Genomic DNA, 138,464 nt, shown 5'->3' with positions numbered 1-138,464 from the left:
AAATAAAATGTTTAAAAGTGGAGGAGAGGACACAGATACAGAGAAGAACTTTATGTGAAGATGGAGACAGAGATTGAAGTGATACAGCCACAAGCCAAGGAATGCTTGAGCCTCCAGAATCAGCGAGAGGCAAGGAAAGATCCTTCTCTAGGACTTTCAAAGGGAACCACCACCCTGATGACATGCTGATTTCAGACTTCTGGTCTCCAGAACTGTGAGAGAATAAATTTCTCTTGTTGTAAGCCACCATTTGTGGTCATTTATATGGCAGCCTCCAGAAACTCACAGACTTCATGTTAGATCTTCACAATACTTCACAAGGGGAAGGGAGGCAGGAGAAAGATAGATAGACACACCATATAAAGTCATATCTGGGAGAAGAGAGAATCAGTTCAGTGACACGTGCAAAAAAGAGTGATTTGATCATCTTGGGAAAGCCAGCAAAGACTTCCCTGAAACCTGACATCTGAGCCCAGATCTGAAGGGGTTAGTAAGTCAGAAATGTGGGGAACACCATTCCAAGCAGAGGGAACAGCCTATGAAAAGGCCCTGAGACCAGATGTGCTTTTGAAGAACAGAAATAAGGTCTTCTGGGGAAAGGAGAAGAGAGCTGGTAATGAAACTGTAGTTTCCAAAAGACATTTGACAAGTATGAAATTTCTAGAAGCTAAAGGCGTTCTTAATCCAACAAATCTGCATTGATTTCCCACCTTAGACACTCCCCAGCTGTGTGGCCTCAGTGACTTTGCCTCTCTGAGCTTCAGTGTCTGGCTATACAATGCTGATTATGCAAGTCCTTGCTTGGTCAAGGAGAGTGAATGAAATAACCCATGTGATGTGCTTCCTTATCCTTCACTGTCTCCCGGAGTTTTCTCAAACTCATGTCCATTGAATCGGTGATGCTATCCAACCATCTCATCCTCTGCCGCCCTCTTCTCCTTTTGCCTTCAATCTTTCCCAGCATCAGGTTTTTTTTCCAATGAACCAGTTATCCTCATCAGGTGGCCAAAGTATTGGAGCTTCAGCTTCAGTATCTGTCCCTCCAATGAGTATTCAGGGTTGATTTCCTTTAGCGTTGACTGGTTTGAACTCCTTGCTGTCCAGGGGACTCTAAAGAGTCTTCTCCAGCACCACAGTTCAAAAGCGTCAATTCTTTGGTTTTTAGCCTTCTTTATGGCCCGACTCTCACATCCATACTTGACTACTGGGAAAACCATAGTTTTGACTAGATGGACCTTTGTTGGCAAAGTGACGTCTTTGTTTTGTAAAATGCTAAGTTTGTTATCTTTTAAGATTCGAAATAGCTCAACTGGAATTCCATCACCTCCACTAGCTTTGTTTGTAGTGATGCTTCCTAAACCCCACTTGACTTTGCATTCCAGGATGTGTGGCTCTAGGTGAGTGATCACACCATCACGGTTATCTGGGTCATGAAGATCTTTTTTGTATAGTTCTTCTGTGTATTCTTGCCACCTCCTCTTAATATCTTCTGCTTCTGTTAGGTCCATACCATTTCTGTCCTTTATTGAGCCCATCTTTGCATGAAATGTTCCCTTGGTATCTCTAATTTTCTTGAAGAGATTGCTAGTCTTTCCCGTTCTGTTGTTCTCCTCTATTTCTTTGCACTGATCACTGAGGAAGTCTTTCTTATTTCTCCTTATTATTCTTTGGAACTCTGCATTCAAATGGGTATATCTTTCCTCTTCTCTGTTGCCTTTAGCTTCTCTTTTTCTCAGCTATTTGTAAGCCCTCCTCAGACAACCATTTTGCCTTTTTGCATTTCTTTTTCTTGGGGATGGTCTTGATCTCTGCCTCCTGTGCAATGTCACAAAACTCTATCCATAGTTCTTCAGGCACTCTGTCTATCAGATCTAAGCCATTGAATCTATTTGTCACTTCCACTGTATAATCGTAAGGAATTTTATTTAGGTCATACCTGAATGGTCTAGTGTTTTTCCCTACTTTCTTCAATTTAAGTCTGAATTTGGCAATAAGAGTTCATGATCTGAGCCACAGTCAGCTCCCAGTCTTGTTTTTGCTGACTGTATAGAGCTTCTCCATCCTTGGCTGCAAAGAATATAGTTAATCTGATTTCAGTGCTGACGATCTGGTGATGTCCATGTGTAGAGTCTTCTCTTGTGTTATTGGAAGAGGGTGTTTGGTATGACCAGTGTGTTCTCTTGGCAGAACTCTGTTACTTTGTCCTTCTTCAGTTTGTACTTCAAGGCCAAATTTGCCTGTTACTCCAGGTATCTCTTGACCTCCTACTTTTGCATTCCAGTCCCCTATGATGAAAAGAACATCTTTTTTGGGGTGTTAGTTTTAGAAGGTCTTGTAGGTATTCATAAAACCATTCAGTTTTAGCTTCTTTGGCATTACTGGTTGGGGCATAGACTTGGATTACTGTGATATTGAATGGTTTCTTTGGAAACAGAGATCATTCTATCGGTTTTGAGATTGCATCCAAGTACTGCATTTCAGACTCTTTGGTTGACTGTGAGGGCTACTCCATTTCTTCTAAGGGATTCTTGCCCACAGTAATAGGTATAATGGTCATCTGAGTTAAATTCACCCATTCCAGTCCATTTTAGTTCACTGATTACTAAAACATCTGTGTTCACTCTTGCCATCTCCTGTTTGACTACTTCCGATTTACCTTGATTCATGGACCTAACATTCGAGGCTCCTATGCAATATTGTTCTTTACAGCATCGGGCTTTACTTCCATCACCAGACACATTCACAACTGGGTACTGTTTTCCCTTTGGCTCCATCTCTTCATTCTCTCTGGAGTTATTTCTCCACTGATCTCCAGTAGCATATTGGGCACCTACTGACCTGGGGAGTTCATCTTTCAGTGTCCTATCTTTTTACCTTTTCATACTGTTCATGGGGTTCTCAAGGCAAGAATACTGAAGTGGTTTGCCATTCCCTTCTCCAGTGGACCACCTTTTGTCAGACGTCTCCACCATGACCCATCCGTCTTGGGTGGCCCTACACGGCATGGCTCATAGTTTCATTGAGTTAGACAAGGCTGTGGTCCATGTGATCAGTTTGATTAATTTTCTGTGATTGTGGTTTTCATTCTAACTGCCCTCTGAGGGATAAGGATAAGAGGCTTATGGAAGCTTCCTGATGGGAGAGACTGACTTTGGGGGAAACTGGTTCTTGTTCTGATGGGTGGGACCATGTTCAGTAAATCTTTAATCCAATTTTCTGTTGAAAATGGGGCTGTGTTCCCTCTCTGTTGTTTGACCTGAGACCAAACTATGGTGGAGGTAATGAAGATAATGGCGACCTCCTTCAAAAGTTCCCAGAAACTCACTCAGTGCCCCCAACCCTGCAGCAGGCCACCACTGACCCACACCTCCAGAGACTCCTGGACACTCACAGGCAAGTCTGGCTCAGTCTCTTGTGGGGTCACTACTCCTTTCTCCCGGGCCCTGGTGCGCACAAGGTTTTGTTTATGCCCTCCAACAGTCTGTTTCCCCAGTCCTGTGTAAATTCTGTAATCAAACCCCACTGGCCTCCAAAGTCAAATTCCAGTTGAGCTATTTCAAATCCTAAAAGATGATGCTGTGAAAGTGCTGCATTCAATATGCCAGCAAATTTGGAAAACTCAGCAATGGCCACAGGACTGGAAAAGGTCAGTTTTCATTCCAATACCAAAGAAAGGCAATGCCAAAGAATGCTCAAACTACCACACAATTGAGCTCATGTCACACGCTAGCAAAGTAATGCTCAAAATTCTCTAAGCAAGGCTTCAACATGAACTGTGAACTTCTGGATTTTCAAGTTGGATTTAGAAAAGGCAGAGGACTCAAATTGCCAACATCCATTCAATCATCGAAAAAGCAAGAGAGTTCCAATAAAACATCTACTTCTGCTTTATTAACTACACCAAAGCCTTTGACTTTGTGGATCACAACAAACTGTGGAAATTATTCAAGAGATAGGAATACCAGACCACCTGATCTGCCTCCTGATAAATCTGTATGCAGGTCAAGAAGCAACAGTTAGAACTGGACATGGAACAACAGACTGGTTCCAAATAGGGAAAGGAGTACGTCAAGGCTTATATTGTCACCTTGCTTATTTAATTTATATGCAGAGTACGTCCAGAGAAGGCAATGGCACCCCATTCCAGTACTCTTGCCTGGAAAATCCCATGGACGGAGGAGCCTGGTGGGCTGCAGTCCATGGGATCGCTAAGAGTCGGACACGACTGAGCGACTTCACTTTCACGCATTGGAAAAGGAAATGGCAACCCACTCCAGTGTTCTTGCCTGGAGAATCCCAGGGACGCGGGAGCCTGGTGGGCTGCCGTCTATGGGGTCGCACAGAGTCAGACATGACTGAAGCGACTTAGCAGCAGCAGCAGCAGAGTACATCATGCAAAATTCCCAGCTGGATGAAGCACAAGCTGGAATCAAGGTTGCCAGGAGAAACATCAATAACCTTAGATATGCAGATGACACCACCCTTATGGCAGAAAACGAAGAAGAACTAAAGAGCCTCTTGATGAAAGTGAAAGAGGAGAGTGAAAAAGTTGGCTTAAAGCTCAACATTCAGAAAACAGATCATGGCATCCAGTCCCATCACTTCATGGCAAATAGATGGGGAAACAACAGAAACAGTAAGAGACTTTATTTTCTTGGGCTCCAAAATCACTGTAGATGGTTTGAGCAGGCTCCGAGAGTTGGTGATGGACAGGGAAGCCTGGCGTGTTGCAGTCCATGGGGTCACAAAGAGTCAGACATGATTGAATGACTGAACTGAACTGAAGTTTGTTATAACTTAGGGTAGAGAAATGTGCTTAAAAAAAAAAAGAAATGTGCTTCGGGTAGAGAAATAACAACCTGTCAATTAGCAGTCACCACAATTAACAAGAGAACTTGTGAGTGTGATATCAGGCATTCACAGTATCTCCTTTAGCTCTTGATGGTTAATTTTTAAGTGTCAGTCTGACTAGAGAAAGGATCCCCAGAGAGATGGGAAACCATTATTTCTAGCTGCATCTGGGAGAGCATTTCCAGAGAGCCTAGCACTTGCATCAGAGGACTGAGTAAGGAGGTTCATCCTCACCACTGCAGGTGGACATCACTGCTCCACTGAGCACCTGAATAAAGACAAAACATGGCGCGAGGGCTAATTTGCTTTCTCCCTGTCAAGCTGGACTCTGCATCTTCTCCTGCCCCCAGATATCAGCACCTTGGTTTTTGATCTCTGGGACTCAGCTGGGACTTCCACTGTCAGCATCCCTGGTCTCTGGGTTTGCACTGAACTGCATGACTGGCTTTCCTGGGCCTTAGCTTGCCCAGGGCAGATTGTAGGACTTCTTAGCTTCCATAATCACATAAGCCAATTGCTCATGATAAATCTCTTTCTGTATATCTATATACTGATATAACTGATTGGTTCTGTTTATCTGCGGGAACCTTAACTCATACATGAAGGATTTGATTTTCCCCCATTTGATGGATGAGGAAAGAGTATAGACAGGGTCCTAAATCAGGAAGAGGCTGGGTCAGGAATCAAACCCAGAACCTCATCCTTTTTTTTTGTTAATTGGCTGAGCCAGGGCTTAATTACAGCATGTGGGATCTTCCCTGTGGTGTGTGGAATCTAGTTCCCTGACCAGGAATTGAACGCTGGCCCCTTGTATTGGGAGCATGGAGTATTAGCCACTGGACCACCAAGGAAGCCCCCAGAACCCCTATCCTTAACAAGACCCACTGTGCTGCTGCCCCAGGGCCCATGTGAGCATTCAGTACACAGACTGCCCAGCCTGGGGTGAGGCTGCCCAGCATGCAGAGATACTCAGCAAACATTCATTGTGTTTCCCTCAAACTCCTCTGATTTCTTGGGCCTCAGGCTTCAGTGGACAGCCCTAGTGGAGTCACGTTGAATTTGTGAACGTCACTGGGCCTTGAATTCACCTCCTAGGGACTTCAATGTTGCCCAGGTCTGAGTGAGACACTTCAGAGTGACCCCAAGGAAGTGGCTTCTATCCTCTGAGTCTTGGATATCCCTCTGTAAATGCAAGCAATAATCAGTTTAGAGAGTAGAATGGTGGTCCCGTTGCCAAAGACATGTCTATTCAAAACCTGTGAATGTGAACTTATTTGGAGTAAAGGTATTTGGAAGTGCCATTAAGTTGAAGATATCAAGATCAGATCATCTTGAATTATCTGGGTGGCCATTAAATCCAGTGACAGTGTTCTTACAAGAGGCAGAAGAAGAAGAGGATGTGATGTAAAGACAGATACAGAGATGAAAGTGATGAAGCCACAAGCCAAGGAGGCCTGGAGCCCCCAGCAGCTGGAATTGACAAGGAAGGACCTACCCCTAGAGCCCTCAAAGCAAGTGTGACTGTGCTGCTGCTTAGAATAGGACCTCTGGCTTCCCTCATTGCAAGAGAATAAATTTCTGTTGTTTTAAACGCCCCTTCTCAGTTTGTGATACTTTGTTACAAGAGCTGCAGGAAACTCATGCAGTCTTCTCTAACTCTGTCTGGTGTGTTTTCTTCTGTGCCCACCTTCTGGGCACATCTGGGCAGTGATTTGCAGTTACAAATTTGATCTGAAAATGGCTCTGCAGCCAGCTTACTTCCAGGTGTCCATCTTACCCATCAGGGACCTATTTTCTTCTCTCTTTTCTGAAGAAAAATTTTTTTTGGTCACAAAAGTGCTGCATGTGAAATCTTAGTTCCCTGATCAGGGTTTGAACCCACAGCCCCTGCACTGGAAGCTTGGAGTCTTAACCACTGGACCATTAGGGAAGTCCTTTCTTTCTTCCTTCCTCCCTACCTCCTTTCCTTCTTTTCTGGTGGTAAAATACATGACACAAAATTGACCATTTTAGCCACTTAAAGTGACAATTCAGTGCCACTTAATACATCAACTATGTGTACAACCATTATCTCTTTCTAGTTCCAGAGCATTCTCATCACTCCAAAAGGAAACCCTGTACCCACTAAGCAGTCACTCCCCATATCCCCTCCCCCAGCTTCTGGCAACCACTGATCTGCTTTGTCTATGACTTTGCCTGTTTGGACATTTCATAGAAATACAGTCATATACTGTGTGGCCTTTCATGTCTGGTTGCTTTCACTTAGCATAACGTTTTCAAGGTTCAATACATTGTAGCTGGAGAAGGAAATGGCAACCTACTCCCGTATTCTTGCCTGGAGAATCCTACGGACAGAGGAGCCTGGCAGGCTACAGTCTATAGGGTCGCAAGAGTCGGACACGACTTAGCGACTAAACCAACCAACCAACCAGAGATGAAAGAAATAAAAGTTATTTTTATGTGGTATATATATATAATGTGGTAGCATTATAATAAAATTATTTTTTCCACTTTCAAAAAAAAAAAATACATTGTAGCATGTATCAGAGCTTTGCCCTTTTTATGGCTGAGTAATATTCCACACTATGGAGGCACCACCTTCTGTTCATCCATGCATCAGACACTTGGATTGTTTCCACCTCTTGGTGGTTGTGCCTAGTGTGCTGTGAATACATGTGTACAATCACCTCTTTGAGACCCTGCTTTCAGTGTTTTTGCATATACATCCAGAAGTGAAATTTCTGGGTCATATGGCATTTCAGTGTTTATCTTTTTGAGGAACAGCCAAACTTTTCTGCAGCAGCTGCACTATATCTGTGAAGTGGGGAGAGTGACCAGGGTCGGGGCCCACTGGGAGATGTTATTTAGTTTCCCACCCTAACACCTTCTAAAAGAGCCACAGTGAAATTCCACCCCAAATATATCCCAGCCTGCAGCCTGGTGTGAGAAGGGATGGGGGTCCCTGGAGGCTGACTTCTTCCCCGGAGCCTTGCCACCCACAATAGCAGCCTTGAGTCTCTTCGGGAACTGGACCTTTGAGGCCGGGCCAAAACCCACCTCTCCAGGCATCCCAGTGTATCCCCCAAAAAAGCAGCCTGTGGTTGAGTTAGAATCAAGGTGGCCGCCTGCTGTCCCCTCCACCCAAGGCCTGCTGTGACCCATCGTCACCTTCAAAGAGGCAGTTCAGGGAGCAGAGGAGGCCATAAAATATACACACATGCCTATTTTTCTTTCCCTACCAGCATCGCTGGGGCTTTGGCCACAGGTCCGTGTCCCACAAGAGGCTCCTTTGAAGCAAGAATGGGGCTGCGGGGGTGGGGAGTACCTAGGGAAACCCACAAGCACCCACTGTTCCTGAGGAGAGCCCCCAATGGGGTCCACAGTCAGCTTGGGCTGGCCACATCTCAGCAAGGCATGGCTGGTGAGGGCCACTTCTGTGGGAGCCAAGACCCCAACAGATGGGGTTTCAGAGAGGCCGCACTGGGGGAAAGCTAAGATCCTAAATGTCTTTTTTTTCCCCAAAGTCATGGAATTTCCCTGGAGCAGCCATGGCTGCTGCTTACCCTCGAGGGACCTCTCTTGGTATGAAAGAAGAATTCCATTTTCCTGGACTTGGAGGCTGGCATGGAACTCAAGGAGGAGCTTGACTGGGATGTGGGGCAGAGTTGTGAATTCAGGACTGGCGAGTGAATTCCGCAGCGTGATCTGTGCTAGATTAAGTCACTGTGTGGGACAGCCCTGGGGTTGGCTGAGATCTACCTGGAATCCAGCCTGGGCTGTGGTGGAGGCCTGTGAGGACTTTGGTGTGGTCCGAAATGAATTTTTTTTTTAATTTCTTTTTTTTTGGCCATACCACATGGCACATGGGTTCTTAGTTCCCACACCAGGGATCGAACCTGCAGCCTCTGCACAGTCTTAACCACTGGACCATCAGGGAAGTCCCTTTTAAAAAAATTTTCAATGGTGAATTGTTAAAATGCAGACAAAGTAAAGAACACTGAGAACTGGTGCTTGATGGCTGCTGGCCAGATATTGCCTTATGTCCTTTGAGTAACACACTGTGGGGGTGTTGGAGCCACTAGAATCCCATTTCATAGGTGAGGCACAGAGAGGCCAAGACATTTGGGAGAGGTCACACAGCAAACTAAGAGCAGAGTGGGAATGTAAATCCAGACTTGCTTTCCTTAACCCCAATCCATCAACACAACCATGTATTGTATTTTTAAAAATATTTATTTATTTGACTGTGCTGGGTCTTAGTTGTGGCATGGGGGATCTAGTTCCCTGACCAGGGTTGAACTTGGACCCCCTGCATTGGGAGCGTGGAGTCTCAACCACAGGGCCACCGGGGAAGTCCCTGTATTATTCTTTTTAATTGAAATTTACCTTGAAATGAAATTTAGCTTGTTCAATTACCCTAGGTAATTGAAATTACCTAAATTTAAATTTAGACTTAAAAAATAATTTTATTTATTTATTTTTGGGTGCACTAGCTCTTCGTTGCTGTGTGGGCTTTTCTCTAGTTGAGGTGAGTGGGGGCTACTCTAGCTGCGGTGTGCAGGCTTCTCATTGTAGGGGCTTCTCTTGTTGCGGAGCACAGGCTCTAGGGCATGTAGACTCAGCAGTAATGTTCCCAGGCTCTGGAACACAGGTTCAATCGTTGCGGCATACGGGCTCAGTTGCTCTGCTGCATGAGGGATCTTCCTGGGCGAGGGACCAAACCCTCATCTCCTGCATTGGCAGGTGGATTCATTATCACTGAGCCACTAGGGAAGCCGTCTTTTTAGACTTCATTTTTTGTGGAAAAATATACCTAACATAAAATTCACCATTTTATCTGTACAATCCAATGGTATTAATATTAAGTACATTCATGAACTGTAGTGCAAGCATCACCATTTGATACTTCCAAAACTTTTTATCTCCCCAAATAGAATCCCAGTGCTGATTAAGCAATAACTTCCATCACCCCCTCCCCTACCCCCTAGTTAATCTCTAATATCTGCTTTCTGTCCCTGTGGATTTGCTTCTTCCGAACATTTCATAGAAATAGAATCACGCAACATGCAAGCACACAACATTTAGGGTCTGACTTCTTTTACTCAACATAATGTTTTTAAGGTGAATTTGCACTTCGTTCCTTTTTATGGCTGAGTAATATCCCATTGTGTGGACAGAGCACATTTCCTTTACCCATTCCTCCACTAACAGACAATTGGGTTATTTCTACCCTTGGGGCACTGTGAACAGGGCTGTTATGAACATGCGCGTGCGAGTAAATGTGAGTCCCAACTTTGAATTCCTTTGTTACATTTCTCTCTTTCTTTTTTTTAGTTATTTATTTTTGGCTATGTTAGATCTTCGTTGCTTGGCAAGGGCTTTCTGCAGTTGCAGCCACCACTCTTCATTGTGGTGCAGGGGCTTCTCATTGTGGGGGCTTCTCTTGTTGTAGAGTGCAGGCTCTAGGCAAGCGGGCTTCAGTAGGTGCAGCACATGGGCTCAGTAGTTTCGGCTTGTGGGCTCTAGAGTGCAGGCTCAGTAGTTGTGGCACATGAACTTAGTTGCTCTGCAGCATGTGGAGTCTTTCTGGACCAGGGATCAAACCCATGCTCCCTGCATTGGAAGGCAGATTCTTATCTACTGCAGCATCAGGGAAGTCTCCTTTGTTATAATTTTTTTCTTACCATACACATTTCTTACCACATACATTTTTCATGTAATACTCTCAAGGACATTGCTATTTAAAACAGCACTATTCAGTTAAAGCAGACATACAAAAACCTGCACATTTTTAAAATGTACAATTTGATGCTTTGATATATGCTTACACCTGTGAAGCTGTCTCTGCCTCTAGATAGTGAATGCAGCCAGCACCCCTAAATGTTCTCTTCTGCCCTTGACGTCCCTCTCTCCCTCCCATCCCTTCCCCTGAAACCTCTGTCCTGTTTTCTGTCAGTTTACATTAGTTTGCACTTTCTAGGAGAGCATATAAAAGGAATCATGCAGTATGCAGCCTTTGGCATCTGGATTCTTTCACTCACCATAATGGGCTGGAGGTGCATCCCAGTTGCTTGAGTGTCAACAGTTCACACCTTTTCATTGTTGAGAAGTATTCTATGGTGCGTTCATCTCTTCCCCTGAAGGTGAAATTTTGGGTTATTTCCGGTTTGGTATGATTAATAATAAATAAAGCCACTGTGAGCATTCACGTACCAGGTCTTCTATGAACACCTGCTTTCATTTCTCTAGGGTAAATACTGAGGAAAGGGAGTGGCTGACTCAAGTTAACTTTTGAAGAAATCGCCAAATTGCCTTTCCAAATGACTGCAGCAGTTTGCATTTCCAGCAGCCTGCATGGGAGTTCCAGTTCCTCCCTATTCTTGCCAACACTTGCTTGTGTCAATCTTTTTCATGTTAGCCAGCTAGGGGAGGGGATCATGGTGGGCACTGTGTTCTGGGTTGTGAGACTCCAGGTGGTTTTATATTCTTTCTACTTTTCTATTTTGTCTGATTATCTTCTTTTCCAGCATCAAGAATATGATACTTTTATAGTCAAGGATCCTCCTACCCCATGTATACATTTTGTTTTTTCCCAAATAGGAAAAACATATAAGAATTAAATACTGGGCTTCCCTGGTGGCTCAATGGTAACAAATCTGCTTGCCAATACAGGAGACACAGTTTTGATCCTTGATCCCACATTCCTTAGAGCAAGTAAACCTGTGTGCACAACTATTGACCCTGTGCTCTAGAGTCCAGGAGTTGCAACCACTGAGCCACCTGCCAAAGCTACTGAAACCCATGTGCCCTACGGCCTGTGTTCTGCAACAAGAGAAGCCACTGCAATGAGAAGCAAGTGGACTGCAATGAACAGTAACCCCTGCTTGCTGCAATTAGAGAAAAGCCTGTGCAGCAATGAAGACCCCACACAGCCAAAAATAAACAAATAAGAAAGAAATTCAAGTATAAAAAAAGAACTAAATACCAATCATCAAACAGTTACTTAGTTTTGCTCTAAAGTTGCATTGAAGATATGCTTTGAGGTGATGAAAATGTTCTGGAACCAGAGCTGATATTCACACAGCAGTGTAAGTGTACTAAATGCCACTTAAGAAAAATAGCCAAAGTGGTGAGTTTTACGTTAAGTGAACTGCATTTAAAAATTTAGAATAACCTGAGATATAATGCTGCATCCAGCTAGTTGGCAAAAATTGCCCAGTGTGGTGGGAATGGGGCTTCTAGGAAACTCATAGAAAGCTGTGGGGGGGGGTCATGTTGTAGTGGCCACCCTGGTTCTTCCTCCTCAAGTGGAATATTCATATGCCTTGTGACACATCCTAGAGAAATCGCTAGATGTATGGGAGGTGTCCACACCTGGAATCTGCCTGAATGTTGGATAGTGGTGAAGGAATATTATACAGCCATCAAAAATCATACACAGAGGGGTACTTCCCTGGTGGTCCAGAGGTTAAGAATCTCCCTGTCTGTGCAGGGGATGTGGGTTCAGTCACTGTTCTGGCAGCTAGCATCCCATATGCTCCTGGGCATATGGGCAACTGGGACCATGTGCCATCATTACTGAGCCCACGCTCTAGAGCTACAAGTAGAGCCCATGCTTCACAAGAAGAAAAGCTGCCAATGAGAAGCCCGCACACAACTAGAGAGTAATCCCAACTTGCCTCAACTAGAGAAAGCCCATGCAGCAATGAAGAGCCCATGTGCCTCAGAAAAGACCCAGTGCAGCCAAAGATAAATAAATAAATAAATAAAAATGATTTTTTAAAAAAGTATGCCCAGAGGGATGAGCACCAATATGGCCACAGGTCAGAAATAGGATCACCATGAGAAAAACAGTGACCTCAAGATCACGGGCAGCCTGATCCCCTTTTAGACAATTAAAATAAAAGTGCACATGTATTTTTAATAATTATTAGAACTATGAAAAATACAGTACAAGGGTTGAACAGAGGGTTTGAGATGAGGGTCATCTGGTGGAATTGTAATGTCCTGGGAGTCCTGTAACAAGCTACCACAGACTGGATGGATTAAAACAAGACTTTTATTCTCTCACAGTTCTGGAGGCCAGAAGTCCAGGACCAGGGTGTTGGCAGGGCTGTGCTCTCTCCAGAGGCTCCAGGGGAGGAGGCTTCCTTGCTTCTTCCAGCTTCTGGGGACTCCAGGCATTTCTTAGCCTGTGGCTGCATCACTCTGACTCCTGCCTCCATTATTGCATGGTCTTCTCTGTGTTTCTCCTTGTCTAACTCTCCTAAGGATACTTGTCGCTGGATTTAGGGCTCACGCTAAATCCATGATGATGTCATTTGTAATCTTTCACTTAATTATATCTGCAAAGACTCTTTTATCCAAATGAGAGCATATTCATAGATTCTGGAGGTGAATGCTTGGACATATCTCTTGGGGGACCACCAGACAACCTGCTGGAGGGGCAAATACTAATGGCTGCTTGGTGGGTTTTTAAAAATGACAATGGCACCCCACTCCAGTACTCTTGCCTGGAAAATCCCATGGATGGAGGAGACTGGTAGGCTGCAGTCCATGGGGTCGCTGAGAGTCGGACATGACTGAGCGACTTCACTTTCACTTTTCACTTTCATGCATTGGAGAAGGAAGTGGCAACCCACTCCAGTGTTCTTGCCTGGAGAATCCCAGGGACAGGGGAGCCTGGTGGGCTTCCGTCTATGCGGTCACACAGAGTCGGCCACGACTGAAGCGACTTAGCAGCAATACCCTAATAAACAAAAGTGGCTGTGGATGCTCCAGTGGTGAGATTGTGGCTAAATCAACTATTATTTTATTTTTCATCCTCTTCATGTGATATTGTAAATAAGAGCTCTGGGTAGAGTGTGTTTTTTTTTTTATTTTGTATTATCATATAGTTAACTTATAATGTTGTATTAGTTTGGTTGTACAGTGAAGTGATTAATTTTTAAAATTTTTACTTATTTATTTAGTTTTGGCCATGCTGGGTCTTCAGCACTGTGCAGGCTTTTCTCGAGTTGGGGCAAGCGGGGGCTACTCTCTAGTTGTGGTGCATGGGCATCATTGCAGTGGCTTCTCTTGAGCACAGGCTCTAGGGCATGCAGGCTTCAGTAGCGGTACCACACAGGCTCTAGAGCACTGACTCAATAGTTACTGCAGACTGGTTTACTTGCTCTGAGGCATGTGGGATCTTCCCGGATCAAGGACTGAGCTCATGTCTCCTGCATTGGCAGACGGATTCTTTACCACTGAGCCACCAGGGAAGCCCTGCTGCTGCTGCTGCTAAGTCACTTCAGTCGTGTCCGACTCTGTGCGACCCCATGGACTGCAGCCCACCAGGCTCCCCTGTCCTTGGGATTCTCCAGGCAAGAACATCGGAGTGGGTTGCCATTTCCTTCTCCAATGCATGCAAGTGAAAAGTGAAAGTGAAGTTGCTCAGTTGTGTCCGACTCGTAGCGATCCTGTGGACTGCAGCCCACCAGGCTCCTCTGTCCATGGGATTTTCCAGGCAAGAGTACTGGAGTGGGGTGCCATCGCCTTCTCCACCAGGGAAGCCCAAGTGCCTCAATTATACATATACATATATCCATTCTTTCCCAGATTCTTTTCCCATATAGTTTATTACAGAATATTGAGTAGAGTTCCTGGAGTTGTGTTAAGATGCAAATACCTGGGCCTGCCCACGTTCTTCTCAGGCTACATGTCTGTCAGAGGTGGTGGTTGGGATCCTTGGAGACTGATCTGAGATGCCTGCACCCATAGCGGGTAGCCCAGGCCCCTTTGAAAAGCCCCTTTGTCCCTTCTGGGACAGATTATCCTGGATGATTAAAAAAAAACAAACAAACCCAAGTGAATCCCACCCTCAATGTCCCCTGGGTTTGCTTCACCTGCTCTGAACCTGTTTCCACTCCTGGAAGATGGGCGACCCACCTACTCTTAGAATTTATGAGGTGCTGGTTGTTAAGCAATGCTATCCCTGTGTTTGTTTCACGCCAGGGTTTCTCAACCTCAGAGTTATTTACATTTTGGATAAGATTTCATTTTTTTTGTGGAGGGCTGTCCCGAGTGTTGTAGGATGTTTAGCAGCATCCCTGCCCTCTACCCACTAGATGCCAGTATAGAGTTGCAGGATTCAGAAGATACAAATGGAGAAGACTCAGGTAAATTTGAATTTCAGATAAGCATAGAAAAAAATTTTAGCCTAATTTGTCCCAATTATTGCATGGCATACAATTATACTAAAAAGGCATTTGACAAGGGTGCTCAGTGAGAAATGAACAGTCTTTTCAACAAAAGGTACTGGGATAATTGGAAACCTACATGTGAAAGTATAAAGTTGGATACCTACTATATATGGGGAAAAATATCTATGACTTTAGAATGGAGTGGAGTGGGCTCATGCTCAGTTGGGTCCAGCTCTTTGTGACCCCATGCACTGCAGCCTGCTAGGCTCCTCTGTCCATGGAATTTTCCAGGCAAGAATACTGGAGTGGGTTGCCATTTCCTTCTCCAGGGGATCTTCCCCACCCAGGGATCAAACTAGCATCTCTTGCATCTCCTGCATTGGCAGGCAGGTCCTTTACCAACTGAGCCACCAGGGACTTTAGAATAGGCAACAGTTACTTAGCTATGATGGCAAAAGCAAGGCAACAAAAGGAAAACCAGGTAATTTAGACTTCATTATAATGAAAAAGTTTTGTGTTGCAAATGATATCACCAAGAAAATGAAGAAGACAGCCACCAGAATGGAAGAAAACAAGCGCAAATCATACAGTTGACAAAAGACTTACACTTAGTATACAAAAATAATTTTTTTACCGCTCGATAATAAAAATATAAATAACTCAATTTTAAAAGGGCTAAGGATGTGAGTAGACATTTCTTCCTCAAAACAACCACCCTGAGATAGAAGAACAAAGTTGGAAAACCTCACTTTCTGATTTCAAAAACTATTCCAAAGCCACAGTAATCATGACAGCATGGTACTTGCATAAGGATAAACAAATATATCAGTGGAATAGAATTGGGAATCCAGAAATAAAGCCTTCCATTCATGATCAATTGATTTTAAAAAATATTTATTTATTGTTGGCCGTGCTGGGTCTTCATTGTTGTGCGGGCTTTTCTTTAGTTGTGGTGAGCAAGGGGTACTCTCAAGTTGTAAGTAGCACTAGAACTACAAGTAGTTGAACTAGAACTACTCTCTGGTTCTCACCACAGTGGCCTCTCTTGTTGCAGAGCACAGGTTCTAGGGCACAGGCTCAGTAGCTGTGGTGCTTGGGTTTAGTTGCTCCGCAGCATATGGAATCTTCCTGGATCATGGATCGAACCCATGTCTCCTGCACTGGAAGATGATTCTTTACCACTAAGCCACCAGGGAAGCCCAATCAATTGATTGTTAACAAGGGTGCTGTTTTAGTCTACTTGAGCTGCTATAGCAAAATAACAAAAGACTGGGTGACTTAAGCAACAGGCTTTCTCATAGTTCTGGAAGTTGTTAGGTCCAAAATCAAGATGCTAGCCAAGACAGTTCCGGGTGAGAGCTCTCTTCCTGGCTTATAGATGGCTGACTTCTTGCTGTGTCCTCACCTGGCGGAGAAAGAGAGAGACAGAGAGATCTGGAATCTCTTCTTATAAGGGTACTAATCCCCACTATTAAGCGCCACTCTCATGAATTCATTAAACTCTAGTTACCTCCCAAAGGCCTCACTTCCTAACCATCATATTGGGGGTTAGGGCTTCAAATACACATTTAGGGGGGATACAAACATGCAGCTGCCAAGACTATTCAACAGGGAAGGAATAGTCTCTTCAGCAAATGGCACTAGAACAACTAGATATCCTAGATATCCACGTGTAAAAAAAAAGCAGTTGGACTCCTACTTCACACCATACACAAAAATTAAGTCAAAATAGATCAAAGACCTGAACATAAGATTTAAAATCATACTACTCTTAGAAGAAAGTCAGTTCAGTCACTCAGTCGTGTGCGACTCTTTGCAACCCCATTTGGACTGCAGCACGCCAGGCTTCCCTGTCCATCACCAACTCCCAGAGCTTGCTCAAACTCATGTCCATTGAGTTGGTGATGCCATCCAACCATCTCATCCTCTGTCATCTCCTCCTCCTGCCTTCCAGCTTTCCCAGCATCAGGGTCTTTTCCAGTGAGTCAGTTCTGTGCATCAAGTGGCCAAAGTATTGCAGTTTCATCTTCAGCATCAGTCCTTCCAACGAACATTCAGGACTGATTTCCTTTAAGATCGACTGGTTTGATCTCTTTGCAGTGAATTTCAGCTCCTTAGAAGAAAACACAGAAGCTAATCTCCATGACCTTGGATTAGCAATGGTTTCTTGGAAATGACACCCAAAGCACAAGCAACAGAAGAAACAAGTAGATCAACGTGCCTTCTTTTCTGAGGGGCCCTCAAAGCATGTGAAGGTGTTGGTGGATCTTGAGTTTGCAGGAGAAATGTTCCAGAGATAACAGAGAATGGAAGATCTTGACAAAGCATGTTGATCCTTTAGTCATCCGTTCACCCTATAACCATGGTAATAGGATTCCTCCCTGTTCTCCCCGAGCGCTAATGTGGGCTTGTAACTTGACCACCAGAACATTTACGGAGTACCTACTGTGTATCCAGCTTTGTGTTAGGCCCTGAGCATACAGCAGTGAATGAGATGGACACAGTTCCTGCCTTCAGACAGCTGATTTTTGCTCCCACCTAGGTTGGGTTCTCAAGAAGCTGAGCCTGAGAGGGATTCAAGGTTGAGGGGTTTGGGAGAAACCAATGAGGGAGAAGAGAATGCAGGACAAGTTAGAGAAGGAGCAGGCAAGGAACTGGGCTCAGCTGGAGTCAAGCCTCCACTTCTTTAGGGTGGACCCTAGAGTTTGAAGAGCAGCAAAGTTGGTCTCATTTTGCTGGTTTCCCATGCCAGCTGGTCATTGGTGTGGGCTTGCCTAGGGTGTGTGTGTTTTGGGAGGCGTAACCTCCCCACTCGGAGAATGGCACCCCACTCCAGTACTCGTGCCTGGAAAATCCCATGGAGGGAGGAGCCTGGTAGGCTGCAGTCCATGGGGTCGCTATGAGTCGGACACGACTGAGGCGGCTTAGCAGCAGCAGCAGCAGCAGCAACCTCTCCACTGAGGCAGTTAGGATGAGGGCAATTCACAGTGGGTGACTGTGAGCTGTTAGAGACAATATTTGCAACAGCTGAGCTAGATGCACCAGCCGGTAAAGGAGATCTGAGTGAGGCACCTACAGCATCCTCTCCAAAGAGATACTGTACATCAAAAATCACACTGACAATGATTTAATCACAATTATAACCAGTGTGTTACGGGATCAAACTTGGGTCCACTTGCCCACTCACAATAAAACCAATCTACTGGCACTGGGTTGTGATGAAGGAAAGCAGCATTTATGGCAGGGCGCCAAGCAAGGAGTCCACACGGCTAGAGCTCAAAAGGCCTGAACTCCCTGATGGCTTTAAGGGAAAGGTTTTTAAAGACAGAGGGAGGGAGGGGAGTTTGGGGTGTGTGATCAGCTTGTGGACATTCTTTTCATTGGCTGGTGGTGAGGTAACTAGAAGTAAACATCATCAACCTTCTGGTTCCAACAGGTCTGGGGTCTATGTGCTCGTGGGCAGCATGCACTTAACTTCTTCTGCTTGGTGGGGGTTTCAGTATCTGCAAAATAATTCAAAGGACAAAATTCAGAATATTATCTATAGCCCTTGAGGAAGAACTAAAGTTTTTTGAATCTGTTTACTAAACTGTTACTATTTTGTCTTGCTTGACAGTTTTCCTTTCTCGCTACATTTTCTCACTTCTCTGATTAAATTTGTTTGGAACTTGGGGAAGGCCTAGGAGGTTAAAGTTATTTCTATAGACAAGAGGCAGGTGAAGGACACGGGAAGTGGGGTCTGTCCTGTGAAGGCCCTCTAGGGTACTGCTCAGTTACAAACTCTGGTTGTGAAAAAGGCTCCATCAGAGGAAGGGAAAGGAAGGTCTTGGGGTGACAGGGAAAAAAGGGATAAGGCATGGGTCTGGAATTCTGGTGACCACGTCTCCAGAAAAAAAAGCTAGAAAACTAAAGTGCACTGGAAGGGCTTGGGGTTCAGCTGCTCCAGACCACATTCTAGGGTTGGCTTCCCTCCTGAGGCACCTCAGTCAGGATATCTTCCAGCCCATGACAGCAGGGACTGACCCACCCTTAGGGAAGTAACATACCAATCGGAGGTTGGGGCAAGTCATTTGTTATTAGCGGCAAACACTTAAGTTGTTTTGAATCTTTTGCTTTTACCAACTAACCAGCAATTAAATATCTTGCAGGGCCTTCCCAGGTGTCACAGTGGTAAAGAATTTGCCTGCCAATTCAGGAGACACAGAAGACGTGAGTTTGATCCCTGGGTCAGGAAAATCCCCTGGAATAGGAAATGGCAACCCACTCTAGTATTCTTGCCTGGAAAATTCCATGGACAGGGGAGCCTGGCAGGCTACAGTCCATGGGATTGCCAAGAGTCAGACACAACTGTGCGACTGAGCACATGCACATGTAAATATCTTATATGTCTGTATCAGTTATCCATTGCTATGTAACAAATTATACCCAAAGTTAGTAATTAAAATAATAAACACTTGTTATCTCATAGTTTCTATAGGTCAGGAATTAGGACATGGCTTTCCCAGGCTTTTCTGGCTCTGAGTCTCTTAGGAGCTTGAGGTGAAGAAGTTGGCTAGAGCTGGAGCTAAAGGAAACTCTCCCGAGGCTGCAGAGTTCACTGCCACACATGGGTGGCAGCAGGTGCTGCCTGATGGTTATTGTTTCTCAGTTGCTCAGTCATGTCCAACTTTTTGCCATCTCATGGACTGTAGCATACCAGGCTCCTCTGTCCTCCCCTATCTCCTGAAGCTTGCTCAAACTCATGTCCATCAAGTTGGTGATGCCATCTAACCATCTTATTCTCTGTCGCCCCCTTTTCCTGCCTTCAGTCTTTCCCAGTACCAGGGTCTTTTCTAACAAGTCAGTTCTTTGCTTCAAGTGGCCAAAGTGTTGGAGCTTCAGCTTCAGCATCAGTCCCTTCAATGAATATTCAGGATTGATTTCCTTTAGGATTGACTGGTTTGATCTCCTTGCAGCCCAAGGGATTCTCAAGAGTCTTCTTTAGCACCACAGTTCAAAAGCATCGATTCTTTGGTGCTCAGCCTTCTTTGTGGTCCAACTCTCACATCTGTACATGACTACTGGAAAAACCATAGCCTTGGCTATACAGACCTTTGTCGGCAAAATGATGTCTCTGCTTTTTAGTACGCTATCTAGGTTTGTCATAGCTTTTCTTCCAAGAAGCAAGTGTCTTTTAATTTCATGGCTTCAGTTACCATCCACAGTGATTTTGGAGCCCAAGAAAATAAAGTCTGTCTCCACTTGACAGGTCTTAGTTTCCTCTCCCCGGTCCTCAGGATGTGGTGTCTTGTTTAACCTAGAGTAAGTGACCAGGAGAGGGCAAGGCAGAATCCCCAGTTCCTCCAGCTTCACGCAGTTACTTCTGTCACCTTCTATATGCCTTCTATTCATTAGCTGCAGGTCACTAAGTCCAGTTACACTCAAGGGGAGGGCAATCAAAAAGAAGTGTCAAAGAATTTGAGGACATATTTTAAACTTCCAAAATGTTGATGAGGGGGCAACTTTTAAACTGAGGTAAAATCCTGTAGCATAAAATTTAAAGTAGACAATTCATTGGAAATTCCCTGGTGGTCCTGTGGTTAGGATTCTGGGCACAGGTTTGATCTCTGGTTGGTGAACTAAGACCCTACAAGTGATGCAGTGTGACCAAAACAGACAAACAAAACAAAAACAAAACACACAAAAAATACGGCAATTCATTGATTTTTCGTATACGCGCAATGTCACACAACCACCACCACCTCATTCCAGAACATTTTTGTCATCTCCCAAAGAAGCTCTAAATCTTTTGCAATTCCCCCTCCCCCATATCCTGGCAATCATCATTCTAATTCCTGTCTTTATGAATTTGCCTATTCTCAGTATCTCACAGGAGTGGAATCATATGGTATTTGTCCTTCGTGGCCTGACTCATTTCAGTGTTAATATTTGTATGTTAATCTCATCAAAAAAAAATACCTTCATAGAGATCTAGAATAATATTTGATTGAACATCTGGGTACCATGGCCTAGTGAAATTGACACCCAAAATTAACCATCACAAGTCCACCTCTTGTCAACTTGGCAATCATACACATCTCCTTAAACCATACTTAATTTTCAAAAAAAGATGCTAACCAGGTCATAGTTTTACCTAACACAATTACAACTTTCCTGGGTACAATAAAAATGTACTAACCCTTTCTCTAGCAGAGAATACAAAGTCCTTAGGTGATATTTACTTTTGTCCTTGATATCCTGTAAGTTAAATACTATGATGTGAAGTTCAGTTCAGTCACTCAGTCATGTCCAACTCTTTGCGACCCCATGGACTACAGCACTCCAGGCCTCCCTGTCCATCACCAACTTCTGGAGTTTACTCAAACTCATGTCCATTGAGTCGGTGATGCCATCCAGCCATCTCATCTTCTGTCGTCCCCTTCTCCTCCTGCCCTCAATCTTTCCCAGCATCAGGGTCTTTTCAAATGAGTCAGCTCTTCGCATCAGGTGACCAAAGTATTGGAGCTTCAGCTTCAGCATCAGTCCTTCCAATGAATATTCAGGCCTACTTAAACGTTGTGCTATAAAGTCAATATACTGGATGTTGGGACTTCCCGGGTGGCCCAGCAGTTAAGACTCTATGCTCCCAATGCTGGGGGCTTGTGTTCCATCCAGTCAGGAAACTAGGTCCCACATGCTGCAAATAAGAGTTCACATGCTACAGCTAAGTGTTTACATGCTACAGTAAAAGATCCTAAATAAAAGAGCTAGCATTCAGCAATGAAGTTTGAAGATTCTATGTGCCAGAAATAAGACCTGGCACAGTCAAATAAAGAAATATATCATTACATGGTCAGAGGATAAGATGAGGAAAGCAAAGGTATTTGCTGTATAGATATTACACACACATTCACGGCAAAAAAAATAAAGGAAGGGTATGGCAGAAACAACACAATGTTGTAAAGCAATTATCCCTCAATTAAAAACAAATAATTTTTTTTAGAAAGGAAGAAGTACTCATGATGATTTCAGTCCTCATTTCTGTAACTGGTCATGTGGTCATAGCTGGTATTAACTACCTTCTTCTACTACCTGTTCTGTATTTCCTTTGCCCTCAGCAAGCACCTGAGTGATCATGGTTCTTTATCTCACTGAGTGACACAAAACTTCATTCCTGAAGGGTCTGAACCACTAGTAGTCTTGACTGAACTGGGTTGTTGTGGTTCTTTATTGGCCTTAATCACACAACCATGATAATACTCCTGTGAGAGTTGGACCATATAGAAGGCTGACCGTTGAAGAATTGATACTTTTGAATTGTGGTGCTGGAGAAGACTCTTGAGAGTCCCTTGAACTGCAAGGAGATCAAACCAGTCTAAAGGAAACTAAAGGAAATCAATCCTGAATATTCATTGGAAGGACTGGTACTGAAGCTTAAGCTCCAATACTTTGGTCACCTGAGGCAAAGAGCTAACTCATTGGAAAAGACCCTGATGCTGGGAAAGATTGAGGGCAGGAGAAGAAGGGGAAAACAGGGGACTAGATGGTTGGATGGTATCACTGACTCAATGGACATGAATTTGAGCAAATTCTGGGAGATGGTGAAGGATGGGGAAGCCTGGTGTGCTACAGTCCATGGGGTCTCAAAGAGTTGGACACAATTTAGTAACTCAACAACAACAACAAATGACAATACTAATAGATGCTTCATGGATCTCCTGTGGTCCAGACACATTCTTCCTTACCTCCATTGTGGATTATTAGCAGGCTACTTTCCCTCTTGGATATCGTGGTCCATCATCTCAGCCAGCACAGTAACCCCCTTCCTTGCCTGTTGATTCAGAGGCCTGAGGAACCCAAAACGGCCAGGTGGCCAGGTAGCTGTAACTTCCAGTTTGATAGAATCATTGTTTTTCTCCCAGTCTAATCACTCCTCCCTTTGAAATAAAGACCTTGGGACTTCCCTGGTGGTCTAGTGGTTAAGACACTGAGCTCCTAGCACAGGGTTGAGGCTTCGATCCCTGGTTGGGGAACTGAGAGCTCACATGCCGCACGAGTGCAACCAAAAAATAAATACAAAAATGAAATAAAGACCTCTAGGCCAGCAGAGCATAGGTCACAATTACAGGGAGCAAAAATTTTGCTAAGAGTCCCTAGTGGTAATAGTGGAGGAGGCCACTCCCATATCCATACTTCGGTTCCTGGGTCTGTGAATCCTGGCTATCAGATTCAGACCACATGCAGCCTCCTGGACAACCGTGCCTCAGCCCTGCACCTTGCTGGTACTGTAACTGAGTCTTCAAATGGCCATTCTATGACTCTATCAAACCAGCTGCTCCAGGATGATGGGGAATATGGTAAGATCAGTGAATTCCTTGCCACACTTCATTTTCATTTGCTATGCAGTGAGCTTCTCAATCAGAAGAATGCTGGATGGAACTCCATGATGGTAGACAAGACTTTCTATAAACCCACAGGTGATAGCTTTAATGTATTCTATATATTTATTTTTGGTTGTGCTGTATCTTTGTTGCTGCACGTGGACTTTCTCTAGTTGTGGTGAGCGGATGCTGCTCTTATTTGCATTGCATGGGCTTGTGGTGGCTTCTCTCATTGCGGAGCACAGGCTGTAGGCGCAAGGGCTTCTGTAGTTGCAGTATGCAGGCTCAGTAGTTGTGGTTCACAGGCTTAGTTGCCTTGAGGCATGTGGAATCTTCCTAAGCCAAGGACTGAACTTGTGTCCCCTACATTGGCAGGCAGATCTTTGAACTAAAGAGCCTCTTGATGAAAGTGAAAGAGGAGAGTGAAAAAGTTGGCTTAAAACTCAACATTCAGAAAACAAAGATCATGGCATCCTGTCGCATCACTTCATGGCAAATAGATGGGGAAACAATGGAAACAGTGACAGACTTTATTTTGGGGGGCTCCAAAATCACTGCAGATGGTGACTGCAGCCATGAAATTAAAAAATGCTTGCTCCTTGGAAGAAAAGCTATGACCAACCTAGACAGCATATTAAAAAGCAGAGACATTACTTTGCCAACAAAGGTCCATCTAGTCAAAGCTATGGCTTTTCCAGTAGTTATGTATAGATGTGAGAGTTGGACCATAAACAAAGCTGAGCACTGAGGAATTGATGCTTTTGAACTGTAGTGTTGGAGAAGACTCTTGAGATCAAACCAGTCAATCCTAAAGGAAATCAATCCTGAATATTCATTGGAAGGACTGATGCTGAAGCTGAAGCTCCAATACTTTGGCCACCTCATGAGAAGAGCTGACTCATTGGAAGAGACCCTGATGCTGGGAAATATTGAAGGCAGGAGGAGGAGGAGATGACAGAGGATGAGATGGTTAGATGGCATTGCCGACTCAATGGACATGAATTTGAGCGAGCTCTGGGAGTTGGTGGTGGACAGAGAAGCCTGGTGTTGTGCAGTCCCTGGGGTCGCAGTCAGTCATGACTGAGCGACCGAACTGAACTGATAGTTGTACTGGCCTTAGTGAATGGAAGTCCATATGGCCGAGCTCGTGCATAACCTCCATCCCTGACACCATGGTCACTTGTTGATGTGGTCCATTGCATTGTGGCAGGAGTGGCTGGGGAGAGAAGCTCACTTGTATTCACAGAATGGGTCACTTTGTCCACTTGATTACTAAACTTCAACTCTGTTGAGTTCAGCCTTCATGAACATTCACATGGGATACAAATATCTTCACATTCCCCACCCTCTCATTCAGGGAGGTCTATCCACACAGTCTTCCCCAGACTTTCTAGTCCCTAAAATTCCAATTATGTTCCTTCCAAATCCCTGACCATCCAACAAAATCACTGGCTGCAGCCTATGAATCAGTGTGCAATCATACATTTGGCCATTTCTCCCTCTAAGCAAAATAAACAGCTAAGTGCACTGGTTGAAGTTCTGCCCACTCGGAGGACTCCCCTTCATGGCTATCCTTCAGGGCTGTCACAGAGAGGCTGTAGCTTTGCAGCTGTCCACTTTTGGTGGCATCGCACATTTTGCAGGATCATCTGGAATCTAGGCCCAAAGAGAAATCTTGGGTCAACTGAATATAAGAAATACTTCTAAAAATATCACTGAGCTAGAAGAGCCCTGAATTTTTGCTGAATTTATTTCCTACCCTCTGACATACAAATGTCTTACCAGTAAGTTTGGAATCATTTCTACTTCTTGTTCACTAGGTCCAATCAGCATAATGTCATCAACATAATGGACCAATGTGACATCTTGTGAAAGGGTAAGTTGATCAAGATACCTACAAACTAAATTATGACTTATGGCTAGATACCCCTGAGGTAGGACAGTGAAGGAATATTGCTGGCCTTGCCAGCTGAAAGCAAACTACTTCTGGTCTTGGACAAGGATGGAGAAAAAGGCATTTGCCACCTCTATAGCTGCATACTAGATACTAAGAATGTGTTTATTCGCTCAAGGAATGAAACCACAGCTGGTAGGGCAGCTGCAACTGGAGTCAACTACCCAATTACTTGTGATAACCCACTGTCATTCTCCAAGCTCCATCTGTCCTCAGCACAGGCCCAATAGCAGAACTGAATGGGAATGTGCATTCAATTGCATCTTTCAAGTCCTTAATGGTGACACTAATCTCTTCCACCCTTCCAGGAATGCAGTATTATTTTTGGTTTACCATTTTATTAGGAAGAGACAGTACTAGTGGCTTTCACTTGACCTTTCCCACCATAATAGCTCTCACTCCATAGGTCAGGAAACAAATGTGAGGATTCTTCCAGCTGCTAAGTGTATCTATTCCAATCATGCATTCCAGAACCGGAGATATAACACAAGATGAGTTCAGGGATCCACTGGAAAATGAACCAGATAAAATTCCATTGATAACTTGACTTCCATAAGTCCCTACACTGACTGATAGACCACAGTGATGTTTTGGGTGTCCTGAAATTTGTGTTGGTTCAGAGCCACTGTCTAGTAAACTGTGAAAGGCCTAAGTATTTCCTTTAGCCTGGTGCATGTTCACCTTGGCAAAGGGCCAAAGGTTCCATTGGAGAAGATTGGGAGAAAGGTTAACATAAGAATTTTGGGTAGTGTACTGGGTCCTTCCTCAAGGGGACTCAGCCTCTTCTTCATTAAATATGTTCTGGGTTTGTGAACTGGATCAAGTCTGAGAATTGACTGAGGGGCCGTGATACTCCGTTTTTAAGATTCAAATTAGACTTTTAGTCACATGACCTAGAACTTTTCTGCTTAAACAAATCAAGTAAGAATTTAGTAGGCTTCCCAACTATTTTACTTCTAAGAACGCCATGATCAGCTAGTCAATGCCATAGGGCTCTGTGAGTCAAACGCTTCTGATTGCTGCTTTTTTTCCCCTCCTGATTGTTACTTTGACTCTGATGTCCATTATGGTAACCACATCCACCTCCAAAAGCTTAGGGAGGTGAGTAGGTCTTAAATGATAAATCTACTCTAACATTTTCATCTCCCTAAGCTTTTGACTCCTTTCTTTGATAGTAAACTATAGTTACTGTTGAATTATTTCTCCTTTCAATTTATCACATTTTTCTTAATGTATTTTTGGGTTTTGTTGTTAGGTGCTTTCATGTTTATAATTATTATTTCTTCCTGATAGATTGAAATTTTATCATTATCATTACATAATTTTTTTTTTTTGTCTCAAGTAACAAACAATTTTTGTCTTAACATCTGTTTTATCTGATACTGCTGCTGCTGCTGCTAAGTCGCTTCAGTCGTGTCCGACTCTGTGCGACCCCATAGATGGCAGCCCACCAGGCTCCACCGTCCCTGGGATTCTCCAGGCAAGAACACTGGAGTGGGTTGCCATTTCCTTCTCCAATGCATGAAAGTGAAAAGTGAAAGTGAAGCCGTTCAGTCGTGTCTGACTCTTAGCGACCCTATGGACTGAAGCCTACCAGGCTCCTCCATCCATGGGATTTTCCAGGCAAGAGTACTGGAGTGGGTTGCCATTGCCTTCTCCATTATCTGATACTAGTATAGCCAATATAGCTCTCTTTTTGTTACTATTTGCCTGGAGTATCCTTTTCCATCCAGTTACTTTTGGCTTTTTTGTCTTTGAATCTAAAGCGAGTCTTTGGGGACTTCCCTGGCAGTCCAGTGGTTAAGATTCTGCACTACCAATGTAGGGAGCATGGGTTTGATCCCTGGTCGGGGAACTAAAATCCCACATGCCAAGTGGCAAAGAGAAAAAAAAAGTGATTTTTTTTTGTGGACAGCATAGCTGAACCATGATTTAAAAAAAAAAAAAAAACACCTCTGAAAACCTCTGCCTTTTAACTGGTGCGTTTAACTCATTTACATTTAGTGTAATTACTGATAAGGACTTATTTCTGCCATTTTGCTATTTGCTTTCTGTATATCATGTCTTTTTTCAATTCTTCCATTACTAACTTCTTCTGTGTTAAATTGATATGTTTTAGTGTATCATCCACGGAGAAGGCAATGGCAACTCACTCCAGTACTCTCGCCAGGAGAATCCCATGGACGGAGGAGCCTGGTAGGCTGCAGTCCATGGGGTCGTTGAGAGTCGGACAAGACTGAGCAATTTCACTTTCACGCATTGGAGAAGGAAATGGCAACCCACTCCAATGTGCTTGCCTGGAGAATCCCAAGGACGGGGGAGCCTGGTGGGCTGCCATCTATGGGGTCGCACAGAGTTGGACACGACTGAAGCGACTTAGCAGCAGCAGCAGCAGCAGTGTATCATCCACAATGTCGTTTTGCAAATGTGAGGCTATGTAGGAAATAAGAGGAGATCCTTAGAAGTGGAATTACTAGGTCAAGGGCAGGGCAGGGCAGGGCATGCTCTGAAACTGCTAAGTTTTACCAGATTGGTCTTAAATGATTCTACCAATTCAACTGGATACTTTCCATACAGGGCTTTGCATTTTATTGAAAGCATCTGTTAGCTTGCTAGGATTCTCTCTTAAACTGTGTCTTCCTGTAGAAGGGGACCTAATTATTCATTTTTATATTCCCATGTTTTCGTGCACAGGAAACCAAAAAAGATGTGAAGAAGGAAAAAGGAATCTTTTATCATGTCACGACAGAAATATTGGAAAATGAGGAACCATGCAGCATCCGGAACTTTAGGAACAGCCATGCAAACCAGGAGCCCTGTGAACTGACTTCAAGTATTTAGTCCCAGAATCTTGGAAGTGGGGGATTCTCCAAGACACTCCAAGAAAAGGAAGCTGGGGCTGGGAGTTAGGAGATTAAGGTTCATAAACTAGTAACTAAACTTTTACTGAGCACCTTTCCTGCGTGGGCGGTTATTCTCCCCACGGAGAAGACCATGTGATGAACAATCAGCCCCTGTCCACATGGAACTTTTCTTTGTAAATACCTGGGAGTAAAGAGTAGCTCATTTACTCCTCATCCCACCTTTTAATTTATTTATTTTTGGCTGTGTTGGGTCTTAGATGCCCCTCACACGATTCAGCAGGGCTACTCTCTAGCAGTGGTACACGTGCTTCTCAGCGCAGTGGCTTCGTTTCAGAGCACTGGCTCTAGTGGGTTTGGGCTTCAGTAGTTGTGGTCCAAGGGGCTTAGTTGCCCCACAGCATGTGGGCTCACCCCAGATCAGGGATCAAACAGTGTCTGCTGCATTGGCAGGAAGATTCTTAACCACTGGACCACCAGGCAAGTTCCCCTCATCCCATCTTAATGGCTATTATTTCCCTTTCCCAGCTGAGGAAACGCTAGGCTCAGAGAGGTAAAATCGCTTGTATAATTAAAGTCACACAGCCAGTAGGTGGCCAGGTTTGGGTTTCAACCCAGAGCAGTGCTCCCGATCGCTGTTATTTCATGCCTCTGAATAATACCACTGTCCAGAGCAGCAGCAACCCCTTTTCTGTGTGCTAGGCTCTGTGGTAAGGACTGTCCCCATTCACTTATTCAACCAGCGCACGCCGAGCAGCTACCATGTGCCATGCGCCGTCATCTTAAAGATTTGGCGAAATCAGCCCAGGGAGTTTCTCCGAGTGAAGGGGACGCAGCACACCTTCCTCGTCAAGCCTCCCCAGCTGGGTGTTCCACCTCCGAAAGGCATCCAGCTGGCGCTCAATTAACCCATGGCACTGTCGCCGCTTCTAGGGGCACCGACGACCACGTCCGCACCCCCGCTGCTCGAGTGCCACAGAGAACGGTGGAGGCGGGCCCATGAGCTCGGGTGGTCGCCGGGACGGCGGTTGGAAGCCCCGCCCCCACGCGTGCGCGCTGCGCGTCCCGTCTGCCCGCTCGGCTCTGGCAGTACGGGCGCGGTTGAAGGCGTCCTCGAGGAGCGCGCGCGCCTGCGCCGTCGTCGGGCTCGCGCACGCGCACCTGCGCCGGCGCCGGCCTCACGCACGCGCACGGCGGCGACGACGGCGGTGGCGGCGGTTCCTGCCGGGGGCTGCGAGGGCGGGCGGCCCCGAAGGAAGCAGCGGAGCTGAGGGGCTCAGCGGCTCGGCGCGCGTGACTCTCAACCCGGCTCGCTCTGCGGCGGGCGTTTTGAGCCGGTGCAGGGGCGCGGACGCGGCGGCGGCGGCGGCGACCGGAGGCCTGCGGCCTAGGCCTCAGCGCGGCGGCGGGCTCGAGTGCGGCGCGGAGCCGGCCTGAGGGCCCTACGCGGCGGCACAATGAGCGTGGAGGCGTACGGGCCCAGCTCGCAGACGCTCACCTTCTTGGACACCGAGGAGGCCGAGCTGCTCGGCGCCGACACCCAGGGCTCCGAGTTCGAGTTTACCGACTTCACCCTCCCCAGCCAGACGCAGACGCCCCCCGGCGGCCCCGGAGGTGGCGGCGCGGGGGCCCCAGTCGGAGCCGGCCCGGGCGCGGCGGCCGGACAGCTCGACGCGCAGGTGAGCGGCACATGGCGGCGCCGGAAGCCGGGGCCGCGCCTCGGCGGCGGGGGACCTGCTCGGGTTTCCCCTCCGGCCGGGCCGGGGCTGATCTGCTCGGCTCCTGCAGTCCCACCTGGTCCAGAGTGACCCGGCCGAGTATCTCCCGCTCAGTACAGGTCCGGAGTAACCTGCCTCCAGTTTCTGCTCTCCAGCCCGACCCGGGTAAACCTACTTCAAGTCCTTCTCCGGTCTCTCTCGAGTGATCTCAGGACCTAGTTTCAGACTGAGTCTTAGCTGATCGGTCCCAAGTCCCCTTCCGGGCCGGTCCGAAGTGACCGGCCCTAGGTCCGTCTCTGGCCTGGGCGAGGGTGACTTGTCCCCGAGATCTCCTTCAGCTGGGTCAGTGCCCCGATTCCCCCTCAGTCTCATCCGACCGCTGCCCCACCCCCTTACCTGTGGTCGGAATCTGGGCACCCCTGCCCTCATTCATGCCCACTGTGCAGTAGGTTTATATTTCATCGGGCCCACGGACGCTGGCGAGAGGAGGGCTGAGGCTCCTCGAGCAGAAACGGAATTTTTGCATTCAATAGAGAACCCCAAGCTCGCAGACTTTTAAGATTATTCAGGAGGCAGTTTGCGTTTTGTTTTTTCTTCTTGCATCGCCTGTTGCTGAAACCGACCTGTTACGTAACTCCGTAGCCCTGCCTTGGAAAAGTTGGTTTTGAGTTTGTTCCTCCAGTGGGTCAGTGGTAGTGGGTTTTATATACGTGGCTCTGCCACGTCAGGAGCTTTTGTTCTTAATGATGTTCTCAAAGGCTGCTTGGTTATTTTTAATTTGGGTTTGTGTTATGAGAGTGCATCCGGCATACACTTCCTGGATCTGGGTCCCTGACTCGGGATGGGAGAGGGCACTGGCTGTGGTCTTGGGCTAGGCTCCCCAGGAATGTAGCCATCATCCTGTGGGTCTCAAAATTCCATTCTTGTGCCTGGCACCTCCCTCAGATTTATTTTCCTGAATTCTCAGCCACAGAGGAGCTATAGGCTTCACTTTGTCACAGGTGTCCCTTGGCATGAGGACCCACTGCCAGAGTGGGGGAGCCAACCCAGCCTCAGCCAGAGTGAGCTGAAACTGTCTCCTGGGGGAGGGGGCTTGCATTCTAGTTGATTGAGTCACTCCCGTGGGTAGACCACCCACTTGGACTTTCTTTTAGCCCCTAATAGAAGCAGAAAACATTTGACTCATTCTAACCCCAGATTCCTTAAAAATAGAAGCTTAATGGGTGGGGCATCAGGGAGAACAGGTGTGCACATATTGTGTTTTTTCCGTTTTGTTGACTTATCATGGGGGAAGGGAGTGTTCGCTAGGGAGAGGAGTTTCATACGCTGTGGATGCTGTTCCCACAGCTGTCACATGGGGGTAACAATGATATTTCTGTTACTTTTAAACATACCTGAAATCTGGACTCATGTATGAATGGATAGACCAGATAGTGCTGTCTTTAATTTGTGTCTAGTGTGTCCAGAAGAGTGAGGCTAAAGATCTCTTGGCCGAGCAGTGTGCCATGATCCGTGGCAGTTCAGGGTTGTTTTGTGGAACGTAATCGTTTTATTGCAAATACTTTTTAAACTGTAGACTGAAACAGCAAACTTGGGTCAGCTCTGAGTTCTAGTTCTGTCCCTTGGGTTCTGTTTTTGATTAATTGTGGGGGCGTGTCTTTCTCTTTCAGTTGAAGTAATTGATTTCTTTCTTTTTTTAATAAATTTACTTGTTTTTTAATTGAAGGGTAATTGCTTTACAGTAATTGATTTCTTTTACTGCACCTGAACACTGAACTGTACTGAATAAGAGCATTAAAACACTCCCAGAGGAAAAGGGAAACATTACAGTTGAGCTCACTTGTTATGAAATCAAAAGGGTTTGTCCTTTTTTACTTTTAAGTAACTCTGATGACCCACCCACCTGTAGCCTAACTTTGGGTTTGTATTTGGGGAAGGGGAGTGAAAAGTTGACTATCTCCTGTGTTAGTTGGTGGCATTGGCTGCCTATGACATCTGGGAGGTTTTCCCTTATTTGTCCTCAAGACTTGCCTGTATAACCAAATGTATGGTGGGGCTTGTATTCTGAGTGCCTTTTGATTTTATCTTTTTGGATGAGTGGCTGTAAATTGTCAGGTGCGGTGCAACTACTTTTATTTCACAGCCTTATTGAGATAGAATTCACATACCATACACTTCAGCCATTCAGAGTGTGCTCTTCAGTGGCTTTAGTACAGCGTTGTGCAGCCACACCCACAGCCTAAAATCCACAGATTTTAGGACGTTTTCATCACCATGAAAAGAAACCTGGCACCCCTCAGTCCGTCAGTCCTCCCTTCTCTACCCCAGACAGCCACTGGTCTCTGTCTGTATTTACCTGCTTTGGACCTTTCATGTAAATGGACTGTATGTGGTCATACTATGCCTGGGGTCATTTGCTCTTTCACTGAGCATGTTTTCAAGGTTCATCCACATTGTAGCATGTATCTGCTCCATTCCTTTTTATCACTGAATGATGTTCCACAGCGTGGACAGATGACACTTTGTTTATCTACTTGTTTGTTGGTGGACCTTTGGCTTAGCTACTATGGGAAATGCTGCTATGAACATCTGTGTACAAATTTCTGTGTGGGTGTAAGCCCTCAGTGAAATTCTGGGTGGTCTGGTAACAGCTGCCTGTTACCTTTTCAGGGGCTACTAGACTGTTTTCTAACGTGTAGCTTTCTATATCACTGATACCACTTTTAATATCAGTCTTGACTGCCAGTTTTGGTGTACGTGAAGGTTTAGGGAACATGTGTGTCTTGGGGTGGCGGGGAGAATGGCACGCTGCAGTGAACTGAGTTGGTTCAGATAACACGTTTTCTTATTTATGAAATGAACTGATATTTGTCATAGCCCTGTCAGATGTCCTTAAGATAAGGCAGCAGTTTTCTTTTGAGTATTTGACCCTTTTGTGAGCCTGTCTCCCAACATCTCAAAGGACAGGGATAGGTGATTTCAGAAGTCCTTTGCATAACAGCTGGTGTTACAAACCTTCTGGTCTGCTTAGTTGTAATATTTCCCTTTGGTGCTGCTATCGTGTTTCCTCCAAACATTGGAATGATGATGAAAATCTTGAGTTGGGAACACTACCAAACAAAGAAAGGAATGAACCACTGATGCACACAGCAGCTTGGATGCATCTCAAAATAATTACATTGAGTGAAAGACACGCTTAAAAAAAAAAGTATATACTCTATGATTCTTCTCATATGAAACTCTAGAAAGTGCTAGGTAACCAATGGTGATAGAAGGTAGAACAGTGCTTGTAGGGAGGGAGGGGAAGAGAGGAGGGAGGGGATGACAAAGGCAGGGAGAGACTGGGGGTGATGGGTGTGCTTGTCATCTTGATTGATGGATTCATGAGTATTTACATATACATCAATGTGTGTCCATTTTAAAAGCTGTAAAGAGCTGCTACCTTGTCTTCAAACTCTGGCTGCCTTCAGAAGTTCAGGAAGGTTGTTCTGACACATCCTTGACTATCTAGGTAAACAGATCGTCTTCTGATTCCTGGCCCTTAGCTTATGATGAGGAGTGAGTTCCTTACAGTCCCAGGGTTCCTGAAAGTAGTGAGTTTAAAATTTGCGTGGACCTTTTTTGGTTGTGTGAACACTCGGTTAGTACAACTGTGACATAGTACGCCTTGAGAAAGTTGGAGATAAGATGCTGCAAACTTCACAGGAGCTCCGGCAAGTATTCTATAGCACTTGTCTTTTATTGGATTTCCAGGGTTTGAAATCCAAAAGGGAGGACTTACGTGGCTTAGTGCTGAATAGCCGAAATAGCTTCTAACTCTGTTTACCCAGTTAATTTCTTTACCCAGATTTAGCATGATTGGGGGAGAAGTTAACACTAACACAATAGCAAAATTCTCTTATCAACCTAGGTCCCACAACCAAAAAGGAGCCATCTTTCAAACAGCTTTACTGAGGTATGATCATACACCATGGAGTCCTCTTGTTTGTAAGTGTTTGATTCAGTGGGGTTTTTTTTTTTTAGTAGATTTACTGAGCTGTGCAGCCATCAGACAGTCACTCACTGTCTTCTCTTCTCTTTCATGCCACCGTTCTTTCCTGTTCTGTTTTTGCTCCTGCTGATCTTGGTAGTCTCTTCTTTAAAGCTCTGAGGTAGGAAATCAGGTGAGCCCACACTTAGTCACTTCAGCCCACGCATCAGGGCCACGTGCTGCCCTGTGGGGGGGGTTCTGCGCTGGGGTGCGGTGATGAGCCTGCGCACCCTCGTGTGTCTGCTCGCCTTTCCTTCGGTCCCCTCCACACAGGCTCCCAGGCTGACTTCCTTGGCCTGATTCTCGACTGCTGCCCCTCGGTACTTCACTCACCCTGTCTTGCTGTGCTCCAGGAGAGCTGTGGGCGGTGACTCCTGCTGGGAGTCAGAGTGAGTCCTTTGTCAACTGCAGCTGCTGTGTTAGAAATGGCAGGTGCTACCCAGTCTGCAGTTGACCGTGGAGACAGTTAGGGTCCAGAGGAGGGAGTGGTCTGCCCGGCAGAGTGAAAGCCTGTATGAGTGGTGGTCCTTGAGTCGTTCAGGAAGGTGCCCCCACTTGGCGGTGAACACAGGGCTTGGCATGGAGGGGTAGTGGGTGCAGGCAAGGGCCAGTGTCTACACCGAGGGGCCCGGCTCAATCTGGGAGCCTTGTGTTGCTGCTGAGGGGTGCCGTGACCTCACATGAGAGTGGGACCCTTAGATGGCGGGGAGGTCTGGCAGAGTGTGGCTGAAGCTAGAAGGGGGATTCAGGCAGAGAGTGCTTGGGTCAGGTGTGTGGCCTTCCATGTGTGTGACAGAGAACTCTCATGGTACCAGGTGGCCATTCCTCCTCCTAGGGTCCCACGGCTGGCATCAGATCCTTTTGTGCCTTTTTAAACATGTGCTGGTCCAGTAGCAGCTTGCTAGCTGGACAAGCAAACCCGGCTTCTCAGGAGCCCTGTGGACTGGGCTGGGCTGGCCTCTAGACCTACAGTTGGCTTAGGCCGCGTGTGGAGCTTTGGGGAGCCTTTGTCATGACTGAGGATAGCACCTTCCTGTCTACTGCAGCTCCTCTGGTAGCTCACCTGCTGGGGGTGACATGAGCCTGGGGGCGACACTCTCCTCGTCCCCAGGTGGAAGGCATTTGGCTGTGCTCGTCCTCCATCACTCCTTTGAAGTGCATGGCTCTGCAGAGCTGGCACAGTTTCCAGGCAGCACTTTGTCCACCTGTATTGTATAAAAATGTATGTTACAAATTCTCTTGTGTATAAGTAAATAAAGCAAACCCTGCCCTTCTTTCTTCTTGATTTGATGATTGTGAAGATTTTCCTTTCTCTTTATCTTTTCCTTCTCTGACATGTTTTAAAGCAAATCCGACTTATTTCGCTCTTCTGAGGTTGAGCCTTATGAGTTAGTGATACTCGACCATTTAGACCTACAATATTTAGAATGCACTTCTAAATACAGAAAAAGAGCATCTTTGTAGCCTCACTGCTGTTATCAAATGAACAGCACCAACGGTAGTTTTTCGGGATCGTCTAATACCTGGAGCTTCACTTTCTCCACAGTTACATTATTTACCTGGTCCAGATCCCTGTGAGGTCTAGTGTTAATGTGATTGATTGTCATGTCTCCAGCCCTGCTCTCCCGGGCAGCTCCTCTCTCTCCTTTTCATGCCATGGAGCCAGGACCCTGTCCAGGTCATTGTCCTGTGAGGTGTCCTGCCTCCTGGACTGAACTTCTCCACAGTCTGGCTTCTCCCTGCAGGTGTGGGTGGATTCTGTTTCAATCTGTGAGCTCCTCTGAAAAGTGGCTCACCCCAGAGCTGGGTAGTCAGGGGCAGGGTGAGCCTCAGCCACCCCAGACAGGTCGAGGATACTCGTGAGCTTTGGAATGAACTGCAGGGGTGGACTCAGCCCTTGATGAGGACAAGAAAAGGGGGAGGCAGGTGGGGCTCCTTTAACTCAAAGCTTAGGGACTGCTGTGTTGGGTGGGACCATGTGAAGTCCGCTTCATTGTAGGTCAAAAATGGTCAAATCTCAACAATTTCTTGTGGGTAAAACAGATTAAAGAAGGCTAAGAGATTATATCACAATGCGTAATCATTAACTGGATCTTGAATTTAAAAAACTATGACGGATGTTATTAGGGCATTGGGGACATGTGTGTATGTGTGTTAGATAGCAGTATTATATTAGCATTATTCTTTTCTGAGTGTGATGCTTATAGTGTGGTTATGTGGAGAAAGCTCTTGTCCTGGGGCCTGTGACTCTGAAATGGATCAGGAAAGTAAAAGTATGTGTGTGTGTGCGTGCTTGTGCAGAGCAAGAGAGGGAGAGAGCAAGCCTGGTAAAATGTGAGTGGCTGGTAGATCCAGATGGGGGATGAGTGGGTCATTCATTCTCTGTAGTTTTGAAACTTTCTTGAAAGTTGAGGGAGAAGGGATCTTCTGTTAGGCTGTTCCTGAGGGCTCAGAGACCCAGTAGCTCCTCTCTGCTTCAGGCCACCTCAAGAAAGGCAGTTTCCCATTCACTCTTTTTTACTTAGACTGTGGAAGAAAAGAATAAATGATGAGTCATTTTACATCACAACCTTTATATTTTGGATGAGAAGATGTATTCATTGAGCCAGTACTGTGAGAGCATACTGGGGTGTGGGCTCAGTTCTCGGTGCTGGGGTCATAGCAGGAAGCAGAACAGGCAGGGTTGGCCCCACTGGCACCCCTCAGATGGGGTCAGGGGTGACCTCCCTTGGAGGTGCCCTGTGCATGGAGACTGAAGGACCAGGAGCTGTCTGTGCAGAAGCCAAGGGGATAGTGAGTGCAAAGGCCTGGGGCATGGACCCATTCAGGGACTGGGAGGAAGGTCCATTTTATGGTGAGTGGTATGATGCTTACAGGGTTTGGGATAAAAATGCGTGGTCTAGAAGTTATTACCAACACATTTAGTGGTAATTTTTTTTTTTTTTTATAAATTTATTTATTTTAGTTGGGGGCTAATTACTTTACAATATTGTAATAGTTTTTGCCATATATTGACATGAATCAGCCATGGGTTTACATGTGTTCCCCTTCCTGGACCCCCCACCCACCTCCCTCCCCATCCCATCCTTCTGGATCATCCCATTGCCCCGGCCCTGAGCCCTTGTCACATGCATCGAACATGGAATGGTGTTCTGTTTCACATATGATAATATACATGTTTCAATGCTATTCTCCCAGAACGTCCCACCCTCACCTTCTCCCTCAGAGTCCATAAAATTGTTCCATGCATCTGTGTCTCTTATTCTGTCTCGCATATAGGGTTATCGTTACCATCTTTCAAATTCCATATATATGCATTAGTATACTGTATTGTTGTTTTTCTTTCTGGCTTACTTCACTCTGTATAATGGGCTCCAGTTTCATCCATCTCAGTAGAACCGATTCAAATGTATTTTTTTTTGCTTTTCCTCCATGAGAATGAAGTGACTTTTCTTCCTGCTGCTCTGATGTGCACAGAATTCTGCAGTGGGTCGTAAGAAACTCTCTTGGCAGAAAATCCCTGCAAGGCCTTGATCATAGTGTCCAGAGCAGGGGTGGAGAGGAAACTGTTTCTTTGGCTTTCTAGACCCAGTGACCTGGTGCCTGAGGACGTGCTCAGAGAGCCCAGGGGAAGGCTTGGGGAGGCCTTTCCCCACGTGAGCCCAGCAGGACCTAGGTGTCCTGGCTGTAGTTGAGGGGTTGATAACTTCAGTCAGTCCTTGCTAGACAAGGACCTTCCCCTCCCTTCTTCTGTTATGTTGCCTGGCTTGGGTTGTGTGCCTTCTCTGTGCCAGGCACTCTTTAGTGCTTTAATTCAGTTAATTATAGTTTCCAAGGTCAAATGTATTTTTGAAGTTAATGTTTATCTTAAAACTTTCCAGAAAGTAGAAAGAGAAATTAACAACCCAGCTATGGAAGTCTGTGTTGTGGTCAGGTCACAGCAGGGCAGGAGTCGGGCCGGGCAGGGGTTGGACATGCACATGTACGTGTGCAAAAGTACTTGTAAGAAGGGGCACACCCACACTCCCAGCCATGCAGCTGAGAGCCTGTTGGGGAATCTGGACTCTTCTCTCTGGTCTCCTTGCCTTAGGGGGTGAAGGAGAGTCCACTTGACCTTGTGTTTGTTGTCTGTATTGCATTGTCTCCCAAGAAAAATCTTAGAGCAGACTTAGCTTTCCTGCTCCTTATGAAGCCTGAAGGGTTCTTAACAGTGAGGCAGAGAAAGGATCGCCGCTTGGTTGGTCAGGCTCTTTCAGGAGCCTCACACATTCCCGATGCTGGCTCTCTCCTCCCTCTGTGAGGGGAGAAGTGTGGGATCTGAGGCCTGGATGAAGCAGGATGGGTAGAATGAGGGCCCCTGGTGGCACGCAGGTTTCTGTATTACTCTACATACTCATTTTGGTATTTCAGGAAAGTAAAGATTGACATCACTGATGTTTCTTTGAACAAAAAAGTTTATGCAGCCTGATGACACATTTTAAGAGCTCCTCCTCTAGGAGTTGGTGATATTTTCATTTTTCTTTTCTTTAACCATTTTTTAAATTGAAGTATAGTTAATTTAAAATACTGTGTTAGTTTCAGGTGTACAGCAAAATGATTGAGTTATACACATATATATGCATATTCTTCTTCAGATTCTTTTCTATTATAGGTTATTACAAGATACTGAGTATAGTTGCTTATATTGTAGGTCTCTATTGTTTATCTGTTTTATATACAGCCATGTGTATGTGTCAGTCTCAGAATCCTGGTTAACACCTTCCCACTCAACCCCTTTGGAAACCATGTTTGTTTTACGTGTCTGTGAGTCTTTCTGTTTTGTAAGTAAGTTCATTTGTTTCATTATTTCTTTTTAATATTCCAACATAAAAGTGATATTATATGATATTTGTTTTTCTCTGTCTGACTTCACTTAATAAGATGATCTCTCATCCATTCATGTTGCTGCAAGAGGTGTTGTTTCATTCTTTGTAGTGGCCGAGTAGTGGTCCATTGTGTGCATGCACTACATCTTTATCTGTCCGTCTGTCACTGGACATAGAGGTTGCTCCTGTGTCTTGGCTGCTGTGAACACTGGGGTGCGTATACCTTTTCAAATTGGAGTTTTCTCCGGATATGTGCCCAGGAGTGGGGTTGCTAGATCCTATGATAACTCTATTTTTAGTTTTTTGAGGACCCTCCATGGTGGCTGTACCAGTTTACATTCCTACCAACAGTGTAGGAAGGTTCCTTTTTTGCCACACCTTCTCCAGCATTTATTATTTGTAGCCTTTTTAGTCATGGCCATTCTGACTACTGTGAGGTGATACCTCATTTGGTTTGCATTTCTCTAATAATTAGCGATATTGAGCATCTTGTCTTGTACCTATTAGTCATCTGTATGTCTTTGGTGAAATATCGGCAAACATTTTCTTAAAGTGCTAGGTACTAAATGTCCTAGACCTTGTGGGACAAGAAGCAAATACCTACTGTTAGGTACTTAATTCAACCATTTAAACATGTAAATACCGTTCTGAGCTTGAGATTGTGGCCCACATCCTTCTATCTCCTATAGCATGATATATGTGGCTGTTCCACTGCCATTAAGTGAAATCCAGGTACGGTAATCTGGCCACACACTTTTAGAAAACCAGTGTGTGTGCTGAAGCAGTCATCCCAAGAGACGTATTGGTCTCTGTCAGCAGCCTCATCCCAATGTTGCCACTGTGCGTGTCAGGGGAAGTGTTGCCGGGAGGAGAGGTGACTTTTGGAAGTGGTAACCTGCTATCAAAATTTCAAACAAAGCACCACAAGAAATTCAGCAACCTGATGAAAAATGAGCAAAGCACTTGAATAGGTTTTTCCTCAAAGAAGATATACAAATGGCCAACAAGCATAGGAAAAAATACTTAGCATCATTATGATCCACGAAAGGCAAATCGAAACCACAATGAGTTACTGCCTCACACCCATTAGGATGGCCACTGTCAAGAACTAACAGAAATCACAAGTGTTGTCAGTGATGTGGAAAAATCAGGACCCTTGTGCATGTCTGGTGGGTGGAAATGTAAAATAGTGCAGCTGCTGTGGAAAACAGTAATAACTTCCTCAAAAAGTTAAACATAGAATAACTATATGATCCAGCAACTCCATTTCTGGGTATATACCCCAAAGAATTGAAAACAGGGACTTGAAGAAATACTTGTACTTCATAGTAACATCATTCACAACAGTCAAAAGGTGAAAGCAACCCAAGTGTCCATTTTCAGATGAATGGATAAGCAAAATGTTGTGTCCGTACAATGGAATATTATTCAGCCTTTAAAAGTAAGGAAATTCAGACACAGTTACGACATAGATGAACCTTTAACCCCTTATGCTAAGTGAAATAAGTCAGTCACAAGAGGACAAATCCAGTATGATTCCACTTACGTGAAGCCCTATAGTAGTAGTTAAATTCATAGAAACAAAGTGGAATGGAGGTTGCCAGGGACTGAGGGAGGGAAAACGGACAGAGTTTCAGTTTGAGAAGATGAGAAAGCTCTGACGGTGGATGGTGGTAGTGGTTGAACAACCATGTGGATGTACTTAATGCCACAGAACCACTTAAAATTTTTTAAAAAGGAGATCAGGGATTCACAAAGAGGTGCTTGTGATGATGTTAATAATATTATCTTCATGACATTAAAACCCAAAAGTTGATACTGATTTTTCATTTTTGAAAAAAAAAAAAATTTCCCCAAAACAAAGCATACAGTCTTCTTACATTTAACCTGGACCTTCCGAAGATGAAAGTACATTAAAGTGGTGGCAGAAACTGTGAAATGGGGTTCTGATCTGGGTGAAACCATTACAGAGACAGGGATTCCTGTAATGGGTTCTTGGCTTTCTTGACAACCTGAATGCATCTTTGAAATTTCTGGGGTGCCCCTCTCAGGAGACGTGTTGTTCTTTGGCTCAGATAAGTGACTGGAGCAGTGGACGGGCTGACCTGGGCCGACCCTGCATGGCGTGGACATGGGTTATGGTTTCAGTTTGCCAGCTGTGCGTGGCAGGGGCTCTGCAAGGGAGCCAGGCCAGTGTCTGACCCGTCTCACAACTCAGAGAAACCTGGGGCTCCTGTCACTCCCTGTCCTTCATCCCAGGCTGCTCCTACTGCTTGACCCAGCTTCATGTGGGCTGTGGCCCATGGGGGTGATGATGGGGACCTTTGGCTGCCATCTGAGAGGGCAGTTGCTGGAGGGCAGCTAATAGGAGTGTCTCTTCCCCTCGGATGAGCTGTCTGTGTACCCATGAATGTATGTGTGAGCTCAGCAGAAGTGCCTGTGAAATTCACTGCTTAGTTACTTAAAGTTGCCTGTTCGTATGTTTTTGCTGTTACAACATGTAAAAGGTAGTATATTTAGTACAATTGTATCCTAAAACTAGAAGATTGTCTTAACATTCAGTTTCTAATTCCTACTTAAGGGCTGCCTTCCAGAGAGGGGAACTGACAGTGAAGAAAGTTTGTGGACTAGCAAGAGAACCACATTCCTACATCTGCAGGAGTCACAGCCTTTTCTGGTGCTTAGGCAGAGGAATGGAGAGGGGCAGACCCTTCACCTTGGTGGAGTTCCAGGCCCTCTGGGTCTGACGTTGTGCATCTGTTCTCAGGGGGACCATACCTGGTTTGTGGGATGTCATCTTGCTCCTCGTGGTCCTCCGCATCCTGGTTGTTGTTGTGGCTTTGTGACTAGGTGGGGTTTGGCTAGGGTGTGCACATGGCAGGGTGGATGACCTCTGCCACCTGTGCCCTGTTTCTGGCCAGGTAGGTTTGATAGGAGAGTATGAAAAGTCCCATCAGAAGAAGCTGGACTGTCTCACAGTGGAGAGCAGGCCAGCGCTTCACGAGAAGGTTGCCATGGCTGCTCACGTGGGGGGAAGCCAAGTGCTTGGGCTGAGGCCCAGAAGCTGCCGCCTTTCATGGTGATGCTGCCCTTCCGCCGTAGGTCGGTGGACCTGAGGGTATCCTGCAGAACGGGGCCGTGGATGACAGCGTGGCCAAGACCAGCCAGTTGTTGGCCGAGTTGAACTTTGAAGAAGATGAAGAAGATACCTATTACACAAAGGATCTCCCTGTACATGCCTGCAGGTGAGTGCTTCAGCAGAGGGGAGGACTCGCCTCCCAGAGCATCCACCTTCCACATGCATGTTCTGACTTTACAGAGGCCCATCTAAGACCAGGGACTGTGACACTTGGAAACACTGTCCTTGGGAATAAGGTTGCTCAAGCCCTCGTACGCACATAAATCCTTCATCCTGGGCAGGAGAGTGAGATCAGCACCCTCTGTCATCCCTGATTCTCCCAGCTGGAGGGAGAAAGAGTCCCCTTCTCTGCCTTCCTCAGGCCTTAAGGTTGTTCCCTGGAACCTGCCGCCTCACTCATCCGAAAGAACTCAGCACATCGGGTGAGCATCTGAGTCCAGAGGGTAAAGAGGGCAGCTGAGATTTCTCTTACAACGAGGTTCCTGTAAGCTTCTTTAAAATAGCTGCCTTGGGGACTTCCATGGTGGTCCATACTGCCAGTGCAGGGGGCGTGGGTTCCATTCCTGGTCGGGGAACTAAGATCCCACGTGCTGTGTTGGACAGCAAAAAAAAAAAAAATAATGGAAAGACCTGCGTGTTGACCAAATTTGGAATTCTGATCTAGAGGAGGACCCATCCCTTGTGTTTGGACTTACTCTTGCTTTTTTGTTACATGCACACTAGGAAATTGAGACCAAAAGAGGTGAAATGATCTTGCTCGGGGCACTCTGCCAGTCAGGGCACTGGGCCTCTCGGCTCTGCCCAGCCCTCGGGCACGCTGCCCCTCCACGATCTGCCCCCGTGATGGCACAGAGGGCTGCTCTTTCCCTGCTTATTTGTTGGTTCTGTGTCCCCTCTCATTCACAGTACATTTTTACATATGTGCTAGTGTTCCTGTTCTCAACAGGCCGGTGAAGTGGTCCTGGTGAAGCTGCAGTGGTTAACGTGTGCACACCCCTCGCACTCCTGCCGTCCGCGTGGAGCGGAGGAGGGAGAGCTGTCCTGGCATGAGGTGCCACGGGGAAGGTTCTTGGCCAGAGCACATTCTGGTTTGAGACAAAGTCTTGGCTTCATGCACATACAGAACTCGGTGCAGAGCCAGAGCCAGGGCTTTTGTTTTTGTTGTATTGATTTTCAGAAAAGGGAGTCCGGGGGCTCTCCCAAGGTGTTCCTTGTGGGCCCCTCCACTGCTGGGTTGAACTGAGTGTTCCCAGGAGCATGGCGCCCTCTGCTGGAGCGTGTGAGGCATTGAATGCGGCGTGGTCTCAGCTCACCTTCTGTGTGCCCGGAGCCAGGGATGCTGATTTCCCTGCTCACAAGTCACAGTTCCTGAAACTTGAGACCAAGGGAAATGACTCTGTCACCTTGGGGGTGTTAGGTCTGCGTTGCTGGACTCACCAGGAGAAGGCGATGGCATCCTACTCCAGTACTCTTGCCTGGAAAATCCCATGGACAGAGGAGCCTGGTGGGCTGCAGACCATGGGGTCTCAAAGAGTCAGACACGACTTCACTTTCACTTTCACTTTTTACTTTCATGCATTGGAGAAGGAAATGGCAACCCACTCCAGTGTTCTTGCCTGGAGAATCCCAGGGATGGGGGAGCCTGGTGGGCTGCCGTCTATGGGGTCGCACAGAGTCGGACACGACTGAAGCGACTTAGCAGCAGCAGCAGCAGCTGGGCTCACCTGGCACCTTGCACTGCTCTCGTGCCCCACACCCCCAACCCTGCCTGCAAGGGTCTTTGCTGCCATCTGAGGAGTCTCCATAGCACCCCTAACCCCTTCCCTGTGTTCACAGGGTCAGGAAGCCTCTGCAGTTAACTGATTGGATTTTGTTAGTGGGATCGTTGGGTTTGAGTATGTGTTTAACGAAAAACTTAAAAATGTTGTAAGAGGAAAGAATTTTACATCCTGCCAAATTAAAACCAGAGAGCAATCTTCCAACTTTTAACTGTTGATGTTTTGACTTTTTTAGTTACTGTGGAATACACGATCCTGCTTGCGTGGTTTACTGTAACACCAGCAAGAAGTGGTTCTGTAATGGACGTGGAAATACTTCTGGCAGGTAGATAATCAAACCGCGCATGTGTCTTTAATCAGTGCTGTGCTCAGATTTGTGTGTAAATTATGGAAATGTTGAAGCGAAGCACAATATAAAATCACGCTAACAAACCTGGTTTTTTCCCCTCCTCTGTGACTGGTTTAACTTGAAACAGATGGTGGTGTGTGAATGCCTTAATGTATTTACCCTTGATTTATTCTCTGCGGTTCTTTTTATTATGCAAGTAGGGTTGGTTTAATTCTCATTCCCAGTTTTTATTTATATTTTTCTGCAAGATGAGCTCCTGGCATGCCCCTTCATCTTCATTACTGGGTGCCTGGGGAGGATGTTCCCAAGACAGTCATGGGCATCCATGGGAGCCGCTTCCTGAGAAGGCTCCCTCTGGCCTTAGCTCATTGGAGCAGTCCTGAGGCTAATATGGGCCAGATCCTGAATCATCAGATTAAATTAAGTTCACTTGACCGTCGACTCTGGGCTTCCCTTCCTGCTGTTGATCAGCAGCAGCTGTGACTAGGTCCCTTTTTTTGGGTTTGGGTGAGACCAGTATGATGCGGGCGGAGAAGGCAACGGCACCCCACTCCAGTACTCTTGCCTGGAAAATCCCATGGATGGAGGAGCCTGGTTGGTTGCAGTCCATAGGGTCGCTAAGAGTCCGACACGACTGAGCGACTTCACTTTCACTTTTCCCTTTCATGCACTGGAGAAGGAAATGGCAACCCACTCCAGTGTTCTTGCCTGGAGAATCCCAGGGACAGGGGAGCCTGGTGGGCTGCCGTCTATGGGGTCGCACAGAGTTGGACACGACTGAAGCGACTTAGCAGCAGCAGCAGCATGATGCGGGTACTCAGATTCCAGGGGAGAGTCCGTTTATCTAAGCTCGAATGGTAAGATTCCTCAGCCCCCACCACTGGCACGGGTCTGGTCCTGTTGGCTTCTCTGAGGCTGCCGTGAGGTGAGGACTCAGGCCATTGCCAAAGAGAAGAGTCTTCGTGGGACAGGGCTCCAGGTCACCAGCACGGAAGCAGCATCTTCCTCTGAGATTCCTGTTTTATAGAAATAAAGTGACGAAATTCCGTAGGCAGCTTTATTTGTACAGAGCCCCTACCCTTCCTATGTCTTCGGTAGCCATGGACCCGGGCTCACCTTTTCGTGTAGAACACAGAATGGTCAGATCTCATGTCACCTTGGAGTTAGTAATGCAAATTATGGGCTTCTGAGTGAGGCAAGAAAGGGAGCTGAGGTTTTTTAGAGATGTGAAAGGAGAAGCATCTTTAGGGTACCCAGAAGAGACTGGTATCCCACTTTCCAAATGTTCCGGGTAATTTAAGTGTTACTGTGTTTGCATTAGTTCCTTTCCTACAGGAAAAGCAATTAAATAAAACTTGCCTTAGTTGGCAACCCCATTTTCAGGTCAGTAGAACCAAGATGAGGGAAGTGAGCTGATAACCTCTAAGAGAAAACAGACTTGGTCAGCTAGCACTGTGTGTTCTGTGCAAGGTCAAATTGTGAAGGTGATGGGGCAGCCACCCGCCTTCAGGAAGCTTCCAATGTGATGGAGTGTGGTGGGCCTAGAAAAGACAGGAGGAAATCACTGATTCCAGTAGAATACCCAGTGGTGGCAGCTCCAGGAGGGGAGGAGACGGGTGGGAGCTTTGGAGGTACAGAGAGCTGTGGTGATTAGCTGGGGAATCTGACGGGCTTTGTGGGGCCAGAGAAGATTAGGATGTTGGCCTCTGAGCTGAAGCTTGCACAGGAGGGCTTTCCCAAGGTGATGCGAGGGAGCAGCAGGGGAGGCTGGAGGCCCAGCAGGCGCGCCCAGCATGTGACAAACCCACAGCAAGGCCGGGGATCGCTGGGGAGGCCGGGAGAGCCTGAGGCCCCGAGCGAGGCTGGCGTTGGGGAGGGTGAGTTCAGCGGCTAAACCAGGGACTCAAGCCCTGGTTTAGGTGAGCTGCGTCCCGGAAATGAGAGAGGCATCAGAGTGCTGGCCACGCACAACAAGGAAAGAGCTGAGACAGCGGAGCTTCCAGACAGTTCAGAGCTGGCCCTGCGCTTCTGGAGAGTAGCTTTGACCTCTGCCTACTCCGTATTTTTTTACTGTCTTCAGGTTTCTAGTACATTTGGTTATCAGGTTTCCTGGCTTGCAGCAAATGAGAAGGGGTGTTGCTCCTGGAAGCAGGCGCGGGGGCCAGGAGAAGTGACTTTGAAAGGAGCAGCGGAGAAACTACATGGGTGAATAGGAGCAGTGAAGGGGCGAGCCTTCCTCTCCGAGACAGCAGCCTTGGCACCCACATTAGACTCAGTCAGGCCCAATAAGCTGGATTTAAGAAAGCAGGAATGGGGGAAGAGGGAACTATGTGAAACATGTTAGGAAAGTTTTCCTTAGCAATGGTTCAAGTCAGATCGATTTTTGCGCTCAGTGGGGAGCCAGTTCAGGGGCAGGCTGGTCCCTCTGGATGCCAGATGGATGAGGTGTGACCACTCATGCTAATGGACCGTGAACGGTACCGGAACTTTTAACGGAGCTTGAAAATTGGAAGTGGTGAAAAGCCAAACTTTGGGTGTTAACTATTTATCATTTCCTGGTTTCAGCCACATTGTAAATCACCTTGTGAGGGCAAAATGCAAAGAGGTGACTCTGCACAAGGATGGGCCCCTAGGGGAGACGGTTCTGGAGTGTTATAACTGCGGCTGCCGCAACGTCTTCCTCCTCGGCTTCATCCCTGCCAAGGCCGACTCGGTTGTGGTGCTGCTGTGCAGGTGAGGGCAGGGCCCCAATTCCCTTGTTGGGGGGGGTACCTTTCAGGCGAAGACTCAGTCACTCCACGGCTCCACCTTTTTGGAGCTTTAAAATAGCCTTAAGTGGTTCCTGCCAACTGGCGAGGTGTACGGAGGTTTGGAGGGTCGGGGCTTTTTACAGAGCCAGGAGTGTCATAGGACCCTTTTGGGGCGTCTTCTGGCGAAATCATAAAATTCTGTAAAAGGAAAGTCTGTGCTGAGTTTTCAGAGTTCAGACCTCAAGTGCATGGGGAGATGCAATTTGTTGCTAACAATTTAAAGGTAGTGTGATCATACAGTAAAATGTAGGGAGCACCACTCTGAGGTGAGAGGTAATAAGCCTCTGGGGGGGGGCAGAGGTCATCCTCATCTGGGTTCTCCCCGCCCTCGGGGTTTCTGCAGGCAGCCCTGTGCCAGTCAGAGCAGCCTCAAGGACATCAACTGGGACAGCTCCCAGTGGCAGCCCCTGATCCAGGACCGGTGCTTCCTGTCCTGGCTGGTCAAGATCCCTTCTGAGCAGGAGCAGCTGCGGGCGCGGCAGATCACCGCCCAGCAGATCAACAAGCTGGAGGAGCTCTGGAAGGTGAGGGCCTGCTGGCACTGCACATCCCCCTCCGTACCAAGTGTTGATGGGGGAGAGAGCTAGGACCAGGACTGGGGTCTTCAGAAACAGGAATGAGGGTACCAGGGATGCCTCCTGCCAGCCTCTGGGAAAGGAAAGCTCTGGCCATTAGAGTTTCTCTCTTCTTGTTGAGGGCAAGGGTGGATGGTGGAAGGAAGAGAATGGGAACTGGCTGTCAGCGACTGTGGGTGGACACGTCAGGAGGAGCCGGGCCTGCGTAGACAGACAGGACTGGGGGTATACTGTGTAAAACCTGGTTGGGCTTGAGACATGTGACATGTTGGAGCCAGGGTGACACTAGGCTAGGGGCTAGCAAGATTCCTGCCCTGCCCACAGGCCGTTGCTCCAAGGAAGCCCTCCTCTTGTTCTGGCTGCTCACACACACACATTTTATTTATTTTTGGTGCAGGATATGGGATCTTAGTTCCCTGACCAGGGATTGAACCTGCAGCCCCTGTAATGGAAGCTCAGCATCTTAACTAGTGAACGGCTGAGAACTCCCAATTGCTGTTTTAATTAGGCTAGAAATTTTAATTAGGCACCCATATAATTTAAAAAATGTGAATTTATCTTCTCTTCAGCTGCAGGGCAAAATATTTTTGAAGCATTGGCTAGCAAGGAACCTTTCCACCTTGATTTTCAGGTTGCTGCAGTTATCTCACTGTTCTTGTTTATATCTAAACAGCCCACTTACTGCCAAGAGAGCATGTGTTTCTCCTTTTGGTGCAGCGTAGTAGGATCAGGAGGAACTGGGGAGGTGGGCCTTCCTTTCTGTTTACACAATCAGGGAATCCAGTGCTCTTTCTGGCAGCTGGAAAGCATAACCTCTCCCCTGTCAGGGGCTGGGTGTTTGTTGAAGAACGGGGCCACCTGGTGGGATAAGTGCGTCAGGCTGTGTTCTTGGGGCATCCACCTCTGTGTGCCATGTGGGCTTCCTGATAAGAGAGCTGACCCGCTGGGTGCCATGCTCGCCCTGAGGAGTGCCGGTGGATGGGCACTGTGCCTCTGGGGACGGGGGAGCTCGCACACAGCGCGTGTTCAGGGGAGGTGACAACAGGGAAGAACGTGGTGCCGGCCCTTGTCCTTAGGAAAACCCTTCTGCCACCTTGGAGGACCTGGAGAAGCCAGGAGTGGACGAGGAGCCGCAGCACGTCCTCCTGCGGTACGAGGACGCCTACCAGTACCAGAACATATTCGGGCCTCTGGTCAAGCTGGAGGCTGACTATGACAAGAAACTGAAAGAGTCGCAGGTGATGTGGTGTGTGCAGGAGGGCTCATTCGTTTTAACAAAGCATCTCTCCTAAGGTCTGGGGAGGGTGGGTTTCTCTGCGGACTGCAGATGCTGACTTGGGCCAAGGTGCAACCCCTGAGAGACGGAACCATGGATTAAGGGCAGGCCTGTGGGCAGATGCCCCGTCGCTCATTGCCAGACATCCACGTAGGTGGTGTCTGATTTAAAATCCAACAAACATTCCTTCCAGTTGGGTTTGTAGCCTTTGCCGCAGCGGGGAGAGTCAGACCCCGGGAGCCCATAGCACCCTGAGGACACTCCTATGCCCATTCCTCGGAAACTGCATGGGAATTGGCAGCCCTGAGGCCCACGGGCTGTTTCCTCAGCCATCAGCTTCCTTCTCTCCCTCCGCCACCCACAGAGAAGCTGTCTCCAAGAACAGACGTCGTGTGGGGAGGTCTTCTGGTCGTCCTCTGCAGGTTTTGGGGTCCTCACTCTCCCGGATGTGCCGTTGTTGGTGTTTCAGGCTGTCGGGTGCTGCTCACCGTGAGGCACCTGCCTGTGGAAAACAGACACGAGGAGCCCAGACCCGTGTCTGTGTTGCAGGCTAACAGGGCTCTTATTTTTTATGTGCTCAGACTCAAGATAACATCACGGTCAGGTGGGACCTGGGCCTTAACAAGAAGAGAATCGCCTACTTCACTTTGCCCAAGACTGACTCTGGTAATGAGGATTTAGTCATAATTTGGTTAAGAGGTGATTTTAAGTTTTAAAATATTTGTGACTCTTAAGTAGCATAAAATTCCTAGTTTCACCCTTGTAAAGCGTCCCTGAATTTGAACTGTTGGTGGTGGTGTCTGTGATGCATGTGAAAACGCCGACTTTCGTGTTGTCTTCTCCTTGTAAGACATGCGGCTCATGCAAGGGGATGAGATATGCCTGCGCTACAAAGGGGACCTGGCACCCCTCTGGAAAGGGATCGGCCACGTCATCAAGGTCCCTGATAGTATCCTTTGTGTAAAGAAGGGCTGGCACAGGCACCCTCTACCCCAGTCTCTGACGGGCTTGTCCTGAGTACAAGAGACCAAGGAGAGCAGTCTTGGGGCCTCAAATGCACGGAAGGGTGTGTACAGCCCTGGATGGGGCAGCGTCTTTGATTCTGGTTTGTTTCCAGCCGTCAGGCTCTTCAGTTGTCCTAGCTGATAAAGAGCTGCTTAGGCAGAGACCAGGGTGCTTGGAACTGTGTGCCCGAAGGCTCTGGGAACCTGGGCCCTGGGCTTGGCTGTTCCTTGCCGGGTGCCACCCCAGGCTCGTGGGGAAGACGCCCTGGCTGCAGTGGCCCGGACTTGGTGGCCGGAATCTGGCACTGAGAACACAGGTCCCTCGCTGTGCTTTCTGTGTTTGGTGCAGAGGAGGGTCTGTCTCTTTAGTAACTGAGTGTTCTCATGAAGGCTTTTGACAAGGGTGAAACTTAACTCGGCGGTGTAGATTATGGTGATGAGATCGCTATTGAGCTTCGGAGCAGTGTGGGCGCCCCTGTGGAGGTGACTCATAACTTCCAGGTGGATTTCGTATGGAAGTCAACCTCATTCGACAGGTATGTCCGCCCCCTTCCCTGCCCCCGCTTCCCTGCATCTGCTTGGCAGTCACCAGCCCTCAGCGTGGCTGCTGCCTCCTGCGTCTCCCTGCTTCTCCCTGTCACGGGGAGCCAGGCTGCCTGGCAGCTCACAGTGTGCCCACGGCTGACCCGGAGCTTCCCTTTCAGAATGCAGAGTGCACTGAAAACCTTTGCTGTGGACGAGACCTCCGTGTCGGGCTACATCTACCACAAACTGCTCGGCCATGAGGTGGAGGATGTGATCATCAAGTGCCAGCTGCCCAAGCGCTTCACGGCACAGGGGCTCCCCGACCTCAACCACTCTCAGGTTCTCACCTGTCCCGGGGGCAGGAGGGTCCCGGACCTCAGTGCCTGCCTGCTGAGCAGCCCTCCGCCTTGTCTGCACCCCTAATGGCCGCTTGTATCCGAAGGTTTACGCCGTGAAGACTGTGCTGCAGAGACCTCTGAGTCTGATCCAGGGCCCACCGGGCACAGGAAAGACAGTGACCTCAGCCACCATCGTCTACCACCTGGCTCGGCAAGGCAACGGGTAGGGCTCTGTACAGCCCAGGGTGGGGAAACGAGGGGCCCAGGGTTCCTCCGCTGTTGGTAGTAGATCCGGCCTTTGTGGCTGCTTTTAACAAGTAAGTTTGCACAGGGTAGGTTCATCCTCGGTTGTGTTGTGCCTGTGTGCACCTCAGAGCTTGGAGTCTGAACAGTGCAGTCAGGAGGTGATGATGCTGGAGTCAGAAGTCAGCGGGGAGTGGCACACACACTGTGAAGAGCAGGAAGCTCCAGACCATCTAGCTTGTTGCTCTTTCAGCATCGTGTCACTCCTGGCTTTAGTCTTAAAGCTTGAGTCGGCTCCCCTACCACCTGTGGTCCAAAACAGTGGTCTTGCTAATTAATTAATTAGACTCTTCTCTGGGCTGACATTCGCTCACATTGTATTGAAGGCCCGTGCTCGTCTGTGCTCCAAGCAACATAGCCGTGGATCAGCTGACTGAGAAGATCCACCAGACCGGGCTGAAAGTTGTGCGGCTCTGTGCCAAGAGCCGCGAGGCCATAGACTCCCCGGTGTCCTTCTTGGCCCTGCACAACCAGATCAGGAACATGGACAGGTGGGTGTCGGGTACCTGGCCTTAAAGCGAGACACGTCTCCCCGGGGCGGGCCCTGGTGGCACCCACCTCCCACTCACACGCCGTGTTTGCAGCATGCCAGAGCTCCAGAAGCTGCAGCAGCTGAAGGATGAGACTGGGGAGCTGTCATCGGCGGACGAGAAGCGTTACCGAGCCCTGAAGCGCACGGCCGAGAGGGAGCTGCTCATGGTGAGCCCCTCACCTGCCCTGCTGCTGGGACAGGCCTGGGCCTTGGGGCTTTGGTCTTCTTCACTTGCTCACTTCGGGCTTCCCTGGTGGCTCAGACGGTAAAGATGAGTGCTGGCATCTGCTGGCAGTGCAGGAGACCCGGGTTTGTTCCCTGGATCGGGAAGATTCCTCTGGAGAAGAGAAGGGCAACCCACTCCAGTATTCTTGGCTGAGAAATCCCGTGGACAGAGGAGCCTGATGGGCTACAGTCCATGGGATTGGAAAGAGAGGGACACAGCTGAGCAACACTTTCAGTTTCACTTGTTCACTTGGGCCAAAGGACCTGTTTGGATACATTAAGTCCGTGTGTAGCGCTTTAATGGGTTCTTTTCCATTTGAGGAGAGAACTCTGATACCGTCCTCCGTGTGCTTTCTCTGAGGTCACACAGACATCTTATTGTCTGAAATGCACGATTTTTTGAGGTAGATTCCACTCCCTGCCAGCCTCCCTGTTGCTGAAATCTTGGGAGCCTGGTCTGTGCCTGGGTCGGGGGCAGGTCCAGAGCACTGTCTCCTACTCTAGGTGACCAACTGAACCACGGTTTCCCTGGCTCAGCACTGCCCCTCAGAGGCTGTCTTGAGGCACCACGCCCTTTTTTAGGCATGACTTTCAAGCACTTAGGATCTTGAGAGTTGGTGTCACCACAGCCTGGACTGTAGATGCTGTCAGGGAGGGACCGCTTACTTCCACAGTTGTCAGGGAGGGTGTGGACCAGAGCGGTGTCTGCGTCGCGTTCTGCCTGCCCCTTGGGATCTGGGAACCTTGACCTGCAGGTGCCCTGAGGCCTGGCGCACTCTCTTCCCCAGAACGCAGATGTGATCTGCTGCACGTGTGTGGGCGCAGGAGACCCGAGGCTCGCCAAGATGCAGTTCCGCTCCATTTTAATCGACGAAAGCACGCAAGCCACTGAGCCGGAGTGCATGGTCCCTGTGGTCCTTGGCGCCAAGCAGGTGGGCCACAGCACACCCGTTATAGTCTTATTTGAAATTTCGTGTACATTCTCTTTTGTTCTAGTTCTGTGTAATACTTAGTGCTGGAGGTTTGCCTTAGTGTCCTGTGCTCTGTTTCATGCCCTGGCAGAGCACAGAAGGCTGCACCGCAGGCCTTTGAAGGGGGGGTCTTCCAAGGGTGGGCGTGGCACAGAGTGCCTTCGTGAAGGTTCTGAGAGCATGTTTCACGTGTATGGTGGGCAGTTTTCCCACTTCCGGTCAGTATCTTGCCACTTGAATTAGTGTAGTTGGGTGGTTGTATGGACCCCAGTCCTCTTAGTTCCTGAGTGGACATGTAGGCTGTTCCATGTTTGAACTGTGATGTGGGCCTCTTATCACAGCTGATCCTCGTGGGTGACCACTGCCAGCTGGGCCCCGTGGTGATGTGCAAGAAGGCAGCCAAGGCCGGGCTGTCACAGTCACTCTTTGAGCGCCTGGTGGTGCTGGGCATCCGCCCCATCCGCCTCCAGGTCCAGTACCGGATGCACCCCGCGCTCAGCGCCTTCCCGTCCAACATCTTCTACGAGGGCTCTCTGCAGAACGGCGTTACCGCAGGTAAGCTGGGCCCAGTGCCGGGAGTCTGGGGACAGCGCCTGGTCTCACTTCCTTCTCAGGTGGCCTTACATGACTGTGTGTATGGGCCCCTCCAAGAGGGGCAGTGATCAGTGGGGCAGAATGTGTGCTCTGGAGTGCAGGACATTCTGTGGCATCGGCAAGGGGGAGCCCGCATCTTTGTAAGATTTGCAGTAAACTGTGAGAATTCCCACCAGTGGTGCATCACACACAGAAGAGGGGGTGGCAGAGACAACCACCTGTCCCACTCCTTCCTCTGTCGGTGGTTCTCAAGGTCTGGGCCCTGGGGGTCTCAAAGACCTGTGCACAACCAAGAGCAGACTATTCCCGTGGTAACCCTGGGGTATCCTGCGCCTTGTGGCTGTGCTGACACTTGCATGCGACCAGACTGCTGTATATCGTCACCACCACACACCTGTGGCCGGCCCCATCCTGGGTTCACAGTGAAGAGTACCCCATTTACTGGCCCCTGAGGCACGTCCTTGTGAGTCTGTGGCAGGGGGGAGGACGGTCTCCGAAGACACTTGGCAGGTGTGCGAGGTGCTTGAAGGAAGGCCTCACACACTAGTTATATAGACTGGAGCAGTGAGCAGGCATTTTCTTCAAAGGGAACGAAGCTGGCCTGTGGCTTCAAGGAAAACAACTCACAGTATTCATCACCAGTGATAAAATCTGAGATTTCACACCAAAATGAGAATTTTGGAAAATACATATGCCCTAGTATGAGCTTACCATGTCTTCTAGGTGCTGAGTAAATTTTTCTGATGAGATCTGTGGTGGTGACATGTGTCAGGTGTGTCAGCCTTTGGAAGCCCTGCCTGACAGGGTGAGCGGGCACTTCCCATTCCAACAGGCAGCAAGGGTGCTTCCAAGTCACTGGGGGTCAGAGGCCATGCAAGTCAGGGCAGAGTAGAAAGGCCATCGTCACTGACCTACAGGGCAGTCTCCCATCCAGTTTTCATGTAGAATTGAGGTAATTCCACAATAGTGGGAAAGGTCTTAAAAAATGCTTCCTGGCACTTCCCTGGTGGTCCAGTGTCTAAGACTATGTGCTCCCAATGCAGGAGGCCTGGGTTTGATCCCTGTTCAGGGAATTGAGATCCCACATGCTGAAAGTAAGTTCATGTGCCACAACTAAAGATCTCAAGTGTTGCAACTAAGACCTGGCACAGTTAAATAAATATTTGAAAGCAAACATGCTTCGCTTTTCCAACCACTTGCATCTGTGAGGCCTGTCCATCCTCACATGCTGTGAGGGTTCACAGGAGACTGGGAGCAGGAGTCGAGTAAGCTGGAGAGTGAAGTGAGTTGATAAAATTCACTAAAATATATTTTAGTGAAATATTATTTTTAATAAAAATATTTTTAAGTTAATATGTGTATCTTTAAATGAATTTTTAAAATTCTTTTAAATTTCTGGGTTTTAAAATACAATAAATATCAGTAGATGTAATGCACAGAATCAATAGTTGTTTGGACTGCTCCACTTTCAGAGTGTAAAGAGACTCTGAGAGCAGCATCCGTTTGAGAACTGCTGACTTAGAGTCTTGCTAATGCGAACGGCCCATCGCATCGGCTTTGTTTAGCCCACTTTATAGATGAGGAGACTGAGGCGTGAGTTTTCACTGAGTGAACATGTACGTTAGCGGCACCTGCACCTGAAAGCCCCGCCTCCCCAGCACCTGCGGCCCAGCAGTGAACCCTGTCTGGGATGGTGCTGGCGCCCCGCCTCGGGGTGGCCGACATCAGTGCTGGGGGGCGTGTCTACAGCATGGAAATAGCCAGCACTGTGTGCTAGCCCTCGCCCTGTCCCTCGTGGGTGGTTAAACGTTTGCCAGCCACGGGCCCCCGAGCCTGCTCTAGCCACTGCCCTCACTTGAAACATTGAGTCTTTGCCTCATTTTCAGCTTGACGTAAAAGGTCATGTGTCCTTGTAGCTCAGGCTTTTCCTTCATCTATGGTAGTCTATTTTGGTGCAAAAATTCCAGTTTTCTTACATTAATTTGATTAGGTGTAGCTCCAGTCGGAAATTCCTGAAAGAACGGGTGGAGTGTCTGATTGGACAGACTGATTTTCTGCGTCGTAAGGACTTGCACAGGACTGAGCACCTAAGATGAACATAAAGAGCTTGAGGAAGGTGGCAGCTCGTACTCGGAGATGTCACGAGTTACTGTCCAGCTGCAGTCACAGAGAGACTGGGCACAGGGCCTGAGATAGAGTCCAGAGGCAGACCCACCTGTCCACACGCCCTGGTTTGTGACAAGACGGGGTGGCTCAACAGTGACATTCTTAAAAGCCAGTTGTAGGCATATATGAGTCCCTTTAGGTACATCGTAAAGCTTCTGGAAGGAGATAGAATATCTTCTTTACCCTGGGGCAGACATAGACCACAGAAAACACTAACAGTGAGATCTCTTCAGCGAGGAAGCCAGCTTTGTACCAGGTATAGTGCTAAGTGTTTCTGGGAGTTTCTATCAGAGGACGCCCTCCAATGGCCTCCCCTGGGACCCACAGACCTGGGTCAGTTGCTTGGAGCCTGCCGTTTGCTGCTCTGCCGTGTATCTCTGCCTGGGATGGAGTGGCCTCCACTCCGCTCTCCACCTTAGCTCACCCAGACCGGCTGCACTTTTCTTCTCTGACAGGATGTTTTCTTTTTTCTCCTCCACGATGCCAGCGGATCGTGTGAAGAAGGGGTTTGACTTTCAGTGGCCCCAACCGGATAAACCGATGTTCTTCTATGTGACCCAGGGCCAAGAGGAGATTGCCAGCTCAGGCACCTCCTACCTGAACAGGTAAGCAGAGACTTGTCTATGGTGCCTGCTGGCTTCAGTGATGGCTGTTCCAATGACTGCACACCTGTGGTCTTGTTTAATGTGGTGGTGAAACTTGTCCTTGTTTTCCTTGTCTTCATTCTGTTCAAACACTTAAACCAGCAGCATAAGTCCAACCTCATCTTTTCAGTGTAAATCTTCCTGTTGAACAGATCCTTTAGAAGCCCACGTGTGAGCCTTTTCTGTCTCTCCTGACTCAGTTGCTAAATGCCAGGCTGCCCAGCCATGGGTGCGCCAAGCAGGGCCTTCACAGGGTTGTACTGGAGGCGAGGCTGCCCCTGAGCCTTCCACAGCCTCTAGACTTGGGGGTCTAAAGAGCCCAGAGATGGAGCCTGGGAAGTGAAAGCCCGACTTTCTTAGGACGGAGGCTGCAAATGTGGAGAAGATCACCACGAAGCTGCTGAAGGCGGGTGCCAAGCCGGACCAGATCGGCATCATCACACCCTATGAAGGCCAGCGCTCCTACCTGGTGCAGTACATGCAGTTCAGCGGCTCCCTGCACACCAAGCTCTACCAGGTGCGCGCGCCCAGTCTGCTCTCCTGGGTCCTACCCCAGGCTCTGCCAGCTTCAGGCCCCAGGCCCATCTGTGGGGTTCGATGGTGCATCCTGATACATTCTATACAGGCTGAGGGCTCCTTGAAGGAAGCCTGTTGGCTGACCGTGATTATTGCCCCTGTAGGAGGTGGAGATTGCTAGTGTGGACGCGTTCCAGGGGCGTGAGAAGGACTTCATCATCCTCTCCTGCGTGCGGGCCAACGAGCACCAAGGCATTGGATTTTTGAATGACCCCAGGCGACTTAACGTGGCCTTGACCAGAGCACGGTACGGGGACTGAGTTTGCTGGGCCTTGCGGGGCAGCCCCTCCTGCCGAGGAGTCTTTCTGAGGCGCTGGGAGGGATTGGCCCGGGAGGTGCTCGCTGCCTCCTCCTCCTGCTGTCAGTTCTCGCATCCCAGCCACACCTCGGGCTGTGGCGCAGGGCAGGGTAGAGGGGCCTCGGCAGTGCCAGGGGCAGAGGGCTCCCAGCAGCAGTATGGAAAGAACCTTTCACCCATGAGTTGTCTTTGTTTCTGTGTCCTGGTGGCTTTCTATCCAGTTGCCTTGTTTAGCTCTGGAATATGACTTTTGAAATAGGGACCCGGAGAATCAGGTGGACCCCGTGTCACCCCCACATGAAACCGGACAACAGCCACCCTTGTACCAGCCTCAAGTAGGACTCATTCACGTGTTGGTTCCATCCCCAGGGAGGGTACCTTGGTTTCCAGGTAGCCAGCATAGGAGTGGGAGCCCTGGACAGCTGACGAGTGTATGCATTCCCCCAGGAGCTTGGCTTGGGCATCGAGTGACGTGCCCAGCCCATCAGAATGCCTGAGGCGGCTGTGGAGTCTGCCTCGGCCACGTGTGACTTGGTGCCCAGGAGGCTGACTCAGGTCTGCAAACGAGGAGACTCGTCTCTGAGCTCATCTTCCCACAGAGATGTTTTGACATCTGGGCACAACAGAAACTTGCCCTCAAATAAACCCAAGTGCAGGGTAGGCAGCTTACAGGATGGGCTCCAGTGAAAGTCACCTCAGTTCACAGTTACCCAGCCATCCCCAGCATTCCCAGTGGCACTGCATAGGCAGGCCAGGCGTCTAGACAGGGAGGTTGAGGGTGGCTCTCAATGCTCCTGTGCGGTGAGAAGATGGGAGCATGGTGGGCAGGGTGCCAGGGGAGTTGCCTGGGCACCTTGTACTTTCAGTTCAGTCGCTCAGTCGTGTCCGACTCTTGGACCCCATGGACTGCAGCACGCTAGGCTTCCCTGTCCATCACCAACTTGCTCAAACTCATGTCCATCGAGTCAGTGATATCATCCACCCATCTCATCCTCTGTCGTCCCCTCTCCTCCTGCTTTCAATCTTTCCTAGCATCGGGGTCTTTTCCAATAAGTCAGTTTTTTGCATCAGGTGGCCAAGTATTGGAGCTTCAGCATCAGTCTTTCCAATGAATATTCAAGGTTGATTTCCTTTAGGATTGACTGGTTTGTTCTCCTTGCAGTCCAAGGGACTCTGAAGAGTCTTCTCCAACACCACAGTTCAAAAGCATCAAATCTTCGGCGCTCAGCCTTCTTTATGGTCCAGCTCTCACATCCATTCATGACTACTGGAAAACCATAGCTGTGACTAAACTCTTGGTGCCTACCTCTTGCAGATACGGGGTCATTATCGTGGGCAACCCGAAGGCCCTGTCCAAGCAGCCGTTGTGGAACCACCTGCTGAACTACTACAAGGAGCAGAAGGTGCTGGTGGAGGGACCGCTGAACAACTTGCGGGAGAGCCTCATGCAGTTCAGCAAGCCCAGGAAGCTGGTCAACACCATCAACCCGGTGAGCACCCGCCTCAGGCGGGGAGAGGCTGCTGGGAACCCCTCCTCCCCAGGCCCGTGTTCTGGGCGTGTGGCCGTGAGTGATGGCAGGTGGGACTGGTGACGAGCACAAGCCAAGGGTGGGCTGAGAGTGTCCGTGTGTGAGCACGAGCGGTGTGTGCTAGCCCGTCCCTGCAGAACTCCCACGCCAGGCGTCTCGACCGTTCTGAGGCTTTCCTCTCCTTGGCCGTTGTGTACTACTGTGTCTCAGATGGCACCTAGCAGCTCGCAGGCAAACCCAAGCAGCTAGGAACTTGATAAACCCATGGTGTTCTGGGGCTTGAGGAATGGATGCTGCTTGAGGTGAAACTCAGAAACGGAAATGTTTGGCATCCAAGGCCGGGTCAGGCAAGGAAAGGTGGGCAGATCCCAGAGCACACGAGCTGGCAAGCCTCAGGGTTGCCATCTGTGTGTGTAGCTTGGCCACCTCCCAGGCCACCAGATGTTTGGAAAGTTCTTCCTTGTGTCAGCATGATAAATTCTTCACTGACCTAAACCCTTTGCAGGGAGCCCGCTTCATGACGACAGCCATGTATGATGCCCGGGAGGCCATCATCCCAGGGTCGGTCTATGACCGGAGCAGCCAGGGTGAGTCTATGCGGCGGACCGCCTGGCCCCGGATTGTTGACTGTTCCCACGCCCACACCTCCCAGCCCTGTCACTCCTGAGTGACCTCTTATGCCTCTGTCCACAGAAACCCGCCTGGCAGTGAGAGTTCTTTCTCAGCTTCGCTTGTTTGAAATCAAGTAATTGGTCTTGGGCAATTTCTAAAAAGACAGATGTTTTTAAAATAACACAGCTTTGTGTACGCAGTGATGTCTCACCAAATCTTGTAGCTCCGTCAGTTTGCTTCTACGCCCTCACCCGACCCTGCCTGCCCTTTGCTCTCCTCCGTGGGAAGGTCACACCTGCGGCCTCATCTCAGGCTTTTGCTGCTTTCCCTGAACTTCAGCTCCCTCTGTCAGACCTCAGGGCTGGGCGCACCACCTCTCTAGCTGGGTGAGGCTTCTGTGTACTGTGTACTAAGGCCGAGCCTGGCCCTGTTGCCTGGGACGACTCCTCCGGCCTGAGGCAGTCTGTAGCCGGTTCCCATTCATCCCACAGATCCCTGTCTCCCGGGACCTTTCTCCATGCCAGCTGTCATGGAGGGCCAGCGCCTCGTCCATGTACTCTTTGCCACCTGCCCATGTCTCGCAGTTGCCTTTGACCTCCCACGTGCTTGCCATTCCCTTCCAGGGCAGGTGTCCCCCAGCTGCTCCTCTTCCACAGGAAATCGTTATAGACCCTTTCCCTGCCCCATTGTTCTTCCGGTTGTTAGGCTCAGACTGGGGGTTGTGTTCTTAAATAACAACAGATCTTGTCACCATATCTGATGAGTCCCTGTGTGGCTGAGCATGTCCTGGGTCCATCCTTCATCCCTGAGGCCCCCGTGGATCTGCCTTGACCGAAGGTTGCCCTGGGGGCTTTTGTCTTCAGTGAGATCCACTGGTCTATCAAGCTTAGGCTTTTTCTTGCTTTTGGTTGGGGGTGGCAGGGTGGCAGTGGTAGCATATAATATGAATATAACATTTGCCGTAAAAAGGGCTATTTAAAGAAATCAGAAATGCAGCATGGTTTCCGCTTTTCATATCCCCATAGGCCAGTGGTTCTCAGAATCCCCCAGGAGAAAAGGTTCATTCCCAGACACCAGCCCCAGGAGGCCGTTGCGGGTGGGGAGGATGTGTTGTGAGATTCTGCATCAGGTGACTTTGCTTTCAGAACACACCAGGAAACGCTGGGACAGACAGCAGTGACAGGACAAGACAGACGTTTCAGCTGTGGGCAGACCAGCGGGCAGTGGCCTCATTTGGATGCAGTGTGACGCCTGCCGTGCATGTTGTGTCTTACAGGCCGGCCCTCGAACATGTACTTCCAGACCCACGACCAGATTGGCATGATCAGTGCTGGCCCCAGCCACGTGGCTGCCATGAACATTCCCATTCCCTTCAACCTGGTCATGCCGCCTATGCCACCACCGGGGTACTTTGGACAAGCTAATGGGCCCGCCGCAGGTGAGCACTCAGCGGTATCCCATGGGGAAAAGCAGTTTGGCCTTGGACTTTGTTCACATCCTAGGTTTGAGCAGGCGTGCTTGTCTGTGAGGCTCAGAACCTCCTTTAGGGAACCCTGGACTGCTGTCTTTCAGGCCGAGGCACCCCAAAAGGCAAGACTGGTCGTGGGGGACGCCAGAAGAACCGCTTTGGGCTTCCTGGGCCCAGTCAGACGAATCTCCCCAACAGCCAGGCCAGCCAGGATGTGGCGTCACAGCCCTTCTCTCAGGGTGCCCTGACCCAAGGCTACATCTCCATGAGCCAGCCCTCCCAGATGAGCCAGCCCGGCCTTTCCCAGCCTGAGCTGTCCCAGGTGAGCCCTGGCCACTTGAACTTGACACAGCACATACCCACAGAGGAGTCAGACCAGCCCAGAGCGCCCTCTTGACACACACAGGCCCCGTGACACTCTCTCCTAAAGACCTTAGCGTTGGGACTGTGGGTCTAGAACACTCCACACACAGTACTGTCCTGCATAGCATGTCTCCAGTGGTGAGGTAACCAGTGTGGGTTTCCTGCCACTTGGGCTTCAAGGTCAGTTTCCAGATGATTCCTTGGGGCTGGTGACGGGTTGGACACAGAGCAGGTTCTCAAGACTGGGAGGATGAGTGCGCATCCTTCGATTCCATGCTCATCTCTGCAACCTTGTCTTACAGGACAGTTACCTTGGAGATGAGTTTAAGTCACAGATCGATGTGGCGCTGTCACAAGACTCCACGTACCAGGGCGAGCGGGCGTACCAGCACGGTGGAGTGACAGGGCTGTCCCAGTACTAGAAGGCAAACTGGCCTCTGGAGAAGGTGTGGGAGTCTCCAGTCCTCAAGGGGCCAGCCCACCCTGTCACCTGTCACTCTGGGTCCCTGTGCCTCTGCTCACAGTTTGTGGGGGATGTTAACTTCATGCGCGCTCCTGTGCCACAGTCTTCTCCATAGTGTCTTAGAGCTGCTCTGCTTCTGGTGGGCAGCCAGGAGGCGGATGGTCCCCTCACCCTGACGAGGCTTGCCATGAGAGTGGAGAGGGCCCCAGCCCCTAGGTGCCTACGGTGCCTCTGGGTGTGCTTCTCAGTACCCTCGAGGGCCCTGTGTCATGGTTGTCTGCCCATAACAAGGCCAGAGTGGAGAAAGCATAGGCCTTGGGCCGGCCCCCACCTGCCTGTGACCAGGGGCCACGGGAGCTGGCGATGCTGGGAGCAGGGGCGGGGCTGTGGAGCAGCCATAACTCTCAGCCACCTTCTCTCCGGGTGGGAAGCTGGGGGCCCCAGCCGGCCGCTGGAATGGGGCCAAGTGGAATGGGGGAGACTTCTGGGTCAGATCTGGGAGCTGCCCTGGCTCCCACCTGTTCTAAAGCCTCTTGCCCTCACTCTCTCCCTGACAGGTGGCAGCGGAAGAGCTAAGCTATGTGGCTTAGTCCATCAGCATCTTATTCTGGGTAATAAAAAATAAAAATAAATGGATACCTGTTTTCCACTGCTAAAACTGAAGCACCACTGTGAGCAACAGGAGAGGGAGAGGAGCACCCGAGGGAGAGAGGAGCCCGAGACAGAGCGAGCGCCCACTGCTGGCACGTGGCGGCAAGGAGACCGGAAGGGAGAGCGGGAGGCGGGGCGGCCGCGGAGGACCGCCCCCAGCGAGCCCCGCCCGCCAGCGAGCCCCTCCAGCCCCGCTCCGAGGAGCCCAGCTCGCCCGCCCGCCGTGTCCACACCTGGGTCTGCGACCGGGGCGGAGGGAGGAAGACCCTCATCTCAGAGTAGCCCTTTCCTCTGTTCTTTCTTTCTTTTTCTCTTTTATTGAAAGGGGACTACGTTTTAGCAGGAAAAAACTTCGCATTTCTGTGCTGAGCAGGCTGCCTGCAGTGGCGGCCATGCCGGGAGAGCCCCGCGGAGTGTGGATTCTGTCCACACCGGTTCTGATACCGCCGCGCTGCTGCCTGCGTTCTAGGAGGGTTTTCATTTAAAGAAAATATGGTGGTTTGTGTTTTTCTGTTTGTTTTTTAAAAATTCTAAGTACTGAAAAATATACTTTCCTGAGTTTGTCTCTCAAATCTTAGTGGTGGACCTGGGAGATGCGAGAAGCTTCCAGAAACGAAGTTTAAACATGCCAACACAACTCAAGATTAGAATCAACACCTGTGATGGGAGGAGAATTTTTTTCAGTTTTTAGCTTCCAGCAGCTTCTCCCAGTGCATCAGGGCAGTGAGCGAGCACAGTCCTGGGCCGGGCAGGCAGCTCCGTGGTCTCTGCTGGACTCCCAAGAAGCAGAGAGCTTCCCGCGCGCCGTGGACTTGGCCCCACAGGAGGGGCTTCGGGCAGGACTGGCCATGAAGCCAGAAGGCCGGAAGCTGGCTGTTCCCCAGCCAGTTGCTTCTTAACCTGGGGTCCTTCCTGAGGATTTGGTGAAAAGTGGCAGTCGGGAGGACCCGTCCGCTTTCCCAGGGAGGCCCCCACCACTCTGGAGGCCAGTTAGAGTTACTGAATGCCCTCCCACCCCACCTTGTTCCCCACCTGCCCCACTAGTTTGGAGCCGCTCTACATGCGGGCACAGCTTCGATGAGGTGGGGTCGTTTGTGGGGGGAGAAGGGAGTAAGTTTCCAAAATAAGTTGGTTCTGTGCTAAAGGGCTTGAAAGAGTGTCACATCAGGTGTTAAATGGGGCCTCTGCCTGGGTCTGAACTGCAACTTGAAATTATTGTTGCTGGTAGAGGCCCCCCCCCTCCACCCCCAGCTCTTCGCACACGGTGGGGTATTAGCCTCCCTGGCCGGCCCTGGTTGGGGACCATCTAACCCTAACCCTGCCTGTCCAGGCCCTGGTGCCCCTGACCCCACCATCCTCCTCCCAGTGTGCCTTATCCCACAGCCTCCAGCTGGCACACGGGAGAGAGGGGGCCACAGGCTTCCTTCCTCTGGCACACAGGAGGGAGGGGGACACAGGCCGCCTTCCTCTGGCAGGCCTATTATTTATCACCTTCGCTGCAGGGCCTTTGGTCCCCACGTCTTTTGGTAGCTGCATAGTTTGGATAGGTTTCTGCTGTGACCCCTTGTGCGCCGTCCCCATGGGTGACACACCCACCCACCCTGTTCTGTTCCTTGGAATGCTTTGCCTCTGCTTTGTGCTGTTTGCTTTTTTTCTCCACCTTCTTAGCAGCAGTTACTATAAGTCCCCCAAATTACAAAAACATCTGTACCAAGGCAATGTAACTTTTGGTTTTTGGTCAATTTGTTTTAAGCTCTTTTGTCACCAATAAAATCTTAATAAACATCTCTTGCTTTCACACTGGGGCTGGATAACTGCAGAGGGGTGTGTGGCAGAGCACTTGGCCTGGGGGTCTGGCTGGTTGGGGATGTGGGGTTCAGAGCCACCTTGATGACAAAGCTGAGACAGGGCTTGAAAGAGGGGACCTGGGCTTGCGCCCGGCGGTTCCTAGGTTTCAGGTACGGTAGATGTTGGGCTCTGGGACGGTTTGTCCCGTGGCATCACTGTTGGGAACCTCCACCTATTACCCTTGTGGTCCACAGTGATGGTCAATGGCTGCCAGCCCCGCCCCCCCGGACACGTAACAAGACCAGAGGAGACGGCAGAGCGGACCACGTCGTGTTTATTGTTGACCCCCAGCCCGCCCGCGTCAGCGGCAGCCGCACTCATCCACCGCCATATCTTCGTAGTGCCGTAACACCACGTTGTCGCTGTTGTCGAAGAAGAGCACGGAGATAGGCGACAGGCGCGCGGGCACGCAGCAGGGCAGGCCGGCGGCGCCAGGGGCAGCCGCGTGCATGAGCGTGCGCAGCACCGCGTGGTTGAGCGCAGGAGTCCCGCCGGGTTCAGACAGCACCTCGGGCAGCGCGCACTTGCCCTGGCAGTAGTTGGCCAGGAAGCCGCGAGGCGCGATGACCCAGCGGTGCCAGCCCACCTCGCGGAAGCTCACGTAGAGCCGCCGTGCGCGACACGCGCCCCCGGAGCCACCGCCCACTGAGGGCTCGGCCTCGCGCCGCGGCCGGGCCAAGGGGTGGCACAGGCGCTGGTCGAGGGTCACCAGTAGCAGCGAGGCCTCTGCCAGGCGCGCGCAGGCCGCAGGGGTCCGGTGACGCAGCGCCAGCGTCAGGCGGAGGCTGCGGGGCGCCGAGGCGTTGCGGGCCCATATGGAGCCCAGCAGCTCAGCACGCACCGGCCGTCCCAGGGTGGGCACCACCTGGCGGAGCTCCACCGGCCCGAGGCCCGCTCCCGCCGGCGCCACGCTCAGTTCCCAGCCGCCAGTTGTCCCCGCTGTCGCCTCCGCAGCCGCGAAACGCAGCTCCAGGCGGGCCTGGCTCGGGCGCTCGGCTGGTTCCACGGCCGACAGGTCGAAGACGACGGTCCACTCAGGGCACTGCCCTGCAGCTGAGGCGGGTTCCGGGGGGCGGGCGGCCGCTCCTGGGAAGAAAGGGAAAGGGCTTGGCTGGCGCTGGGTGCCCTCTTGGTGCTGGCTGGTCCACGAGAGGGGTCTGGGTTGGGGACTGCAGAGAAAGGTGAGCGTCGGGAGGTGGGGGCGCACCGTCTGTTAGAAGGCGTCAAGTGGTGTGAAGCGCCAGTGGGTGGGGGCAGGGCATCACTTGGGAGGAAGAGGCCCTACCCAGTTGGGGTCAGCCCGCGCTTGGGGACTTAGGCAGACAGGAGGCGGGGTGTGTGTGGGGGGGTGAGATCAGCGAGTGGGGGATGAACAAAAGCCCGCCTGGGGCCAAGGGAACCGATACTGGGGCGGGGTGGCATCGGCAGGAAGGCATCAAGTGGTGTGAAGCGGCAGAGGGGCTGTGATGGAGTGGGGGCAGGGCTTCAGCTGCAAGCCAGGGGGCCCGACTCGGAGTAGAAGAGCCTGGCTTTCGGACCGCTCCCTTCGCTGTCCCCCATCCCTTGTCCCCACAGGTGTCCACGCCCAGGACGGCGTGGAGTACTGAAGCCCAGGTTGCTTGCGGGCTGGACGGGATAGGTGGGGATCTTCAGGGCTCTTCGGCCCCCCAGACCCACGCCGCCGGCGCAGACCCCACTCACCGCGGTCCAGGACGTGGCGCACGATGTTTCCGGCGACCCCCAGCTCCTCCACGTGGCAGGGCTGCAAGGTGGCCCCCGGGGGCATCCTCCGCGGGTCCGCCCTGGCCTCCTGGTGGTCCCGGCGGCGGAACAAGCGCCACATGACAGGGGGTACGGGCCGGGATTGGGGGGCGCCCCGGGGCACGTCGGGCAATCCGAGAGCCTGGAGCAGGGCGGCGGCGGGGCCCGGGGGCGCGGGAGCGCAGGCCGGGGGTGATGAGGGCAATAGCAGGGCCAGTAGGAGGAGAAGGACTCGGCGGCCGGGACGGCGGCACAGAGGTGGCATCTTCCTCACAGGCAGCGGCCGGGCGAGTGCTCAGGGCCTGTCGGGCTCCCTGACCTGTGGGCTGGGGGCGGGACGGGGGTCCCTGGAGAGATCTGGGCTGGGTCAGGGTCCCGGGGGGTGCGGCCGCGATCCTGAAGCTGAGTAGGGACCAATTGCGGGGACTGGGTCTCGAGAGGGCGGGGCAGGGGTCCAGGGAGTGGCCAAGGAGGAGTGGGTTGGGGAGGGGGCGGAGCCTGATAGGGTTAGGGTCCCTGGGGCGGGTTGGGGAGCCGTGTGGCTGGTCTCCGAGGGCGAGGTAGGGTGGGACTGGGTCCTGGGCGGCGAAGCCGGGGTGGAGGGGTTCAGAAGCGTTTGTCCTTAACCAGGCCATTCCTCAGCGGCTTCCTGTGAGCCAGAACCGGCCCAGGTTAGCCCGGGGACCGCACGCCCTTGCGGAGGGCCCCCCCCCCAACCCCTTCCCGCCCTCCTGGTCTTTCACGTCTCTTTTCCCAGCTCCGCCTCCATTCTTCTTCCCAGCCCACAAGGCCAAAAGACCCTGCCATCTGCCTGCTGGGCAAGTGGTCGCTGCTCCTCCCCACAATTAAATCCTTCTCTCCCCTCCCCACCTCCTGAGCCACCCGCGGCTGCCGGAGGGCAAGTTACCTACCAACTCTGCCTGAACCAACTGCCTGGACCTCTGCCTCCACAGGAGGCAGAATTGACCAGAGCCCCCTGCGACCCCACGGGGGCGGGGCAGGCTCCTTCCCACCTCCAGGAGCCTTACCAAGAAAGGCTTCCCAGGCCACGATTCTCCACCCACTGCCTGCTGTCTACATCTGCCACAGCCCTTATTTTGCTTCCATGTCCTTAAAACAAGTTACGTGGTGTTTTAAAAAAGAATCAATACTATAAGTGCCCAGCTTGAGATCCCAGAGAAAGACTTATAACTTCTAAACAATGTGCATGGTTTGCATCTTTCAAACTGTCTATAAAGATGTGTGCTCCTGCACTTCAACTTTCCAAATGGTGCAGCTGAGATGGCACCCATGTGCCCCGATGCTCTCCTTAATTCCCTCTTCCCTGCCTGTGTTAGTGGCAGGTCTCTCGGCTTCCCACTGGGAGGGGACCTGCGCTCTGAGGGGTCTACCCAGGCCCACCTTACTGGACCCAACAGGTCTGCCCCTGCTCCTCACCACTACTGCCAGCCCTTGCTCAGAGTTACGCCCTGTTTAACTGGCCAGTCTGCTGATGCCAAGATGGACCTCACTGCAGCCTAATGGTCAGGGCCATTGGCCATTCCCGTTCCCATGTATGAGAACTCTTCATGCCTTTGCATGTGATCAATCCATCAGTCTCTGGTGAAGTGAGTTCTACAGTCCAGCCTACACACAAGTGTATTTTTTTTTGAGCTAGTAATACATTCTTGGGCTTCCCTGGTGGCTCAGTGGTAAAGAACCTGCCTGCCAATGCAGGAGATGTGGGTTCGATCTCTGGGTCAGAAAGATCCCCTGGAGAAGAAAATGGCAACCCACTCAAGTATTCTTGCCTGGGAAATACCATGAACAGACGAGCCTGGTGGGTTACAGTCCAGGGGATCGCAAAAGAGTCAAACACGACTTAGCGACTAAACAACAAATATATTCTCATGATCTAGACATCAGAAAGCACATAAAACTCTGTTTGACTGGATGACTCCTAGCAATCCACCAGTTTTTCTGAGAATCCTCACAGACATATGTGGATGACTGCCCCCTGCAGCTCTCTGGTTTGTGGAGTACTCTAGCCCACAGACCCTTTCATATGAGAATGTAGACTTTCCTGAGGAGACGATCTCAGTCACTGTGATTCGCTCTTCCCTTGGGCTGGAGCCCTGAATGTCCCTTCCTAGGAGCATGTCTCTCCCCCTCAGCCCACTTCTCCGTGGGCTGCTGCTTCCTCTCACTGCCACCACAGGAGTCCTTTATCTAGGAGATCAGAGATAAGCCCCCTGTGGACCTCTCATCTGTCCCATAGCTGCTGGCTTTGCCTATTGGTCCTTTAGATGGAGCATAGGTGGGATTCCTGGCTTCTCGAGTCTTCTCATAGTTCTGTTGTTGGACAACACAGTCTTTTGTTTCCGTTCTTGTTCGATTGCACAGCTTTCATTTCTGCATCGACATCTTTGATCTTTTGGAAATTTGTGCTGGGGGCTGATGTGAGATAAAGATGGTTACCAAGGAAGAGTCCCACTGATACTTCTTCCCTCCCAGGTTTCTTTCTTTGTTAAAGTTTGATGGGCTCAGCTCTGTTCCCGCTGTTTTTAATTCTTATACTTTTATAGAAGGTTTAATACCTTCAAGGATCTGTATCCCCTGCCCTGGGCCTTTTTATCAGAGCTTTCCTGGGGTGATTCAGGTTTGTTTTTCTGCGCAAACTTCCAAGTGCCTCCTCCCTCCTCAAAAACAGTGTTAGTATTTGTGGGGGGAGGGGAGTACCCAATTCTGGCAGGATGGCCTCTCTGCAGTATCAGATTTACACTATTTTAGTCTCAGTGCAACACTACAGGGAAAGAAAAAAATCAGAGGGAGGGTGGAAGCTGGAGGGAGATGTGGACAGGCAGAGACCCAGGTGGTTTCTGGATATTTCCTTGAGGATAAGAAGGGAGAGAAGGGGGTCTCTCGAGGGTTTTGCCAGGTTTTCACCTTGAGTTGCCATCAGCTGTGATGGGCAAAGGTACAGGAGAGGTAGTTTGGGAGTGGGGCTGGGGGTTGATTTTGGATATTTTAGAAGGTGCCGAGAATGTCAAGCAGACACTGACGCAGAGAATGGCGCTCAGAGGAGTGTTGGGAGCTAGGAGAGACACTGGGAAGTCGGGTTGGATCCAGTGACCCTGCGAGGCGGGAAGGCAGGCACATGAGCAGGAAGGTGGCAGAAAGTGAAGCGGGGAGCAGAAGGAGACTGGTGATTGCAAAAGGAGGGGTTGGGCTGGGTATGGGGTTTCTTTTGGGCGGCTAACAAAAATGTCCTAAAACCATGGTGAGGGTTGCACAACCCTGTGGATGGACCAAAAACATTGAATTCTACATGGTAAATGGGCAAATTGCATGGTGTATGAATTCTATCTCAATAAAGCTGTTTTTTAAAAAGGGGAGGGGTTTAAGTGACCGCCAGGTTTGTTTAGCATCAGTGGAGCAGACAGGAGTGGTCTCAGAGGGTGATAGGGTAAAGAACCCAGAGGGAGCTGGGTTCGGGAAGGGAGGGGGGTGCTGTGCTGTAAAGAGGGGTGGGGTGGGGAAGAAGCTGGCCAGATTGGCAGAGAAGGGCAGAGAGAGAGGTGGCTTCTCTCCTTGATCAGAATGTCCCGGAGCAGGCAAGGGGGTGGAAATCGGTGGCCCAGACGGTGGCTTCAGAAGACGGACCAGCTACCAAACAGCCAGCCAGGCAAGAGGGTGAACGTCCTCCTCCTGGGGACACATGGCCAGTCATCGGGTGAGGGGACGATGGTGAAGACAGTTGGTGGCCGAGGATAAGGGAGAGTCCCAGGAGCGCAGGCACCACCCCGGCATCACTAAGGACCCTTGGCCCACGTGGCTGCTGTGGCCAGACGTGTGGGTCTCAGCTCTTCGGATACAGCAGGGTCTGCTGAGACCATGGCGAAGGCCAGTGTCTGGGGAGGTGGGGCTGGCAAGTCAGCAGAGCCAGAGTGGGGCGAGGGGCCTGGATGAACAGCGGTCCCAGCAGCCTGAGAGGATGACGGGGGTTTCAGACTGAGGTCATGCCCAGGGTGCAGGGGTCACTGCAGGGGCCCGAAGATGGAGGCCCAGGAGGGGTCCTGTGGAGGCGGATCAGAAGAGAGAACCAGCAGGAGCAAGGGAGGCATCGGTGCCGCCCTGCCACATGATTTGCTCTTCCACTCCGGAGTCCTTCGAAGTGATTCTCAGTTGCCGTTTTCTTACTGTTTGCAGACCTAACTGAATTTTCTCATTATACATGGTCTGCGTGATCCTGGTTCTGAGCAACTGAGGTTGCTCCTGTGGCCTGTTTGTTTGTTTTTTTTCAATTTTGAAAAGTGTTCTGTGCTTTAAAAGAGCATCTCTTCCTGGGCTTCCCTGATGGCTTGTGGTAAAGAATCCGCCTGCCAGTGCAGGAAGAAGACATGGTTTCGATCCCTGAACTGGGAAGATCCCACATGCCTCAAGGCAACTGAGCTCACGCACCACAACTACTAAGCCTGTGCTCTAGAGCCTGGAAGCGGCAGCTACTGAGCTCGCGGGCCCTAGAGCCCGCGCTCTGCAACAAGAGGAGCCACTGCAAAGAGGAGCCCAAGCACTGCAACTAGAGAGTAGCCCCCACTCGCCGCGACTAGAGAAAGCCCAAGCAGCAACAAAGACCCAGCACGGACAAAAATACGTCATAAAAATTAAATTTAAAAATACAAAAAAGAACATCTGTTCCTGCTTCTGAGCCGCCTGCTGAGGAGCACAGACTTAACCTTTCGGGGTCCCCTCTCACCATGGTTTAGGGCTGCATTGTGCAGATTCCTCCAGATCAAAGGTTACACCCGAATGTCTCTTCCTGTCCTTTACTTGCAACTTGCATTTATCTTGGAGTTGAAGTCTTTTAACCAGGTCAGAGGTGGATTTATTTAAAAGCCCAGTCTCATAACTGTCATGATGATTCCATAAGGGTTTATTTGGATGCCTATTATTTGAGATTCTGGGCTCTTATTTCGCATTACTTATTCTGCTTTTTCTAACTTTCCTTTTCTGTATTTGTTATGCCTGTTTTTTGTTCCATTCTCCCCTCTACACCCTAATAGTGTTAACATAAGTACTCACTATTGTTGGTTTCCCTGGTGGCTCAGACAGTAAAGAGTGTGCCTGCAATGTAGGGTTTGATCCCTGGGTCGGGAAGATGCCCTGGAGAAGGAAATGGCAACCCACTCCAGTATTCTTGCCTGGAAAATCCCATGGACGGAAGAGCCTGATGGGGTACAGTCCATGGGGTTGCAAAGAGTTGGACACGACTGAGCGACTAACACAGATAACCCAAAGGTAATCCCCTGGGGCCTCCAGGTGGCGCTAGTGGTAAAGAGCCCACCTGCCAATGCAGGAGACATAAGAGACACAGGTTTGATTCCTAGGTTGGGAAGATCCCCCAGAGGAGGGCATGGCATTTATGTTTTATTTTATTTGTTTTATTAAGCTTGACGCAAACATGGCATCTTTGTGATTCTTTAAAATGTTCTTAAATTTTGGGCTGTGCAGCATGTGGGATCTTGGTTCCCAGGCAGGGATCAAACCTGCACACCCTTTGGTGGAGCCACAGAGTCCCAACCACTGGACCAAGAGAAGCCCCAGCTCTAGTTTTGTTTAATCTCTGACATCAGGCGTTTAAAACATTTTTACCCAGATATGTGTCAGCTTCTCTGCTGATGTATCTCTTGGGTATAGTTTTCTTGTTTTCTGAAATATTCTTGTAGAGAAGATCTGCAAGTGGTAAGCATTCTTATTTTTGTTCCTATGGATATTCTCTCTTTTTTTTTCTCTCTTGATGGGGATGCTGGGGACAAAGCCCAGGATCTCATTCAAGCCAACAGGTATCTTTTCTCTTGAGTAATTGCTTTTCAAGTTGTATACAAGAGTCCTGGTTTCTTGTTACTTTCTTTCAGTGTTGGAGGTGATATCTGACTCCACAGTCATCCAGCTTCCCTCGTTGCTGTTAGTCTGTCACTGTTTTGTAGGTCATCTCTTTTCTGTGGCTGTTTTACATTTCCCAGGCTCCTCTGCCCATGGGATTCTCAGGCAAGAACACTGGAGTGGGTAACCATTCCCTTCTCCAGGAGATCTTCCCAACCCAGGGGTTGAACCCAGGTCTCCCACACTGCAGGCAGATTCTTTACCATCTGAGCAACCAGGGAAGCCCCATGTTTGGTGCAAGGATGCTTTGTTATTCATTCTGCTGATGATTTATGGTTTGTCATTTTCTGGAAGAATTCTCAGCGTTTTGTCTTCGCATTGTTCTCTCTCCCTGTCTGTCTCTTCTTAGAACTCAGCCAGATAATTCTTACCACTCGAGTTGTCATATTTTCCTTGTGTTTAGCTGCATTCTGGATAATTTCTCCACAGCTTTCAATTTACTGACTCTCTTTTAAGCTGTGTCTAATTGTTGGAGACAATTTCTACAGTAGGTTGAACAGCGGTCCCTAAAAAGATACGTTCCCATCCTAATCTCTGGAACTGTGAATGTGACTATTTGGAAAAAGAGTCTTTATAAATATAATTAAGTGAAGGAAATTGCAAAGAGATGATAGTGGTCTAAATCCAATGACAAATGTCCTTATAAGAGAAGAGCTGGAGAGAAGAGACCATGTGAAGACAGGAAATGGAGACTCGAGTGATACAGCCACAAGCCAAAAGGAGCCCCCAGAAACTGGAAGAGGCAAGCAAGGATCCTCCCCTAGACCTTCAGAGAGAGTTTGTGGCTCCTGTTGACAGCTTCATTTCAGACTTCTGGTCTCTAGAAGTGTGAGAGAATAACCTTCTGTTGTTTTAAGCCCCCTGGTTTGTGGCACTTTGTTACAGCAGGCCCAGGAAAGTAACAGAACATCCAATGCTGTTTTGGCTAGTCTCTCGTGTCTTTTACATTTTTCATAAACTTTCAACTTTAGAATAATTTTTAGATTTGCAAAGATAGCATAAAGAGTTCCAGGGCAGGCCTTGTCCAAGCTTCCCTGAATGCTGACATTTTATATCTCCATAGTGCATTTGTCACAACTAAGAAACCAACGCTGGGGACACTGCTATGAGCTAAACAGTAGACTTTATTTGAATTTCACCAGTTTTTCTACAGATGTCTCTTCTGGTCCAGGATTCCACAACTGTGTTCAGTCAGCCTGAGCTAGGACAGCTCCTCTGTCTCTTGTTTTCCATGACCTGACAGTTTTGAGGTGTCCTGACCAGCTCTTTTGTGGCACATTCCACATTCTCATTGCTTTTTATCCCATCTTGTTTCATACTCAACTGTGCTAATTCTAGTTATCCTTAGGGATTAGGTTCTGCAGGTGGTGCCCATGAGGCAGCATTCCCTGGCCCCCTGTCATTTCTGTATGGAGTTTGTTCTTTGCCATCCTAGTGGGAATGCTGTCATTTGGGGCTGGAGGTGCCAGCCTTCCAACCCACATTCTGGCTGGACATTCTTGGGGGAGACAGAGCAGGGAGCGGGTACAGCTAGGGGGTCTGACTTTCTCTTTGCTTTGGGCTCTCCAGGAGTTCACTGTCTTACAGCAGAAAGAGCTTTCAGAGTTTTAGACTTGGCCAAGCAAGTGCTTCCCTGACCTAGTCCCTGAAGTTATCTTTAGTCCCTGCTTCTTCCAGAAGCCTCTGAGGGTTGGTCAGACTCCTTGGTGAGACCTCACTGATCTCGATGTGCAATTCCCAACTCAAACTCGCTGGACATGGACAATCCAACACCCTTAGAACTAGACTCCCAATCCCTACCCCCTGGGTGCACACGGCCCTGCCCTGAGTCCCTTCTTGGTAAACGGCAGCTCAAGCCAGAGGTCTTGGATCATCTTTGATTTTTTTATTTCTGTTTCACCTACATCCAGAGCAAGTCTGGTTAGTTCTCCAACACAGCTGGGATCTGACCACTGGGATGACCTCACCTGCTGCCCAGCCTTCTCATGTCCGCCATCCCCACTCCCTGGCCTGACTCCTCTCTCGACCCTGGGCACTGGCTTTTTGGCCTCTCTGTCAATCCCTCAGTTCTCTGCTCCCCTTCTCATGTCTTTCAAGACTTTAAAAATCTCTGTTTTTCTCTTCTTCCTCACAGCCTATGCTGACCCACGCCGTCACTGCGCTCTGAGCCCACTGCTTCCTGGAAATCATCTTTCCCAGCCTGGTCCCTCATGATCTCTCAGAGGCCAAATCAGAGGGTCTGCTGGGAAGCACCCTGGGGGCCTTCAGCGGCCCCCCTCCCCCGCCTCACTGCTGCTCAACCACTCCTCACACTGCCTGTGGGGTGCTGCATGCCCTGGACCTGGCTGGTCACCCCAGCCTGCCTCCATTCACCCCTGGGGCCCCTCTAGGCCAGGGGTTTGGGTGCCATCTGGCTCACATCCCAGGGCTGGCAGTCACCAGGCCCACCTCCAGAATGCTTCCAGAGGCCCCTTTTGCTCTCCGTCCCTATGGCTCCCACCTGGGTCTAAACCCCCAGCCCCATCTCCTGCTTGGCTGACCAGTGGTTGCCTCAAGGGACCTTGAAGCCAGGGAGTATCAGCATGAACAGAGTGCAGGCTCTCTGGCACCCACAGCACCCTCTGCCCCCCACCTCCACTGCCCCCTGCTTAGAGGTTGTTGTCAGGCCTGGCCAACAGCCGCTCCTCACCACTGGGCTTGGCCCTTACAGCTCCCACCACTGAGACCCTGATCTCACCCCTCACCACTCTGCCCCGACCAGGCACTTCTTGCCCCCACCTTCCTCGCTGTCTGTTCTGACAGCGTCTAACTCTGTAGCTACATCGTCCATGCCTTTATTGCAGTCTCTCTTTTGAATGTAGGCTCCGGGTGGGGGGCAGCTTCCACCTCAGCTTCATCCGCCGCCACTTCTCCAGGGCCCGCCCTCAGCGCGCGCTCCGTCAGACAGAGGTAGCTAAAGGAATGAACCAGGGCCGCCGGCCCCTCCACACTCACTCAGCTTTGCGGGTCTTGGGGCTCGGGGCCTCTGCCGTGTCATATTCCCGCACATCCTTCAGCTCCCGCACCTGGCCCGTCAGCACCTTGGCAGCAAAAGCCACGATGTACTGTGGGAGGGGAAGGCAGAGGTGAGAAGAGAGCTCTGCCCCTCCTGACGGCCGTCTGCTCCTGCCACAGGCCCTCTGCCCCTTGCCTAACGTGGCCCACTCCCTGGGCCTGTGTGAGGAGAGCCTGCACCTGGAAGGCTCCTTAGGGACGGGGACCAGAACAGGACCGGCGTCTGAGGAGGGCTGGGTGGCGAGGCGTTGTGGGCGTCCACTCACCAGGAACCAGTAGAGGTTCATGAGAGTGAGCAGCAGCAGGAGCACGTTGAAGAAGAAGTAGAAGGGGATGTCAGGCACCGACCGCAGGCTGCAGTAGCTCGTGGCATACAGGACCTTGAGCGGGAACCAGTAGAGGCGGAACCAGAACCTGCAGGAGGGAGGGGCGGCTCGGGGAGGCTGCAGGGGAGAGCGGAGGATGGCTCCACCCCGTGCCTGACCTGTCCCGGCTGGAGTCATCCATCTGTCCCCGTCTCCTTACCCCACTCTTGTTCATTCCTGCTCATCTGTCTCCTTTCCTGCGCTGTCCTTTCCGGCCCACTTGCTTCTTCCCGACTCGCACCGCCTACTGCCCCACCAAGCCCCACCTGCTTCCCCGGGCTGGCCCTGGCCCTTCCCACAAGCTCTATTCCGTCCCCAGCTGGCCCCACCCACCTTACCAACCCCACCCGCTTCCCTACCGGGCCCACCCCTTTCTGAGACCCGTTTTCACCTTGCTTGGCCACACCCACTCTTCTAAACCCCACCTCCTTCCCGACCTGGCCCCGCCCGCCTCCACCAAGTCCCCGCCCCTTCCACTGGGCCCGCCTCCTCTCCGCACCAGCTGAGGCAGAAGCTGAGGCAGCCCAGGTCGGCAGCCAGGGCGTGCAGCCTGTGATGGGCGCCTCCGCGGGACTTGAAGTAGACATTGAGCTTGGTGAACTCCAGCTGCACGTCGCTGATGTCATGCAAGAAGAGCACAAGGATGCCCACCTTGTGGTACCTGGGGAGGCGAGCAGGAGAGCAGAGGGCCAGTTACATAGGACCCCTACCCACACCCAGGCTCCCAAGCACAGGCCCCCTTGGCCGCCCCCAGGCTTCCTGTGGGCCGGTTCGGAGCCATCCTCCCTGGCCCAGCTGCCCTGCCCATCCCTTCACGGGGCTAGGGCAGCAGTAGCACCCAGACCGCGTCCACCCTGTGGCAGCCCCACCCAGGCCCTCACCCTATCCCTCGTGACTCAGGAACCTCTCTGGAAGTACTTTCTCTGATCCTTCCTCACCTCCTCACGAGTAACCTCACCCCTGACCCCTGACCCCTCTGTAACCCCTGACCCTCACATGTCCAGATCCCTCAAACTTTAAACACGACTGTCTCACCGATGTTCCCAGGTTTATACATTTAACCTGAACATGGCCACAATCTGCAGGCTTGCTTGAGTCGGGCTGGGTCCCCAACAGGACCTGCAGAGGCCTGGAGCCCCGCTCCTAACCCCTCACAGCTGCGGGGGCCAGCGGCCTGAGCCCAGCCTGGATGTGGTCATGTGCCTCTGTCACATCTCCATCCCCACTCTGTCCTCCTGACAGCTCAGGCTCCTGGAGTCACAGGCTGTCCTCATCACCTAACATTCTCGTGTTCCTGGAGCCTTCCTTCACCGCCTTTCAGGCGCTGCTCACCTGTCACCCCCAAACCCTCCACCTAACCTCACCACCTCGGCAGTCCTCATCTTTCCACTCGAATTTTCCAGTTATCACCTTCAGATAAATGTGGGTTTTGGGGGGGGGGCGGTGAGGGGATGTTATCTGACTCTACCCACTAGAGCAGGGCTGTCTGACAGAATTTTCAGGAATGATAGGAATGTTCTAAACCTGCACTGTCTGAGACCCAGAGTCACCACCTACAGAGTCACCAGCCATATACTGGCGCTGAAGTACAGAATGTGTGATTTTTTTTAAGTTTAATTAACGTTAACAAGGCCACCCGTGGCCAGCACCTACTGTGCTGGAGGGCACAGCTAGTCCAATAGGAATAGAATATGAGCTGTATATGTCGTTGTTAGTTTTTTAATTTTATTGATTTACAATATTGTGTTAATTTATGCTGTACAGCAAAGTGGTTCAGTTTTATATATATGTATTTTTCTATATGTAAAGGCTTTCCTGGTAGCTCAGCTGGTAAAGAATTCACCTGCAATGCAGGAGACCTGGGTTCGATCCCTGGACTGGGAAGATCCCCTGGAAAAGGGAATGGTAACCCACTCCAGTATTCTTGCCTGGACAATCCCATAGACAGAGAAGCCTGGAAGTCTACAGTCCATGGGGTTGCAAAGAGTGCGACACAACTGAGCGACTAAGCACATTCTTACATATATATATATATATTCTTTTTCATATTTTTCTATTAGGATTTAATCACAGGATACTGAATATAGTTTCCTGTGCTATACAGCAGGACTTTGTTGTTTAACCCTTCTATATGTAATTATTTACATCTGCTAATCCCAATTTTGTTTTAAATTTTCTATCAGCCATGTTAAAAAAAAATAAAATTGAAGAGGTAAAATGAATTTTAATAATATATTCTAAATAATTCAGTATATCTGAAATATTGTCATTCAAGATGTAAATGAGATACCAAGGGGACTGCAAGGTATTTTCACTCTCCTTTGCCTTGGAATCAGAGTGGCTTTTACATATACAGCAGCTTGTGGCTTGGACAGGCTCTGCCTTGAAGCCCTGTGACCACGTGTGGTGACCACAGTGGGTCCTGGAACATCAGGGTCTGTCTGTCGAGCTCATGGTTGCAACCCAGCAGCACCTGCCACATGGCAGGTGTTCAGTAAACACTTGCTTTGTGACCCGGCCAAGGGTGCCATCTAGGAGGGGTTAGAGTGGCACAGATGGGGTGAGGGCAGGAGTGCCTCTCTGTACCTGTCTCACCACATCACTCTAGAATCTCTCTCCAGAAACATCCCCCACAGGCACTCCCATGCCTGACCCAAGGATCAGCCTCTGTCCTGCGCCAGCCTCTTGCCACTGCTCACGCCAATACCCTCTACCCTCCTGTCTCCCCCTGGACTCACCGGAAGGCGTAAGAGGAGACAATGAGGACCAAGGTGACCACGTGGTGGACAAGCATGACCACTGAGTCCTTGCGCCAAGCATCCAGGTACAGCGTGGCATAGATGGAATGGCCGTAGAAGCTTCCTTGTAGTAGGTAGGCCACTGCAATGTCCCGTGGCACTGCCATGCCCGTCTTCCAGTCTGGGGAGGGTCGCACCATGCCATCAGGGACTCACAGGGCCTCTGGGACCCCCAAGTGACCCCACTCACCCCCTCAAGCCAGGCGTGTGCCACGTGTCTCTGCAGGTGTGCTGGTCACTGGTTTTCTGTTACCCACTCTCCACACGTCATTGTTTAAGAATAGGCATTACCTTTTAGACCAATCTAGATCTACAGAAAAAGGTGCTCCTACCCTCAAATTGACTCCTACCAGTCCATCCTAAAGGAAATCAACCCTAAATATTCATTGGAAGGACTGATGCTGAAGCTGAAGCTCCAATACTTTGGCCACCTGATGTGAAGAGCAAACTCACTGGAAAAGACTCTGATGCTGGGAAAGACTGAAGGCAGGAGGAGAACAGGGCAGCAGAGGATGAGATTGTTGGATGGCATCACCAACTCAATGGACATGAACTTGGGCAAACTCTGGAAGATGGTGAGGGACACGGAAGCCTTGTGTGCCTGCAGTCCATGGGGTCGCAGAGAGTTGAACACGACTGACCCACTGAACAGTAGCCCTGAAATCGGTCCTGTGCAGAATTTCCAACTCTGCCCCAGGCCCCTTTCCTGTTGTCTCTTACTCACCAGGCTTGCTCGAGACCCTCCCAGAAAAGTCTAGACTGATGGAGGTGCCACCTGCCTCGCTGTGCCAGCCAGTGCCCATGAGTGTGGGTGCTCCCGCACAGCAGGCCCAGCTCCACTTCCCCTCCTCCTGTAGTTCCCCCCGCCCCAGCGCCAACACATGCGCCCACCCACACTCAGGTCTTGAGCCTTCCCAGAGACACCGACCCCCAGCTACTTCTACCACCTCCGTTCTCCCCTCCTCAGCCCATCACCAAAGTCTCTGCCTGATCTGAGCTAGAACTCCCACTGTGCCCTGCTGTCTGCAGCTCCTCCTCTGTTCACCTCACCCCTGAAATGGCCTCTGTGGGCTCTGTCCCAGTTCTCCTGTTCCCAGCCCCTGCCTCCATGACCTGGAGCTAGACTCTCAAGTCCCCCTGGAGCCCTATCCCCTAGCTGCCTCCTCTGCTGCCACCTCCAGTGACAACCCTTCGCCTGTGCCCCAGCCTCTCCTGCAACAGAGATCCACTTGGGCCCCTCTCGGAGGGTCCCTCCTTGGTCCCTGCCTCCACTCACTTGCCCTGCCCCTACCCCCACCCTGGACCAGCCACTGCCATCTCCTCCCAGCACTGCCCCAGCTTCCCGGCCTCCAGAGCCTGTTCCTGACTGTTTGACTGTCCATTCTCCCCGCAGCCACGTCGATGGCTGTGAATACACAGACCCCATGACCTGGCAAGCCCACGCTTGGCCTATGGCCAAGGGAAATGAAGACAGGGACTCAATAGCCCCCTCTACACCCATGTTCACGGCAGGACTAGTCACAGACATCAAAAGGGGAAGAGCCCCAATGCCCGTCAGCAGGTGAATGGATGCACAAAATGGGATAAATTCACACAATGGAATATTGTGCAGCCACAAAAAGGAAAGAAGAGTTAACACACTACAATGTGGATAAACCTCAAAAACATTATGCTGAGTAAAAGAAGCCAGACACAAAATAGTCACATATAATCACAAACCAACGACCATGCAGAAAAAATGACCAGAACAGACAAATCCATAGGGACTGAAAGCAGATTAGTGGTTGCCTGGGGCTGGGAGAGGGAGGATGGGAGCTGCTAATGGGGATAGGTCTCCTTTGGAGCAAGATGGAAATGTTCTGGAACTGGACAGACATGGTGCTTGGACAACACTGTGAACGTGCTAATTGCCACTGAATTGCTCACTTTAAAATGGTGAATTTTTCAAAATTGTGCTAAAATATACATAACATAAAATGTACCATCTAGGCCACTTTTAAGTTCAGTAGCACTAGGTATAGTCCCAGTGTTGTGCAACCAACCCCCAAAACTCTTTTCATGTTGTAAAACGGAAACTCTGTTCCCACTGGACACTCCCACTGTCCCCCTCCCCCAAGCCCCGGCCCCCACCATCCTACCTTCTGTCTCTGTGGATTTGACAACCCTGTGCTGTGCTGTGCTTAGTCACTCAGCTGTGTGATGCTTCGCAACCCCATGGACAGAGGAGCCCAGGAGCCTGGTGGGCTTCTCCGGCCATGGGGCTTCTCCAGCCAAGAATACTGGAGTGGGTTTCCATGCCCTCCTCCAGGGGATCTTTCCAACGCAGGGATCAAACCCAGGTCAAACCCAGGTCTCCTGCATTGCAGGTGGATTCTTTACCATCTGAGCCATCAGGGAAGCCCATGAATACTGGAATGGGTAGCCTATCCCTTCTCCAGGGGAATCTTCCCAACCCAGGAATCGAACCGGGGTCTTCTGCATTGCAGGTAGATTCTTTACCATCTGAGCCACCAGGGAAGCCCTGAGTGCCTCATACAAGTAGAATCACACGAGATCTGTCTTTCTGTGACTGGTTAAAATCATTAATTCTGGGAATTCCCTGGCAGTCCAGTGGTTAGGACTCTACACTTTCATTGCTGGTGGCATGGGTTCAATCCCTGGCCAGGGAACTAAGATCTTGCAAGCCACACAGTGCAGCCAAATAAATTAATAAATAAAATTAAATAGTTAATTCTATGTTATGTTTAACTAATTTTAAAAATGCAAAACACCCGACAGATCAGTCACCCCCAACTTTAACATGTCCAGGGCTCCCGAGACTCAGCAGCCAAACTCACAGTCTTGTGGGGGGGTCTCTCATCACGCTGTGTGTGCAGCCGCGTAGCAGCGCTGCAGTCAGCAGAGGGAGCCCCCTCCACCCCGGACCTGCCAGGTGCCTCTGTCCCTCTTGAGAAGGAAGGACCTAGAGGCGTCCTCTGTGGAAACTGGACACCCACTTTTCCACCTATCGCATCGGCAAGACTGGTACAGTGGGAAGCATCCCCTCTCCGGCCTTGGGCCCCGGATCTGGGGTAGAGGGAAATGGGGAGCAGATAGTTCCCCATCCCGGCTGCATCTGTACCTCCTAGCACATTTGGATGGGGGCAGGCAGGGCTGGGTTCTGTCCCTGGACCACCAACCTCGTCTCCACACACACTACCTTGCTGCTCTGGACTCTCCACATCACCCTCGCCTCGTCCCCCTCCTCGACCTCCAGGATCAGCTCCTGGTCTCCCCAAACCTGCCCCACCTCCACCCCCCTAGACCCCAGCATCAGCCTCACCCACCTCCTCTCTCACACCCACCTCTGGTTTGGCAGTGAATCCTATCAATTCTGCTTTCAAAAAATTTCTTAATGATGTGATCTCTCTCTCTCTCTTTTTTAGTTTTGGTCATGCTGAGTGGCATGCAGGATCTTAGTTCCCTGACCAGGGACCAAACCTGTGCCCTGTGCAGTGCAAGCCCAGAGTCCTAACCACTGGGCCACCAGGGGGAATCCCCTTAAAACATTTCTTAACCACTTCTCTCCCTGCTTCAGCCCTGTTCTGGTCACAGACACCAGCTCCCACCCTTAGCCCCTCAAGTCAGCCTGTCAATGTCCCCCCTTCTGCTCTTGGCCCTCTGGTTAAGGCCCCCACTGCCCCTGCCCCGGCTGACTGGGCTCCTTGTTGTTTCTAATCAGCCAGTAGCGTGTCTGTCTGACAGTAGCCTTTACATCTCCTATCTGCCCCAGGCTCCTCCCAGTCCCCACATATAAGTCACCTTTTGTGGGACCATTCCCATTGTTGTGGCCTCCCTGCTGGCTCAGACGGTAAAGAATCTGCCTGCTAATGCAGGAGACCTGGGTTCAATCCCTGAATCGGGAAGATCCCCTGGAGAAGGGAATGGCTACCAACTTCAGTATTCTTGCCTGAAGAATTCCATGGACAGAAGAGCCTGGTGGGTTACAGTCTATGGGGCTGCAGAGAGTTGGACACTAGCTAACGCTTTCCCCATCCCTGTAGAAAATGCCCTTCTCCCCACCTCCCAGACACCCCATATCCCCTCTCCTCTCCTCACTCAAGATTTCTCATCTGTACTTGTCACCATTAACAGATTTCCTATTTCATGGTCTGTTACCCCAAAACACAGGGGTAGGGCCCTTTCTCTGACCTGCCCACAGTTACGCCAGCACAGTGCCTGGCACAAAGTAGGTGCTCAATACATGTGCACCCAAAGAAGCAGCTAACTTGCAAGTGTGGTCTCACAGAATAATTTATAAGGAGGAGCCAGAGGCAACTCCATGCCCGAAACTTTGAGAGAGTTCAATTACAGTTCATACTTGTAGAAGAAAATCGAATGACAACTAAAACCTCCACTCCAGGGATTTATGACAGAGGAAAAGTGGCCCTGTGGACAGCAGGGTCCTAGAAAGACAGACACACAGGGGTTCCATGCTCAGCTCCCTGGTGCCACCAGAAACGCTCTCAGGATGTTTATATCACATGTCAGGAAACACGTCCATGTGTGTCCCAGATACACGGCCTGTGTGGTCAGCACAAGGGTAGCAAAGTCTGACCCCTCACTGCAGACTGTTCTCTATCAGCCTACCTGTTGGTGACAGATGGCACTGCAGTCACCTTCCTGCCCATCCCCCACCCACAGCTCAGGCCTGCATGAGACTTCCACACAGAATCCACTCAATGGATGCAGCCACTTCTCCCCACCTATATCTCCTCACCAAGCTGGTCCAAGCCACCCTGATCTTTCGCCTTCCCACTGGGCCAGGCTCCCCTCCTTACCCAAGACTCATCTCCTAGGAGCCAGAAGAAGCCTCTTAAAATCCACAAACCCACCCCATCTAGGATGAAACTCAAGCTCCTGCCATCCTCCTCTGTTCTTTACATATCGAGCTCATGCAAGCCCCAGGGCCTTTGCACGTGCTGGACTGTCTGCCTGGGCCCACACAAGGGATCCCCTCCTCTAAGGATGTCTCCCTGAGTCCTGATATAGGGTCAGGGGCCCCCTTTCCTGGCCCACAGGCCCCTTGGTCGCCATTGTCTCAGGGCTGATGTCCAGTATGGGATGTCTCATGAGTGTATGGCTCCCCCAAGTAGCCTTCTCTGAGTTCTGCACAGAGCCCTCCCCCAACCTGCCCCACCCTGGGAGGGGCCCTACCATAGAAGACGGAGGGTGGGTCGTGAAAGAAGGGGTAGTCAGTGCCGAAGAGCAGGTAGGTGCTGTAGCTCCAGGCACCCAGGTAGAAGAGAAACTTCCAGGCGCTCTCAGGCATCTTGGCAGCATCTCTAGGCTGGAGGTGGCACCGCTTGGCTAGGGGCTACGGGTGAGAAGGTGGGCAGGCCATGAGCGCTGGGGGCCAAGGTCCACTCCTCCAGGGAAGGGAGACCGAAGCCCAGGGACTCCCCAGGCCAAGCAGTGTTGGGGAGAGCCGGGCCAGGCCCCCACAGCCTCCTGGAACGTAACCAGAGCCCATGAGTGCCTGCCAAGGGCTAAACTTAGTGCCCAGCTGTTCAGTCGCAGTGGTGTGGGGAGGGGCGTGATGGGGGAGACCTGAGAGGAAACGTGAGGGGAGGTTGTGAGCAGAGCAAGGGGACATGTGGGTGTAGAGCCAGGGAGATCATTGGGTCAGTCTAGGGGACTGGGGGTGGGGGGGTCTCAACAGGAGCCAGAGGTATGACAGGGAGGAGGGAGGATTAAGAGAAGATCTGGAAGGCGCGGTGGGGTGAACCTGTGAAGAGAGCATGGAGGCAAATTTGGGGGCATTTGTGGGGGACACAGGGAGCTGGAACCCAGTGATCCCCAGGGGGAGAAACTTGAGGGAAAGGGTGTACCTCAGAGGTGGAATCTGGGGAGACCTGAGAGGAACAGAGGGCTGTGGAAGATGGGGTAGGTATGTGGGGCAGGACCTGGGAATGCAGGGCGACAGAGAAAGGGAGGATGCGGCAGAGGAAGAAAGAGGGTCAGGGAAAGGACATCAAAGATGGGGGGACCTGAAGGGACATCGGGGAAGGCACAAGAGAAGTGGGGGCATGCAACGGTGAGACGTGGAGGAATCTGAGGGGCTCAGAGCCCCTGGAGTCCTAGGAGCAGAGCCTCAATCTCCCTGGGGGCGGGGCTCCACAGCTGCCGGCCAAGCCCCGCCCCCTTCCCCTAGGAGAGGCTGAGGGGGCTGGAGCACCAATAGTCGCCATGGAGACAGTTGGAGCCAGCTCCAGTAACCCCCGGCAACCAGACAACTGCCAAGAAGATGAGCTTTGGAGGACGAGGCAGCCCCTCCACCCGTTTCTGGGGAAGGGAGAGCCACCAATTTGGAGTGAGTGCCCGACCTCCGGGGATTCCAAAAGTGGGGGTGCTGTGCCCTTGCTGTCCCCTACCCAGCTCCCTCAGGAAGTGAGGAGGAAGTCTGCTCCAAGCTGGTAGTCTCAAAGTGACGGTATCCCCTTCTCGGCTCTGGTGTTCCTGGACCTCCCACCGCCCCGCTGGAAACTAGGAAGGTGGGGGAAGCAACAAAGCCAGACCGGGACCAGAGCCAACATACGGAGGGGCTCTCGTCATGCCTGCCGCCCCTCCCTGGAGCAGGCTGGTGGCTGGGGTCTCCACCCACCGTGTGGGTCAGATGGGGGTGGAGACAATGGCAGCCAGACACCATCCCATCCTTGACTTAACAAGGTCCAGCAGAGAAAGGCCCCTTTGTTGGCTCCGGGCACTCTGTCCCTGCATCCTCTGCCAGCTCTGGTCAGACGCGCGGAGTGACCCCAGCTGGTCCTCAGGGGAGTCACAGCCCAGAGATGAGTCCAAACGCCTTCCCACAAGCTCCCACAGCAGCGACCCCTTCCCAAGGAAGGGAGGGAGCCCAGGCACCAGTGCCACCCCCGGTCACTCTCCAGGAGGGGGAGGTGGCCTCCCCAGGCTCGCCGGAAATTCAGTAGTTCGGTCGCCACCCCGGCTTCGAGGACCCAGGCCGCGCGACCTCTCCCAAAGACTGAGAACGCAGCGTCGCCAGGGAGCCCAGGCTTTTGCATCCCTTGATCGGAGGGTGGCGCTGACTCCAGAGAGACGAGCTACAGCGGCCGGGCAGCTCCGGCCTCTTCCCCGTAGCAGCGGACAAGCCAGTCCCGCCGCCGCACCGACCCAGGACACCAATACGGTTCGGAGAGCGCCCCGCACGACCCAGAGAAGCAAGGCGCAGACGGCTCCTGTGCGCCAAACCTTCTCCTCCTGCGTCCTCCTCTCCTCGGTCTCCGGCTCCACCGGGTCCGAAAGAGTGCGCAGCAGCCAAGGCCCTCCCACCTCCCGGGGCCTCCTTGTGCCTCACTAACCAGATCGGTTCCCCCACATCTTGAACACCCTACCCGAGTCGGGGTCCCCACGTCCCAGGCTCCCCCGGCCCGGTCACACCCCCGCATCCACCCCCACTCCCACCCCGCCCTGACCGATAGGGCACGCGGCGGCCCACGATTCCGCGTCCCGAGCTCCTGCAGCCCAGGGCCCCCACGTCCTAACCCCCAGCAGCACTGACCCGAAAGAGGCGCGAGGTGGCCGCCGAGCGCAGCACGGTCCAGCCGAGCGCGCCGAGGGCCAGCAGCAGCAGCTCGGGCGGCGCCAGGTGCGCGTGCTCGGCCAGGCCGCGGCGAGCAAGCCCCCAGCCGCAGTCCGCGCAACCCCGCGCCGCCGCCAGCGCGCTGCCCCAGCCGCGCTGCACCAGCTGCGCGTAGCTAGGCATGGGCTCGGGCCCCGCCGACCCCGCCGCGGTCCCCGCCGCCGCCATGCCGCCGCTCCCGGCCGTCCCGGGAGTCTGCGCCCGCCCACGGTGGCCGCTGGAGCCGCGCGGCCCGCGTCACGCGCTGCAGTTGGGGCGGGGGGCGCGCTGGCGGGAGTTCTTGGGACGGAGGGGCGGGACCGGCGCTAGCACCGCCCCGCAGTAACTGGGCGCGGCGTTTACGATTTCGGGGCGCGCGGTAGCTGGGTCCCTCGGAGGCAGCGGCGGCGTCGACCTCGGGTGTACAAGTCACGGCGTTGTCGCGCCGCGTCCTGGAGGCCGGCCAGCGCTCGGGCTCCTTTTCCAGGGGAGGAAACCCAGGCGCGGGAGGGCGGGGCAGAGATGGAGCGGGTATCTTGCCTGCCGCCCGCCAGGCCTGAACCCAAGGAGGACCGGAGCGGCCCCGTGCCCCCACCCCTCGTCCCCGCTTGCATGCCCTTGCTCACCCTGCGCCCCTTCACCCCACCAGGCTCTGTTCTCGACATGGGCACAGCGAGCACCAGCAGGCCGCGCCCGGGACCCGCGGTTCCCTTTCCCAGGCCCTCCAGCTTGTCTCTGTTGCCCTGTCCCACACTCACACCTCACCACTCCCCGGCCTGAGGGCCACCTGCTGCTCTCCGTGCCCCTGAGGACCCAGCAGGCCACTCTCCAGCAGCTTAACAGACCTTCAGGGAGGCCAAGGATGTGGGTGCCCCAGGTGTGAGGGGGCAACTTGGGTTGAATCCAGACCACTGCTTCATTGGGACCACCCTTGGTGATCTTCCATTACCCACCCACCAGGCCCTGTGTCCAAAGGCCCCAAAGGCCATCACCAAAGGTCACCTCTTGGGGACATCATCTCTCCTGCCACTGATAGCCTTCACTCCAGCCCCCGGGATTCTTGTACACCTGTGTCCCTCCCTTCCCCCCACCTAGGAGTCCTCCCACCACCTTTCAAGGTGCAGAGTTAAGGAATCAGCGTGTGCCCTGCAGGAGCCCAGCTGGGTTCCATACAGCCACTAGCCTGACCTGGCCTTCAAGCAAACAAGTGAAAATGGAAGAGAGGGGTCAAGAGGACCCTCATCCCTCTTCTCTTCCCTTACTGCCTGTCCCGACCCCTAGTCTTCCAGCACATCCAATTCACTCCACCTTCAGACATTTCCAGAATCCAGTCAAGTCTCCATCTGTACAGCTTTATTCAACCCTCGGCCACCCTTGTGCCTCCTCCTTACCCCACACAGAGGCCAGAGGAAACCTACCTGCTCCTCCTCTGCTCAAAGCCTTCCATGGCTCCCATCACCCAGAGTAAAAGCCCACCTTCTCACTGTGACTCATAACCCACCCTCATGGCCTCCTCTCTTCACCTTGCTCCTTCCATTCCAGCTGCACTGGCCTTATAGCTGGAGGTAGCTCTCCAACAGCAAGCAGTTCTGCCTCAGGACCCTTGCACTGGCTGTTTCCTCTGGTATTGGCAGGGCTCTTCTTTCCCCAACTTCAGGCTTTACCTGCAATGTCACCTGGTCGTTGCACCTCCCTGATCCCCCTGCCCTTATCAGTCTTCTCCTTGGCATGTGTCACCATCTGTCCTGCTCTGCCTCCTACTCAGTATTTTTTAATGTGCTCTCCGTGTGGGCAAGGATTCTGTCTGTTAAAGATACCCAATTCCATAGACAGCCTGGCAAGCTGAGGGGAGCTAAGGGGTCCCAGGCTGCTGGACATGCCTCTGTAAGTCCAGTCCAGCAGCCCTGTACCGTCCCAATCTTACCCATCTCTGCCCCCTCCCCCCAGGCACTATCTGGTCACTATGGTACCCATCAGTAATGGGAGAGGTGCCCCCACACATCAGCCCAAGTCCAACCTCAAGTTTCATTTTGGCACGGCCCAGATAGGAGGCTGCCAATGGGTGGGTGCAGAGTAGAAACAGAAAGCGCCTCCTGGTGCTAGCAGCTGGGAACCAGAGCTCCCAGGCACCAAGGGCTCCGAGGGGGGCTGCTGAGGTCCTGAGAAAGGGACTTGCACTCTGCTCTTCCTGAAAGGGCAGGCCTCCTCTCCCCCAGGGAGCTTACCCCAGCCCTCCTCCTCGTACACACCACTGCCCCTGCCCTGGAAGGCCTCTGCCACCTCAATCCCCTGCTGACCTGGCAGGGACGGGCCAGGGGTCCCCTGCTCTCTGTCCTGTCTTGGCAGTCAAAGGCCACCTCTGAGGCAGATGAGGTCGGGTTCGGGGAAGCCAAGTATCTTTTTTCTTTCCCTCCCCAGGCAAGGGCCCAGAGGCAAAGCCCCATGTGGCTTGTTGACTCTAGTGCGGCCCCAGGATCTTTGCACAGGCTGTTCTTTCTGCCCAGGAGACTCAACCTTCTAGAACCTGGGCTGACTGATCCTTCTTGTTCAGGTGGACACAGCTCACGGTGACCTCATCCCAGAGGCCCTGGCCACTCGCCCCTCGCTGTTGTTCAGCTTCTACTTATCAAGGGGCGCTCACTATGCACTCATCCTTCTGGGCAGGGAGCTCAGTGCTTCGGCCACAGCGGTGCTCTGGCCCCCACACCCCCGATCATGACTCACCACAGGGCAGCAAGGAGCAGGGGCTGGTGCGGTAGGGTGATGTTTACTCCTGTGAGGACCCGGCACGCCTCCTCCCCTCTTAACTGAGCTGAGGCCTGAGTACTTCTGGCACCCTCACCACCTCCAGACCCTCCAGGGGTGCTGGTTTAAATCCTGGTACCCCTTGTGATAGCTGTGACCTCCCTGTGCCTCAGTTTCCCTGGATGCCAACTGGGTGTGAGGGTAGCTGTTTGGTCACCAGGGGTCCCTCCCATCTGCCCCATCAAAGTGGCTGGAGCAAACACGGATTGGGTGGGGATTCCTGGAATGGAGACATTTATTGAAAAACAGCGGGCTGGGCTGGGCTTCCAGGCTGTGCTTCTAGCCAAAGGGCAAGTGCCCGGCGGAGAGGGCAGCCTCTCATTCCCACGGCTCCTCCGGAAGTGCGTCTGGGGCAGGCCTCAGGCACTGGGGCTGTACTGCAGCACCAGCCGGTCAAAGTCGTTCTCCTTCAGTGTGAATTGGGGGTGCAGGGGCAGGGGCGGGGGAAGGGCAGAGAGAGAGAGAAACAGGAGAACCTGTGAGCCAGGCCCCGAGATCCCCCCCTTGCCTAGTAGAGCCTGCGGGATCTGGGGCACAGAGCTGGGCCACCTGCAAGTGCTCACCTTGGCCTGGTACTCCTTGATGAAGGGGTGGGACCTGTGGGCGTCCTTCAGCTGGGACAGGTAGCGGTTTGTCACCTGTGGGAGGAGGCAAGGTTAGCTAAATATGGGGACCCCACGTTGGCTCTGACCTGGAAAGCAGAATGGGATGAAACAAGGGCCACCCAGCCAGACCCAGGCAAGAGCTCTGGTTTCCCTACAGTTTTTCCATCACCCCACACCCTGGAATCACGCTGAATTAGAGGGGACCCTGGGGGGCGGGGCCAGGAGCCTGTACTTGGCACATGATTGAAGGGATGCACCAAGTTCGGGTGGGGAGAGGCAGGGGGCCAGACGGAGTGGATGGCCGGTCGGGGGATGGGGCTGGGAAAGGAGATGGGCTTGTTCTGGGCACACTGTATGGAGACACCTCAGAGGCCTGGGGATGCGACTGGGGCCAAGACAGAGCCTCGCGCCCAGCCTGGCCCTACCCGCCTGGCCCAGCCCTGACATATGCGGCTGTGGGCGTCTGTGTGGCTCTGCTTCTTCCCAACTGGTAGTCTGGAGGTGTTTCTGTGCTGAGTGGGGGGGCTGTCCTATCTGTCCCACACCACCCCAGCCCTGAGGCTGCCAGGGGGCCCTTCTATAAGCATTGGGGACAGGCACCCATGAAGCCCTGGGGTGGCGGGTCCCTGGCTGCTTGGGCCAGGCACCTAATGGGGCAGTGCTCCTACATCTGCCCCCTGGACCCCCAGACGAGACAGGCTCACCAGGATGGCTCCTCTGGGCCCCGTTTCTCCGTCCTGTTGCCTGCTTCTGACTGTGAGGTGACATAGGCTGGCTCCCACCCTGGGAGCCCTGAGCCTCAGCTCACGTGTCCAGAGGACTCACAGAGCTCCGGGCAGGGTGGGGGCCCTGGGGGGGTGCCTGTATCACCAACTTCCCAGGGTCAATGGGCAGACACATCCACTCATGGGGAGCAGGTTTCTGCCCCAACCCTACGCTAGCCTTGAAGTTCAGACCCTGTGGCCTTGAGCTCCCTGTGGAGCTGGGGCCTCGCCAGAGACCCCTGCCCACCCCAGGCTGGCACCGTGAGGGCCGGAAAACCCTGCTGCACCTGGGTGGGGGCGGGGAGGGTCCTACCTCAGGAGGCTTGCCCAGGTGCTGGGACAGGACGATGAGGTTGATCAGAGTCTCAGGGTGGCCACTGTCCTGGCAAAACAAGGAGACAGGCAGGGTCAGCTTCTCCAGGCCACTGGATTTGGCCCGCTCACCCCCAACTCAAACAGGGCTGGGGCTAAGAGATGCAGTGCGCCCTGTGACTACATGCTTGGCCAGGTGGTGACCTCGGAGCCTTCCCTTCTGCCTCCCCACACCAGCTGCCTTCCCCAGGAGCTTGCTGCTTCCTGTACAGGCCAGACTGACACGGAGACTCCACCTGCTGCAGTTTCCAAGGGGCATATTCATTTATCACAAATCTTAAAAAGAGTCTAGGCCAAGGCAGCCTCAACATGTAACAACCCAGCGAGCTGGTCCTCCTGCTGCAGCCGTGAGGCCTGGGACCGTAGGGTAGAGCCCGCCCACTCCCCAGGGGACTTGACAGGAAACTGCAGGAAATTACCAGAACCTCCAAGCAGCTGACCTCACCTCACCCGCCCACACTGGGCGCTGAAGCCCGAGGGATCCTGGGAACGGGCCCAGCTGCTGCCTTGGCTGGGAACCCAAGCCAGAAGGTCCTGATGGGGGGCGAGGCAGGGACATGCCACTTGGGGTGTCACAGGCTCAAGGGGCCTCGTGGGCCCTGGCCTCCTGCACAGACGGGGCTCCACTCCACGCCGCCCTTCTCAGCAGAGGCCCGGATTCTCCCCGCCGGCACAGGGCACAGCTCCACACACGCAGCCTGATGACCCCACCACCACCCTTCGGCCTGTCCCTTTGGCCAACAACCTGCTGATGACAGCTTGGGCCCTTGCAGAGATGAAGAGGGAGAGGGCTGCCCACTGGGGTCAGTTTCTCATTATATCAAAAATTGTTTCAGCTGTTGGTCAGAAGGCAGGCCACTGTGGCAGCCCCAGCCCCCGGCAGGCGGCACACTCAGGCCCTCTGCTCAGCGAGGAGGGGCACAGGCGACACGTCCGTGTGTGGTCTGCTCACTCCCCAGCAGCAAACAGTAGGGGTCTCTCTCAGGCACAGATGCAGGTGAGGGATCGTTACCCTGAAAGATCCTAGGCCAGGCAGCGGCAGCATCAGTGAGGAGGGGACGGGGCGTGTGTCTGCTTAGCTCAGGCCTGGGCTGACGGGATCCTCCCATTTTCAAGAGAAGTCACAATGAGGATTGTGGTTCGCAATCCCGATTTTTAGCTGAGTCAGCATGAGAATCCCCACCTGGCCAGCACGCAGGCCGTGGGGTCCCTGCCGCACCTGTTCTTGGGGTGGGGCTGGGCCTGCCCATACCTTGTCCAGTGCCTCCTGCAGCACGCCCTCAGCGGCCTCCCAGCGGCCCTGGGCCATGTGGCAGGCTGCCTGCCCGTTGAGCAGCAGCAGGGTCGGGGAGCACTTGTCGGCCATCTCCTGGAAGATGTAGTAGGCGTCCTGGAGCTTCTCACCTCCCTGCGGGGACAGTTGGGACGTCACTGCCTTGTCACTCTGCTGCCCTGCCCTGCCCCAGCCTGCTTCCTCCTGGAGGGATCTCAGGGCAGCCGGTCCAGGGCAGGCACCCTGGGGACGCCTCCCCCTTCCCCACAGAGGCCCTTAGCAGCCTGTGCTGTGAAGGGGCCAAGGCAGTGCGCAGACCCCTCAAACCCGGCTCCCCCAAGCCCTCAGTTTACGGACTTGAAAGGCTCGGCTTCGAGGAGGAGGAATCAACGCACAGGCAGCTGGGCCAAGGTCTGAGCTGGAACACAAGGCCCACCAGCCTCTGCTCCATGGTCGGTCCTGAGCCCATGGACCCAGTACCTGAGGGCGGCCCTGAGCCCGCCCGACCACATTCTGAATAGCAGGTTCTGTCTGCCTGGTACAGACACAGTGTCACGCTGGCAGGGGAGCCTGACACGAAGATGCACTTGTGAACAAATGCAAGACTACCAGAGAGGACTGTTAGGGTGTGTCCCCTACACTGAATGGATCCTACGGGGTGAGGCCTCAGCCATGCAAAACAATGTGCAGATGCATGCAGACGAGGAACACGTTTTAAACACGTTTAAAAACAGAGAAAGGAAGTCAAAAGCCCAAGACAGAAATGGGGCTGCTGCCAGGAGAGGGGTGCCCAGGCATGTGGGGGCAGGGTGGCTGGGCTCGAGGAGGGAGTGCGAGGGGGGACTAGGGCCCCAGCTCTGTGCCAGGAGCCTGGAGACCAAGCTGAGCAGCAGCCGCGCCTGGGGCCAGGCCCCAGAGGAGGATGAGCTGCCAGGCTGGCTGGCTGGCTCCCTGCACCCAGGCTGGGGGGCGGGAGTGTGTGCAGGGAGAGGCACGCTGAGCCTGGTTCGGAGCCCCCCAGTCAGTGCACCCTGGCTCTGGCCAAGCTATTGGGCTACAGGAAGCCAGAGGGGTCAAGGCTGAGTAACGGGGAAAACGTGCTGGGGCTCTTCCGGTGACCTGGCCCCCAAGAAAGCTCGAGGCCCGGGGTGTCTGTTGAAGCCCAGTTGCACCCTCCCCACAGGAGCAGCCCAGGCTAGGCGCAGGGGGTCGCCTCCACCTCGGGGTGCCCGGGTGTTCCTGCCCTCGCGCTCCTGTCCAGGCTGGGCAGAGGCTCACCGCAGCCAGGCTGGCCCAGGCGGTGGCCAGCTGGGTGAGCGTGGCATCCTCATCCTGGTCTTGCATCTTCTTCAGCTCCTTCCTGGGGGCGGAGGAGAGGTGCCCAGTGGCTGCAGGGCCCAGTCGCTGTCCCCCACCCGTGCCCAAGTTCCTTGCTTATGAGGCCATGGCATGCCCCCCCCACCCCACTGCGGCCGCACACTCCCGAAGCCTGCCCCCAGCCTGCAGACCAGGCCCCACTGCCAGCCTCACAGAAGGAAGCTGGGGCACAGGCCGCACCGCACAGGGAAGGGAAGGTAAGCAGGGGTGTCGTCACCCCAGTGGACCAGAATGCACTACATGGGAGGAACATTCGTGTTGCTGATGATCTGAGCCAGGGGGCATGCTCGGGGTGGTCCCCACTGAAGACAGAGGCCCGGTTTCTGGAGAACTCAGGGTCCCAGCAGCCTGGCCTTTGCTAAGATACCCTCCCCTCCCACTCCTCAGGCACAGGCCATCGCCCAGCAGCCCCAGGTGGGGAGGGGCTTACCGGGCGAGGTCCAGGCGGTCAAGCTTCAGCAGGATCTGCACTGTCATGGCCATGCTGCGGGAAAGGTATGTGGTCCATGAACCCTCGCCCCACTGTACCCTCCCACTGGGAGCTCACTCTGTGTAAGCACCACCTTCCTGAAACCTCCTGTTAGTGTTTGGGCCACCAGTCCCTCTTTGCAGACGGGAAAACCGAGGCTGACCATCGGCCCAGTAGAATCAAACTCTGTGGGCACTACTTGCCCCATCGCTTCCCAGGCCCTGTGCCTCCATTGAGCAGGATCAGGCCGAGAGATCCACGGGGTCACCAGGCCTGTGGCCCGCTCCCTGCCCACCCCATGGCCAGCCACCAGGTTTGCACCCGCTTCCTCTTTCCAAACACAGTCCCAGATGAAGTGCTGCAGGGAAGCACGCGCTCCTTGCCTTCAGCGCCCACACCCACCACCCCCTCAGGCCTAAACAGTTGGGACTGCTGATCACTAATGTGGCCTCTTGTTCCAGAGCTTTCCCGCCAGAACGTGACCCAGCACCTAGAAGAGCCTGGGGAGGGGCACGAGAAACATTTGTGGATCCACTGCCACCTCTGCCATGTACCAGGCCTACTGCAAACCCCCTTCTGGATTGAGATGGGATATAAATGGGAGGAGAAAGAAGACTAACCACGGGAAGGCAGAAACCAGAGCTCTTGTGGAGCCCTGGCCGCAGGGCAAGGGTCACAGCACAGCCCAGGGCCGCCTCCTGGGGTGGCGGTGAAGCCAACTACAGGCCGCATGGGGCTCCAGCGCCCAGGCCTGGAGTGCCCACAGGCCGGCCTCAGGGGAGGGTCGGTGGGGGCCCAAGGAAGAGGTGGACAGGCCAGGGCCCTGGGAAGAGGAACACAAGGCTTCATGGAGGAAGGGAGGGCACAGAGGCCTCGGGCAGAGACAAAGCTGCTTTCAGCTCTGCTGCTGGGAACAGAGGGTTTTCAGCTGAGGGTGCCATGTCCTCAGAGCAGCAGCCCAGCCGTGCGGAAAAGAGTGTCTCTGGGACTGGGAACAAGGGCTGGAGCCAGAACGAGAGGCCTGCACCCCACCCCAGGTCCACTTTCAGAGCAGCCCCCCTCGCCGTTCCTATGACAACGGCCGATGAGGCTCTGAGCTGCCTGGACAGCAGAAGGGCCACTCACACAGCACATCCCTCTCCAAACCGCTGTGTAGGACGGCCACTCACCACTCTAGGCTGTCCCCCTGGTGAAGGGTGCGCAGGGCTGCGTCTGGGTTCTGGTCGTAGAAGTAGATGGAGGCAGCCATGAGCAAGAAGGTGGTGTTGGTCACATCCACGCTCCGGCTCATCTCCCGGTCCAGCTCAGCCACGATTGCATCCCTGTGAGACACAGCTGCTCATGGCCCGAGGCAGGGGCAGGAAGTGGCCTCAGCCCCCACAGGCACAGAGCAGCAGTGGGCAAGGTGGGCCCAGCTGTCTGTGCCAAGCCCTCTGGGTGCTGGTCTCCCCACCTCATCAGGCACTTCTCAGCCTTCACACAAACAGGGAAACCGAGGCCAGAAGTGGGGTCAGGTGCGCCAGGCCTCATGGGGAGATGCGGTACAGGAACGGTCGTGCCCGGCTCTGCCTGCAGATGACCACCCAGGCCCTGCGCTACCCCGGCCTTAGTGCTCGAGGGCTGAGGTGTCCATACCACCCCAATGCAGAGGGGTGGGCTGGCTTTGCCGGAGGCACCTCCCATTGCAGGGACACGAGGCTGCACAGGTGGACCTCATCCTCATGACGCCACCAACTTTCCCAGGAGGCTGGTGGTCTCTGCAGAGGGTCCAGAACTACCTCGGTCAGCATCGGGCCTGGGTCCTGAGGGCGGCTATGCAGGAGGACACCCCACGGCCAAGGTGGCTGTCCCTGGCTCCCAAGCCTGACTGCTTCCGACAGGTGGGTGGTGTGTTGGGCTGGGGCCTGGGTGCTGGCACCAGGCTGGAGTCCAGGCTGGCCTGAGGACCAGCTGGGCGCACCCACATGTCACATTACACCAGAAATTAACTGCTTAACTGAAACGAGGAGTTGTGACTTTTGTTTCAAAGGGCTGCTGAGCAATTAATGAGAGAAGGGAGACGAGGGCCCAGACAATCGCTGTGGCTCGGGACCAACACCATCTCAACAAATGCCTACATCTCATGTAGGTTGCTGGGGGGTGGTGACCAAGTGTTTGTGTACCCCAGGGCCCCTGGAGGCCAGGGACGTGTCTGTCACCCTCTCCGCACCCACCAGAGAGGTGCTTGACGGACAAATGACTTCACACCTGAGTCTGTTCCCCAATGTGCACGTGGCAGGACTGTGCACAGGCATGCCATGGGGCTGGCATGAGCAGCCGCCCCAAGGCCACCTCACAAAGCTTCCTGTCTGCTTCCCGGCACAGACAGTGAACACGCTGCCTGCTCTTGTCCTCGCGACGTCGGTGTCGTACGCTGTTACCGGAACGTGCTGTGGTTATCCCGTGGGCTCTGGCGCATTCTCCACCTGCTTGCCAGGCAGTCTGCGTGGGGTGGCAGTCTGCACCGTCAGGATGGATGCACCGTGAGCAGCTCTGCTTTTCTGAGCACTGGCTCCATGCCCTGGGCTTCCTGTAGTTCTGTTCTGTAACATTTGCAGCAGTCCTGGAGCTCCTTCCCCTTCCGAAAGGAGGATGGGGTTCATCACCCAGGCTGGTGAGGTGAAGAGAGGGTGCCTGTCTTAACTGTCCGGGGGCCATCACAAAGCACCAGGTACCAGGAAGGAGTGAAACAACAGGGATGTATTCTCTCACAGTTCTAGAAGCCAGCAGTCTGAAATCAAGGTGTTGGGAGGGGACTTCCCTGTGGTCCAGTGGCTAAAACTCTATGCCCCCAATGCAGGGGGCCCTGGTTCAGTCCCTGATCAGGGAACTGGACCCCAAGTACCACAACTACGATTTCGCATGCCACAACTAAAGATGCTGCAGTGAAGATCAAAGATCTTGTGCATGGCAACTGAGACTCAGTGCAACCAAATAATTTTTTTTTTAAGGTGTTGGCAGGACTGGTTTCTTCTGCAGGGATCTAGGGGACAATGTGTCCTGGGTCTCTCTCCCAGCTCTCGGAGCTGTAGCAGTCCTTGGCTTGTGTCTCGTTTTATCCAGATCTCTGCCTGCGCCTTCAGGTGGTCCCCGTGTCTGTGCCTTCTCTCCCATCTCTTCTGAAGACGCCCGTCACTGGATTGAGGGCCCACCTTACATCCAAGATGAGCTCAAGCTCCTTAACCACTTACATCTGCAGAGACACCATTTCCAATGAGGTTCACAGGTTTTGGGGGTCCCCATTCAGCTGCCACTGCTTAAGCCTCTTTGAAGAAACCCCTCAGGTCTCTGTGGACCAAGGAGCCAGATCAAAGGAGGTTGTGCATGGGGTGCTGCCCTCCATGAGGAGCAGAAGTGGGGGTCACAGGAGATATCCACACTTGGGACCCATAGATGGCTGCAGCAGCCCATGAGGGAAGCATAGTATCAATGAGGTCATGACCACATCCTGGTCTAATAAGTTCCACGGGGCAGAGTTCAGGAGAGGACCCCCCTGAGAGCCCACTGAGGCATCACAGTGCCATGAGAGAAGGTCCTGGAGCTGGGACGGGCAGGCGGGGGTCGGCTCGCAGAGCAGAGCCTCTCCCTGTCATGGGCTGTGCTGCCCCAGCCTTCTATCCCAGCCACCCTCTGGGAACTGTTTTACCTCTGAAATCCCAGGGGGCTTTGTGACCAGTCCATTCCTGGGGGTGGGAGCAACCAAGGTGCAGAGGGGCCGCAGGGCCTGCTGGGTGAGGCTGGTGCTCCACGCACAGGTGAGGCAGGGCCACACAGCTCCCAGCCAGAGGCTGAGCTCACAGGCACCTGGGTGAGCATCCCAGCCCAAGACCTGCCTGAGCAGGAACCACTTGAAGCAAGCGGGGCTGGGCCGTGAGTAGTCTCAGACCCCACCCCGGGCAGCAGAGAACAGGGAGGCCTGGTCCTGGAAGACCCAGTGCTTCCGGATCCCTACAGCCCTGACCCTGACCTCTCCCGGCCACTGCCTAAGGGAGTCTGATGACTGCTGATCTGCGGCACGAGGTAGACAGCCAGCTCAGAGGACTTGGTGTCCACCCTCCCACCCCGTATGGACAGAGATGAGTGACAGGTGGTGCAGCCGCCAGTGCCTCCCGTGCAACACAGGTGAGTAGCGATGGCTGGAAGGGGGGCAGCAGGGTCCCCGCCATGTGTCCCAGGGGAAGGTCTCTGGGCAAGGAGGCTCCCGCAGCCCTTAGGCATCTGTACACAAGTCCCCATCTCTGGTCCCCCACCCCCTCAGAGACCTCTTTGAAGCAGGGCCCCTCACTGCCCCCACTGTGTGGGTGAGGGGAACCAAGGCTCAGAGAGGTGAGAGGACATAGGAGGGATGTCGACCAGACAACCCCTGCCCAGCCAGGCCCGTCCATGGTGCCCCAGCCCCTCCCCAACCTCACCGCCGGCTGTCGCTGGCCAGGTATTCAGCAAACATGCGCACGGCCTGCAGTTCGGGGGCGGAGGAGGGCTTGATCTCATCCAGGACCACGCCGTACTTCCTCTATGGGCAGGACAGGAATGCCATCAGCTCCGCCCGACCTCCCCATGCAGTTTGTGTGTCCCAGACCCCGGGGAACATATAAGGGCTGCCTGGCACCAGCATCGCCCTGGTGAAGCCCCAATACCTACCGCTCCCAGGGATGCCCTCCGCCCATGGGAGCCACCACAGCTCCAGCGCACTGTGGCAGCCAGCACAGCATCACCCGTGAGCCACGCTGCCCGCTGCTCCAGCTGGAGACCCTGGCCAGTCACTGTACAGCCCCCACTGGTGAAGTGACAGGGGGAGGGCCCCAGCAGCTTTGGGGAGGGGGTCACCAGGGTCAGGGAATCTGGGCACATGCTTCTTCTGAAGCAGAGCGTGCACCCCGCCCACAGACATCCAGCAGGGAGGTCACTGCCAAGGGAAACCGGAATCAGGGACCCATTTTCCTGTTTCTTTCCAGGTAGTTTCAGTGTTCATTGCTTTCTACATGTGTTCACCTTTAATTTTTTTTATTAAAAAAATTTTTTTTGGCCTTGTCAAGCAGAATGTGGGGCCTTAGTTCAAACCCATGACCCCTGCATTGGAAACCCTGGAGCCTTAACCACTGGGCCACCGGGAGAGTCCCTACACGTGTTTATCTTTTAAAGACACACACGCATATATGAACATATCCAAGGAGACTCTGGAGTGCACTGGGGCACCCTACTCTGATGGCGGGGCCACACATACCCTGGAAGTGGGAGGTGGCAGGGAGGAGCACCTCAGCCACAGGGGAGCCCCCTCAGTAGAGTTCTAGGATGCTCCGCAGAGGGAAAGATGCAAACAGGCCTGGGAAGCCACCTGAGGCCTGATGTGAGGTGGGGGCACCTGTGGAGCCATGTGCCCACCACGGAGCAGCCCAGGGCTGCCCTCTGCCCGCTGGCCTAAGGGGACAAGGCTGGCAGGAGGTTGGCGGCCACACCTGTGCTCTGGGCCTGGGGTGGGAACGCGGCAGGGCACAGTTCAATCCTCTCTGCAGAGTCTGGGTTGTTTTTAGAACAGGGGGATGAACTCTCACTGTATTATGTCCCAGGGGAATGCTGCTTTTGAAGACCCAGGTAAAGAACCCGCCTGCCAATGCAGGAGACGCCCAGAGATGTGGGTTCCATCCCTGGGTGGGAAGATCCCTTGGAATAGGAAATGGCTTCCCACTCTAGTACTCTTGCCTGGAAAATCCCATGGACAGACGAGCCCTGGTGGACTACAGTCCACAGAGTCACAAAGAGTTGGACATGACTAAGCACAGCACCAAATGCTGTTTTTAAAAATGTAACTGTAGCGTCTAAACTGTGAGCTCTAGTTAACAACAGGATCAATACCGGTGCATCAATTGTAACAAAACCACCCCACCAACCCAAACTGTTAATCAGAGAAAACGCCTGTGGGGTGGGGGTGGGGATTTGGAATTCTTTTTATCATCTGTTCAGTTATTCTGTAAACCCAGAACCACAATGAACAAGTAAATCTACGGATTAAGTTAAAAAAAAAAAAAGCAAAGTAAGAAATCCCAACACCGGTCTCCTGACCTGGTGCTGCAGGGCCTCAGTGACATGGTCATCTACCTGTGGTGGCCACATTGGCTACGTGGTTCCTGCCCCACCGACCCTCTGCTCCTGACTCTCCTATCCCAGGGCACTGGCAGTCATGGTCAAGGGCCCACACTTACCTGTGCCAGGTACGATCTGTACAGGAAGACATCCCGTTCCACATCTCTCTCCGGGCTGGATGGCTGTGGAAGCAAAGGCAGGTCAAGACTCCTAGGGGCCGTGCGGCCAGCAGAGGCCAGGCGTGGGCAGCCTTCTCAGGAGTCCGGGCCCTAGTCCCCGCCCTGGCTCTCTGCTGCCTTATGACCTTCGGCCGCAGGAAAGCAGCCTCCACAGATGGCACGCAGCATGCTGGGCACCCCGTTCTGTCCCACTGGGACACCCCCCTGGCAAAGGAGGCTTGACTGTCACCCCCATCTGGCTAGGTGAGGGACGGGGACACTAACAGTGCTGAAACTGCCCCAGCCATACAGAAGCGGCCAGGGCAGAACCCACACTTCTGACCACGGGACACCGGGCTGGTCACGCCGATGAGGAAGGACCCCGGGGTGCTGCGGACCAAAATGGCAGCAGCTCAATAGTCCAGGTGGTCCAAGGCCATCCGGGAGCTCCACGGATGCCTGCAGTGGGGGTGGGGGGTGGGAGTGCACTGATGCCTACATCTGTACAAGCCCAGAAAGCAGGCCTGGGAAGACTGCTATCTGGAGATGGATGGCTGATGCTGGAGAAGGGATGGGATGTGCAAAGGGGACTTTACTGTCTTCAGCGGATACTTCCATGCCACTTTGGTTTCAAAATGCTCTTTAAATGTGACAAACAAGAGAGACGAAGGTTCGCCTCACTCAGAGGACCTTTCTGGGAGAGCTCAGCTTGGCTGCCTCAGCACAGCGATGTTGAGGTCTAGCCGTGTCCTTGGGGACGAGGTCCACGGGCCACGTTCAGTCAGCCCAGTCACCGCACAGAACCCAGCAGCAGCCGTAAGGTGAGCTCATACAGGGTTCACTGCAGCACCCTGCAGAGGGCCCCCGTGCGGCTGTGGGCAGGCAAGGGGCCCTTCCTTGGGAGGACAGCCTCGGACCATGCCCTGGAATGCTGGCTGACTTCCTGGAGGCCCCAAGGTGCCTGGGGTGGGCAGGCACAGAGAAACTCAGCCAAGAGGGTGTGGGGTGCTGGGACAGGCTGCGCGGGGGCCGGGAGAGGAAAGGGACCCGGCAAGGGGGCCTGGCCACCTTGGAGTCACCACTCCAAACCACAGGGCCTGGGGATCAGCAGAGGGAACGGCCTGTCAAGCTGCCCGAGCTGGGGGACAATGGCCTGGAGTCCCACCACTGGGAGCATGCCAGGACTACCCTCCCCCGAGGTTGAGAACCAGACTCCAAGTGCCCAGGCCTTCTTCCCAGCCCAAGAGTGTGAGGGAGGCGGACATGTCCTCCTCTTAGGCCACTGGAGACTGCAAACAAGAAGCCTGGCTCCTGGCCCCAGCTGGACTTCAGCCAGCTTCGCCACGGGGTCTCGGCAGCTTGCTCCAGCCACGGTGGCCAGCCAGGATCTGGCCAGGACTTGGAACACGGTGTCTTCTAAAGAACTGACTCTCAAAAGATGCTCAGAGCTGGACACTGGTGAGGACAACCCAGCTGGGGTCCCCACACCACCTTCAGTATAAAAAGAGAGAGAGAAGAGACAAGGGGCTTCTCTGGTGGCTCAGCGGTAAAGAATCCACCTGCCAATGCAGGAGACACGGGTTCAATTCCTGATCCGGGAATATCCCGGATATTAGTGACCTGCTGCAAGGTCACTAAGCCTGTGCGCCGCAAGTGCTGAAGCCTGAACTCTAGAGCCCGTGCTCTTCCAGAGAAGCTGCTGCAATGAGGCCCACACACCGAGTACCCCCGTTCACTGCAACTAGAGAAAGCCTGCGCGCAGCAACGAAGACCCAGAGCAGCCAAAAACAAAATAAATAAGATTATTTTCTTCAAAAAAAAAGAGAGAGACAAATGCTGGTTCTTGGTATCTTTGAAGCAGGGACACAGTGAGATGCTCTGCAAGGGACCAGGGGACCAGAGGCCACTCTGCGCCTCAGCTGCCCTCTGCGTCAAACAGGCACACCACTGACCCTGCAGGATGGCCGAGGTGGGGTCACTGAGACCCCACTGCAGACCTCAGGACCTTCCCAAGCAGCCAAAGAGAAGAGATTCTGGGAGTCATAAGAACGAAGACAGGCATACAGACCAGGGAACCCCAGGAACTGTGAAGAGTGCCACCAGGGAGTGCCCTGGTCCCTGGTCCTGACGGCCCATCAGCACCACCTGGGAGCTCAAAGATCAGAAAAGCCGGAGGCTCACATCCACCAGTGACATCCAACCACGGGGAGGGGGGCATCAAACTGCCTGCAAACAGCTCAGAGGTGCAGGCCTGAGAGCCAGGGGGACTGTCCAGGGAGGCCAGGGATGGGGCTGGGGAAGGGGACCACATCCCACCCTCTGACTGGCCATCAGTGTCACCCGACCACACTAGACCGTCAGCTCCTGGAGGCTCTCTTAGCTGCTTCATCCTTAACACCTGTGCGGTGCCTGCCATCTTGTGGGCGCTTGAGAAATGGCCGACAAGGGGAAACAAGCATCATGACAGTGCCAGCATCGCAACATACCAGGGGCTCCACCTGGGGCCACCACTGGGCGTGCCTGTCTGAGGTCACTATAACCAACCACCACCTAGGGTGGGGTTCAGAACAGAAACTTGTCCTCTTGTGGTTCTGGAGGCCAGAGGTCCGAGATCAAGGTGTTAGCAGAGCTATGCCCCTTCCACAGGCCGAAAGGATCCGCCCTTGCCTCATCCAGCTGCTGGCGGCTCTGGGTCATCCTTGGCTGGCGGCTGCATCACCCCAACCTCTGCCTCCACTTTTTCTGTCTGCCTCAAGCCTCTCTCTGCCTTTCTCTTAGAAGGACACCAGTCATTGGACTTAGTTGCTGTTTAGTTGCTAAGTCATGTCCGACTCTTTGTGACCCCGTGTACTGCAGCACGCCAGGCTTCCCTATCCTTCACTATCTCATGATTTTGCTCAAACTCATGTCCGTTGAGTCGATGATGCCATCCAACCATCTCATCCTCTGTTGTCCCCTTCTCCTTTTGCATTCAATCTTTCCTAGCATCAGGGTCTTTTCCAGTGAGTTGGTTCTTCACATCAGGTGGCCAAAGTACTGGAGTTTCAGCTTTAGCATCAGTCCTTCCAATGAATATTCAGGGTTGATTTCCTTGAGGATTGACTGGTTTGATTTCCTTGCAGTCCAAGGGATTCTCAAGAGTCTTCTCCAGCACCACAATTTGAAAGCATCAATTCTTCAGGACTAAGGTTTCTTTATGGCCCAACTCTCATATCCATACATGACTATTAGAAAAACCATACCTCTCACTATAGGGTCCTTTGTTGGCAAAGTGATGTCTCTGCTTTTCAACATGCTGTCTAGGTTTGTCTAGGGCCGATTCTAAATCCTGGCTGATCTCATCCAGAGTTCCTTCACTGGATTACAGCTGCGTGCATGTTTGCTCAGAAGTGTGTGACTCTTTGTGACCCCATGGATGTAGCCCGCCAGAATCCTCTGTCCACGGAATTTCCCAGGCAAGACTACTGGAGTGGGTTGCCATTTCCTCCTCCAGGGAATCTTCTTGACCCAGGGATCGAACCCCATCTCCCGTGTCTCCTGCATCGGCAGGCGGATTCTTTACCACGCACCACCTGGCAGTGTGCAAAGACCTTTTCCAAATAAGTCACATTCACAGGTTCCGAGTGGACGCATCTCATCAGGGACACCATTTAACCCAATACAGGCTGCCAAAGAGGATTTAGGTGGCCTGTGGACCAGAATTAAAGCACATCAAAGGGCTCAGCAGGGAAAGGACTCCCATTCTTCTGGCCACGTCAGGGAGGATCTCTTGGTTTGGTGCCAGTGCATCTTTACCATGTTGCAGAAGAGGGCACACAGGCCCCAGCTCAGAGGTTGCGCCACAGCATTGCCTCCAACAACAGTGATCTGACAGCTGATCTGGTTTCCTTTGCTTTCTATAGCTCTCTGCATAAAGCAGGTCATGCTGCTTCCTTCAGCAGAGAGGTAAAATTTGTATGACATAGTAAGACTCAAAGAACACATTGCTATAACATAAACAGAACACACACACAACAGAAGATAGAAGGTGGATAGATGAGAATGACGAAGAACCTCATGGGGCCCTACTGAGATGCAAGTCATGGCTCCCGTCTGACAGGAGCGGAAAGCGAGGCTCGAAGGGGTGCCGTGACTCAGTCCTGGCTGCAGAGAGAACACTGAAGAGCCAGAAACTGAGGCAGCCAGGCCTGTCTGAACCTTCCTGTGGTCTACTCCACCCAGCAGGGAGGTATGTTAACAACTCTGACGCTGAGCACAATAAGGCCCCCAGAGGTGTCCACAGCAGCCCTTGGGACAGCTTTCATTACGTCACAAAAGGGACTGCACGGTGTGATTAAGATTATGGACCTGAAAATGGGGAGACCATGCTGGGTTATCTGGGAGGGTCCAGTCTGATCACAGAACCCCTTAAAAGCAGAGGACTTTTAGACAAAAGGAATGAAGAGAAAGGGGAAATTTGCAAGACTCCAAGAACCCCCATGCCTGGATCTTTTTTTCTCTTTTTTAATTTATTTGGCTGCACCAGATGTTAGTTGCAGCACAGGAGATCGTCATTGCAGCATGTGGGATCCAGTTCCCTGAGCCGGGATTGAACCTGGGCCCCCTGCATTGGGAGCACAGAGTCTTAACCACTGGACCACCGGAAAAGTCCCTCCGTGGTTGATTCTGAGATGGAAGGGTGATGTGGGAGGTTGAGGGCTGGAGAGAAGCATCTAGAAGCCTCCAGGAACTAAGGGTGGCCCCTGGCCAAGAGGCAGCAATTTCAATGAGTTAGGAAGGTGGTTCTTCCCAGGAATCTCCAGAAAGGACACAGTTAGGCCGATACCTTGATTTTAGCTTAGTGAGAGCAGGGTTGGACTTCTGACCTACAGAAGCTGCAAGATAGTAAATCTGTTGCCTTGAGCTGTCCTTTGTCACACTGACAATGGAAAACTAATACAATCATGCAAACGCTGTTTCAACAAATCCGAACCTCTTACTGAAGTCTGAGGTTTTACCCCCCATACCACAGATGACACTCAGGGACATGGGGTTCACTGCCAAAGGCCAAAAGGGAAAGCAAGCCTTCTCCACTTCAGAATCCAAACTCCTCCAACCCTTAGGCTGCCTCCATGAAGACGCCTGCCACTCCCTTGCATGGTGCTCCTATGGCCTCCCACACCTTCAGAATAAAATCCAAACCCTTGCTGGGCAACCCCCTCCAGGCCCTGCCTCTCACTCCGTTCACTTCATTCTTCATCTCCCCCACTGTGCTTGCCCCACTTCTGCAACCCCAGCCTCTCAGGCCTTGACTACACAGAGCTCACCCTTGCCTCAGCACCTTTGGGACTGTAACCTATGGAGTGAGGGCCTTCTCAAGGTCTGGTCACAGGGTTAAATGACAGTCACAGAAGCTTGGTCTGATTTGACCACTCCCACATGAAGCAGCCGCACCCCACCCCACCCCCACCCCCGCACCTCCACGCCCCCCATATCTGATCAGCACTTTCTATCTCCTATCCCTGCAGGGCTCAAGTTGTAATTACTTATTCACTCGATTCTTTACTTGTTTACTCTCTTCAGAACACTTGACCATGAGGGCAGGCAAAGACCCTGTTACATTCACAGCTCTTAAAAATCCTCAGGATTTCCTGTGGTCCAGTGGTTGGGAGGGAGTCTGCCTGCCAGTGATGAATCAAGAAAGATTCCACACGCTTCGGAGCAACGGAACCCGTGTGCACAACCACTGGGCCAGCACTCTAGAGCCTGCAAGCCCTAACTACTGGAGCCCTTGAACCTAGAACCTGTGCTCCGCAGCAAGAGAAGCCACCGCAGTGAGAAGCTCCTGTGGTGAGTAGTGCCCGCACTCTACAACTAGAGAGAAGCCTGAGCAGCAAAAATAAATATACCGTTTTTTTAAATCTCCAATAGCTCATCATCCATCTCCTTCCCAAAAGAGTGCTGCTAGCAGTCCCGGCTACCCCCTCTCCTGTCACCCACTCACTGCCTGGGCCTTTCCAGCTGCATTTTCCAGCTCTCAAACAGTCAGGCTCACTCCCACCACTCTCCATCACACCACTTCCTGACCCCTTTTAAATAACTTAATTTTATTTATTTGTATTTGTATTTGGCGTGGCATTCAGAACTTCCCCAACAAGGGACGGAACCATGCTCCCTGTAGTGCAAATGCCAAGTCTTAACTGCTGGACCACCAGGGATGCCCCTGATACCTTGTTTACTTTCTTATTGTCTATCTGCCTCCCTTGAGAGCTGAGGCTTCCAAGGAAGATAGGAGTTTTATCTATTTTGTCATAGCTTTGAGCCCAGCACAAATACACGGCCTGGCCCATACAGATGATCAGTGAGGAATGAATGAATGAGCAAGTTTAGGGAGAAATAACCTGGCTAGTGGGGTAGGGTAACAGGCGAGAAGTCATTTCTCTCTTGAGCCTCCCTGTTCTCTCACCTGTAAAATGAGGATAAACAATAGTCTCTACTTTAGGGGTATTGAGGGCATGGCGGAAACAAATGAAAACTATTATTGTTATTACTATTAATACTATCGCAGCGTAGCATTATCGGAGAAGGCAATGGCAACCCACTCCAGTGTTCTTGCCTGGAGAATCCCAGGGACGGGGGAGCCTGGTGGGCTGCCGTCTATGGGGTCGCACAGAATCGGACACGACTGAGGCGACTTAGGAGCAGCAGCAGTATCATTATATTTGTTACTTTGTTACTATTACTATAGAAGCATGAACCTCTCTCTTATTCAAACGTCTCCTAAGGCGCAGAGTGAGCAGTCAAAGAAAGAATTATCATGTTACTGCTTTGAGTTTTGTCAAGGGACAAAGACAATTCCTCACCGCGCTCTGAAGAGATGTGGGGAGGTGAAACAGCGCAAGGAGAAAAGATAGGGTTTTTAAAATCAGAGCCCGACCCGCGGCCACCAGGAAGCGTCTTCCGTCTCCGCCCCCAGCGTCTCCCAGCCCCGGAGCCGCCGCACCTTCACCCGCTGCGCCTCATTGATGCACTGCTGGTAACTTCCAATGTAGAAGGCGTTCTTCACGTCGAACAGCTCGTCCACCTCCCCGGAGCCGCCAGAAACCGGACCAGGAGCCGGAGGAGCCATGTCGCTGCCCTCTCACTCGCTCCTCTTCCTGAAAGACACGTCGGCCGGAAGGAGGCAGCCACCTACGGGCACTCCGGAAAAATGTAGTTTACTGGCCCCTCCCTGGAGATGAGCCAATGGAAGACTCTTAAAGGGGACTAGAGGGGAGGGAGACGCAACTGCGTCTCGCAGGGCATCTTGGGAACTGTAGTTTAATTCGTGGCTGAGACCCCCCCACCACCACCACGGGATTCCGGGAAAACCTGGTAAGAATGTGGTCGAGGCTTTGAACTGTGAGTTGGAGAGGGTGGGACTAAGCAGGAGGCAGATCCAACAAACGGTAACGCTTTCGTGACGTCATCGACACGCGCCGGAAGCGCCGTTCACACGAGCGCTCAATCTGCCCTGGCTGCGAGGATGGCGGGCTTCGCGGAGCTCGGGCTGTCTTCGTGGCTCGTGGAACAGTGTCGGCAGATGGGTTTGAAGCAGCCCACGCCCGTGCAGCTAGGCTGCATCCCCGCCATCCTGGAGGGTGAGTGTAGCTTGACCTCTCCAGGAGGCGTCTCCGCTACTGTCGCTTCTCTTGCCTTCTCTCAGCTTTTGCCCACGCGGGTCCCGTGAGGCAAGGGGCAGCCTTGGGCCTTACGGGCGATCCTGGGTTCCGGAGGACGACTAGGTAATGTAGGCTGTACGACTGACTCGCCTGCACAAGTGATGTAATCTCTGAAACTTTCTAGCCTCATCACTGGGAGGGTTTGATGAATAACTAATAGATAGTACTGGGAAAATTCGGTAGACCTTGCTTTACTGTCTTCATTTTACAAATGGCAATTGAGGTTGTCAAGATTATTGGTAAATCCAAGACTCTGGTCCTTAGACTGCTCTTCTCTCCACCCCTTTGGTACAACCCAGTTTTGCCATTAAAGAGAAGCCTTCAGGAAGCCTAGGATGTGACAAGTTAATGCATTAAACAGGGATGAAGAGTCAGTAGGGAGAATAGGATGCAGGTTGGGGGAGGGCATTCTGGACTGAGGAGGACATTATGAGTTTCCTAAGCTCTGATCCTGGGGAAGGAGTCAAAATGAGATCGTGGTTAGTAGCAGGTTCAGTTCAGTTCAGTCGCTCAGTCGTGTTCTACTCTTTGCAACCCCATGAATTGCAGCACGCCAGGCCTCTCTGTCCATCACCAACTCCCGGAGTCTACCCAAACCCATGTCCATCGAGTCGGTGATGCCATCCAACCATCTCATCCTCTGTCGTCCCCTTCTCCTCCCGCCCCCAATCCTACCCAGCATTAGGGTCTTTTCCAACGAGTCAACTCTTCGCATGAGGTGGCCAAAGTATTGGAGTTTCAGCTTCAACATCAATCCTTCCAATGAACACCCAGGATTGATCTCTTTTAGGATGGATTGACTGGATCTCCTTGCAGTCCAAGGGACTCTCAAGAGTCTTCTCCAACACCACAGTTCAAAAGCATCAATTCTGCAGCGCTCAGCTTTCTTCACTGTCCAACTCTCACATCCATACATGACCACTGGAAAAACCATAGCCTTGACTAGATGGACCTTTGTTGGCAAAGTAATGTCTCTGCTTTTAAATATGCTATCTAGGTTGGCCATAACCTTCCTTCCAAGGAGTAAGCGTCTTTTAATTTCATGGCTGCAATCACCATCAGCAGTGATTTTGGAGCCCAAAAAAATCAAGTCTGACACTGTTTCCCCATCTATTTCCCATGAAGTGATGGGCCCAGATGCCATGATCTTAGTTTTCTGAACGTTGAGCTTTAAGCCAACTTTTTCACTCTCCTCTTTCACCTTCATCAAGAGGCTCTTTAGTTCTTCTTCACTTTCTACCATAAGGGTGGTGTCATCCGCATATCTGAGGTTATTGATATTTCTCCCGGCAATCTTGATTTCAGCTTGTGTTTCTTCCAGCCCAGCGTTTCTCATGATGTACTCTGCATATAAGTAGTAGCAGGTATCTCAAGTCAAATGGATGTGGGTTCCAGTCCAGGCTGTTACTCACTTTCTGTATGTCCTGGGCAAACCTTTGACTCTGTTTCCCCTTCTGCTAAATGGGGACGATAATGGCCTCACCCTCCTTAAATTTGTCAGTACTCTAAATGGAAAGTTGTCATAATGTCTTCAACAGGAAGGGCACAGGATGGTACTGAGCATACAGTTCTTGTCATTATCGTTAAGTTGCTAAGTCGTGCCCGAGTCTTTTGTGACCACGTGGACTGTAGCCCGTCGGGCTCTTCTGTCCATGGGATTTCCAGACAAGAGTACTGGAGTGGGTTGCCATTTCCTTCTCCAGGGGATCTTCCCAACCCAGGGATGGAACCTACGTCTCCTGCATTAGCAGGTGGATTCTCTACCACTGAGTCACCAGGGAAGCCTGAGCATATAGTCATTGCTCATTAAATGTTAGCTGCTGTAAACTGTGCCTGATGGAATACCTGTCTGCTCCTGTGACACTGCTCTGCTCTCTGCCCAGGTCGGGACTGCCTGGGCTGTGCCAAGACAGGCAGCGGCAAAACAGCAGCGTTTGTCCTGCCCATCTTGCAGAAGCTGTCTGAGGATCCCTATGGCATCTTCTGCCTCGTCCTGACACCCACCAGGTGAGTCCCACCCCCCACACACAGACGCATGCCTCTTGGGTGAATTAACCAGCTGTGTGCTCTTGAGCACATGCCTTTACCTCTTTGAGTACACTTGCCATGTGTGCAAAATGGGAACAGAAATTAGCCCAACCCTTAGAGGTGCTGAAGAATTAGCAAGGTGGTGTGTGAGAAGTGCTGAGCACAGGACTTGACTCAGGGCAAGCATGAAGGCTGGGAAGTAGGGACATGGGCAGAGGAAAGGCCTGGACAGAGCTGGGGGGAGAGAGGAGGGGACTTGGCCACTGACCCACTGACCAGCCTTGGAGCCAGGGGGTGGTTGACACTTGGGTCTCAGGCTTTGATGACTGTGGTGTCAAGGCCATTGCTGAGGACGTGGATGAGGAAAGGCCACGGGCACTCCAGAAAATGTAGTTTACTGGCTCCTCTATCTGACTCAGTCTGGCCCCTTCATGCCCACAGGGAGCTGGCCTATCAGATCACAGAGCAGTTTGGGTGGGACTGGCCAAGGACAAGCCATACTCTGTTCAGACACCCAGCCTAGTGAGAGGGCAGGAGCCACAATGGGCCTCCAACAGTCAGTATTAGAACCTTTGTCCAAAGGGGACTGGGAGCCATGGAGGGTGTGTGAACAGGAAAAATGCAAGCAGGAGGCCCTATTGATGGAGACAGGAATGAGAGCCAGGCACAAAACCCCTATCTGACTCAGTCTGGCTCCTTCATCCCCACAGGGAGCTGGCCTATCAGATCGCAGAGCAGTTCCGGGTCCTGGGAAAGCCTTTGGGCTTGAAAGACTGCATCATCGTTGGCGGCATGGGTATGGGGGGACCCAAGGAGGCTCTAGGCATGTGACTGCTGCAGCCTCAGACCATCTACCTAGCCCCACCTCTCACATTCCACCCACAGACATGGTGGCCCAGGCCCTGGAGCTCTCCCGGAAACCACACGTAGTCATTGCCACACCGGGGCGCCTGGCTGACCACCTCCGCAGCTCCAACACCTTCAGCATAAAGAAGATCCACTTCCTGGTGAGTCAGCTCAGGGCCCTGATTCATCCATTTGGGAACTGTGTGTCCCATAGGCCATCCATTACCAAGTTAGGAATGGTGACAATGACACCTCAGGGACCAACAAAAGGGGGCCTGTACTAGAAAAGACAGGCTCCCCAGGTGGCTCAGTTGTAAAGAATTCACCTGCCAATGCAGGAGATGCAGGTGTGATCCCTGAGTGGGGAAAACTCCCTGGAGGAGGAAATGGCAACCCACTCCAGTATTCTTGCCTGGAAAATCCCATGGATGGAGGAGCCTGGAGGTCTGCAGTCCTTGAGGTTACAAAGGGTCAGACACAACTGAGCACGCGTGCATGCACACACTAAAAAAGTTAGTTGAGGGCAGGGCCTCTCTGAGGAGTTAACGTTGAAGCTGAGATGGGCAAGAGAGCAGGCCTCCAAGACCTCGAGGGAGAGCGCTCCAGCGTGCATGTCTGAGCCCAGGAAGGAGGCACATGGAGGAGGTAGGTTGGGCCCTGGGCTGGTGGTCAGGCCTCGGACAGCAGCCTCACCCCAGGTCCCCACCCCTTGCCTGCTGCGGCTGATGCTATAGGTGATGGATGAGGCAGACCGGCTGTTGGAACAGGGCTGCACTGACTTCACCGTCGACCTGGAAGTCATCCTGGCAGCCGTGCCCGCCCGCAGGCAGACGCTGCTCTTCAGCGCCACACTGACTGACACACTGAGGGAGCTACAGGGCCTGGCCACCAACCAGCCCTTTTTCTGGGAGGCTCAGGCCCCGTGAGTCCATAGCTACTTTCTGGCGGTGGGACGGGGCAGGGCAAGTGGGAGGCGGGGCTGTCCAACAGAGGTCATTGACCATGGGCAGGGCAGGCACTGACCTCATTCAACAGAAGGGGAAACAAATCTGCCCGTGCCCAGGGTACGCACTGTGGAACAGCTGGACCAGCGCTACCTGCTAGTGCCCGAGAAGGTCAAGGATGCCTACCTGGTCCACCTAGTCCAGAACTTCCAGGACGAGCATGAGGACTGGTCTGTCATCATCTTCACCAACACATGCAAGTGAGCACAGATGGGCCTGCCTCTCCCATCCCCCAGGTGTCCCTCCCACTGTGCCTCATGGAGGTCCAGCAGGTGGTCTGAGGTTGGAGGTGTCAGGCACACGGCCAGTCTTGGCACTCCAGGGCCTCTGCTCTGACCAGCAGTTTCAGAGGATTCACTCAAGGAGGCTCAGAGAGGTCAAGCAGTTTGCTAATAAGGTCACCCCCATGAAGACAGAGCCAGGGTTTAGGGGTCCTCAGACCTGCCCTTTCCTGGTGGCTCAGATGGTAAAGAATATGTCTGCAATGCAGGAGACCCAGGTTCAATCTCTGAGTTTGGAAGATCCCCTGGAGAAGGGAATGGCAACCTACTCCAGTATTCTTGCTTGGAGAATTCCATAGACAGGGGAGCCTAGTGGGCTACAGTCCCTGGGGTTGCAGAAAGTTGGACAAGACTGAGGGACTAACACTTTCACTTCTTCAGATCTGCCCTTAACTGGAAGAGCTGAGGGCCTTGGGCTCTCCCCAGGAGACTCCTGCAGCATCTGGGAAGGCCTTGGAGAGCCAGTTCGCTGTGGTCTCGGGGTCACTGAGGCCCAGCACATCACCCCCACGGCTGTCCTCTCCACAGACCCAGGGATTTCAAAATCCTTTGACATGTTTGGGGAGAGCATCAAGGAGCTGTAGGCTGGTCTAGCCTGAGCCAGCGTAGAAGGGGAGCCCATAGCACATGGAGGAGACCTCCTGACCGCTGCCCCCCAAGAATTTCTTGGGCTACCAGAAGAGAAAAGTCTGGACGTAGAGCACCCTCTTGTTGGCTTAGGCCAGGGGAGGTGTCAGCAGGCAGGACGCAGCAGCCCTGCTTCTCCTTTCCAAGTCATGCAGGGCCACTGCTAGGGGTCTCAGGGCGTGGGGGGGGGGGTGCGGAGCACCCTCCCAGGACCCCAGCACTAGATGGACCGACAGCCTGTCCTTCCCACCAGGACCTGCCAGATCCTGTGCATGATGTTACGCAAATTCAACTTCCCCACCGTGGCTCTGCACTCCATGATGAAACAGGTTAGGCACCAGGTGGCCACACAGAGCCCTCCCCAACCAGCCTCGCCCTGGGGACTCCTCTCGGCCCCAGGGCTTTTGCCCAGGCCCTCTCCTCTGCCTGGAACACTCTTCCTGCCACCCCATCTGCCCCGTTCTGGCCTCCTCGGGGTCATCTCCCTCGCTGGACTGTGAGCCCCTTGAGGGCAGAGACTGTCCTGGCCTCTGCCATGCATGTCCCCAGGCCTCACACAGTAAGCATAAACTCTGAAACGTTTCTTGGGATGCTACCTGACACCCCCCACCCCAATTCTCTCCCAATTTGGCACAGAAAGAACGCTTTGCTGCCCTGGCCAAGTTCAAGTCCAGCATCTACCGGATCCTGATCGCGACAGATGTGGCCTCCCGGTGAGCAGCTCCAGGGTGCTCCCTCCCCCGCAGTGGCCCCCACAAAAGGGCCAGAGAGGGAGGCTGGCTTCAGGCAGCCCCAGCTTCACCGCCAAGTGACCTTGGGTGAGTCCCAACCTCGGTTTCCCCACGTGGACAGAGGTGCTGACTGGCCTCTGCCTCCAGGGGCCTGGACATTCCCACTGTGCAGGTGGTCATCAACCACAACACCCCCGGACTCCCAAAAATCTACATCCACCGAGTTGGCCGGACAGCCCGCGCAGGTGAGCAGACAGGGCGGGGCAGACTTTGGGCACCCACCCTCCTGCCTGCCCACAGCATGCAGACCCAGTCACGAGCTGGTGGGACATGGGAGGGCCACAGGCTGCAGGTGAGAGATACTAGAGGTAGTGCTTGCAAGTTGCGGAAATCCTCCTTTCAGAACCACGGGCGGGGACTTCCTGGCAGTCCAGTGTTTCAGACTCTGTGCTACCCATGCAGGGGGCATGGGTTTGATCCCTTGTTGGGGAAAATCCTGCACGCCACGCCCAAAAGACCCCCCAAAACAAACAAAAAGACAGGAGGGGGTGCTGTGTCTTCTCCACATGATCCAGGCAGCACTGAGCTGTCCCCTGGGGACACGGCATACACAACCCCCTCCCCACCACTACCTCTTGCCTCACCTGAGCCCCCTTCACCTGTCAGGGCTGCCCGTCCTAGCCCAGCAGCAAACAGGTGTACAGATCCTGATGGGTAAGATGCTGCCCTGAGGGATTCAGCGTTCAAGTTCAACCACTTGCTGTGTCTCCTCCCCAGCCCCACCTGGAAGGGGCACCGAGTCCCAGAGATTTGCTCACACCTGGAGTGGGCAGAGCCATGGTTTCTGGGGCCAGACTGGGTCTGGCTCTTCTCTCCTGCCCTGTGGCCTCAGGCCGGTCACATCAGCTCTCTGGGTCACATCAGCTCTCTGGGCCCCCACCGCCTCGTCCAACAATGGGTAACAAGAATGGGATGCCTGTTTGGGGCTGCTCTGAGGGTCTCAGGCCTGGTCAGCTCCCAGGGCTGTTCTAGCGCATTGTCTCGTGGAAATTGGAAACAGAGAAGGTGGCATGTAGAGATCGGAGCTGAAGCCTATCTGGGCTTCCTAGCAGCCACACTAAAAAGGGAAATTGGCCACATCACTGGCCCCTGATTAAGGCCAAGCTGGCAGGAGAGCCACCTCTCCCTGGAGTCCTGCTGCTCCCCTGGGACAGACCTGCCTACCACACAGAGGTCAAGCAGGGAGCTGAGACCTGACGCTCTAAGCTTCCTTCGTTTCCACTCATTCCTCCACCCACCGAGTTCCCTTTGATCAAGAGGAGCTCTGAGCCGCCGAGCAGTCAGGACCTGCTTGTACCGGCCCCTTCTCCTGGCCTCCAGCACACAGTCTGGGTGTGTCCCCACAGGGCGGCAGGGACAGGCCATCACACTGGTGACACAGTATGACATCCACCTGGTTCACGCCATCGAGGAGCAGATCGGTGAGTGCGGGTGGGGAGGTGGGGTGGTGCCTCTGGGTGAGAGGTCCACTCACCCTGTCAGCACCTGCCTGCCTGCTCATATGAGGAGGCTTAAACTTCACTTTCTTTCCTGCGCAACCCCCATAGAAGTTTCTTTTGCCCAGCTGTTGAAACAGAAACTCTGTCATGGCCTCCAGCAGCCAGAAGCCACATCTGATGGGAAGGGACTTTGGTTTCTCAGACCACAGTGTGTGTGTGGTCCCTGCAGATGAGTCAGAAGCCCCAGGGCTGTGGCCTAGGCATGTTTTTAAAAATCCCCTTGGGTAGTTTAATGTATATCCAAGACCGAGAAGCTCTGGGGCATCTCCCAACCACTGCACAGACTGTCCTGAGATTCAGAAACGTCTTGACTATAATGGACACTGTTTTCAGGGAGGAAAAAAAAAAATTCCTAATCAAATTCATAGTGTGGTTAACAACCAGAAAAAGAGAGCAATCTGTACCTAGCTCTTGCCCACCTAATCTTTATCTGATATGACTCTGTATGGCCTTGCATGCCCTGCTGCATGGAGAACTACATGGTTGAAATCTTTCTCCCTGTGGTGCCTGCCCTTCCCTGCCCCTCCCAACCCCAGGCCCCTGCTGTCCCCACAGAAAAGAAGCTGGAGGAGTTCTCAGTGGAGGAAGCCCAGGTCCTACAGATCCTCACACAGGTCAACGTGGTGCGGAGGGAGTGTGAGATTGTGAGTGTCGGAGAAGGGGCCCGTCCTCAGGGACCCAGGGTGCTTCCTTTAAGGTGGCAACCCTCGTGATGGCCTCTTCCTCCCCCTACTCCTTCCCCCCCTGCCCAGAAACTGGAGGCAGCCAACTTTGATGAAAAGAAGGAGATTAACAAGCGGAAGCAGATGATTCTGGAGGGGAAGGTGAGGGCTGGCTGAGCCATCCGTGTGATAGGGGTAGGGCGCAAGGGTCCCCAGGGAGGACAATCCGCTTAGCCACCTTCTGGTCCTCCCCATGCCAGGACCCCGACATGGAGGCGAAGCGCAAGGCCGAGCTGGCCAAGATCAAGCAGAAGAACCGGCGCTTCAAGGAGAAAGTGGAGCAGACACTGCAGCGGCAGAAGGCCAGCAGGGCTGACCGCAGGGGGCGCCCACCCAGGGCCCGGCCTGAGGCCTCCTCGTCCCCTGCACCTGCTCAGGGTCCAGCCTGAGTTCTGCACAGCGCCCACGTGCCCAGCCTGGGACTCCATCAAGCTGAGGGTTAGCGCGCCCTCCCCTGAGGTCAGGCCCCTCTCCTGGCCTGCCCAGTGCCCCTCAGCAGAGCCCGCTGACACACTCGTCGTGCAGTGCACAGACCTCCACCCTGCAGCCTCCGGCGGCCCCTTTTCAGAGCCTTGGCCAAGAGGTGGGCTGCTGAGGAAGGAAGAACACTGGCTGTGAGGTTGGGCCCCAGTCCACCTGGGGTACAGTGAGCCCAGCCCAGGGTCACCCTGGATGTGCAATGAGCAAAGGTGTGCCACTTGCAGGAGGTGCTTAATAAATGTCTTTTAACTTCTGCCGTCTGACTGGGGAGCAGGGGCAGCGAGAAGAGGGTGTGGCTGCCTGTATTTCTCAAGTCCCCCAGAACATCATGTTGCCACCCCACCCACTAGTTCTTTCCTGTCGGGCCAGGCCCAAAGCTTTGGACTGTAGTATTGACCATTCCAGCTGAGTGACCTTGGGTGGGTAAAGTCCCTTATATGGACCTCAGTTTCCTCATCTGGAAAATGGGTATAGCAACCGCTCTACTATCCAGATGCAGAAATGATGTTTTGGAGAGATCATTTCCATGCCTAGTGAACACAGCCATGTTCTAGGAGCTTCCCCACTTGCCCACTTGGTTGTATTTGGGGTTTGTGGCCAGAGTGAAGTGAAAATAGGGGGCTTAATCAGTGTCCACGTTAGTCCAAACTGTCCAGACAACATGGGCAGGGCTTAAGAAGATGGGGAAGCAGAGCCATGTGTTCTGGACACGCTCCATCGGGCTTTCTGAACCTCACCCTCTAAGTGGCTTACCAAACCCTCTACAGACTGAGGGCAGATGGACAGAGGGTCCAGTGATGGTGGTTAGGTATACCCGGCTGCTCAGACACCACACACACACAGCCACACTTAGAAATGTAATTTGGGCACCAGCACGCTCCCTGGGGAGTCTAGAAATTCTACACAATGAAAAGCTCAAAAACAGCCTCTGAGCTGTGAACAGCCAGGGCCGGCTGGAGTCCTGTGGACAAGCCCTCCCCAGGCTGAGTCGGGCCCCAGTCCCTGCCAGGGGGCTTGGCCCACTGTGCCGCCTGCGGCCTGGCCTGTGCCCCAGGCGGGAATCGTTCATGTAAAACCAGCTCCCACAGGCCCCTTCCTCTACGCAGACCCGGGGGCTGGACTCAGGGAGTGCCCTCGGCCAGGCGGGCCAGCCCCTCCCGCAGCTCGCTCAGCTCAAACAGCCTGACGTCCAGCAGCTGCGCGGCCCGGCCCACCTCAGCCCGGGCCCGCTCCCGCTCGGCCTGCGCCTCCTCCAGGCTGCGCTCCGTGGCCCGCAGCTGGTGCTCCAGTTCTGCGTTTCGGGTTTCCAGGTCCTATAGGGAGAGGGCAGGCAGTGTCGGGGCCCCAGCCAGTCTCGAGGGTCTAGCATCTCAAAGTAGGTGCTCTGGTCCCAACTCTCCCTGTCTGATGGCTTTCTCCCAGCTACCCGTACCCAAGACACTCCCTGGTCCCCCAGCCAATTTGAACTGACCACATTCGTCAAAATCCTCCTGTCACCCATTGTTCTGGGAATGAAATTCAGACCCCTCCCTCCTCTCGTTGCTCATTCCTGCTCAGCCTTTCTGGCTTCCTTGTGGTTCTTTGAATACTTTCTCCCCAGCTCAGGGCCTTTGCATTTGCTGTGCACGCTGCCCAGGAGACAACAGGGAGCATTCCCTCAAATACTCTCTCTTTGGGGGACACCAGATCCTTTAACTTCTCCACCTGATGGACTCACAGGACATGCCTCTATGAATGTTCCTCAGATAAAGTCTTCAGTGAAAGCCAGGCCAGCCACATCTGGGTACAAATGCAAGCTTCTGGCCACAGACGGGGATGTGTGAGGATTTGATAGGGGTCAAGAATGGAAATTCAACAGAGACTCAAAAATTGCTTGTGAATGAATGGAAGAAGATGAAACATTGTCCTAATAACCATCCTTTGACTCAGTCCTTCCATGCACCTGGTCATCTGACTCCTTCACAACCTTAGATGTCTTCCTGACTCCATTTATAAGTGAAGAAACGGAGGTTCAGGGAGGCACACGGCTGTCCAGAACCCGTGGGAAGGGAAGATCATGTCTGTCCCATACCAGGGGCTGGCTGCCACAGGTAGTCACCCCACCCCACCCCACAGCAACCACACATACCTGCACCTTCTGCTGTGTCTCCTCACGTTCAGTGGTGTCTGCGGCCTCACGGGACCCACTAGTCTGGCTCCTCAGAGTCTGGATCTCCTAGTGGAAAAGTTCCCAGAATCTGTTCTGAGGTCCTTGGCTCCCCTGCGGGAGATCAAGGAAGGCAAGGCCGGAGGAAACACACATGCGTACAGATGCGTTCACACACCTGGTCTTTAGTTTGCACTAGTGCCTCCAGCTGCTCCAATGACTGGCCAGGTCCCTCCTTCTCACTGACTGCAGGTGGCTCGGAGGCAGCCTGGGCTTCCAGCTCAGCCACCTGTGCAGACAGAAAGGTCAGTCCCTGATGGCCCAGTCTGTACCCCCCTCACCCCGGGGACACGCCTCCTGATCAGTCAAACCCACGACTGGGAATTCATTCCTACACATCCGGCCGCTACCTCACCTCTGGCAGGTAGGACTTTAGGGTCTGACGATCCTCTGTGGCCGACATTACTTCAGACCCATACTACAGAGCAAGAAACTAAGACTCTGGGAAGTGACCTGCCGAGATCACACATCCAGCCAGTGGAACCCAGGTCAGACAGGAGGCAGGGGCTTCACAGCAACCCTTGGGCCACTTGGGGTCTTTGCGGGGGTGGGGCTTCCTCACCCGCTGCCGCAGCCTCTCAGCCTCTGCGCGCTGGGCCTCCAGCTGCTGCCTCCACTGGGCGGCGGCCGCGTTGGCCTCTCGTAGAGCGCCCGCCAACTTGTTGTTACTGTCCTGCAGCGCGAAGAATTCGGCCTCCCACTGCACCTCTCCCACGGAGCTGCGAGAGCGCCAGAGTCGGCAGAGGGCAGGGCGGGGCCTCACTGGGCCGGGGGCGGGGCGAGGGTGGTGCTGGGTCGGGGGCGTGGTTAAGAGACCTCGAGACAAGGGGGTGGGGACGTCCCGGGGAGGCGGTGTCTTCCCGGGAGGTGGGGTCAGAGGAGGCCTTCCGTGTCAGCACCGCGACACACAGTCCGTCTGGCGAGCAGTATCAATCCATGGGATGTGGACAGAACCGGGTGGTGGGGAGGCACCCGTGGGTTTATAATTAGCTGGGGGGTGTGTGGACGGGCCAGGGTTAGCCCCGAGGAATGGATGAGGCAAGCGGGGTCGGCTCTGGAAGGGGCGTAATCTGGGTGTCTCCGCTCCAACCCAGGCCTGTACTGGTATCCCAGGCGTGGATCCACTGTCAGATTCCGCCACTTGAACGCGTCCCAACAGTTTCTGAGAATCTCCTCTCACCTCCCCCACCTTTCGTCCTGTCACGCCCCTGTACCCTGCTCTACCCCCTCACCCTTCCGACAGCATCTTTTTGAGCCGCTCGCGTTCAGCGGGGCCCGGGGCATCCGCGCTCTGGCTGCGGAATAGCTTCTCATCGCCGGGGCCGTTGGCGCTGACGAGGGGGCTCGGAGGCACCTAAGGGCATGGATAGAAATGAAGTCACAGGAGGGCGTGGCTTCAGTTAAGGGCCAGTTAGGTCATAGTTGGAGTCAGGGCTGATGTCAGGGGTCATGACTGAGAGGGGCCAGGAGGTCCTTCCCAGCACTGGGATCCAATGGTTCCTCTCCCCTCCTCACCCACCATCCATGGCCCCCCGCATGGCCCCTGGGCTGTAGTTTGGCGCCCTGTCCCGCCTCCTTGCCTTCTGGGCTCTCACCAACCCACCAGGAACAAACCTAATGCAGGCTAGCCTAAACCCAGGGAGATAGATGCTCATAATCTGCAAATTGGGGAGCAATCTGAAGCCTCGGTGCTATTCCCTCACCGCAATCACATTTCCTGGGGCCAAATTTCAACAGCCATTTAAAATTCCTACGGGAAACCTACTCCATTAGGCTAAATTCATTATGAATCCACCTGGTGCCCGGACCACAGTCCTGAGGGCAGGGACCAGCAGACTTTTTTTTATCTTCTTAAGCCCTGTTCCCAGTCCTGGGCCTGGCACGCAGTAGGTGGTCAATAAATGATGTTGAATAAGTTAGTGGGGGGAAATGCTCAGGAACAGTTTTTTACCCCACCCTACTACTTTAGGGCTTCCCAGGTGGCTCAGTGGTAAAGAACCCGCCTGCCAATGCAGGAGACATGAGAGACGCACGTTCAATCCCTGGGCTGGGAAGATCCCCTGGAGGAGGGCATGGCAAGCCACTCTGGTATTCTTGCCTGGAGAATCCCATGAACAGAGAAGCCTGGCAGACTACAGTTCATAGGGTCACAAAGAGTTGGACACGACTGAAGCGACAGTATGCAAGCATGCACCACTACTTAGCCATTTCAGCTTTCACATTTCAAGTCTGCCACGTGAGCTGGTTTTCTGGTCTTCCTTTATCTAACTTTCAGACAGGCCTATGACATGCTCCCATGGCACCCACAACCCATTTCCATGGTCCAACCAACTCTGCCATAGATCTAATTTTACATCAACAGTGAGCATTTGGTCCTGAGCACCGGCATAGCATTTAGACCCCTCCCCTCCATAGCAGTTGAGTTCCTGGCAGGCCTGGGACAAGGAGTGCTAACCTGGTGGGCAGTGAGCCCCAGGGCTGGACTGGTGAGTTCTCCCCCATCCTGAGATTTCTCCCGTGCCAGCCTTGCTGCTTCCTTCACTTCCTGGAACTTCTCAGCAAACTGAGGGATGAGGGATAGGAGCAGACAGTCAACAAACTCCCACCCCCCTCCACCAGGGCCCCACCACACTACTCCTACCCAGCACCAGCTCTGTCACTTTGGAAGAGAGGGAAGAAAGCTTGGAAAATGATGCCCAAGGAGCAGAGTGGGTATCAGGGTAGAGGGCAGGGGTGGGATGTTCACGGAGGCCACCTTGAGAAAGAGATCCCCTTTCCCTCTCATTCAGCTGATCTCAGCAAGGAGAGCCTCAGGTGGGTGCTAATCTCTTTCATGCCTGGGACGCTTGTGAATATCCTTTGTGACAAAGAGAAAGCAGATCTTGGACTTGGAGCCTCTGACAGGCACCTGTAGTCAGTGGGAAAGTAATCACCCTCTTCTCATTTTTGTTATATTATAGTTTATATTAATCTCCCATACCTGTTTTCCAGCTAGAATAGGATACACTTTTTTGTTTTCATTTTATTTATTTATTTTTGGCTGCACCAAGCAGATTGTGGGATCTCAGTTTCCTGATCAGGGATTGAACCTGGATCATGGCAGTGAAAGCCTGGAATCCTAACCACTGGCCACCAGCGAATGTTTTTTTTTAAAAATTTATTTATATATTTTTGGTTGTACTGGGTCTTCATTGCTGCTTGGGCTATTCTCTAGTTGCGGTGCACAGGCTTCCCACTGCAGCTTCTCTTGTTGCAGAGCACAGGCTCTAGGGCATGTGGGCTCAGCAGTTGCAGTTTCTGGGCTCTAGATCACAGGACCCATAGTTATAGCACACAGGTTTCAATGCCCCGCAGCATCTAACATCTTCCCAGTCCAGGCATTGAACCCGTTTCTCCTGCATTGGCAGGTAGAGTCTTTACCACTGGGCCACCGAGGAAGCCCCCCACCTTTTTAAATTTTAAAATAAATTTTCTTAGCTTGAAAGTAATTTTAAAAATATTTACAGATATACAGCCCCTTGGTTTGTGCAAAGCGGCCAGTGTAATTCATAGGGGGTATTCGGGGTAGGTAGTGTTTTCAAAAACTGTTCCAGGATTTCTCAGGTGGTCCAATGGTTAAGACTCCACACTTCCAGTGCAGGGGGTGCAATCCTCAGTTGGGGAACAAAGATCCCATATGCCACATGGCGTGGCCAAGAAAAAAAGTCCCAAGAGCAACTGAATACTCATATGTGAAAAAAACACTCCTACTTTATACCGCCCGCAGAAATTAATTCAAGATCTAAATTTGAAAGGGAAACTAATGCTTTTATAAGAAAAGAGAAGAAAAGCATCTCAGAGAGCATGAACCATACAGGGAAACAATTAATAAGACAATGCCGAATTCTAGAGACATCAGAGAGTGGAGGGAGGTGGTAATGAAGGTAGTGCCAGGGGTGTGGGGAAGCACTCAGCCTATCAAAGGCACCCAGAGAGGAGCAGGGTGTGTTCAAAATCAAAGCAGGTGGCCAACTGAGCTGGGATGTGGACCCGGGAAGTGGGAAGGGGCTACAGGCTGGTCCAATTCTGTATGCCCATTCTGTAGCTGGGAAGATGGAGGCCCAGCATCTGTCCAGGATCCCCCAGTACACACAAGAGAAGACCCAACCCCAGCCCTGCTCCTCCCACCATGTACCCCCGCAGGCCCACCTGAGTCAGATGCTGTTCAGAAGCAAAGCCAAGACCATAGACAGTGTTGGCGCGACTGTCTGCCCACTGTCCAAACTTCTGGGAGGTTTTGGTAAAGGTCATGTTGGGAGTGACAGTGCTGTTGATGATGGCCTGGGGGAAGGTGGGGTGGGGGAGAAAAGTTCATGGGTGATGGAACTGGTGATAATCAATAGGAAACCCCCAGAGAAAATCGCCTTGTATTAGTCCTTCTGTGCTAAGTCGCTTTAGTCATGTCTGACTCTTTGCAACTCTATGGACTATATAGCCCACCAGGCTCCTCTGTCTATGGGATTCTCCAGGCAAGAGAATGGGAGTGGGTTGCCATGCCCTCCTCCAGGGGATCTTCCTGACCCAGGGATCAAACGTATGTCTCTTACATCTCCTGCATCGGCAGGTGGATTTTTTTACCACTGTGCCACTTGGTTTGAGCCATTTCAGGAGGAAGATGGAGACCCAGAAAAATTCAGAGTATCCCCTGGCCCCCAAGGCACACAGCAAGGCAGTAAATGGACCCAGTCCTGTCCCTAGGATCCTTGGCACCTGTCACCCCACCCAGGCCCCACCAGGACCTTGGCACCCCCAAGGCTGATGATTCGGTAGACATTGCGGGTGGCATCATAAAAGTAGGAGACAGTGAGTGCGTGTTTGCCCGCAGGGATCCAGTTCCGCTTGGTGGCCGGGTCGATCTGGAACACGTGTGCCCGTGTGCTGAAGATGGGCTGCTCCCTGTGTGGGGAGAGGGTGCTCAGTGGGAACCAAACACACCCACCCCCAGGGACTCAAGGTCAAGCTGGCAGAAGCAGGGGCTCACCTGGCTGTGGACATTGGTCAGGCTGGTCTGGGTGGGCTCCAAGCGGCAGCCAGTGGGATGGTAGGAACTGCTGGTTTGGCCTCTGGAGGGAGAGGGGGTTTGTGAGTGTCTCCCAGGCCAGGATGAGGGAGGCCAAACATGTCCAACCCCAGGACCGCACTAGCAAGTACACCATTCACAGAATTTCAATCCAGAAGTGAAGGAAATGTAGCCTGCCAGGTTCCTCTGTCCATGGGATTCTCCAGGCAACAATACTGGAGTGGGTAGCCATTCCCTTTTCCAGGGGATCTTCCCAATCCAGAGATCAAACCCAGGTCTCCTGCACTGCAGGAAGATTCTTTACCATCTGAGCCACCAGAGGCCATCTCCTGTCCTGAGTGTTGCAGGAACATCCTCCAGATGGAGATGGCCTCTGACAGGAGCCAGGTGGCACCTGACATCCCGGTATAAATCTCACATCTTCCTGATTACAGGACTCCCAGTGAAGTCTTCTCTATCTCTGGGTTGGGCCGAGGAGGCCAAGGCCAATTCCTGTTCAGTACCTTCTGACATTCATTCATCACTCTTCAAAGCAGGGCCTCCATCAAAAGAGTGGGGCATTACCAGGTGCCTACTGGGAGACCCGTCCCCCACAGGACCCCGAAAGAAACCCCCCAGCAGAGGCACACCTTGGAGTCAAAGTCCAAAAATCCCCAGGGAGCCTCCAGCCTAGTTAAAAAGACAAGATGCAGCTGAACAGGTTCACTGTGCTGGCCACCCATCACCACTGAATCCCAATACCGCGTGGCTGGGTGGGAACCAGGTCCAGGAGAGACCTGGGGCGAGGGCAGGCCAACTGAGGGAAGGGAGGCCCGGACTCAGCAGCCTCTGTGGTCAGAGGGGGGAATGCACCCCCCTCCCTCCTGGGCAGCTGCTGTCCTGGTCACAGGGTCTGAAACCGGAGCTCCGGGGTGGGGGAGGGGCAGTGGCTTTGGCCGGCGTTGGGGGTGGGTCCTGGGTCGAGCCGGGGTTCCGGGGGCACAGGGGTCTCAGAAACTCAGGTTCCTCCTGCCGGTCCGGACGCTCCTGCCGCGACTTGCTGCACTGGGGAAAGTTACTCACCAACTAGTCATGCGCCTCGGACGCCGCCGGCCGCGGGGCTCCCCAAGGGGAGCCCGACCCCGCCCGGTGTCCGGGATCCAACATTGGGTTCGGTGGTCGAAGCCCCACCCCACGAGCCCCAGTCCAGGGGATCGGATATTCATTCAGGATCAAGGACGCCCCAACTTCGGGAAGTGTCGCCCCCAGCCCTGGAACTTCCAAGATCCCTTGCCACGGCCCTACAACACTCCGGGTCCAGAACTTCGGGGACACGTTATCTACCTCCTGCAACCGCAGGTCCAGAACTTAGGGGATCCTTCGCGCTGTCTCTGACTCCTGAACTTCGGCGACCCCCTGCCACCCTTCCATCCCCAGATCGGGAATTTCGGGGTTCCCTCGGGTCGCCCCTCCACTCCAGGTCCGGAACTTCGGAGACACCTTCACAGCCTTCTCCAACGACGGGGCCGGAACTTCGGGACCCCCTCCCAATGTCCCCTCCCTGAACCCGACTCCGGAACTTCGGGGTCCCCTGCCCTCTCAAGCTCTGGCACTTCGGGGCTCCCCCAGCCGCCCCCAGCCTCCGTATCCCGAACTTCGGCGACCCCCCCCGCACCCTCTCCGGGGCTCTGGAACTTCGGGGCCCCCCGCACCCCCAGCGCTGGCTCGGTTGGCCGGGCTCACCCTGCCGGCTCGGCGCCCCGCAAGTGTCCGGGCGCGAGACGGGTGCCGCCCCGCGGCGCCGACTCCCCGCAGCCCGGCGCCCCGCTCGCTCGCTGGCTCCGGGGCCCGCGCCCTCCGCGCCGCCCTCCGCGCCGCCCTCGCCTTTGTCTGCGCCGCCGCCGCCGCCCGCGCCGCCTCCGGTCCCATCGCGGCGGGTCCCGACGCGGCCGCCGCCCGCCCCGCCTCCCCGGGCCGCCGAGGCCGCCCCGCAGCGCCCCCTGCCGGCCCTCCGCGGCGGGGGGCGGGAGAGAGGGAGGGGCAGGAGCAGGGAGAGAGAGGGGGAGGCGGGGGCAAGAGGTTAAGAAGGGTGCGGAGGGGGCCAGTCAGAGGGGCCGAGACAGAGAGACGGAGGAGAGAGGCAGAGACAGGCGACAGGCAGACACACCTCGGGGGACAAAGGAGAATGTGGCCTCATCCTTTCAAGGGTGTATGTTGGGGGAGTGTCCGCGAGGCTCTGGGCCATTGCTGCTTTTGTCTGTGATGGGGAGTCAGGTCCCTCTTCACCCGAAGGGAGTCCAGCTGCAGGGCACATCTGCCCCTTGGTGGACCCAGGCGTGGCTGGTCCTCAGCGCCTGTATGCAGAAAATGAAGAAAGAGAGCTTGGCTGAGAGGAGGCTGGAAGATGAGAGAGACGCAAACAGTAGGCACCTAATGGGGCTTGATCCCAGGTGCCCTGCTCAGATTCCTTCCTGCCTGCTCTCCCACCCCACTCTGATCCCCAGGTGGGAGCTTCTGTCCACCTTGGGGCTTCTGTGTCTCCCCAAACAGCTGTCACAGTGTTGATGAGGTTGGATTAGGAGTATCATTGCTCTATTAAAGGGTCCCCAAATCCCAGGTGGGGGGAATGTCCATGTCCACTTGCCACGGAATGGGTGAATTGCCTAGAGGTCCACAGGCCTGGGCTTGTCACTACTGCTTGGAGTCCATGCCTTCCTACACTTCTGGGAGACGGTCCTTCTAGAGCTGAGCCAAGATCTCCTGGTCCAAGCCTGTGGAGCCCCCTTGTCAGTCCCAGCTCCACCCTTTCTCTGGAGACTCCTCCAGAGTCGCACAGTGCCATCGGGTTCATGGACAGGGGCACTGAACCAAGGAAGGCCTGTCTGCACGTCCGTGAAGCTCTGAGCCTCACGGATGTGCATGTTCAGTCACTTCAGTCGTGTCCAACTCTTTGTGACCCTACGGACTGTAGCCTGCCAGCCTTCTTTGTCCATGGGATTCCCCAGGTAAGAATACTGGAGTGGGTAGCCATGCCCTCCTCCAGGGGATCTTCTCCACCCAGGAATGGAACCTGCATCTCTTATGTCTCCTGCATTGGCAGCTGGGTTCTTTACCACTAGCACCGCCTGGGAAGCCCACATTCAAGGTTTTTTGCTTTTTCTCTCCTCTGTCTCCTTTCCTTGTTCTTGTCGGTCTGTTTTCCCCACAACTGAGCTGGTCGCTCCCTTCAAATTACCTTTAGGTGAATCCTAGGTCATGTCATTTCTGGAGCCTTAATCCCAGGCCAAGATCTGAGTTTTCCTCCCTCCCAGCCTTTGCCGAAGCTGTTTCCTCCACTTGGAATGGCCTTCTCAAAGGCCTATATTCTGTTTTATCCTTCTAGGCTCAGTTCCACTGCCCCCTCACCTCCCAGATGCTTCTCTGACTGTCCTGAGCTTGGTAGGAACCTCGCCCACCCCTGCTGCACCACCCCATCCCTTTCTTTGGGATCCCTGATTTATTTACTGGTTTGATGGTGGCCAGAACTGACCCATCCTTGACCCTGAACCTCACTCAGCGTGAGAAGGACTATCACTCCAGCTCAGGAAACAGAGCCACAGAATCACTTTCTCCACCTGCCTCTAACTTCACACGGCATCTGCATAAGCAAAGGATTTGGCTTCGCTCTCAGGCCTGAAGCCACAAAACGCTTGAACACTGTAGGGAACAAAGAAAATACCGTCTGTTCTGTTCAGAGAGTGACTTTTCCTTATAACCAAAAAAAAAAAAAAAGTAGCTGGAAAGGTGCTGGCAGGGCCGAGGCTTTTGGAAGCCACTCCGCGTGTGCTGAGCACTGGCCAGCTGTAGAACTGGGGCCAGGTGGTTCTTCTGTGGGGGCGGGTGGGTGAGGAGCCTGGGCAAATTTTACCCCTTATGTGGGCAGGAGGCAACAGCGTGACAGAGAATGGGGTCCCCTCTCAAGTCTCCAGGAAGGATTGGGATGGAGCTGGCCTTGAGCAGCCCTGACCTGCAGTTGTCTTAGTCCAATTCAAACTGAGAGAATGATTCTGTCAGTGTAGACTCAGCTTTCTTGCCTGGAGAATGGGCTGATGCTCATGCGGCTGGGGTAGGGGGAGGAGGCAGAAAGAATCCAGGCAACACCATCAGCTTCTCGCTGTTCCCTGGGTATAGACGAGTAGGAGGCTGCCCTGAGCTGCCACTCACACCTCAGCCTGCGCTCTCTTCTGCGTGGTCCTTGGGCCTCTCTCACAAAGGACTGGGAATGTCCTTGAGGGGCGAACAGAGGCCACCAACCCAAGGTGGCTGGCTAGAAACGACAGCTTCCTCTTGGGGCTGAGGAAGGACATGAGGGAACATGCTTCCTGCCACAGGAGGAACCAAGCAGGAAATAGAACAGCTCATTCGCCTCTTAGTTCAGTTCAGTTGCTCAGTCATGTCTGACTTTTTGCGACCCCATGGACTGCAGCACGACAGAGCAGCTCTTATAGGTGAGGCTCTGGCCTCTGCCTCATTAAATCTGACCCAAACTTTGGGCTGAAGTTATATATTCTCTCTTCCCTGGAGGGTTCCTGTCCCACCAAAGCAGCAAGGGGGCGAGGGTGTCTGTCACTCTTCCCCAAAGCCACATGCCCAACCTCATGGCATGGATTACAGGGACCACTCAGGTCTGTTTATGTCATGATTTGGTTATTGCCTACTTTTTCCAAGGCTCTGTCCCAGCACCTAGAGCAAGCCTGACTTGCAGCAGGAACTCTGTAAATGTTGCCAGAAGGAAGGGCTCCCAAGGGCCCTGCCTAGGTCCTTGGGGGCCTTCAATGTCACATGAGACAGGGAGTGAATCCCAGCCTGCCTCTTACCAGCAGGGTGACCTTAAAGAAGTCACTTTCCTTCTTTGTACTTTAGTTTCCCCATCTATAAAGCATGCATGCATTAAGAATGGTACCCACTACTGAGGCTTCCTGTAAGGCTCCAATATGTCCTGGCATGAAGAGGGCATGACCCTAGGCGCTTAATAAATGTTTGCTAGTTATAAACATTATAGTTATTCTTGGCTGTCTGGACAGGCAGTTTTGATACTGAGCCAAGTTCTTAAGACTTTCAGGGTTTGAAGGGTCCCAACCAGATGTGAGCTCTTGAGGACAGAAATGGGTCCAACCTGGCATGATATCCTCTAAATCTTTAGCTCTGGGCCCTTCATGTGCCTCTCTAACCACCCCCCTTCTCTTACTGCCTATGCCTCCAGGCTTGCCAGTTGGGACAGCCACAGGATCATATCCTCCTAGCAAACTCCTATTCATTCCTCAAACCCCTACCCACCCCACCCCCATGCCCTCTTCTCTAAGAAGGCTTCTTTCCTGCTAAACCCTCCCTAACACCCTCCCTCCTGGTGGAAGTGTCTCTGTTCAGTGCCAATTCCCCCAGCCCGAGGGTATCTCAAGGGCTCAACTGAGGAATCTCTTGGATTTGGCATCTTCCAGCATGGGTTAGCTGCATGGGATTCATGACAGAGGAAAGTTTGATGATTCTCAACTCACACACAAAAACTGACCCTACCTTAAATTCAGATCTATTTCAATTTCTGCCAAAGGCCAAGGTTAATTCATTAAACAAACAACCCTCAGGAAGTAATGAAGACAGGTACCCACCTCCACCACCCCACCCCAGCCCCGGCACAAAGGGGCTAGGGCAGTGGGTCTGGCACTGGATTATGGATTAGACCTCCCAGGACCAGGGTGGGTTAGGGGTTAGGGAAGCAGAACTTGAGCCCCCTCCAAACTCCAAAACTGGATCCGTGGTTTGGTTCCCACAGACCTAATTACCCTCATTTGCCACATGTACTAATTACCTCCGTTGTACCAGGTGGCTGGGCGGGGCTGCCCCACTTTCGGGAGGTAGGTCGGGGCCCGATTATTTTTGGCTGTGCCGTCCTTGAAGGCTCTACCGTCCGTTCATGTGAAGGGCAGAAAGTGGGACAGAAAAACCAGGACCACATCAAGAGAGACAGCGGGGGACTTGAGAGTCAAGCTGGCCTAGGAGCTCCCTGAGCAGGGGATTTGGGCCTAAGGCTGAGGGTCTTTGGCACTTACCTTCAGCAAAACCTGGAGAGGCTGAGACTCCTTCATCTCCATGATGGGTTGGTCTGGAGGCCTGTTTTGAATGTGAAATAACTGGTGAGAGAGGGCTTGGATTGTGGGTGTTAGTTGGACAGGTCTGGGTGTAAGTCCTGAGTCATCCCAACTTGATGTGTGTTCCTGGGCACGTGACCCTCTCTCTTTGCATCTTTCCTGAGGGATCAAACAGGGATCATAAGTTACAAAGAGTGCTCTGGGCAGAGTGCACAGCACGTGCAAAGGCCCTGAGGTGAGGGTGGACTAGTGTGTTGGAGGAACAGCCAGGAGGCCAGGTTGGTCAGAACAGAGTGAGTGGGAAGAAAGTAGGGGGATGCTGAGGGCTAAGGAGGTTACAGGAGCCAGATGGGACCTCATGGGTGGTGGTGAGGTTGGTGGATTTCCTTCTGAGCGTATTGGGGAGCCATGGGAGAGTTTGGAGCCACAGAGGGAGAGATGTGATTGGATGTGCACTTCAGGCTGGTAGGATCTGAGGTCCCTGACAAGGGATTAAACCCAGGCCCTTGGCAGTGAAAGTGCAGAGTCCTAACCCCTGAACCACCAGAGAATTCTCCAGGGTTTCAGCTCTTAGGAGAGAACTAGTTATCTCTGTGGGCATCCCAGGTGGCTCTAGTGGTGAAGAACCCGCCTTCCAGTGCCAGAGACATAAGAGATACGGGTTTGATCCCTATGTCGGGAAGATCCTCTAGAGAAGGGCATGACAACCCACTCCAGTATTCTTGCTTGAAGAATCCCCATGGACAGAGGAACCTGGTGGGCTACAGTCCATAGGGTCACAAAACTCAGACATGACTGAAGTGACTTAGCACATGTGCAGAACACTATACAATGTGCAGAACAGTGGCAGACCCTGGGCCTCAGTTTCCCAGTCCCGACAGAGTCCAGAGGCTTTGGCAGCCCCAGGACACTCTGGACCCTCAGCCAGGGAACCTCCCCCCACCCCAAGCAGCCTACATGGACTCCCTTCCGCCTGCCCTCTCCTCCTACTCGCCTTCTGTGGCCTTGAAGGAACAGCTGCGGGAACAGAGAGCAGGAGGCCTCGAGGAAGGCTGCGTGGAGGGGCTCCGGGGGCAGTGTTCCCGCCTGGCGACAGCCCACGTGGGGCCGCTGGGTGCCGAATGTTCTTGCAGGAACTGGGTGACTCAGACGCCTCATCCTCCTCCCTCGGTCTGCCAGCGGAGGCCGTTCCTGGTCCCCAGAAACAGGCTAGAGTCAGGATTCACCCCTCTGGGCCGCCCCCAAACCAGCATCTCCACCCCCGGGATCCCTTAACTGGTGGCATGGCTCACCTTCCTGCTCCAGCAGCTTCCATGAGTCTCTTGAAGATTTCAGAGGGAGAATCTAGCACCTCGTTTCCACTGGCCAAGGTGCTGAACCCCATCTCTGAACTTTTGCACTTGGCCTCGTTTCTGAGCTTTTGTACTTGACCCCATCTATGGCCTGGAATACGAGCTCTGCTAAACTTCCTCCTACAGGAAACCCTCCCAGCCTCCCTCCACTACCCCAAGTCTGACCCTCCAGGACACTGGAGTATCTCTCTCTGGCTTTGCCCCTACCCCAGACTGGGAGTCCCTCAGAGTCTCGACTTTAGTAAAGGGCTCTTGGGGGCTCCATTGTCCCCCAGTGTGGGGTACAAAGAGAAAGGGAGACACCTGCCATGGCAGCCCAAGGCAGGACCCCACAGGCTGCCTCCTTGATCTGGTCTCTAGCTTCATGTTTCTTGTTGTTGACCACACTGTGTGACATGTGGGATCTTAGTTCCCTGGCCAGGAATTGAACCCACATCTCCTGCAGTGGAAGAGCTGATTCTTAGCCGGTGGACCGCCAGTAAAGTCCCTCTTGTTGTTGTTGTTGTCCAGTCACTCAGTCGTGTCCGACTCTTTGTGACCCCATGGGCTGCAGCACACCAGTCTTCTTTGTCCTTCACTGTCTCCTGGAGTTTCCTCAAACTCATGTCCACTGAGTTGGTGATGCTATCCAACCATCTCATCCTCTTTGTTTTTATAGAAGAGGAAACTGAGGCTCAGGGGTCTCAGGCCAGTTCCCCAAATTAAAAACTAGCTGAGTGGAAAAGCTTGGCCTGAAACCTGAATCTGACAGGCCAGACTCTGCTGCCTGCAACCTTCAGAGTCTTATTTACCCAAAGAAATGGAGTGGGGGTGGGGGGGTCGGGCTTTCACTTGCCTGCAGGTAGATTTGGTAAAATCTAGGCTCAGACTCAAGTGTTCCCAGTTGTCCCGTCTCCATGAATACCCTGGGAACTTCCCTGGCCCTCTGTCTCCTCCTCCTCTCTCTCCCCCTCTCTTTTTAAATTTTTTGGTCACACCATGCAGCTTGCAGGATTTAGTTCCTGGACCAGGGGTTGAACCTGGCCCTTGGCAGTGAGAGCTTGGAGTCTTAACCACTGGACCGGACTACCAGGGAATTCTCTGCTTCCTCCTCTTTAAGAAGGAGGTTCTTCATTTTTCCAAAACAAATTATTGATTTGGCTGTGCTAGGTCTTAGTTGTGGCATGTGGAATCTTTAGTTGCCGCATACAAACTCTTAGTTGCTGCATGTGGGATCTAGTTCCTGACCAGGGATCAGACCTGGGCCCCCAGCATTGGGAGCTCAGAGTCTTAGTCACTGGACCACCAGGGAAGTCCCTTCTTTTTTTAACTTATGTTCATTGAGCACCTACTACATGCTAGTACTCTGGGAGGCTCTGCCCTCAGGGGACTCACAGCTATCTGGTGGATGAAATGGATGACAAAGGACAGAGCAGGCTGGCTTCAGTCAGCATTATGAGAAGGAAAAGAAAATCAAGCAAAACAACAGACGAAGACAGGTGGTTGGCAAAGGCTGCTCTGAGATGATGATTCAAGGGGAAAGAGCATGTGCAAAGACCCTGAGGTGGGAACACACTCAGCCTCTTGGAGCAGCATCAGGTGTGGCTAGAGCAGAGTGAGTGGGGGCACAGTTGGGGGCCGTGTGGGCAGAGAGTTCCATAGGCTGGGCGTCAGAAGGAGCCTTCTGGGCCCCAGTGAAGAATGGAGACTGGGGAGCCATGGGAGACCTTTGAGCAGGAGAGGGACAGGATTTGCTTTTATAGGTTGAGGTAAGATTCCCCAGGATGCCACATGGCAAATGGACAGAGGAGGGTGATTCTAATACTTTCCTCTTCGTTTATCATGAAGCAGAGGGTATCCTGGACTGTGCTTGACAAACAAGAGACATTGTTATCAGCTATCACTATATCTTTAGGGATGGTCACTGGCTCTGAGCGCATGTCCCTCCCAGGTCCTCGAGGAGGAAGCTCATCTCAGCAAACCCCTTTCTAAGGCCGGAAACATCTGGTTTCCAAAGCACACAGATCCTCTAGTACCAAGGGAGGTAACAGAGGAGCCTGCTTTACCCTGGGCTGGAGGAGGGGGACCGCTAAGGGACAGAGAAAGGGTCACACACTGGACACCAATATATAGGGGAGACACTACCTCCAGGCTGCAGTCAGGGGCCTGGGTTCAAATCCGTGTGTGTGTGCTAAGTCACTTCAGTCGTGTCTGACTCTTTGCAACACTATGGGCTGTGGCTCGCCAGGCTCCTCTGTCCACAGAATTCTCCAGGCAAGAATACTTGTGTGGGTTGCCATTCCCTTCTCAAGGGGATCTTCCCAACCCAGGGATTGAACTCGGGTCTCCCACATTGCAAGCAGATTGTTTACCATCTGAGCCATCAGGGAAGCCCCCAAAGTCGTGGCCAACTCTTTTCGACTCTATGGACTGTATAGGCTTCTCTGTCCATGGGATTCTCCAGGCAAGAATACTGGAGTGGGTTGCCACACCCTCCTCCAGGGTATCTTCCCAATCTAGGGATCGAACCCGCGTCTCTTATGTCTCCTGCATTGGCAAGTGGGTTCTTTACCACAAGCGCCACCTGGAAAGCCTGGGTTTGAGTCTTTCTCTGTCTTATTCTGGCTGGGAGGCCTGAGAGTACAGGCCACATGCTTCCGGGGAGGGGAACCATGGCTTGGCTCTGCTTGCATTTACCTGGCACGGCTTAGATGCTTGTTGATTGAGGCAGTGGGAGCAACATAGCCTGTGTGGTTTACAGGACCCAGTGCCAAAAAGAAGTGCAGGGCCCCGTGTCATAAAATTATTCAGATCTTTAAAGACTATAATATCAGAGCCGTAAGCTAGGAAGCTGTCCCTCTCAGCCTCCTGAAATGGTAACAAGTGTGATGAGTGTCGTGGGGGCCATTGAGACTCAGCCTTCTTGTCACATCTTAGGGACCCCCAAAGATGTGGAATTCTTCTCAAAATCTTTTAATTCTCTATTATTACAATTCCCAAATTGAGCAGGGAACTCAGAGTCTGGGAAAGGGGTATTAGTCTTGCCACATCAAGACTTGAGGTCTCTCAGACTTTCCTGATGGTACAGTGGATAAGATTCCCCCTTCCAGTGCAGGGTTCAACCCCTGGTCTGGGAAGATTCCACATGCTGCGGAGCAACTAAGTCCATGTGCCACAGCTATGGAGCCCATGCTCTAGACTCTGGGAACTGCAACCACCCAAGTGCCCAAGTGCCTAGAGTCCAAGCTCTGCAACAAGAGAAGCCACTGCAATGAGGAGCCCGAGCACTGCTATGAAGAGTCGTCTGTGCTCACTGCAACTAGAGAACACGCGCGTGCAGCAACCTAAGACCCAGCACAGCCAAAAAAAAAAAAAGACTTGGGTCTCTCAGTGCATCCTCTGGAGAAGGAAATGTCAACCCACTCCAGTATTCTTGCCTGGAGAATCCCAGGGACAAAGGAGCCTGGCAGGCTACAGTCCATGTGGTTGCAAGAGTCGAACACGACTTAGTGACTAAACCACCACCACCTTTGCACCTTGGGGCCCACACAGGATGTGTCTAATTGCTGGACTGAGTCCTTGGGGGTGTCTCTGCTGTTTTGGGGGCATCTTCCAGGGAGAAGAAGAGCAGAGACATTAGAGAGGAGGGGCTGAGTGACCCCCACAGGGTTGGCCAGGTGGTCGGTCAGTGGTTCAGAGTGGCCTGCCTTGTCTTATTCATCCATTCACCCATCCACTCACTGTCTGTCCATCCACTCATCCATCTATCCACCTATCCTCCCACCCATTCACCCATCCATCTACCCAACTTCCAGAAATGATTAACCATCCATGATCCACCCCCTGCTCCTCTATCCATACACACATCCAGCTAGCCTTCCACTGCTCAGTCTAGCATACTTCTACTCATTCTTCAAGCCCCAACTCTGTGTCCCCTCCTCCATGCAGCCCTCCAGATTTTTCAGACAGAGCACCTGACCCAGGCCTGATCCTAGGGAGCAGAGAGCAAATGTATCTGATTTGGCATCCCCAGGCCTGGCATTGAGGCTTCTCAGGGAACTGGCAGTACCAGTGTGAGGTGTTGATGAAGGAAAGTCGAAGCAAAAGTGTTCATCGCTCAGTTGTGTCTGACTCTTTGCAACCCCGTGGACTACAGTCCAAGCTCCTTTGTCCAAGGGGTTCTCCAGGCAAGAATACTGGAGTGGGTTGCCATTTCCTTCTCCAGGGGATCTTCCTGAATCAGGGATCGAACCCGCGTCTCCTGTATTGCAGGCAGATTAGTTACCAACTAAGACCCCGGGGACAGAAAAGACCAGCAATTTCTGGTCATGACCCACTGAGAAATCAAACTCCTGTGGGCTACAATTCCCTCTATCAATAATAAAGCCATCATCATATAACCCTAATAAAGTGGCTGCAGGGACGGAAGGAATACAGGCTTGGCCTGAGTCCTTTCCAGGCAGCAGGAGCTCTAGGAGCAGACAGCTTCCATTGACGCTTATGAGCTGTGTGACATTGAACAGGTCAGACTACCTCTCTGAGCCTCAGTTCCCCCATCTGGAAATTTCTCCAACTCAACCTGAGCCTTTTGGGATCTTAGTTCCCCAATCAGAGATTGACTCCAAGCCTCAGCAGTGAAAGCTCAGAGTCCTAGCCACTGGACTGCCGGGGAATTCCCTCTCTGTCATCTTAATTGCATATTTTCTAGAAGCCCCAGCCCAGCCCCAGACCCCAGGAGCTGGGACGTATCAACTTTACTCTGGATGAGAGGCCAGGAAGAACTAGACTGGAGGAAAGGAGAGGGTGGCTGGGACGATAAACAACAATGATGACGGGTGAGGAGGGGGTGAAAGATACCCGCATACGTTTTCTAATGGAATTAGCTTTATGTATGTTCTCTCCTGATTGCCAAAGTAATATGCTCAGTGTAAAAACAGTTTCAGAAAACACAACAAGCATAAAACAAATAACCTAAATAGGTCCTTTGTTATAACATTTAATTTCCTGAGTGAATTTTTATTATGTGCCTATGAAATGCTCAGTGCTCACTGTTAAGTTAAAAAACAAAAAACTGGCAAAGTGTTGAGTGAATGAAATTTTTATTTATTTATTTGACTGCATTGGCTCTTTGTTCCTGGGCCAGGTAGCTGTGCGCGTGCGCGGTGGGTTTCTCATTGCCAGGGCTCCTCCTGTTGCGGAGCGCGGGCTCTAGAGCTCGAAGGTTTCAGTAGTTGAGGCTCACGGGCTTAGTTATCCTACAGCATGTGGAATCTTTCCAGGCCAGGAATCGAACCCATGTCCCCTGTTTGATAGGTGGATTCTTTTTCTTTTTTTACTTGCTAATGGGTTTTTTTTTAATTTTTCTTATTTTTATTTTTATTGGTGTATAGTTGATTTACAATGTTGTGTTAGTTTCTGCGGTACAGCAAAGTGATTCAGTTATGTATATATATATAACATTGGAGAAGGAAATGGCAACCCACTCCAGTATTCTTGCCTGGAGAATCCCATGGACAGAGGAGCCTGGTAGGCTATAGTCCATGGGGTCGCAAAGAGTCAGACATGACTGAGTGATGAAGCATGCATATATATTATATATAGAATTTTTTGAGATTCTTTCCCCATTTAACTTTTATAGAATATTGAGTAGAGTTCCCTGTTCTATACAGCAGATGACAGGCAGATCCTTAACCAATAGACCACCAGGAAAGTCCAGTGAATGAAATTTTAAAAATAAAATCAACACTCAGAAACCACTGTTACTAACATGATTGTCTATTTCACTCTAGATTTTTTTTTCTCAGCTACAATGGAATCACACTGTACACACGACTTGTCAGTCAAGGCCTACTTCCCACACCAATCAGTACCATCCTACTCTCTTGTATTTGAAAGACTTCATCATTGCCCAGCTGAAGGCTCTTCTATGATTTACTGAACTGATCCCCGATGGTTGGGCATTTAGGTTGCTTCCTCGATGAGTGCTTTTTGGAGAACGCCTTAAAAGTGAAATCACTTTGTTGTACATTTTTCAGGGTTTCTTATGGATACTAAGAGCCACACCTGCTTCCGTATTTCCGTAGGGGTACCCATATCTCATTCCCGTCCCATTGGGTGAGCGTGTCCTTTTTTTTTTTTTTTGAGAGTTATGTTTTATGCGGCAGAAATTTTTAGGAGTTCAAGCTGAGGAGCCTGTATCTCAAGTAACCCTGAGAGAACTGCTCTGAGGAGAAGATCCAGGTTATATAGTTTTGCAACAAAGGGCAGGTGGTCTGAATGTCAAAAGGTTATTGCCAATTAAAGAAAACCAGGGGGGCTTCTTTGGTGGCTCAGGTTTAAAGAATCTGCCTGCCAATGCACAGGTCCAGTCCCTGGTCTGGAAAGATCCCATATGCCGTGGAGCAATGAAACCCAGGGTCACCACTGCTGAACCAGTGCCTCAGAGCCTGCGAGCCACAGTGGCTGCAGCTCTTGTGCCTAGAGGCTGTGCTCCGCGGCAAGAGAACCACTGCAGTGAGAAGCCCGTGAACCGCAACTGGAGAGGAGCTCCAGCTCGCTGCAACAAGAGAAAGACCCAGCACAGCATAAATAAAAAAAGAAAATCTGAAAAGGAAAAAGAAAGCCAGATATCCCAAGTTAAGGAATTTAGTGCTTGCTATGTATGTGAGAGACTTGATTTTCTTGGGCGCCAAAATCACTGCAGATGGTGACTGCAGCCATGAAACTAAAAGACGCTTACTCCTTGGGAGAAAAGCTGTGACCAACCTAGACAGCATATTAAAAAGCAGAGACATTACTTTGCCAACAAATGTCCATCTAGTCAAAGCTATGTTTTTTCCCGTAGTCATGTATGAATATGAGTTGGACTTTAAAGAAAGTTGAGCACTGAAGAAGTGATGCTTTTGAACTGTGGTATTGTAGAAGACTCTTGAGAGTCCCTTGGACTGCAAGGAGATCCAACCAGTCCATCCTAAAGGAAATCAGTCCTGCATATTCATTGGAAGGACTGTTGCTGAAGCTGAAACTCCAATCCTTTGGTCACCTGATGTGAAGAACTGACTCATTTGAAAAGATCCTGATGCTCGGAAAGATTGAAGGTGGGAGGAGAAGGGGACGACAGAGGATGAGATGGTTGGATGGCATCACCGACTCAATGGACATGAATTTGGGAGGTATTCTCCTTACTGAGTTCCCTCAGGGCTCACCAGCTCACATTGGAGGACTGGAATGGCTGATGACTGTGGCATCCTTGTTGATTGATTTGGCAGGAAATATTCCATTTCTCAGTTCCTCCTCTTGGTCCAAAATTCAGCCAGTGTTTGGGAGACATTGTCCATTTCTTTGAACATTTGACATTTGCAGATAAATATTAGAGACATTTACTTTGCAAAATGTGGATTAAAATCAGAGGCACCCAATGGGACCCAAGGGGGCCTAAGGAGTGAGTGCTTAATAGGTATGGGGTTTCCTTTGGGGGAGTGATTTCACCAAAGTTCTGGTATTAGATAGAGGTGATGGTGGCACAGCACTGTGAATGTACCAAATGCCATGGGATTGTATAGTTTATAATGGCTACTTTCTTTTGTGTTTTTTTTTTAATTTTTTATAAATTTATTTATTTTAGTTGGGGGCTAATTACTTTACAATATTGTAATAGTTTTTGCCATACATTGACATGAATCAGCCATGGGTTTACATGTGTTCCCCTTCCTGGACCCCCCACCCTCCTCCCTCCCCATCCCATCCCTCTGGGTCATCCCATTGCCCCGGCCCTGAACCCTTGTCTCATGCATCGAACATGGAATGGTGTTCTGTTTCACATATGATAATATACATGTTTCAATGCTATTCTCCCAGAACGTCCCACCCTCACCTTCTCCCTCAGAGTCCATAAAATTGTTCTATGCATCTGTGTCTCTTATTCTGTCTCGCATATAGGGTTATCGTTACCATCTTTCAAATTCCATATATATGCATTAGTATACTGTATTGTTGTTTTTCTTTCTGGCTTACTTCACTCTGTATAATGGGCTCCAGTTTCATCCATCTCAGTAGAACCGATTCAAATGTATGAATTCCAGAAAAATAAACGACCCAATCAAAAAATGGGCCAAAGAACTAAACAGACATTTCTCCAAAGAAGACATACAGATGGCTAACAAACACATGAAAAGATGCTCAACATCACTCATTATTAGAGAAATGCAAATCAAAACCACAATGAGGTATCATTTCACACCAGTCAGAATAGCTGCTATCCAAAAGTCTACAAGCAATAAATGCTGGAGAGGGTGTGGAGAAAAGGGAACCCTCTTACACTGTTGGTGGGAATGCAAACTAGTACAGCCACTATGGAGAATAGTGTGGAGATTCCTTAAAAAACTGGGAATAGAACTGCCATATGACCCAGCAATCCCACTGCTGGGCATACACACCGAGGAAACCAGAATTGAAAGAGACGCATG

General features: G+C 52.3%; 6 protein-coding genes across 16 annotated transcripts; 2 read left to right on the top strand and 4 right to left on the bottom strand.

Moving 5' to 3' along the window:
* Positions 1–29,392: 29,392 nt before the first annotated feature.
* UPF1 (UPF1 RNA helicase and ATPase) lies at positions 29,393–63,810 on the top strand. Of its 2 annotated transcripts, none has more exons than XM_081496205.1 (24): positions 29,393–29,889; positions 41,926–42,068; positions 43,976–44,065; positions 46,655–46,822; positions 47,243–47,423; positions 48,551–48,712; positions 49,332–49,416; positions 49,601–49,699; positions 50,182–50,290; positions 50,459–50,618; positions 50,722–50,840; positions 51,247–51,411; positions 51,505–51,619; positions 52,466–52,609; positions 52,990–53,203; positions 55,896–56,013; positions 56,413–56,569; positions 56,733–56,875; positions 58,242–58,416; positions 58,961–59,042; positions 60,344–60,505; positions 60,640–60,857; positions 61,201–61,344; positions 61,919–63,810. In XM_081496205.1, exons 1-23 carry the CDS (start codon positions 29,668–29,670, stop codon positions 61,318–61,320), a joined length of 3,351 nt encoding a protein of 1,116 aa, XP_081352331.1. In that variant the 5' UTR covers positions 29,393–29,667; the 3' UTR covers positions 61,321–61,344; positions 61,919–63,810. The 2 variants fall into 2 exon arrangements, with proteins under 2 accessions (XP_081352331.1, XP_081352330.1); XM_081496204.1 differs by having other exon boundaries at positions 49,332–49,449.
* A 306-nt stretch (positions 63,811–64,116) lies between these two features.
* On the bottom strand, positions 64,117–66,270 carry GDF1 (growth differentiation factor 1). Its single transcript, XM_081496212.1, has 2 exons — positions 65,562–66,270; positions 64,117–64,946 (listed from the first exon to the last, which is right to left on the bottom strand). The coding sequence occupies exons 1-2, from the start codon at positions 65,884–65,886 to the stop codon at positions 64,162–64,164; spliced, it is 1,110 nt and encodes a 369-aa protein (XP_081352338.1). The 5' UTR covers positions 65,887–66,270; the 3' UTR covers positions 64,117–64,161.
* Positions 65,562–85,642, bottom strand: CERS1 (ceramide synthase 1). 5 transcript variants are annotated; one of them, XM_081496208.1, is made up of 7 exons: positions 85,319–85,642; positions 82,957–83,116; positions 77,701–77,881; positions 75,462–75,623; positions 74,864–75,011; positions 74,538–74,647; positions 65,562–66,270 (listed from the first exon to the last, which is right to left on the bottom strand). In XM_081496208.1, the coding sequence occupies exons 1-7, from the start codon at positions 85,565–85,567 to the stop codon at positions 66,228–66,230; spliced, it is 1,053 nt and encodes a 350-aa protein (XP_081352334.1). In that variant the 5' UTR covers positions 85,568–85,642; the 3' UTR covers positions 65,562–66,227. The 5 variants fall into 5 exon arrangements, with proteins under 5 accessions (XP_081352334.1, XP_081352333.1, XP_081352335.1 ...); XM_081496207.1 differs by lacking the exon at positions 65,562–66,270 and adding an exon at positions 67,483–68,054; XM_081496209.1 differs by lacking the exon at positions 65,562–66,270 and having other exon boundaries at positions 72,648–74,647; positions 75,462–75,578.
* Positions 85,643–88,389: 2,747 nt separating this feature from the next.
* COPE (coat protein complex I subunit epsilon) lies at positions 88,390–106,468 on the bottom strand. 4 transcript variants are annotated; one of them, XR_014055607.1, is made up of 10 exons: positions 106,304–106,468; positions 99,283–99,345; positions 97,495–97,595; positions 94,213–94,365; positions 93,005–93,058; positions 92,476–92,557; positions 91,177–91,332; positions 89,840–89,934; positions 88,747–88,843; positions 88,390–88,590 (listed from the first exon to the last, which is right to left on the bottom strand). XR_014055607.1 is itself a non-coding variant. In XM_081496216.1 (10 exons), exons 1-10 carry the CDS (start codon positions 106,427–106,429, stop codon positions 88,543–88,545), a joined length of 927 nt encoding a protein of 308 aa, XP_081352342.1. In that variant the 5' UTR covers positions 106,430–106,468; the 3' UTR covers positions 88,390–88,542. The 4 variants fall into 4 exon arrangements, 3 of the variants coding, with proteins under 3 accessions (XP_081352342.1, XP_081352345.1, XP_081352344.1); XM_081496216.1 differs by having other exon boundaries at positions 88,747–88,821; positions 89,866–89,934; XM_081496219.1 differs by lacking the exon at positions 91,177–91,332 and having other exon boundaries at positions 88,747–88,821; positions 89,866–89,934.
* Positions 106,469–106,786: 318 nt separating this feature from the next.
* DDX49 (DEAD-box helicase 49) lies at positions 106,787–115,552 on the top strand. Its single transcript, XM_081496206.1, has 13 exons — positions 106,787–106,940; positions 108,905–109,028; positions 109,760–109,845; positions 109,935–110,056; positions 110,630–110,817; positions 110,959–111,099; positions 112,061–112,136; positions 112,444–112,520; positions 112,686–112,783; positions 113,945–114,019; positions 114,653–114,741; positions 114,850–114,921; positions 115,020–115,552. Exons 1-13 carry the CDS (start codon positions 106,826–106,828, stop codon positions 115,206–115,208), a joined length of 1,452 nt encoding a protein of 483 aa, XP_081352332.1. The 5' UTR covers positions 106,787–106,825; the 3' UTR covers positions 115,209–115,552.
* Positions 115,553–116,143: 591 nt separating this feature from the next.
* Positions 116,144–124,435, bottom strand: HOMER3 (homer scaffold protein 3). 3 transcript variants are annotated; one of them, XM_081496214.1, is made up of 10 exons: positions 123,888–124,435; positions 122,526–122,607; positions 122,284–122,440; positions 121,694–121,825; positions 119,961–120,068; positions 118,738–118,859; positions 118,068–118,224; positions 117,624–117,734; positions 117,428–117,514; positions 116,144–116,612 (listed from the first exon to the last, which is right to left on the bottom strand). In XM_081496214.1, the coding sequence occupies exons 2-10, from the start codon at positions 122,537–122,539 to the stop codon at positions 116,421–116,423; spliced, it is 1,080 nt and encodes a 359-aa protein (XP_081352340.1). In that variant the 5' UTR covers positions 122,540–122,607; positions 123,888–124,435; the 3' UTR covers positions 116,144–116,420. The 3 variants fall into 3 exon arrangements, with proteins under 3 accessions (XP_081352340.1, XP_081352339.1, XP_081352341.1); XM_081496213.1 differs by having other exon boundaries at positions 124,287–124,435; XM_081496215.1 differs by lacking the exon at positions 119,961–120,068 and having other exon boundaries at positions 124,287–124,435.
* Between the last annotated feature and the right edge of the window lie 14,029 nt (positions 124,436–138,464).

The sequence above is a fragment of the Giraffa tippelskirchi genome, chromosome 6, assembly GCF_054371585.1.
Source record: "Giraffa tippelskirchi isolate mGirTip1 chromosome 6, T2T-mGirTip1v1.2.pri, whole genome shotgun sequence".
In the NCBI taxonomy this organism is placed as follows: Eukaryota; Metazoa; Chordata; class Mammalia; order Artiodactyla; family Giraffidae; genus Giraffa; species Giraffa tippelskirchi.
Note: the sequence above shows the minus strand (reverse complement) of the source record. Positions and strands in the feature narration are given on the sequence as shown.

Coding starts and splice junctions, on each gene's coding strand:
- HOMER3 (XM_081496214.1), bottom strand. Junction 118,860..119,960: donor TGGGGCTCACTGCCCACCAG/GTTAGCACTCCT, acceptor CCATGCCCTTAG/GTGCCTCCGAGCCCCCTCGT. Junction 117,735..118,067: donor CTGAGAGGCTGCGGCAGCGG/GTGAGGAAGCCC, acceptor CTGTCTGCACAG/GTGGCTGAGCTGGAAGCCCA.
- DDX49 (XM_081496206.1), top strand. CDS start 106,826: ATGGCGGGCTTCGCGGAGCTCGGGCTGTCTTCGTGGCTCGTGGAACAG. Junction 112,137..112,443: donor TGCACTCCATGATGAAACAG/GTTAGGCACCAG, acceptor AATTTGGCACAG/AAAGAACGCTTTGCTGCCCT. Junction 114,922..115,019: donor AGATGATTCTGGAGGGGAAG/GTGAGGGCTGGC, acceptor TCCCCATGCCAG/GACCCCGACATGGAGGCGAA.
- UPF1 (XM_081496204.1), top strand. CDS start 29,668: ATGAGCGTGGAGGCGTACGGGCCCAGCTCGCAGACGCTCACCTTCTTG. Junction 49,450..49,600: donor AGTCATAATTTGGTTAAGAG/GTGATTTTAAGT, acceptor TCTCCTTGTAAG/ACATGCGGCTCATGCAAGGG. Junction 51,620..52,465: donor CCGAGAGGGAGCTGCTCATG/GTGAGCCCCTCA, acceptor TCTCTTCCCCAG/AACGCAGATGTGATCTGCTG.
- COPE (XM_081496216.1), bottom strand. CDS start 106,429: ATGGCTCCTCCGGCTCCTGGTCCGGTTTCTGGCGGCTCCGGGGAGGTG. Junction 97,596..99,282: donor ACAGATCGTACCTGGCACAG/GTAAGTGTGGGC, acceptor TCCTGCCCATAG/AGGAAGTACGGCGTGGTCCT. Junction 89,935..91,176: donor TGCAGGAGGCACTGGACAAG/GTATGGGCAGGC, acceptor TTGTTTTGCCAG/GACAGTGGCCACCCTGAGAC.
- GDF1 (XM_081496212.1), bottom strand. CDS start 65,886: ATGCCACCTCTGTGCCGCCGTCCCGGCCGCCGAGTCCTTCTCCTCCTA. Junction 64,947..65,561: donor GCGCCACGTCCTGGACCGCG/GTGAGTGGGGTC, acceptor CTTTCTTCCCAG/GAGCGGCCGCCCGCCCCCCG.
- CERS1 (XM_081496207.1), bottom strand. CDS start 85,567: ATGGCGGCGGCGGGGACCGCGGCGGGGTCGGCGGGGCCCGAGCCCATG. Junction 75,012..75,461: donor CTCAGCTTCTGCCTCAGCTG/GTGCGGAGAGGA, acceptor TCCCTCCTGCAG/GTTCTGGTTCCGCCTCTACT. Junction 74,648..74,863: donor TGAACCTCTACTGGTTCCTG/GTGAGTGGACGC, acceptor CCCCTCCCACAG/TACATCGTGGCTTTTGCTGC.